Source organism: Scleropages formosus, chromosome 8 (assembly GCF_900964775.1).
Source record: "Scleropages formosus chromosome 8, fSclFor1.1, whole genome shotgun sequence".
In the NCBI taxonomy this organism is placed as follows: Eukaryota; Metazoa; Chordata; class Actinopteri; order Osteoglossiformes; family Osteoglossidae; genus Scleropages; species Scleropages formosus.
The window spans coordinates 22,025,519-22,147,414 of NC_041813.1; the positions used below are offsets into that span (position 1 = coordinate 22,025,519).

A 121,896-nucleotide genomic window follows, 5' to 3' on the forward strand; every position below is an offset into this window, starting at 1 on the left:
GTGTTCTCGGCAAGATTTTTACTCGCCCATTATCAATCACACTCATTCAGTAACATTCACAGTGTGAGCAATTTAATCACTAATCCACCAGAAACAAACCTTTGGACTGTGAGCGGAAACCCAGAGCACGTGGAAGAAACCAGTGCAAGAAAAAACTCCACACATTAAGCTGCACTGGAACACACAGTTTAGGAGCTGAGAGGCAACAGAGTTGCATGACTGTACTATCCTAAAGGTTTATAAGATATATTTTTAAACATGCCAGAGTTCCAAATCCAGTTTTTCTTTGGTAACCTTTGTAAATGTCTTAACATTTACACCATATTCATGCAAAATGGTTGACAAAAATACATGATTTGTGTTTAATGAAATTACTGAAACTCTCTTTACACAACTTCACATTATCATGTAGGTGTATGAACATTATTTCTCTCTGGCAGGAATATGTGAATTAACAAATGTGTATTTTTGACCGCAGTCTTAGTTCATAACTGAATAAGATGTCATTTGTATCAGCCCCAGCTAGGGGGTGCGGTGGCGCAGTGGGTTGGACCGCAGTCCTGCTCTCCGGTGGGTCTGGGGTTCAAGTCCCGCTTGGGGTGCCTTGCGGCGGACTGGCGTCCCGTCCTGGGTGTGTCCCCTTCCCCCTCCGGCCTTACGCCCTGTGTTACCGGGTAGGCTCTGGTTCCCCGTGACCCTGTATGGGACAAGCGGTTCTGAAAATGTGTGTGTGTGTGTGTGTATCAGCCCCTCAGCATTTTTAGAGGAGTGGCATCTCAAGTGCAAGCACTATCTGGTAGGTGGTTGACTTTGAGAATATTAAAAAGGCTTAAAATATGTCTTTAAAGTATTTCTTAGAGAGTCCACTTTATTAGCACAGTGGCATAGCGAGTTGCACTGCTGTCTCACGGTGCCTGGGTGGTGCGAGAAGATGTGGATTCAATCCCTGCTCAGTCTGTGTGGGGTTTGCATGTTCTCCTGGTGTCTGTATAGGCTTCCTCGGGGTACTCTGGTTTCCTCCCACAGTCCAAGAACAGGCTACTCAAGTGGATTAAGGACTAAGTCTCAAATAGTATGTGAATGGCAGAGAGTGTGTTTCACTGATGTATGGATCAGTAACTCATTACAAGTAGTGTATATAGCAGTGTAAACAACCTTTGAGAATAAAGTGTGGGCTCAACACTAAATAGTGTTCACTGGACGTCTTTGGAATAAAGAGTCTGTTAAATGAAGTAAAATATCTGGTGTATAGAACATAGCAGAAGAGCATTTCCAAAATGTTTGAAAAATATCTTACATTTTAGAGGGAATTTGAGGTTATATTGTCTGTATAAAACTTCTAAACTGCCCTGTTTGAGTTGAGGATGTCCTGATAACATAACTAATGGACTTAACATGGTCTCTTTGGTAATGAACAGCAAGATCCAGGCTGTTACCCCAGCAAAGACTTTTTCTTTGGAATGTCTCAAATGATCTGACCTTTAACCTGGTCACCCTGTTAACTTTTGACATATCACATCCTGACCTTTTAATATCTGAAAGTGCCCTTTACAGCTCCCATCCAATTTAGGGCACTTAGAATAATGATGCACTTTCTTCTTCCTTTACGGTTTCCTAGTCTCTATAATCCATATCATGATTGTCTGGCTTGGCACTAATTAAAGTCAGGAGGTCCACAAAAAAACGTCAAGTTAATTCTAACATCTCAGTATAATAGAGCTATTCTTCTGATTATTCAATCAATTTGAAATGTTGTCAAAATATTCCGACTGCCACCATGGACACATGATTCATGGTCGGCTTGCATGGTGTAAAGTTATGCATCTCACATACTGTATAACCAATACTCTTTATCTGTAAAGAATACATTTGTGACTGGTAGATAGCTGGGGAGCAGCTAAGTAAATTATCCAAATTACAGGTTCAGAATGCTAGAAGGTCCAATTTTATGAAATGCACATTTTATTTATTTGTTGTCAAAGTATCTTAGTATAAATGGCTGCAAGGAAATATCTCTAAAATCAGATCTTATGTTCAAAATACTGAATAATTTATACATTAACATATTTGTATTTTGTTCTACCTTCCTACCTTAAATGGTTGATCTAACTCAATTTAATTTTTATATTATATTTTTCCGGGGGGTGCGGTGGCGCAGTGGGTTGGACCACAGTCCTGCTCTCCGGTGGGTCTGGGGTTCGAATGCCGCTTGGGGTGCCTTGCGACGGACTGGCGTCCCGTCCTGGGTGTGTCCCCTTCCCCTCCGGCTTTACGCCCTGTGTTACCGGGTAGGCTCCGGTTCCCCGTGACCCCATATGGGACAAGCGGTTCTGAAAATGTGTGTGTGTATTATATTTTTCACATATTTTAGTCTTTCACAGAAGACTGCAGAGGAGGTATAAGTATATAAAAAAAACACACAATTAAAAATAAAGTCAAAAGAATCATGATTTCATTAGGTGGCACTAAGCATTATATAACTGCTGACAGTTGCAGCCTGCTCTAGGCTACATGTCCTATAGCACTGCACTGGAGGAACACAAAATTAATATCTTATACGTCTCTATAGTACTCACTCCACAGCCCACCATCCTCCTCTACAGACACTTTTTAAATAAGGCATAATAAGCAGGCAAATTAAACAGTTCCTCTGTTACGTCTGATGTGCACTTTATGAATTACATATTTCATTTTCCAAGTAAAACAAAAAAAATTCTTTCCTGTTCTTCCACAAAAAATTGTCGATGTATTATATGAATGAAAAAAATTCTTATGATAAAAACTGGGTCATCGTGAGCTCTTTGCAACACAACTGTTTGTTTATACTTCAAGGTTTCTACATGCATAAAAGGAACAAATAATGTCAACAAAAGTCTATCAATTGTTAGTAACGGGGCAGGCCACTTACACGTGTACATGCATGTTTGTCTGGAATAAATAATGTATTTGCGGGAGTTACAATGATTGGCTCAGAAAATTGGGAGATTATGTAGATTGCTGCAAATAAACTAAATGCCATTCATGTTGGCTGATACATAAAGAGATTCACAGACACAGATGTAAACATCCCACTCTGGTCCAGTGCAGCCTGGAGCAATTAACCAATCAAAAGGTTTGTTCAGTTTATCGTACTATGGCAAAATTTCATATTTCGATCATCAGTCTCATTTCACTATCCATGATATGAGCTTTTACCATGTAAAACATCAGCTTTGGCTAACTTCACATTCATACCTAAAGTACGAGAACGTCACATAACATTCTGCCGTTATTCTTAGTACAAAGAATTTTAATACCAATAATTAGCTGAGGAGTGTCTTTTGTAAGCGTAATCAAGGCTGTTACACTTATGACAATTATGTTCTCTAGCTTATTTTTCTTTCATTTGTATATCCAAGTTGCATAGACATGCAGCCCTTGACTCAGATGGGAAAGTGTACATATAAAATGCAGAACATACTGATTTTCTGATTATGATAAATGAACAGTGAACTCTAGACCGTACCCTAATACAGAGAAATTTTTCTCAAGAGAATACAGGCAACTTAAAAAACGTCCCATGAACATCTTGAGGAAAATGGTGCCAAGCAATAGGCAACGTTTATTGGCCGTTGCTCTTTAGCTGAAAGGCTGAGGAGGTCATTCTTTTGGCTGGACCTCTCCCACCTGCTGGCCTGCAACAGAGGAGCCAGCCAGACTAACCGTGTATGTCTAGACGTGCTGCATTCATCCAACAGGGTCACGAAAAAGGGGCAACAAGAGCCACCGAATACAAATCCCGGCAGGATCTCCGTTAAGTTGATGAGTCCCTTTTGGATGCTACGTGCCGTGCGGGAGTTTTCCAATAGGTTGTCCCCTACATACCCAGGGAGATATGGATTTTAGCATAGTTTCACGGCATCCCTCAATTGGGTGCATCACCGGGATCATGCTGGCAAACGTGCTCCTGTGGTGTGGGTACCTGAACACAGTTGGCCTTGCTCAAGAAGTATCAGTGTAATCTTAAATGAACCCCTTTCTTTGGTTTACAAGGTCAGCACTCCACACAACAGAAACAATACTTTTTGTTAATGTGGAGGGAATTTGAAGTTCTTCCCGTTATGAATCATCCTCCCTTTTCAGAGTTAGCCTGAAAGTCAATATGGAGCCTTCATTTTCCTTAAAGAATATCGTTTGGTTGATGTAACCAAAAGATTGCAGGTTCAAATCTCACTGGACATGTGGGGTAGTTGACATGAAGTCTATTAATAAGCAGACTGATAAAAGTGCATAAAAGTTTAAAACTGGACAAAAGTGTAAAAACTGTAATGTTTCAGTAAAAGCAGACAAGGAACATGAACAGAAAAAAAACAGACTGAGTTTATTAATTTAGATCAAGATTTTCAATAATAGGCTATACTGGCCGTTAACTTTTTTTTTTTTTTTTTTTTTTTTTTTTTTTTTTTTACAAAAACTTCACCGATGACATCACACAGTATCACATTTTGCTTTTCAGTCAACGGTCTTAAGAGTAATCAGTAGTCATTTGATCTCTTTAAATGAGTCCAAAATTTTTTAAATAACCATAGAAAGTTCCTTCTCACAGAACCAGAGCTGCAATCAAAACGATGCTAGCTCAGCATTTGCATGGCTGGCTAGTAATGCCCCCTCCCCAAAACCCCCCTTGCCGCTTCCTCTCGAACACTCAAAGTGTTGGCAGTGCAGAAAATGTCCCCATCAAGAAACCTTTTAGCTGCAAATTGGCAGGCGCAGTACTGTTTTTTGTTTTCTTTTCACACTTAATAACCCATCTTCGAGGAGTTTAAAACGAATGAATTAAAGATGATATTATCCCGTAAATTAACAGGTTCTTCTCTGACAAGAAAAAAGGCTTGCTTTGAACAATTAAGTTTTTTAAAAATTTACTTGACTGCAGTCTGATAATTGGACACTTCGTTTCTGTACGAAAAGCAAAAAATAAAAATTGCTCTTCCATCATGTACACATCTCTCCCTAAAGCAAAAACTGCAGAGATTAGCAGATGCATTAAAGTTACAAAGAGCTGTCAGTCATTTTAACAGTTTATTTTGGACAAAGGTGCTTGCCTTGAGGGGTGTTCCTTGCTTCAGAATGAAAATCTCATATCAGACATTTCCAGTGTGTCACAGAACCCAAGAAACCAATTCACCAAAAAGTGTTTTTTTCCTTCATGGTAGAATATAAAGAAAAACAATATTACCATGGAATAATTTACTCTGACAGAGAAAATCATCTGATCATCTTATTACATTATGAGAATTATTTCCAAGCATCACACTGGCTGAATGTTTGCCTTCAGAGACTCTCAGTTTTTAATAGATTTTTTTCTTCTTGACAGATTGTAATGCAGTCCTTTGCTCAAGGGTGTAACTGCAGTGTCACAGCTGAAATCTGAATGCATCACTTCTGCCCACCAGTCCCCAGCGGTTCATTGATAATGATGTAATATTTCATATCGGTAATCATCTATATTAATCAGGTTATATTCACAGCCACACCAGAAGGCTCTTTAAAATTTGACTTTCATACATTGATTAATTTAAAGTTCCATGACATGTTTAAATGTATCAATTTTTAATTTCCATATTCTAAGGAGCGCTATACGGAATAGCAAGACAATGTTTAGCTAAAATGCATAATTATAACTTTTCAAGTACTCTCTATTCCTCAGCCCAGTACGAGTCAGCACTTAGGTTAATTGCTAGTTACAATTTTTAAAACCTAAACTTACTTTCAGTACACTATTTATAAGGCTTATTAAAAAAAAGACATTTCATATCCGAAATACAGCCATTCATATGTCAGTTATACTTCCATTTCAGTCAATTCAACCTATCAATAAAGTTATAAAGTAATAACTTGAAATTAAGATTATATAATAAAATCCCTCCATTCCCATCATGCTTTGAGAGATAACTATTTCTCCACAGGTTGTGCAGAAAATCTTTAAAGCTGGGCAGAAATAACCAAGGTTCGGAATGTGCATGAAACACCAATGAAAATATGTATTAAACCTCCAGTATTCGTCACACCTAACAGAACTAAGCTGCCATCTTCTCGACAGTGACAGGTAGCGTTGTTACATTCATGACTGCTGTGCACACTTGTAAATTTAGTCGGCTTTTCAGCATAAATACTTTTTCTCCAAAGAAACCCTTGAAACTCACAGCATCAGGAGTTCATCCAAAGCACATTACTGTTCCACTGACTTCACAGTGTCTGTGTGACCGTAATAAACCTGAAGATACAGTAGTCAACTTTATAGCTGCACATCACACAATGAAATTCTTGCTTGCGTCTCTCCCACAGAGTGTAAAAGTTATAAATACAAACCAAGCAGGAAACAGAGACAAAAAAAGATGACACCGATGAAAGACAACAAATGTACCGCTGATACATCATGTACAACATTAAGACAAGATAGAAAACAGATCAGAAAACTCCTTACAGTTCAGTGGCATAAGTTTGAACCTCCTACTTTTGCCACATCACATGTTTCTTTCAGCTCTATGAAAAAAATAGAGAAAGTGTAGGTGTAAATCCGGAAACAGCGTTAATGCAATACAAAAACATTTTTTCCTGAATTTAAAGAAACAATAGCTGGAACACCAAATTTTTTTGGTTGTTTTTGATTTTTTTCGGGCATTGAAAAGACAAAACCAAAAGGTCAGACAGTAAGAAGTTACACTTGTCTCCTTTATTTCTACTTCTCAGAGTAGTTTTCGGCCTCAATAATATTACCAAGGCACATTTGTAATGAACAAAATTGCTTTTATACATCATCCTGTTCCTGGTTCCTGAAAACATTCTATCTGGAAAATCCAAATTTTCAACAAAAAAGTGGTTGTTGAACTTAAGAACTTTTTTCCTCACTGTCAGCCGGTTCCTTATGGGGAATTGCTTGCTCATTGCCAGCTCTCAGTTACAGCAGCTTTTAGTGTGAATCATCAGGAATCACATATCTTTAGACTATTGAGTATTATCTAATATGAGCACAACATATGAGCAGTGTCAGCAGCATGAAAAGACGAGCTTTAGACCAAACCTTTGACCTTGCGCACTTGTCGGTCATGCACAACACATAAATGCTCACCAACCTTAGGACCCACAAGTGCCGTTTCCCACAAATCCACCAGCCCATTGGTGTTCTATTCACATAGCTCAACAAACTTGTTCGACTAGAGGTATAAGCCCTCCAGATGGGAGGAACTCCAGTTGTGATTCACTCAAATGCACAACCAGTGCAACACTTCTAAATCCCGAAGGGTTAATTTCATACAGATTAAAACATTGGCTGATTTTATAGAAATACACTCAGTACTGAAGTATTATTGGTTTAAAGTATTTTAGTTTGCTTGTTAATGCTACAGGTAGTTGTGAGTGAACATAATTGTGGAGCTACAATAAGTTCTAGGAAATTTAGAAATATGTTAAATCGTGTTAATGGATACTTTGACAAATACGCTGTTGAAATTGCTTTGAAAATGAGAGCATGTTGGTCAGCAATAGCGGTGCAAAGTAATTGCATTTTATGAAAGTTATCTTTAATTTTGTTGAATTACCCATTTCCAAGTACAGAAAGGCTGTACATGGGGTAATGTTATGATAAGCGTTCAGTCATGATACTGTTATAACAAATTATGTGAATATTAGTGCTGTGAACATATTTTCCATTTATGGTAATAGCTTTAACATTTTTGAAAACTGCACATGACTTTCTAATTGCAGTGTAAAGCCGGCTAGTTTTCTGTATTTTTCATGACTTTTCTGTTATCTCTGCCTGATTGATTGCCTTTTTCATTTTACCTTAAAAGGGTCTTGTCCCCATTCCGCTTGGTTTGAAAGTGTCAATAGAGCCCTTTTCATTTCAGGAAACCTGCTGTCCTGTTGCCTCTGCACCACTCGTGAGGCCACCACCACCTCATAAATGGCCACAACTGATTTCAGTGGCCTCAGGCTACAGTGTCTGGCGCTTTGATGAATGACAGAATTTTTAATGATGCGAATACGTTGCTTCTCAAACTTAAGCAGACTGACACCTTCTGTTGCTTTTGCAGCTATTGAACACACTCCCCAAACAGATTTTTGATCCTCTTTAATACTAGTGGTGATAAACTGATGAACTTCCAGGCCTTTCAGTCTCATTTCCACTGCCAATTCCAGTGATGTAGCACTAAGTGGAAAATAACGGTTGAAGGGCACAAAGGAATTAATTTGTTTGGCTTAGCATAGTTTTCGAAAGTTTGAACCTATAGCCAAAACTATGTTTGTCAGTTACTCATATTTATTCAAGCTGTATGCAATTTGTTCTTTAAAAGAAATGCATTTTGTTACAGATAACCCCTTATCACAATGGCATGAAAGCTGTCTCCTTCAAGAAACTGGAATACGTTTTATACGTGGTTGCAATAAATCTATACGTAAATCTACTATGTGGCTGCAAATCCAGCATAATAAAACAAATGGGGTAGCACTAGTGTTTCACAGCTCCTGGGCTGTGGGGGTTCAGACTCTGCACAGCCTGTGCTGAATTTGTACGGCCTCACCACATTCATTTAGGTGTCCCCACGCTCCAAAGACGTGCGTTTCGGACGAATTAGTGACTAAATTTCCCTGAATGTGTGTACGTGTGAGTTAATGAGAACTTGTGTTCCCTGCCTCGCACACTATGCTTCCAGGATGGGTTCTGGAACACTGTGACTGAATCAATAAAAAATAATAACACACACACACACACACACACACACACACACACACACACACACTTTCAGAGCCGCTTGTCTCATATAGAGTCGCAGGGAACCGGAGCCTACCCGGCAACTCAGGGCACAAGGCCGGAGGGGGAGGGGACACACCCAGGACGGGACGCCAGTCCATCGCAAGGCACCCCAAGCGGGACTCGAACCCCAGACCCACCGGAGACCAGGACCCGGTCCAACCCACTGCGCTCAGCACAGCACAATCTTGAGAAGGGTATCATGGATTCTGTAAGATGCTTCTTGTCATACAGCATTGGACTCCAGTAGTTTGGATATTTATAGGTTCTGGTCTCCTCAAGAATATGAACTCAAAGGGAATGTGCTCTTGAAGTCTCTTCTGTTCTGTAGCGCATCACACTGTATTTGTATAAATAGTTAAAAAAACATTCTCAAAGGTGTCTTTATTTCACCACCCTGTTATTAAATGGGCAGAAAATACAAAGAGTATATTTTGTAAAACTGGCAAACTGCTGCTTTGATTGCCAATGAAAAATACCTGTGACATCACAGCTGACAACCTGCTTATAAAGATATGTAAATAAAGTTTGACTTGTGACAAAGCAGGTTACCAAGCTTTGACCTAAGCTTGGGGTTCTGCTACATATCACTAGATTAAACCACAAGCGTAACCAAAACACTAATATGAAACCCAGTATGGTGTATGTAAAAGCAAGAAATCGACATTTCGGTTCATGTTGACATCCTTCGAGTAAACCAACTATATGCTGTTAATCTAACTACAGTAACCAAAATGGGTCCAGCTGGGCTGTCACTATGTCGTTGTAAAAACAAATGAGAAACTTTAAAAAGTAACGGAGAAAGTACATACGAAAGTTACTCAGAGTACAACAGTAGCTTGAAAAAATAATCTGTAAAACACAAATTTTTGGAAAGCGGCAGAAGTTTTGGACAAAAATGATGCAATAAATGTGAATCTACGGGTCAGTTTGCGAATGAGACATACTAAAGTGCTTTTTTTCTTATTTTATTGCTTATGTTTAATGCATTTGTTCACCTGAACAATTTAATTCCAAAATGCTTCAGCACAATCAGTTTTAACACATTCCCCTGCAGAAGGACTATCCCATTATGCCTACTGTCTGCTTTTGTCAAGGGATTTCACTGGAGATTATTAGCAAAGATATTCAGACACTGTGTGAGACTGTGCCAATGATGTGGGGGGAAAACCAAATTGAGTTCATGCGGACTGGGTGATTAAATGCAGGGAATGGTATCATTTAAGGCTGCCTAATATCGTGTGCACATCAGTTTTGAAGAGAAATGCCATTTTTCAGGGATTTACGTGACATAAAGTTTAGTATATTCCAGCAGTTCTTTTTTAAATGTCTACTCTTTTTTTGAAAGGGTGGGGGCCAGAGAAACAGCAGAAAGGAGAACTTCCTTGTTCCGGGCTCATGGTCTTGAAACGTATTAGTGACTGTGGTTCACCATGAGGGAAGGAAGATGCAGCTTCTATAGGTCTCCTTTGGACCTTCAAATGACAAAACAACCCTAATTGAATGGTTTTATGAGTATCTGCTCCCTTGGAAACCAGCACACTAATACGCTTTCATATGTATCCAATTATCTGTGGATGACCAGGACTTTGAATAAACAAGAAAATATTACAGAACTCTGGAAAGAACTCCAGGCATGGTTAGTTTCATGTACCCTGACAATGATGAGAGCCCAGAAATTCTCATACAGCCAGGATACATATATTGAAACCAATGCCTCTTACCATCCTTTAGCTTTTGCCATCAGTTATCCTGCTTTTCCTGGCCCTCACTTAACTTTCTTGCACAGGTGCTGGGGATGTTTGCCAATGTTTCTCTTTTCAAACATAACTGCTATGATGGACAATCACACCTTTCCCCTGCTATGTAGGTTGGATGGACAAGGCAGCAGACCATAATCAACCTGGATCAATAATATCCTGGTACTCTGACTCTTCAGAGTCTTGTCTATGAAGCCCTAAATTTCAGCACCTCCTCCATCTCATCCTTGCTTCCTGAAAACTGTACTTCCTCCATTGCTGTGTGAACAACTTCTTGTTGTCCTCCTAAACCCTTTAAATCGCTGTAATGGAACCCTGCCCAATTGAGCTCTGCCAGATGTCCGTGCCAACAACCATGCTGTGCTGAACCCGGGACTCTGCCTGCCCTACCGCTGTCAGAACACTACTTCCTTCCTGCCCTCTTCTGCATGCTTGTTCCAGGAACCTTAGGACCACTCAAGTTCCTGTGCTGCAGCACTTTCCCTGCCTCTTTTACTGTAAATTCCTCCCCTAGGCTCCTAAAGTATGGCTTTAACTTATTATTCTGTGCAAGGCAGAAGTGTACAAGGCAGTGATGCTCAAGTTTTGGCACATGCCAAGCCACCTTTGGAGGCAACTGCTTATCTTTATTTTGAATGGGACAACTTTTGGTATTGTAATGACAAAAGACAAAAGGGGCTAGAGAACTCTCGGGCAGTATGCCCATGCTTTAAACTTATCTGTAAATCGTGACATGTTAACTGCAGAAAGTCACCCCTTCAACTTTTTCAAGTTGCTTGAATTACTAATGTATCCTTGACACTGCTATCAAACCACTTGCCCAAGCTTTTTCACTGGTTCCTCCGAGACCTGTGGAAACAGTGTACACCCTATACAAAAGAAAAACTTTATTAGCTTCTCTCTTCCTCAGCACAAGATAGATATTGTCTTTGATGGCCTGAAACATCTTAGCCAACATAGGCCTTTCCAGTCTCTGCAAAATCCACCTGCATCCTAGGACATATGGCTGACTGTCAAGTCATGAAGACTCTGAGGGGTTGTTGCCTGACACTAGACTTAGGGACCTTTACACTTAACCTCTGCTGACATTACAAGCATGTTTGTGATCAGCACAAATAAGATGGTAATAGTACAGTGTATTCCCTTTTCTAGCCTATGCTGCTGAGGTGTTTCGCCTTCCAATCCGTGTCTCATACTGAAATAACCATAGAAATCCATAATGGTGTTCTTGATCTTTAATGGGGACATGGTACTACTCTAATGCTATCTCAACTATCCTGTGTGGCACTGAGTCATAGTCATTTGAGAGGTCTAGCCACAACACTGCAAAGTCTCCTTTGCTCTTGCAAGCCTCTCTGACATTCTCTCAACAGCATCACTACATCAGTACCCTCTAAACACATTATCAACAAAAATTCAGTCCATGTAATGTATTGCATGGGTTAATGAAGTATCAAAGTGGCTGTTGTTATTGGTACAGAAAGCAAAGGGATCACACCAAGTCTTGTCAAACTGTGTGTAAACCAATTGCTACAACACATGTATGAGTTTATCTTTAACAATCTTGTACAGTAGCAGCAAGTGCATTTTGCTTGAGCCTCTAGGGAGCTGGCTAACAAAGACTTTTTTCCAGATGATTCAAAGAAGTTTCCAAAGGCCTTCAATGAACTCACCCAAATTCATAGGCAATGGCAAATGGGTATCAGTTGAGGAGTGAAAAGACAAGGAACTCAAGCAGAATTCCAAAAAAAAGTATAAGAGCAACAAGTAACTGAAGTGCTAGACAAAACAGATCAAAAAAGAAAAATGCAAATGACCTGGAAAACTTCAGACCAGAAGAAATAGAAAAGCCTTGGACTTGATAAATTGGCTCAAAGATGAGTATTGTTCATTGCTGGTCTAAACGCTGTCTTGGGATGTAACCAGCCTTAATACCTTCAGCTGGCTTTTGTGTTCATCTGAGGCTGCAGGAGGTGTTGAAAAAGATATCTTGTCGGAAAAATGGGAACGATACCATTGCTGGTTGGTGGTCGACTATACTTACTAATGACTTGTCAGCAGTCAGCAATACTGAGACAACAGGTTGAAAACTTGAGAAACATGTTCCTTGATGTCACATATGAATCACTGTCAGACTAATTGTCCAGAAGTCTAATTGACACCCTGGCATTCTGCTTTCTACAGTCACCTAAGACATCACAAGTATACGGGTATATCAAGCCTTCATTTCGCACATGTTCTTACCCAATATGATTTATAGGGCTAACAAAGCAGGATGCAAGTAAATACAGATATATAAAATTTTCCTTAGAGAGATGACGCAGTGGGTGTTACGTGGCTTAAATCACTGTAAGTCTTCTTTTACAACACCCCCAAAGTCATCTTGAGTTTTAATTAGGAATTTTATGACACCTGCAGGCAGTAGAAGGCAGTGAAATTCTTTTTCACAGATACCAAACTCCTACCAAGGTCAAACTGACAGATGCTTCACTCGCTTAAAATAGATGGGTACCTTTTGCATGGTCGGTGTAAAAGCTTGAACGTTGCAATTGTTAGTAAACTTTCGTGTTCAGAATATAAAGTTTTCTTTTTTTTTTTTTTTAAAAAAAAAGGAAAAAACAATGAACAAAAAGAAAGAATATGTAAGCAAAGATTCACTGTCCTCAAATGTCATACCGGCTGTAGGAAGTTTTAATGGAGCCTGTTTCAAATAGCAGCGATGTTTTTGGAATGATTTAGACTGAAGGCTTCCCTATACCCAACAGAAGATTGTGTTGAACTTTCTTTAAGAACCGAGGGGGGCGGGTGTACAAATATGAATTGCACACGTCTTTTAATAAGGATTCTTCCTTGAGGCAAGCCATGTTTTTCATCAGCAAGAGGAAATCTTTTACAAGGCTGCGCTTTACATGTGTGCACGATGCCCTTTATGGATACAGCAAAATATAAGGCTGTTTAACTGCAAGGGACAATGAAAGTACAATCCTAATGGAATTTGCCAGTCTATTTCATTCTTTTTTCCATGATAAAAATCTTTAACAATAGTACCACACAGATCCTCCAGCATGGCATTAGTCAGTCAAGATGCACTGTTCTAGAAATGCTTATACTGAACTTAGTCAATTAACAGGCAGCATTTTTACAATTTGAGCTTTGATGTCAGAAGCCTAAGAAATGTAATAGTTAAACAAAATGCCACCTAAAATCATCAAATTTGCAGTTGTCAAAGAGCATCTGGAAATGCTGCAAATAAAGCATGAATGGCCCAGTCACAGAGAGGAAGGTATTTACGCCAACCTTTTCTGGCCAGCTCCATTTCGCCCAGGCAGGTACCCTGTAATAATTTCCCCGCACCGCTGTTAATTGAGTCTAAAGGGCCAGCAGTGACCCTGGGGCAACGGTAACAAGGGCCGTTGCCCACACAGCCTGCCCAGGCTAGACTGAAGAAGTGGTTGTGTCAGTTATGTTTCCCCTCTTCCCTATTCACAAACTCAAGAGTCTCGAAAGGTCATTCCCCTAAAAGCATTAGTCTGTCTTCTCTATTTAAAGCAGGAGGCCCAATCTGGGGGTGGGTGGGCGAATCAGCAGTGGATAAAATGGTGTCTGGCCATAGCTTCTATCGCCACCCTTCCTGCAGTGACAAGAAGTAATCGTGCGTGACCTCAACTGCAAAAGACAGCAGCACTGCAACATCAAGAAAATTTAGTGACTTCCAAATAATGAAACCAGCACAATTCTACATAGTTGTCAATGCCATATGACCCATTTGGAGGAAATTATACATTAATATATAGTTACAGACCAGAAAAGGGAAAACCTGACCCTGTACGTCATTAATTATTCATAGTGAATTACAGATCACCATAACAATGGTTTAATCGACATGTATAGGGCTTTCACAGATCCATATTCTGAAAGTTCACCCAGTATTACTTCACTAAGAGTTCAGCATATTCTTCTGAATATCAGAGGTCAATCGAGTCCTAGTCACTGAAATGAATTACACTGCTGACATTAAAATACTTTTTAGATGGGTAGTGTGCATCATTAGTCACTTGTGCACAAGATGTGTACTGGAAATTTTCTGGCTGTCTTTTGAATATTTCCATTTATACAGCTAGTCTCCCCACCCAAATAAGACAGGAAATGAGACATTCAGGAGCATGAGAGGTAAATCCTAGTGGTTTCTGCACACTAGTCAAAGTCTGCACTTAAGATGTTATTTGTTGTGTTGCATTGTGTCTGACAGAGTGCCAGGGTTTGCCCTGTCACCGTGGAAAGGTCACATGCCACTGAGGAATAATCGCACAAATCATTAGTGCTGTTTTCTAAACTCTTACTCAAGTGCTTCTGCTGCCAAGAGGTATTCATTGTTAGTCGTCACACAAAGGCAAAGACCTAGAACCATGTGCAAAGAGTCACCACAATCTAGTTAAAAAGTGAACAACTAGGGGCAAAATGTGGATTTAAAATGTATGTAGCTAAATGGGAATTTGAGATCAATGAACGTTACCCTTAGCCTTCAGTGAAACCATTCTAGTGAATGGTTTATTATGTCTTGGAAAAATAAAACACTTCCTTATGCCTTTAGAATGTACTTTAAGGAGGCTAAAGTAGCTTACTGTAAATGTGTGTATCATTGTTGAACCCCCTTCAAACAACCTCCAAAGAACAGCTGATTATTATACTTCACAAACCTTACAGATTACTCAAATAACTGCAATAAGACAAAGAAAATTCATGTTTAGGGTAGTTATCATAATATGGTCAATTACATTTACTCATTTAGCTGATGCTTTTCTCCAAAGTGACTTGCAATGTTAAGGTTACAATTATTTACCCGTTTATACAACTGGGTAATTTTACTGGAGCAACTGAGGGCAAGCACCTTGCTCAAAGGTACTACAGCCAGAGGAGAGGCTCGAGCCTGTAACCTTTCGGTCCAAAGGCAGTAGCTCTAACCACTACACAACTAATTAAGATTGTAATTTTAGTATTTCCTTACAGTGAAAACATCATACTGAATAAACTGTTTACATAGTCTTGGTTCATTATATAATTGCAAGATTTACAGTTCAAATGGAAAGTTTGGATAAACTGTCAAAACACATGAATCTTAGGCACAAACTTATTAGCAGAGTTGCTGCAGCATAAACTTTTAAAAATGCCCATAATTCCGCAGTAATTTCGTGCAACATTAATTCACAGACTTATGACAACTTGAATTTTTCCTAAAAGAAACTGATATTGATAGGTATTAATAGCTGCATTTCTGGGATGAGGTGAGATGGCAAGAACTTGTTAGGTAGGAAACAGTGAAGGTCATTACAGGTGTTGCGGTCATTCACTAACAAAATGATACAGGTTGGTTAATCTGTTTCAAATGTTTTCATTCTTTTAATACTCAATGTGAAATAAGGGCAAATGCTTCAGATGTAGATGCCACACGGCAGGAGCAATGCACCATTCAGTATCATACTGCTATGAATCCCCAGCCATCTCATCTCATTACTTCCTGGCATTCTGCTCTTTGATGAAAAGGAAATATTGCACACTTGCCTGTTGTTCTTATTCTACATTCCAGGACCATGACGGATAGTGTAGCGGTGCAAAAGGAAGAGCTATTTTATGGGAAAGGGACAATAAAGTGGTGGTTCCCCAAATCCAACTGCGCCATGTCTAGCGTCCTTCCTGCTAAGTGATCTGGAACCATGTGTCAACAACCTAAGGTGGAATTTGGTGAATGAAAAGAGTTGAGCCAGAGCCATGACTTCCCCACAACTCAAGTTCATCACAACAAACACAGAAATGGGTGCAGACACATGAGGTTGAGTTGCTGCGTGGTACAGTTTATGAAGAGGAAAGCATGGAAAACAGACATATACTGGATTATTGTTAGGGTTAGCCCAACTACCTCTAACAAACTGCAACCCCCTGGGTTTAGCATCTACAGTACTGGAGGCCCCTGTTAGCTGTGCATTCCGCTCACGAACATCTAGTCGCATTACTGCTGTTCCACACTCTCTAGCAAACGACGGCGCGATTTTGCTACAAAGACATCTGCTTTCAAATCGCACTCAACCTGGGAAAATGTGCCAGCTGCTGCTGTTTCAGCAGAAGCACCTGCATGGGTTTCTTCTGCAGGCCATGAGGCTGGTGGGATTGCACAAAGCACTTAAAAGAAAGAAAGAAAGGAAAAAAAAAAAAACATTACAAAAGTACTTAGGTGGCAGCTTAAGCTCCCTGTAGTCCAGCTTTGGCTTCATGCGATTCCTTGTGATTTTAGCAAGCATTTGCTCATTTTTTGAGCATATTTAAACGCATGATTTGACATTTACCTCAACTTATTACATGTTACCACCTGGTCCCTTGGCTTTGCTCTATTTCGCTGCTGCATAAACGCAGTGCGGATTCACCTGCCCTCGAACCGAGCCATGCGAAAGGGCAGCCATGTTGGCATGATTATTAAAATGACATCAGTGGAATGGAGGTTACAGTATTGCTCCCCCCGGCAACATCGCAAGGTCCTTTCTGTGGTGTTTTACACTGAGTGGTTCAGTGATGATTTCAGTGCAGGTGATTACAGCATATAGTTACATTAGCTGAACTAGGCGATCACTTTCTCCTCCATGCTACAAATTATTCACAGGATATTTTGTGTTTATACGTATTCGTTTTATTAAATCTAGAAAAACGTGTTTGTTTTTTCCCCTTCCATTAAAGCAGTTACACTACAAATAACAGCAAAAGGCATAATTCACCAATCAATTTCCAAAATTTAGATTCATTTCAATTGGAGCTTATTCTATGGCTCAAATGTTTCAGATGTAAATTAAAGTCAACTATAAATGCTATCAAACTGTCTAGGAACTTAAATGTTTGACACACAATTCCCTCTTCACTCAGTCCTGAGTGAGGTATTTTAGGTCAATAGTTCCAGGGAAATGTTCCTGGGGGTTTGTGTGTAATTAATGAGATTCTGCAAAAGTAGTCCAAACTGCATACGTCTTTAAATCCGTACTCGAGTTTTAAGAGGCAACCAGCAACGTAAAGATAATTTTGGATCTGCTGGATGACTCCTGGCACTGCGTGCCCCAATTATAACAAAAATAAATGTTTATATTTCTGTCTGTTCAATGTATAAGTACACATGACAACCTGATGGCAAACAGACTCCGGGTCTGTGCGAGTTTATGTTTAGTTTGACTTTCCCACACAAAATGTTTAATGAAGAGATTTGCAGCACAGTGAATTTCATGGCAAATAAGCAACCCCTGTTCAAATATTTAACCAGAAGGCCTAATAAACCCAAGGCCTGCCTGCATAAACAAATGCACACTTTAATTAGTAAGTTGTCAAATCTACCCCCGCCCCCCCCCCCCCACCCCCACAGTACACCATGCTGCAAAGCAAAGAAAGCTAATTAGATGCAGAAAAATGTTTGAAGCAAAACATGTATCCAAAAGCACTCTGACCCAGGCACAAGTATGGTTTACTACCGTAAAGATGAACAGGTTAGAATACATGGTGAAGCATTACAAAAAATGAACTTCTTCAACTTCACAACACAACCATGCAAGACTGTTGCAAAGAAAAGCAGCAGACTGACACATCAGTCCAGCTACAATGTATTAATCATCCACAATCATCTTGACAATATTGTCTATACATTTTTATTTTAATCCTGGAGATGACCACCTGCTTTTGGTAGCTGTGCAGCACAAATAAATCATAATGGAATGATTCCATCTGAAGGCTGCCTTGTACTGTATTTGTTTTTGGATTTGTTATCAATATGTTAAAATTAACAGTTTAACTGTTTTAACTGTTGTGTGCAAATGCTTGTATACTACTTTTAGCAGTGGTTACTTTCACCTGAGATTTTATTTTTCAATAGTCTTCATTTATTTCTGGTATAATGGGCCATAAATGAAGCAATTCTGTCAATCTGCCGCTTACCATCCGTTTTTCTAGCCACTTCCCAGACATCCTGGCACGTCCTTGCAATCCCGTGGCACAACAGTATCATTTCCGGGAGTGCCGCTAATAGAAGAGCGGAGTCGAACAGGGAAGTCAAGGCTGAGGGTAGCTGAGAACCCCAGGGACCTCCTGGGTGACTGTCACCCCTAAGAGGATGACACGGGGACTTCCCTAGCTGTTTAAATCCCTGAAAGAACAAAGAAAGCAGAGAACTGCAGAGCAGGCAAGAAATCAAGGACCACACATGTAATACATATATGTACATTCAGTACTTTGGGTACAAGCATCTACTAATAAGAGCAATCACCACATAGTCAGCAGATGTTCATTTTCAGTAAATTCATTGGGCTAGTGGAAATCGATAGTGAGACGGTGCGCGAGTAAATTCTTCACAGGCAGCTCGGCAAATTTATACGTATTTACATTTATTTAGCGGACGCTTAAATATTCTGTGGAGTATTTTGTCTGTTATTCCAAGGGAGAGGTACAAATGAAGAAATACTTCATTTGTACCTCTCCCTTGGAATAACAGACAATTTTATGCAATTTCTCTGCAGTGCAGGCTGTTAAGTTCTTTTTCCTTAAGTGCAGGAAGAGCAAATGAGTCACTACAGCAAGCCAAGTGGCTGCACAATTCCCATCTTGTCACGTTTCTTCATTCACATTCTTCTGAACGTTGATTCTTCTTATTCTTCTCTGTAGAAGCACCCTCCGTTAACCTGACTGAGGGCGGTGCCCAGGTTCTGTTCTAAAAGATAAATGTTTTTTCTAACCCAAAAATGCAAAACAGAACAAACATCCAATTAATTTTCCCAAACTTTGTAAATAGACAAAAATCTACGTATTCGCAGGACTGTGTGGTGTTCAATAGAGCAATGTTAACCCGAAGATCCGAACCCAGAGCGCAGCACGCCACAGCTTTGTTAGGCTTGCAACGCAAGGGTTAGGGTTAGACGATGAAGTTATAATTCTCTGGCATATTCTAAGCACTGTTATTGTGTTTGAGAGTGGGAAGGTTCTCTACGAAACTCCTACAGTCTGTTTTGTGTGAAGGTGTAGCTGTGATGTTATTTGTTCCTAATATTGAGGTACTTGCTGTGAAGTTTTTCTTAAGGTTGTAGTTGTTTGCATTCATTTCACTAATGAGGCTACGAAAGACGCACACAGGCAGCCTTCATGATTAGGAGCATTTATTGGCACACAGAGAAATAATGCTCTCGGTGCAAGGACCTACAGTGTAGGCTACACCTCAAGCCAACCTTCCCAGCCTACCTTAGGTTTTCTCCTTTTTCTCACTCACTGACAAGCGGTCACCCCTTATATTCCCCTTAAGCCACCCGCGGCAGTTGAAGAATTTACTCACATCTTGCCCACAACCCAACTATATTCGCAACAGATCCGTTTCCCGCCCAAACTGTCGGTAACACGGATCGTTACAATATGGCCGCTCAATCTCGCGAGCGGGGAAGCTGAAGTTTACCTCGTCTGCCGTCCATACAACAACCAGGCTCTTCCACTCGCGCTTTCGGGAGCGGATGAAAAAACTCCAACAACGAGGCCCGAGCCGGGTTCTCCTCCTCTGCAGCTGCTGATGTGACGGCTGAAAACTTGTTTCCTATCTGTTTGTCTCCTTGGACACAAACGACTACAAAACGGAAACGTGTTGTAACGACCCGCGTTACTGTTCTGAGCGGGAAGAGTTTTTATTGTAATTCGTTCGATTTAGGTGACTTACAAGGAATAAAAGGGGGTGTTTGCGTCACCGGGAAGACGAGGAATAAGAGCCTGGGGGCGCCAAGCAGGCTGGGAAGGCTGGCTAGACGCGCGGGTCCTGGAGCAAAAGGGGCCCTCGGCCCGAGAACGTTATTTCCCTGTGTGCCGGTGTTCGAATAAAACGTTAGAAATGAACGCTGCCTCTGTGTCCTTTTACGCCCCATCCAAACCCTCAGAGCTGCGCGCCACAGTATCTTCCTAAACTCTCCAGACAAAACACAATCACAATAAAACTATGTTTTCTCCCTTTGGTTGTTTTCGGAGCACCCAGAAAATACGAACTCCACGCTCTCCTCACACCTGGAACACTCCTTCAGAACACATTCCTTCTAAAAGCGTCTCGAAGCTTCTCCCATTGCGTTCCATCTCTTCTCTCTAATTGGTTTCCCTCCAAGCGAAAACCCAGTCAGTTCGCAATAAATGCAACACTGACAATATCACACATAAGTTAGTGTCCTTGTCTGGCTTCAAACAAACTGTGTTGAAATAAAGCTATTTAGACCCTCAAAAGAAAAAAAATAAAATGAACAAAAACTAGTAGCGCTATTACGTTTTATCCTTCACTTTGTTTCTGTAAAACAGTCTGATATAACGCAAGATTGTTGAGCAGTGCCCACAAAAGCAACTTGGAGAGGTAAAGGACAACTGAATGGCTATTATAATACATATTACCATCATTCTTAGTCTTTTTTGTTTAAATTAACATCACCAGGCATATTTTTAGGGGTGATTTCTATCCACTAAGTTGGAGAAGAGTGTAATCAACTTCTTAAATTAAAAGGCACCCAAAGACCTTTGGATGAGCATATTTCAGTACACAGGGCCTTTACTACCAGGTGGTATTTTTTATGACTCAGGTGACACTGTCACCCATCTCAGCATCTCCACATGAAAAGTTCACAACTGGCTTGTTGCCAGAAGTCTTTAAGAGTACCAGTTTAGCCAATATATGCGTCCATAGTCTGTTTTAAAAAAAAAAAAAAAAAGAAAATTCACAGGTGACTTCAATTTGCAATTGGCTTCTAAAGGTATGTGCCAAAGTAGCCTGGCATTTTAGTCCTCGGATTTCATTTAGTTACAATCTCACACTCCGTACTCAATGCTTTGAATGGAAGAATAGAAAAAGGGTCTGAAACAGTCTTCCAGCATGACGTTAAAAATTTTACGCTGAAAGAGTAAATGCACTTGAATTGCTTTTTTAATGTTCCAGATGAATTTAAAAAGCTGTAGAAGCTTCCAATCTTTTGCATTTCATACATCATCTATTCATAAGGACAAAAATTTGACAAATAAGCAACCAGAACTTTATCCTACACACACTTCACCTGTAATTGCTTTTATTAATACACACACACACACACTCTAATACATCAAAATAATTTTTTTTTTCCCGTTTTTTCTTTTTTTTTTACGTGCAAGCTCTTTCCATCTGAAAACAATTTCTAAAGAACGATGAAACATGAAAAGAAACATTTTATACAAGAAATGTTAATTTTAACAATATAAGGTTTCAGCATGCAAACTGCACGGTTTATAGTTACATAAAATGAAACATCAAACCTTTTCCTAAAGTTTTATTCAATCAACACTATACTATCCACAGACCCTAATTAAGCTGATTCATGTAATTTTGCAAATTTTTTTAGTGTAATACTTATATTTGGGCAAGAAAGTTTCAAGCAAATTGAAAAGCAACAACTAATAGTGACAAAAGTGAATCTTTTAGCAGCCACCAAATACCTGATTGTGCAATTGGGACTGATGTAAAACTTTCAGCATTAAAGCCATTAAGTGTCAACGCACAGTCATGCATTTATGGGTCCTTTAATATTAAAAACAAACTCACTTGTTTGCAATCATTTTTCAAACCTTTTTTCACTTGTATCCAATATACAAATTTCACATCTTTTTCCATTCATACAAGCAAGGAAAACTGGGAAGGAAAAGGTGGGGTGTTCTGATTCTCAACTCAAAGTAAGGCAGACCATCCCTACATTGCTTCCCTGCTCTCCTGGATGATCTAAATACAATTAAATACATAAGCTGCTGTAAGGTAAGTGCCATAGACCCAAGTCATGTTTTCCTTGATAAAGTGGTTTGCTATTGCATTTCTCCACGCATGTTTGTGGACTACAGGAGGCAACCCTGCATATACACTGGCAGAACCTACAAGTTCCCCACTGCCAGAGACAGATTTGAAAACAGATTTGAAACCACAGCCCAGGAGCTGTGAGGCATACAGAATGAAATAAGAGGTGTTTTTACCAATGAAGCAGCTCCATGATGCAGTTTTTTTTTTTCTCAAATCTGCACAGCAAGGTTCAAAAACAACAGATGTTGCAGCATAGAAAAGCATCTGATCGATTTTGTTTATCATTAACTGTTTGAGGAATTAGAGCTTCATGGACATACACATTTTAAACAGTATTAGTGAACTCACAAAAGACTAAAAAAACTGGCATTGTAACTTGTGGTACAGTGTGTCTATGTGGTATAGTATGTTTATCATCAGTATTGTGGGGACTGGGCAACAGAGATATAAGGAGATCTGAAATGACCCACTAAAAGTACTTCTATCATTGAAGTTGTCATCAATACAGACATGAGAAATTGTAAGTATGGAGTTGAACTGTGATTCTCTGCATATTTCCGTACATTTTTCCATTTGAACATGACCGTTCCATATGGAGAACAGCCTTACAGGCAAGACATTGGCTTTGGAAGTGTTACAAAGCCATTAGTAAGGTGCTGGGAACCAAAGTCAGAACCATATTGTTTAAATGGAGAAAGTGTGGGACAGAAATAGACCTGTAAGTGACCATCCTTCCAAAACTTCTCCAAGGACATATTGTAAAAATGTCCAGCATGTTACAAAGATCTCTAGAACATCTAACGATCTGCGAGGTCCTCTTGGACTGATCACTGTACTTTGCACAGTGTAATCTAAGGGTTTATTTTTCATTGAAGACTTGATAGTGACAACGGTGTACATTCTAGGCTGCAGGTGGTTTTGGAGGGGCTGGAGAGACTTGTGAACCGCAGTAAATTTCAGCCTATTATTCTGGTTCTGAGGGAAAGAAAGCCAAAGGTCTGCTTTTGCATAAGCCATCTTGGAGAAGGCACGGAAAAGCCTAGGCTGAAAGCTGTTGGACAGCAGCTGCTGGACAGCAGCTGCTCAGGTATCTTACCGGGAGTAAGAGGGCTGGCAAGCAGCAAAGTCTTCTAAGCAAAGCTTAAAACAGATACTGTGTTTCAACAACATTCTACCACAATATTTCTGGTCCCTTTTGAGTTTCAAAGTCTCTATCAACAGCAAAGACCCCTGAGAGAAGGATAAGCTTATTTCTCCATAGGGGGCTTTGTGTACCTCAAAGCTTAAGCAGCATTAGCTTGTAAGGGCAGAGCAACAGTTATTTACCCATTTATACAGCTGGGTAATTTTTACTGGAGCAATTTGGGGTAAGTACCTTGCTCAGGACTATTGCAACATGAGGTGGGATTTGAACCTGGGCAAATTGAAAGGCTGCAACTCTAACCATTACACTGTGTGCTGTTACAGTATGCTACAATGCTATTAAAACATTTTTTTTTTGATTGTGCTGATCCATCTCCACCTAGGAACAAGCAATATATTTTTCAAGTCTTACACAATTACCTGCCAAAACAATAATGCATTTGAAACTGAGATGATCTCTCAGTTTTCATGGAAAGACGAGATATAGAAGTTGGTTACAGCTGCCTTCTTCCTTACTTGTCTTTAAATTAAGAACGTGGAAGAACATGCAAACACACCATGAGCTGAATTCAAACCTGCTCCTAAATGCAATATTACTTATACATGCAATATTCTCATAATAGTGATATACCAACATATCATGTAAGCACAAGTGCTGTGGACCTCCCATTTACTCATGTGTGACAATCTAACAAGCCTTTATAAATGAAAACGAACAACCCTCAATATCCACATAGAAAAGAACATGTTCTACTCAGTTCAATTTCCTTCATAGTAGTGATTACTGCTCCTTTGCATTTTTCACATCTGTTTTTGTCATTACATTTGAGTGTTGAGCAGACTCAGGTGCTTCAGGAAAGATTTGTCAAATTTTTTTGTGTTAAGTTCTCTAAAAGAAAACTTGCCCAAAGATTTATTTTCCATCTATACTCCATTTATTGACATTAATGTTGGAATATTTTCCTCCCATGGCTAGACATGCCTGCGAGGTTGACTCAAAATTGGTAATACAAAATATTGATATAGCATTTGCCAGAGGTATATTTTGATTGAATGACTTCAATTTCACTTTTTCAATGAACTGAGCATTGGTTGAGCAGAGACATGGATTGTTAGATTTGCACCTTTTACTGATATTCATTATTTTTCCAGTTTCCTAAAACAATTTACATTGGTTTTACAACCTCCTTTTTGCCTGTTAATCTTGCAAGCATTTTGGATTTTCTATGCAAAAATTGGAAGATGAAGCTCAGCTGAGAGTATAACAGCAGTGTTCTGCCTAGGCTATAAAAACAACCTTCTTATGCAAATTTCTACTTGTCATCTGTTAGGTGTATGTTACTTCTTATCTGACATTTATCCAGTGCTACTTCAAATTTAAAAAGCTGAATTTTATTACAATGGACAAAGTCAGTTAGCGTAGAAACAGAGTATAATGGCAAGCAACTTGTTAAGACCTGAACCTACCAACATTCATGTTACAAATGCATGTCCTTCATTTTCAACCTTCTTATCTGTTTAGTTTCAGAGGAAAATACATTCATAGCAGGTGTGTTTAAACTGAAGATAGAGCATTGGTAGATGTTTCACTGTGATAGCCATTCCTTCCATGTCTGATGCTGAGGAACCTGCTATCCCTTATGTCATTTCCCTCGTCTTTAAGTTAACCTTGGAGCGAGTTGCCTTTTGTGGGTCCAAGCAACATACAATAGAGGTTAAGAGTGAAGGTTTGAGAGGCATAATGGTCTGGACTTTATCTCTGGTCCTGTATGAGGGCCCCCTGTCAATGCCCCACTGGTCAAAGAGCATCCCCTAGCTGCTCACATTTGCATGAAACATCTGTTTACTGCTTTCAATTCTCCAACAATGTCTCCAAAAACACCTCAAAATAAGTTTTGGAATGGTACATTTCTTCATTTCCTCAGCCTGTGTACCATACTTGAAAACATTCATCAAGATGTATTTTCTAGGCTTTTTACGTATGTTTCCAAACACCATATGGTGCTACTGCATTTTTCAAATCACCATTTGGTAGAGGCTTTCTTGTAACAATTTTGCTTTAAATGGGTTGGAGGTGGTACACGGTACAAGGTCCAGGCCAGGCCAGTGGAGCATGGTGGACCAAAATAAAAAGCATCAAAATGTGTTTTTGTAGTGATGTTTAGAAAACATGTCTAGAAACACAGGAGTGAAGATTATGTTTTCATTATAAGTTGGTCAATGGACCATTATGAAGTTCTAGCAATGCTTAACCTGACATCGCATCACAATAAAAGATACAAAATGAAGCATCTCGCTACTTTCTGCCTTCCTTTGTTTTCTTCTATTTTGGATTTTCCAGTCCACCATGATTTAACACTCAAGGTTTCCATTGTTGTGATCCAACAGTTATCAGCATTCACCTACTGCAGGAGCACATGGAAGAGCAAAGATATGGCATTGACCACAAGGGTAATAAAACAGCTTTGTCACTCTCAATCACTTGTCTTGGTCAAAGGGGAGGGGGATGAAACCCTGGATACAGCCTCATTCTCTCATTTACACACTATAGGCATTTGTCATTATCAAGAAAAATGGCATATCTTCAGAATGTGGGAGGAAACCAGAGCACTTGGATAAGACACATGCAGACACAGGGGAAACATACAAATTCCAAACAGACTGAGCTGGATTTCAAACTTACACCCAGATAGCACAGGTGCTGACACGTACCAGCACTACCCATTTCACAAAGCTGGTACTTAGCATTTTGTTTGAAAAGTGAAACAAACCCAGTCCAATTATCTGCGACAGTCAGTACTTGTGTGCTCGCTGTCTATGCCCAAGTATTTTTCTTCATATTAAGTGACAAATAAAATATGTAGTTATGCATTGTAATCACTATTCTTAACAATTCCAAGCTATGGTGTTTTACAGCAGTGACTGCAGAGCCCCAGGAAGACATGGCAGTCACATTATTATACTTCATTTGAATTTGAGTAATTAAGCTCCAACATGCTGTTGCTATCGAGATACATAATGGAACTGATTTACAAAAATGTGCTATCAGTTTCATTAGCCTGAATAATTTAAATAATTCACATGATTAGCCTGGAAACACCAGCATATTTTCTGTATTGACTGCATCACCCCCACTTCTTTCCCTTACGCTCCCTCCATGTAGGGATAACCATTGTGAATGTAATGATTTTTGATCTAGGTGATTGCAGCTAATTCCAGAATGCATTTTGTTTGTGAATCATTATTCACAATGTTTTACACCACAAATCTTTATCAAATTGGAATGACAATGAATTTGGCCAACCTTAGTTTCACTGCATGGGCTTAGAGTTGATGATAGTCTTGTACAGTTTTGACTTGTTTTTACATTTGGGCATACAATATATATCAGCTTTTCAGTGTTGATTGGTAATGTATTTTTTTAGTGGAATGGAAATTATACTGTAAATTACTGTCATTTCATGAGAATAGACCAAATTATTAAAATGAGATAAATTTGCAGGCGTGAACAATCATTGATCTTTTACACGTTGGTTAAATTGTAAATTTTCAAAGCAACCATTACGTTCAGAAAATGAAATAATGTATTAGCAGTTACTGTGACAGACTAGACTGTCCCAGCATGACCAGATAAATTGAGAAAAGGGTCTGTTAAATGAATAAATGTAACGTTTCGGGGAAAATGGACTTAGGACTGTAACCATGTACACTGGCAGCACTGGAGGACTTACCTATTCTTGTTTCAGCTGTTTTACCAGACTATTACCTACTGACAGTCAAACAGTAGCAAACCCTTTCAAATAGCTTTATAGTTCCTTGCCAACCCTTTCATGAGAATGTACCATTTTGGCAGGGGTGGTAAAATGTATTGGTAATTTATTTGTATAAATTGGGGCAGCTGGTAGCATAGTGACTAGAACTACTTCCTTTGAGTGAAGATTCAAATCCCACCTCCAGCTGTGCACACTTGAGCAACGTACTTACCCTACACTGCGCCAGTAAAATTACCCAGCTGTATAAATGCATAAATAATTCTAAGTGGGTCAACCTTGTAAGTAACCTCGGAGAAAAGCGCCAGCTAAATGCATAAAAGTAAATTTTTAAAATAATATCACTCACCGAAGGAATGCTGGCGTGACACCTACCATACTGAACTTAACAGCGTTAGTCGACCAAGCAATCAATAAGTCAATTATCAGCCAATTAATCTATACATCAATTAATCAAGTTCCATGATTTCTCTGAAGACAGAAAAAACTAAACTGTTAATGATCCCCCAATGTTCGCACAAAGTGGGTCCAGTGAAACTCCCAAAATAATGTCATCGCATGGCATCTGAGTTCTGAACATGACCTTGATCTTAAGATCCAATAGCTATGAGTACAGAGCACTCTAAGACCAGCTGTGCATCCAAATGTGTCTATTTTCAGGTGGTTAAAGAAGGTATAATACATGATTTTTACAGTGAATTTGCAAACACAAAAGTTGCATGTATATCTGTTGATTTTTCTTTTTTTAGTTTACACCGCTCCGAGCAGACAGAATAATCAATATTAATCAAAAAGTTAAGCAACGTACCTTCACATTATTTGACCTTTTAAATTAATACAGGGATCACATTTCTCATAATGACACTGGTTTGTTAATTATCCATTTATAATCTCATGGGCAGCATAGTGGCATAGGTGGTGGTCTGAACCCTCACAGTGTCTGGGTTGCGCGATCAGGTGTATGTTCAATCTCAGTACTGTCTGTGTGGAGTTCACATATTTCCTCTTTGTTCACATGAGTTTCTCCCAGGTGCTCTGGTTTTCTCCCACAGACCGAAGACATGTGCTTACCATGAACTGGTGATCCTAAATTGTTTGTAGTGTATGACTATGTGTTGCTACCCTGAAATGGACTTGCCTGTCAAGGATGTATCTAGGATGGTGCTCGATGCTTCCAGGATAGACTCCAGACTACCGCGTTCCTTACAAGCGATTAACAATATTGAGTGACTGAGGATTTACAATATTAACATTCAACATACCTCGCTGAAGTTCACGTTCAAAAAATTGCAAATGGTCCATCGAATTCCTCCAGTCTCAGGTTTACTGCAGAGTAATATCTTGGCTGTTCTTTCTTTTTGTCTTCAACTCAGGGGCATAGACCTTTGTAAAAGCTCTCAGTCTTGTCTTCGAAAATGTGCTCAGCATCCCATATGTGACTTTTTCGGAAAATTTTCCTAATAGAGTGCATCCATTGGGATCAAACATTGATTTTGTGGAAGTAGTTGTTTTTTTCTATTTTGTGCACATTAACCCCTATTTCCAATAATAGGACAGTGTAACACCAGCTGCAGAAGAAACTGCAGATCTTTCTCTTTTCCTCTGGCATTTGTCACAGAAGAGAAAACTGTGGTACACACATTAACTTGCGCCATTAGACACTGTGACAACCATTATAAATCTTTCACTTTTTTGGTTCTGTGGGAACTGGTCTGTGATACTTAAAAACAAATCGACTTTCTGGTGGAATCCAGATAGTGTCAAGGCCTTTTACCCTCAGTGTGTGGCAAATGTCCTTAATAACCTACAACCCACATAAAGAAGCGAAAAACACATGCACACATACACCCATGCATTGAAACCCATACACTTCCAAAACCTTTATACACTCTTGGGTAATTCTGTTGCCCTATATCAAGTGTGTATAATTCCCCACCCTGTACCTTGCTCTAGAAAAAATGATAAATACATTTCTAAGTGTATTTACACAAATAAGCACAGAAAAAAAGGCCCTTAATTCTCTCATGTCCCCAGAGAATGCTTTATTATTTGTATGCAACAGTAATGTTTGCTGTTGCCTTTGTCTTAAATCAAGACGTGTTGAATGTTGCACAACAGAGCTCCACAAAGATGTGGTTTAATTACTAGAAGGATGTACTGCAGGTCTCGGCAGCCTCCCAGAGATGTATTACTAACACTGTATGGGGATGGACATTGGATTCAGCCCCACTTACCAGTTCAGGATTTTTAAGTCCATACCAAACTCTCGACATGTGATAGCTGAAAGGACAAGGAACCTAAGCACAAGTTCTGAACACTTGAGCATCTAGGGAGCGCTGGACCTAAAGAACGAGCAGATACCAGCTTCCTGCTTGTAGATCCACCAAAAGTTCTATTCAGATCAGAACTCTGTGTTACAAAAGTAATGATGCATTTTTAGGATAAGATGTACTGTAAGATGCACTGACACTACTGATGCAGAATCTGTTTCTCTTCTGTACAGGGCACCCTTTCAGCAATGCGTGTGTTAAACTTACATAAGCGAATGCAGCAATTACTTTGAACACAATCTGCATTTCCCCAGTTACAGCTCTTTTTATGTTCTGAAATGTGGCAGCACTTAGGATTACAAATCTCGCACATTAGTAATAAAAGCAAAAAGGAGGCATATGGACACTTGCTCTGTTATGTCTGTCATATTTCATTAGACATCTGGAAACCTATTCATTATCAAAAATACGTATTTCTAAAGAAAAAAGTATCTACTTTATGGGAAAGAAATGTTCCCACACAAATGGAAACTAATTTAAAGTGCATTGAAGTGACCCTCAGGAGTTCTATAATCTATATTTTTGTTTGACTTATCAAAAAATAATGTTCAAGTTAGTGTCAAAGTGATGTATATGGTTATATGAGACCTTAAGGATTGTAAGTCTGTCGCCTGAAGATTCCGTCTTCACCAGGCTTCTAATCTCAGGAAGGTTTTGGATTAACTGTAGGGTTGATGAAGAGTTGAGCGTAAGGGTGGGTTCAGTGGGGTAGGAGAGAGAGAGAGAGATACACACGCAAAAACAGGCTCAGTTCAACAAGATTGTCCCTTGTACTTCTTTGATTTGATCAGCGACAGTCTATTAATTTACAAATTATTGGAGTGTTCTTTGAAATTATCTTATACAATTTGCCTACAACCCTTGCTTTCAGAATGCTCCCATACACTACATACTTTGTGTGTATGTGTATTTAAAAAAGATTTCAGTGTTATGAGTTGTATGTTACAGTTTAAGAATAATGCAATTATTTTATGATTTATGAAGATGCTGTAAAGATGAATAGACCTTAACATTATTCTTAGCTCATGTATGAGTCTATGGTGACTTACAATGTTAACTTTGCGCAGTTAGCAGTTCACAATTAGTAAGCCATTTATACAGCTGAGTTTTCTTATTGTAATAAGTAAGAGTAAGTACTTTGTTCAAGAGTACCACAGCAGGAGAAGGATTACAGCTGGGAACTTCAGATTGGTTAGGGAGAGCACCTAAACACTGGTCTGCCCACTTATGCTATAGCATGTACAGGAAGAACTAGGAGAAATTGCTCAGATGTTATGGCCCATGAAGACAGTGCAATTAGCTGTAGGCTTGATGAACCCTTACTTAAAATGTACTTTGTCATCTTTATACAATATACTTCTTTCATCCTCTGTTTTTAGATGATACAAATGGAGTTTTGCAGGGTAGGGTATTGTATAAATAAATTTAGGCTCCAGCATTAGTGGGGAAAAAAAGACAGATGACCTTAGTGTGTTAGCAGTTAGCATGAACTATTTGGTACCGCAGCCACTAGTCATGTTTTCCTGGCTGGCTCTTTAGATAGTGAGCAGCATGGTTCAGACTGCATAAAAAACAAGGAGTATTGCGCAGAAGCTATGGAACCAATGTGTGGAATACCCTACAGCAGCACAAACCATGACAAAATTAAACAGCTAGCTGAAGTTCAGTTTTAATAAACAATTTCAAGGGAGATAGCAGCAGATTTTATAGTTGTTCAGGCACTAAACCAAAACACTGAAGTTTCAAAACTCATGAGAGGAATTGCTACTCTACTTTTGACCAAGGCCAGCAAGCCTGAAATGCTTAGCTAAGAATAATTATGGAAATTGGAATTTTTTTAAATTATGGAAATTTAAGTCCTGGAAGTCACTTTGAATGCCAAGTTATGGCTAAGCAAATAATCCTTGTCACGTTTCAAACATAAGCTCTGATTCCTTTCCTCAGGTGGAGTTTGTGGAAAGCTTACTCCATGGCTGGAGGAACTAAAAATAAGAGCAGCTGAGCTAGCAGTATGGAAGAATGTATATTAAGGGCTAGATGGAGTATACAGATTCTTGATGAAGGCAAAGGCCAGGCTAGAAGCAATCCTCCAGGGCAAATAAGCAGCAGATGCCCTCATCTTTCTACGTTTTGAATCTACAGCAAGGATTGCGCTAAGATGAGAAAGTCAATTGACTTTCAAAAGCGCATAACAGTTTTCTGGCAATTTACTCCATCAGGAAACTCATCATTTAACACTAGCTTTGACCTCTGTTCTATCAGAAGAAATCTACCATGAGATGCTTTAAGTTAAGTAGACTGGATCTCTAGAGGACTAATCATAAAATCATGTGTGGTCCTTTCCTTAACTCTGTAAGAGGCAATGATGAGATGAACCCATTGAATACTTGGTAGGTATAAAGTATGATAATTGGACAAACTCATAATGGACATGTTCTTTTCAGAATGCAGCAGCTGCCTATGGACATTGAAGTCATCTTGAATTATTGCAGAAGGAGTCTCGACAGAGAGTACTAGAAAACTGGGATGCAGTTGACTGGAATTATTACATTTTTATTTGCATAGAAACAAGGAGCATGACTTTCATATTTTATCTCAGTTTGGTTTTGACATAATTTAGCCATTCTTTTGCCAGAACAAGAATAACCCGACAAACAAATGGTGGAAAAATGTCCAAGTGAACCACCGTGTGAACAAAAGGCAATGATACTTGCAACAAAATGATCCCAAGAACAAAAGGCGATGCCACCAGCTTCTCCACTTCAGCAGTTAATGGGTGGAAAGACAATAGCTGATTCCCAAGCACCGTAGCATACAAGCCAAGTCATTGAGCACAGGGCCATCAGACACGTATAATAGACGATGCCTATCAACTTAATGGCTTTCTTCAATGCTCTCCCGTGGAATGTTTTAATGAACGTGACCAGGAAGAGGGATGCTTTCTCCTTCTTTTAGAGAAATAAGGTGCATGCTTTGTAGCTCTCTGTTGCTGCAATAATAGAGAAAATCAAGAAATCCACTGGGGTATCGAATCTCACTGGAAGATCTCAAACAGTGACTCATCACAGATTGCACTGCCAGGTAATGGACGACTGAACGTTGCAGAACCAGCACAGACCATTTCTGATTAAACATTATCTCCAAAATAGGGTCATGGTTATGGGTCCATGATTCTTAATCTCACAGATGAGATGGGAATGAATTACAGGAAAGGCTAAAGGTGACCAGATGATGAGAATGAAGATCTGAGGGCCTTGATATATGTGGTTGAATGTAAGTTTGTATGTCTGAAGAATGTTTGAGGCGTAATGGGAAGCCTGCATGTGAAGACTACCAACATTTAAACAAACAGATCCTCTTATTTAAGTGGAGGTTTTTAAGTGTAAAAACAATGGTAAGATATAACGTTGGGACTGTGCTCTAGTCATTTATCTGCTAGAACAAAAGACAAATGGTCATAAATAATTCTGGTGTAGATTATCAGATTATCCATCCTCTATGCAGTACTATGTGTTCTTCTTTGATTCAAAGTGCATGGAGATATGTCAACATTATCTCACACAACTTGGTAATATGCTTGAGTACGAAATTGTTACAAATTGAGATTTTAAAAAAATTGAGATTAGCGTTCTTTTTTGAGCAAGCAGTGTGACTCATGCAGCAGATAATCAGCTAATATTGCCTTCAAAGCAATAGACTGATTTGTTTGAACAAAATTACATGCCTGGACAAGTAGACCTATTATTTACTTTCTTAGCTGAAGCGTTCATCCTAAACAACCTTAATAACTGAAAACTGTAATACAAGCCTTGCTTGTCTAATTTGTTCCTCACTGCTTGTGAAAACAATTCTCATAAAAATAACTCTATTGTCATTCATTTTAAAAAACAGAAGAAAAGATGCAATCTTGAGCCAAAAGACTTACCTTTTTTTTGCAAAACATACAAAATTTATGCTTTACCCTTTAAACCTAAAAAAAAATATTATTCATGGGACTGCTGGCATCCAGAATATCAAAACTGCTCTGAACACCTTTAAATCCAGACTTAATACCCAGATTTTCAAAGTGGTTTAGAGATAATACATATGCAATTTTTCTATCCTTTCACCCCTTTTCCTCTCATAACTTATTTTCTTTTTGTGTTTGTTGTTTTTTTCTGCTGTTCTTGTGCTTGTACAAACGCGCAGACAGCAAAATTCTCACAACAGGAGACTTCAGCTATGAATTTGTTTCTATCTTAACCGACTATTTCACCAATTAGTTACTGCTGAAGGTTTTTTATAATTAGGGTAATGTCTGTAACATACTGTTTACATTTACATCTATATTTATTAATTTAGCTGACAAATTGAACAAAGTGAATCTATCTTGCATTTTCAGGTGCACCTACAATTTTTTTTTCTGAGAAATTATTACTGTAAACTCCTTCTAGATCCACTGTGTTAGTATCACTGGTTTTTCACTATTGCAATTCCCAAAACAAAAAAAAAATAATTAAATAAAGAATTATTGACTCAAGGTTCACAATTCTGAACCGCTTGTCCCATACGGGGTCACGGGGAGCCGGAGCCAAACCCGGCAACTCAGGGCGTAAGGCTTGAAGGGGGGGGGGGGGTTTACCCAACCAGGTCTTGAACCCCAGAGGAGGACCCAGTCCAACCCACTGCGCAACCGCGCCCCCCTCAGGTTTACAATTAAGATGCGCAATTATTACATGCCCCCCCCATAATAAAACCCACAACTAAAGAGTAAAAAGAAAAAAAAAAACCATAAATAGATTGTCAAGCTTGAAGATTTGCCTTGTTGATCAAGCGTTATAATTAGTAGACATCCTTTGAAAGGAAACCTGAAATAAGTATGAAATCTGCATCTAGAACTAGATCTGATTATCATTTTACGAGTAATACTGAAGAGGAATTAAGGTGAAAAACTGTTTATTAAACCTCACTTACACATTGTTGTTGACTGATTGTACAAGTCAGGGTCATGGAGGTCATGGAGGTCCAGAGGCTTTCCGAAACATAGGGTGGTAGGCTAGTCAGAGATGAGGAACCCCTCAGTCATTTGCTGATCGATGGAGGAGGGTTGGACTTCCAGTATGTCTCTTTTCATCATGTTCACTGTATGCATAATGTGGCACCTACCATCAGTCGCATTTCATGCCTGTCAATTCCTGCACCTGCCGTGGCCGTACATGTCATCATATCATTGCTTTCAAACCTTTTCTGACTGATTTGATGCCAAGAGGTGCTCATTTGATTCAGAGGAAAGATAAAAAAAGGCATAACACACCAAGTCTGCTCAGTGAAACAAAGAACACTCCATCATCTGTAGGGATGTAAGCATATTGTACAGTTACCCCAGTTTCTCATTGATTCTCCAGGCATGAAAGCATGCAAATCAGAAAAGAAAAGATTCTTTTTTAATCTCTCTGTCAACAAGACTGGTGATGGGACAACTGGTATGGTAGTGGTTAGAGTTGCTGCCTTTAGACCTAAAGGTTGTAGGTTTGATCCCCACCCCTGGCTATAGTACCCTTGAGCAACATACTTACCCTGAATTGCTCCAGTGATATATATGTATATATATACAAAGGGGTAAATACCTTAGTATTGTAAGTTACTTTAGAGAAAAGCCTCAGCTAAATGAGTATATGTATGTATAATCTACACTGCATTCTTTCAGAGTGTAAGAAATACAAAAATATGGTACATCACAGTGTCATTTCTTGCATAGAAGGTGTGTTACTGAAAATGGCAAAAATTAATACAATGCTGAAACTACAGTAAAGCGAAGAAAATATTCACAATTCCCTGCCCCTGATCTGAAATACAAACCCTACAGCTTGGTATTAGTTAACTGAGCAGCATTTTACCTACATGCAAATGAATTTAAAATGCACATTTCACAAAATCAAGGACATGTGGAACAGGTAGCTATGTGCAGTTAAACGTCATGTGGTTTAATCTTATCTCATTTGAGGGTTTCTCAATTACCCCACTATGATAAACATGCTGTGACAATGCATTCGGCACCCCAAAAATTTTCTGTGTGTATTAGCATATCTGTCAGTTCTGTTTAGGATGTTATTATTAGTGGAATTATTACTGGGTAACTGTTAAGTATAGATTCTCATCCACAGGAATAATGAATGTAGATGATAAAATCCATCACTTTAAAATGTCTGTTTTCACCGCCAATTTACCCTTTGAGTTCTGAGCCCATGCCCTTCCTCTTCTGGTTGACATCCCAGACTAATGAAGTCATCAGCTTCTAATTAATACTCCGCTGCATCAGCTTGATGTTGCAGTGCGTCTGTGGATTCAGTGATGAGGAAAAAGCTACCCTAGAAAAACAAAATAGCTATAATTTATTGCTGTGCTGTTACAGTTTCCTTCACATCTTGAAGGAAAAGAGAAAAAAGCTTGACTGATTGGTAAGTTTCTTTATGAGAGTTTCTTAACAGACTGGATTTTGCCAATTGAATTTATGTCCGATAAGCTGAATTTAGTTGGCAATAATGTGTCTTCTCCCTTTTGTGGAGAGAAGTGCATTGTATTGAGCGGGTAAAACACTCTCCTCGGGACGCCTGTCCATGCTGCGGTTTCATCACCAACTTGTCGATGCAGTTCAGCTGTTAGTTAACCCCACGTCCGCTGTCCCTCGGGCCGGGGGCCAGGACCGCACAAAGAGACCTTTCTCCACTCCACAAAGGAATGCTCAATACATATAGATTCCATGCTCTTTTTCAGGTGGAGGACAGTAGTAGGGGGTCCCAGTTGGACTAGCTGACATCCCTTGGGTCACTGGGGCTCTCTGTGAAATTCTGGAAAACAACAAAAATTTCTGTTTCTTATCACAGTGTTATAGCGATATGACTGTCATATGCTGGTGAGAAAGATGAGTTTCAAACTCTGATCTAACGAGCGATAGGAGGCAGCGTAATGATTAAGGGCACAGACTTATAAGGCGAGTGCTCCTGGTGTAGGTCTAAAAAAGAAGATAGTTAATGATCTGGATTTAAATCACTTAGTCCTGAAGAAATGCAAGCAACGTATGTGCATTTAATTCAATGATTCATAAGGAATGGAAAATATGTGTAGCAACGTAATCCACACCCACTCCCCCCGAGGCAGTCCTAGCTTCACTTAGCCTGACCTTAAAAGCCAATAAAGCTTGACAACTTCAAGAAATTTGCACCAGGCAATACACATGCAACACATGAATCTTCGTATGAATCCGGCAACCACCTCTCACCAGGCCAAAGAGGCTTGAGTTTAAGACAATGAACAAATAACATAATGAAAAAAACTATTAAACATGTACCTTTGGTTGAGTTTCAGAGCGCACCAGATCGCAGAGCTCCAGTGTTTCTCGTCCAGCTTCTATTCACCTCACGTCAGAGAGGTGAGCAGCAGACAGATGGAGGGCAGTTCCCACCTCCGCGCAGCTACTGTACCTCCCCAGACAAAGACCCGTTCCTGTCTCACCATCGTGTGTAGGTGGAGGTGTTTGTTGTGCCACATGGGAGAATTTACATTTTGTTTTTCTGCTTGACAGTCTTATCCAGCGGAGTAGGAAGCTTGAAGGTTGTTTTCCCTGAAGTATTCAGCACTGGAGTGACAGTAGTCACCTAGGGGCACACGTTCAACCCATCCACATGTTTGATCTACCCCACAAGTCCTGTACAAGCAAAAGAGCAGCCTGCACCTTCAGGACCCAACCACACTGTGTGTGGGTGTATGTGCTCACCTTCCAACTCTAATATCACCCCCCTCCAAGAAATTAGTCACACTGGAAAGAAAAGAGTTCACGATGAGCAATGCTTAGTGGACTTTAACTTCCGTTACATCGCTGCAGTTCCACAGCAAAATATATTTCTCTGTATACATTCCTTTCTGTAAATCCGTATATAATGAATAATCTGACTCCCTTTGTTACAGCTGTTCCAGTTACAAGTATTTGGAGGTAGAAATATTCTCTTATTTACAATCTTTGATTGTTTTTTGTGGTTCTGCAACCAGTTAGTTGGCACTACTCACAATCAAACAGATTAAAAGTGAAAGACTTCATTCACTTTGCTTCCACAGTGTTTGCTTGCCTGGTGTTCTTGAGAGTCAGTCATCAATAACAAGAGGATAAACCTTCCTGCATAAGTTTGCGATGAGTTAGTTAAAAAGTGGGACTGAATAAGAATGTATGAAACAAATGTCTTTTCATTTTTCAGTCACTTTAGTTTCTTACAGGGTAATTTTGATTCATTATAGGAATTTCTGAGACTTCTACAGATCCTAACTGTAAATAAACCAGGTTTTTATTATTAAACTTACACTGATTGTAGACAGTAAAGTTGAAAGTAACCAACAGCACTTGAACATTCATCTGACACTTTCCTCTAAAGCAACTTACAATCTTAAGATGCTTATAATTACATATTTATTTAAACAACTAGGCGATTTCATTGGAGCAATTTAGGGTAAGTACCTTGCTCAAGGGCACTACAGCCAAAGATAGTAATTAAACCTACACCCTGTAGACCCAAAGCGGGTAGCGCTAACCACTACACTACCAGCTGTCCACACAATGCTTCTCTGAGGAACCAGTCAGCAATAGGGATGGAATAGGAGGCTGTGGAGATGATGCATTTTTTTGTTTAAGAAAGCTTTATTGACATTTTTTTAAAATAAAGAGCAAATACAACATGGGATATCCGCATTAATAATCCTTTAGGAATCATGATTTTGCACAAAAAGTGACTTTGGATTTACAAACAAAACTCAAGGTTTGAACAGACTTCTGCTCCAGATTGTTTGTAAATTCAGCAGCCCCTGTACCCACTTTTCCAACCAGGCACTTAGAGTCAGTCCTATGAAGCATGAATACATGGAGGCTCCAACTTGGACAAAATCCCAGTTCACCCGCCCCTACAAATGCAATTTACATTTACAAATCTTCCTAAAGTGGTAATTTCCGGATTGTTTGATGGAACTGGAGGCCCTTGGAGGACACTGAAAGGAAGACAATACAATCTCCACATAAACACACAACTCTGGAGGTAAAATGCAATGACAGAACCTGCTGAGGCACTGTACCACATGTACTGTAAATCCTTTGGAAAGAAACGCTCTAGATTCTCAAGGCTTCCAACAATGAGCGATGTAAGTCGGACTACCCATCCTTCTTCATGTGAGCCCTTTGTGCCACTCAAGAGGCCCTGATCTGGGATGATGCTGAGTGGAGTGGGTGAACGTGGGAGTGGTATGAAAGGGGGCCAGTAGCTCTTGCTTCAGGCACCCCACGGCTGGTTATCATGAGTGGACAGCAGGGATTTTATCAGAGGAATGAAAGGGGACTTTATCAGCTTGCTGAGGGCAACCAAAGTGTGGAGACAAGGGGCCCCTGGAGAGACTGGGTAATAAACGGCCTAATCTCCAGCGCAGCAACAGCACATTATCTGGCTCAAATGGGAGGGAAGTAAGGGGGTAGGGGGTTTTGGGATGGGGGAGAAAAGTGCACTTTATTGATTGGAGAAAATTAGGTGGCGGGAAGGGGGTACACCTATTCAGACAAGAACTGTCAAAAGATGTTGCGCAATGAGACAAATGCTCAGTGTATGGGGTGATGAGCTAATCATAAAAAAAATCACTACTGGGCTTTCACACAACTGGAAGCACTTTAATTTCTGTCATCAAAATCTTCACACTTAAGCCTTCATCAAAGCACCTATTTGTTTTGCACACACTCCTGTTCAGAAGAGTCTTGTATTCGTAGATTTCAGTTGCTTCCATTTAAATCACTTGACATTTAGCTAAGCAATTATGGTTAAGCGGCCTTTTGGAAGTCAGCAGTAATGGTGATACCCGTCCAAGGTCCTGAACCTTCAACATCTCGTGCACAGCTGAGCAGCAACAGAGCACACCTAAGTCTTTTCATATTCAGATGCCTAACACCGGGGAAAAGGTGAAACGTGTTTTTGTTTTATTTTCAACAGCTGACGTGGACTACATTTTAAATGAAGGAGTGCTGAGAAGAGTGGATGAAAATAAGCTACTCACCTTTGTCCAGCCAGAGAGGAGAGGAAATCAAAAAGAATGAAAGGGCAAAGGAAATTCTCATCCAAACAAAGCAGAAAGCCCTATCTATATTCGGAGGCAAGACAAGGTTATTTAGCTTAATTTAATGCATGACCTTTGCTGGTGCCTCAAGTACGACTTCTGCAGTTGCATAACTACAAGGCTCCTATGCCGTGATTTTTCTTTCGCGAGTATTTGATGAAAACCTTTTAGCCAGGGGTTGTGGTGGGAGAAGGAGAAAAAGCAAGAGAAAGGCAATGTGCAAAGCCAGGTTATAAAAGTCAGCCCAGAGAACGTATTACTATTGACTTTTACATTATAGCCCGTGCACATCTTTGTCAGACATAACTAAATAAATAGTAAGAGCACGAAGAGTGTGTTGAACCAGTATCAGAAAAGTCTGGATGCTCAATCTCCTGATCCCTGGTTAAAGCCTTCTTGCCTCCAGTACAGCATGGCTCCTCCTTGAAGGAAACACAGATCCTGCCGTTTACATACACGCCTCCTACTCAGTAGGGCTGGTCATTTACATAATTCTTCAAGGTTGGGCGGCACGGTGCCGCAGCAAATAAGGCTGCCGTCTCACAGCGCCTGGGTGGTGCTAGAGGACGTGGGTTTGATCCCCACTCAGTCTTTCTGGAGTCTTTATGTTTTCCCTGTCTGTGTGGCTTTCCTCCGGGTGCTCTGGTTTCCTCCCACAGACCAAAGACATGTTGTTCAGGTTCAACTATACTGTATGAGTGACAGAGAGAGTGTGTTTCACTGATTTATGGATGAATAATTGTAAGTTACCCTGGGTGAATAAGGTGTGTGTGCTGCTAACATTACATAGTGTTTATTGGAAGTTGCTTTGGAGAAAAGTGTCTGCTAAATAATGTAAGATGAAGGGATTGCTGCCAGGGCACACTGCTCAACCTCAACGCTGGACAGCATGTTCAGTCTCCACTCAGACCCCCACCAAAACCTGTAGCTTATGGGGGGGGGGGGTGTCACTATTAAAAGTTGATGGTTGGAAGAGCAGAGAATCCCCTTTAACTTTGTCTCTCCTGTGTTGACAATAAAGGCACACAGCAGCACAGGAGAGTTAATCAACACTCAATAAATTAACCATATGCACTGGTTAATTTGTTGCTGCTTTCGCTTGGCCATGCAGTGCTGTGGGTTTTGTGGAGGGACAGTTGTGCAGGTCAATCCTACTTAAATATTGATAGTGATTGATAGCACTTTTCTGCGATGTTGTTGGAGAACATCCTAAAGATGTTCCAGGGGCATCACTGAGGAATGCATCGTCAAGTCTTTTTCTCTTATACAGCCCCAGCAGACACCAGAGGGCGCTCTGGAATATTCGAACTGCCATTTCTTCGAATCACTGCCAGCCACTCTCCTCCCTGTTTTTTCCCCTCTGATTTTTCTTTGGGGACACAAATGGTCATTTTATTCACTTTATTATACCTTTTGACAAGAGCACCACTTTCCCCCTGCAGGCACTTCTAAAACAATTAACTGAATGACCTTTGTGTTTGGATGATGAATTAGTCTTTTAATGATGAATTTTATTTAAGGTTATTCCAACAATTCATCTGTTCATTTACATGTTAAACTAGGACTTAGGTGCAACGATACAACTGAGGTTGAGGATATATGGCCAGTTAGTGCTGTCTCACAAACTTCTCTGTCAGCAAACTCTAAAACCAAATTAGAGTAAGGTGACTTTGTGTTTTTGGTGTCCAAAGTTCACATAAAAACTGCAGCAGAAGCAGCTATGGAAAGAAACAGGTGGTGAGAAATGCTTACTTATTGCCTAGAAATGACACGCACTCACTCATTCTCAGTAATCCCTTGTCCTAACACAGGGTCGTGGCGGTCTGGATCCTATTTTCTACACCCAGAACTCTATGTCAGTTCATCTCAGACAGAAATTATATTACAGTGTGAATACTATTTGCTTACATCAGGGGCTTAAAACATGTCTCTCAGAAAGAGACTTTTTTCTTTGAAACCTACATTGAAGTCCACACTTCCCTCTAAAAGCAATAACGAATATGTTGAAAATATCTATATTTATTATCATCAAGGGCAACAAAATGGAATATGGTTATTATGGCCACTTTTGGGCTACTGGTCAGAGCTGGGAGGTGGTAATGAAATATTACTGTAAAGATACCTTTGCATGGGCTGACACCGGGGGAGGCTGAGCGTCCCGTTGGTGGGTGGCGCATTAGAGCTACCTCATTAGAGCAGCCACCACGTCTCTGCACTCATCGCTGAGCCCCGGTGAGTCACATCCATCTGTAGTGGCTGGACTCTTATTGTATTAGCGTGAAAAGCTTTCAGCACATGCCGACGCTCTATGGCACCCACTCGCTGGGCCTTCAGCCGGCACTTCAGCAGAGCCATCATTTAACTCTTTGGGCGTGTTAGGCAGCTGTTCCCCTTTTCTCTCCTATGATACTGAGATTTTCTTTGGATTTTCATGCTAAAAGACATTCTGTTAGCTCATCAGAAATGGACCGTGTCCTTCTTGAAAGACGTTCCCACATATTGGCACACCATGCTCACCTGTTGGGACCCTTTGTGTGCAAGCTCATTAATACAGTCCCATTAGGATCTGGCTAATAAACTTTTAATTTTCACTGTTCTTGGATTAAGAGAGTGTGTAGGGGTATGTCTGGAACCATCAGAACCTCTGAGAGACCCTAAGCGCTTCAATGGCTAGGCAACTCGGGCAGCAATTGCGAAGGAAAAAACCCGATAATCAGGCTGAACTCAAAAACACAGTAATTACACCAGGAAACTATGGCACAGTTGTACAGCGAGATGAGTTTTTTGCCTAGGACCTCATACACTACAGAATGTAAACAAACTAGATTTAAAATTTGACATGAGGGAAAGTTACTCAGTTATTTTATTGAAAAATAACACACTGAAGAAAAAAGCACCAGGAGCGCCCAGGGCCTGGTGCTAAACCCAGAAAGGTTCCACAATTGAACACTGATAGATCTCTGGACATTGTGACAGACATAAATCATGGTGCCTTGTATCAATTCTATTTTTTAAACGCAGAGATGACTCAGAATCTGCATTACAGGTGTCAGACGTTATCGTAAACAATGCAGCTCTGTGCCATAATCACATTATTATAGTCAACATTACACAAAACAATTTATATTCATCGGCGAGTGTCTAATTAGACTAGAAAACAATATTTCACATAGAGAGGAGTCTTGAACCTATGACCTCACAGACTCAGAGGGTAAATAGACTTTTTAAATAAACTCTGTCATCTCACTCTGCCCTGTTATAATCTGGGTCAAAGCTAATTGACTGAGTGCAGCCGCTGAGTTTTGATTTAATCAGAGGGTTATGAGGGTCTCTGGTCCCTTGCTCCACCTCTAATGTAGGGGCAAATCAGGCAGAAGTTGATTTATGATACCCTGTCACTTTGTTACCTTTCAACTTCTCACGTGTAAATTCTGACCAAAAATCATTCATTCATCTCATTCTTATCTATCATCTTTATTATTATCATTGCTATTCTTATTATTACTATTAATGTTACAGCTGTTGCACTCATACCTTTCTGCTAACTATTCAAAAGAAACAAGTCGCTTTACACTGACAACCTGTGAAAAGGTATTTTGCTCTTTTACTTCATTTGCCAAGTTAATCACACACAAAAGGTAGTGCAGGGAAGGGAGGGAAAAAAAAAAAAAAACAAAAAGAAAAAAAAACTATCCTTCTGGAAAGTTGCTTTTTAGTAAAGGTTGTAAAGGCAAGCTTAGGATCTTCCATCAGAGCATCACGTACCGCATGGCTGTCTGCATGCACTTCTATTTTCTTTCCTTATTGTCGGGCCACTGGAACCTGACAGCTGTGATACTTGATTGATATGTCATTATGTTGTTGAAGTACAGACAGCCCCCATGAATACCATCACAAATCAATCAAGTTTTAAGTCTGTCAGAGTCCTCTGAGTAATGGTTCTGCCTCCTTAGAACCAGGGTGGAGAGCCTAAAACTTTCAGTGCACACACAGCAGGTTCTAGCTAAAGCATGAGCTTAAGTTATCACTGTACACTGTATGGTATTGCAAGGATCATCAGTGTTTTCCCCATGGCCAGATGAACTTGGGCTTAACCAGAATTTGATATCATTGTGAGGCTCGTACCAGCACCGCATGGCCGTAATCATATGATTTACCATTTACAAATTATGGAAAGTTTTGACCCTTAGAAATAGCAAGATGGGAATGTCAAACAATCAGTGAAAAGTCAGTGTGAACGCTGATTTGGGCTTCATCTGTTTTTTTTTTTAAATTATCTACCACAGTGTGAATATTTTTTTCCCTAAACAAGAAAATATTACAAAAATGCCTTTATAAATGTGCAGAAATATCTAAAAAAAGTTATTTGGCCAAATGATTCACAATTGGGATTTGTTTATATGTGTCGAGTGGAAAGAGAAAAAAGCAGCAAACCTAGCAGTGGTCCCTGAACTCAGTTTGACACATGAGCTAATCTAACACGTACATTGGGGGCGGTGTGAGATGATGTGGGTTCGAACCCTCCTCCGACTGTGTGAAGTTTGCATGTTCTCCCTGTTTTTGTTTGGATTTCCTCCAGCTGCCCAAAGACAGGTGTTTCAAGTGAACTGACAACTCAAAATCTCCATAAATGACTGTGTTAAACTATTCCGGTGTATAGATCAGTGATTAACTTCAGGTACTTTATTTTGAATTTGAAAGTCACCTTAGATGAAACAGTGTGGGCTAACCACCACACACACACTTTCTGAACCGCTTGTCCCATACAGGGTCGCGGGGAACCGGAGCCTACCCGGCAACACAGGGCGTAAGGCCGGAGGGGGAGGGGACACACCCACGCCGGGATGCCGCAAGGCACCCCTAGTGGGACTTGAACCCCAGGCCCAATGGAGAGCAGGACCCGGTCCACGCCCCCGTGCCCCCTGGGCTAAATACTACACAGTATTTATTAAAGAAAAGCATCTGCTAGAGGAATAAATATAAAAACAGAAGAAAGAGCAAACAAGAAAAATTGTAATTCTTGGCTCATCAAATTCTCTTACATTTGATCTTTGCCATCTCCCCTTGGATGAATAACCACCCTTATACCTATACTGTGAAGAACCTCACTGGTTGATTCTCCCATAAACCTCTCCTTCACCAACACAGTCCTGTCGCTTCCTTCACAACATCAACAAAACCGGTCCCTTCCTCATTGTGTTGCTCAAATTCTTGTTCAGGCCCTTGCTGGGTTGGATTATTGCACCTCCAACTGGCAGGACTCCCTGTATTGCCTATCTGTCCTCTCCAGCTCATCCAGAATGCTGCCACCACATCCATTCTCTCTTTTCCTTGTTTCACACACAACTACTCACATATTCTGGTGGATTTCTGTTGCTGCTGGGATCCAGTTCAATACCACAGACCTGGCCTACAGTTCCATTGACTTGGCTTCTCACTACCTCCAGTCACTCCTCTCTGAATACTATCCTTCTGGACATCAGCTTCATATCGTTTGTTTCTTCTCCTTCCAAAAACATGGAAAAACTTGACTTATTTTCAATCCTATCTTACAAGCTGCGGAATGAGCTTCCAGTCAGCGTCAGATCTGACATCCCTTCAACACATAGCCTTGAAGACCTACATCTTCAATTTGTCAGACTTTTGAACATCCGCATTACCCTGCCACTCCATATCCTTTACTAGTCTTTCTGTGCTGATGTTATTTAATAATCTTGCTTATAACTTGATTGTTAATTTTAAATTAAGTGCATCCTTGCAGTTCACAGAATTACATCACCAGTTAATCTAGACTCTTGCCTATAGTTTCTGCTTGTACACTAGACCTCTCATGCAGGGGGGTGTTGTGCTAGTCCCACTGGGAAGATAAAATTCCATGAATATCTTGTCATTCTTTTATAGACCCAGTAAAACTTTGAAAAAAGCAAGTACTGCATAATCTAACAAATCTTGAATTCCTCTATTTATTTATAATTTAGAGTAGAAGAAAAGTTGAGCATAAAATATAATGGTCTTTGCTCTTACCTCTATTCTAAAGGGAAACATAAAAACAGGCAGGCGGTAAGGTAGTGGTTAGAGCTGCTTCCTTTAGACACATATGTTGCAGGTTTGAATCTTACTTCCAGCTGTAGTATCCTTGAGCAAGGTACTTCTAAATTACTCCAGTAAAAAATTACCAGCTATATAAATGAGTATGTAATTGTGGGTAGATTTACACTGTAAGTCACTTTGGAGAAAAATATCAGTTAAATGAATGTTTAAAAAAAAAAAAAAAAGTTTCAAATGTTGAGGAGACTTTATATATAAACCTACATTGGCTATTATAACCATATGGGCAATTCCAAAAAGCCTCATGGACATGAGAAGTTTTTTTTTTTTTTTTTTTAAATTATTTTTCTAACCTCTTACATTTTTCCCCCCAGGAACATGCCATAAAACAGTAAAATAAAACAACTTTCTAGATACAATTTCCTCATATTAGTATTCCAGCTATATACCTTGTGAACTTTTATGTTTTGGGGAGAGTTAGTGTTTATTTTCCATTTTTCAGTCTTGAAGGTAATTTTATCCTTTAGAAGAAATTCTCACCATGTTCAGTGCTGAAGCTCCAAACATTTAATCCAGTTAGCATGTGGACTAGAAGAAATCAAGGCACAGAGAGATGCACGATGCAGCAGGTGTTTTCTCCAAAGCTAAGTTTTAATTAATGCATCTTGTTTTCCAGAGTTTTATACAAAATAAAGAATTATTTTCTCTCATAATGGACATCAGCTTCTTTACATCATCAGAAGCCCATAGGAAGTGGAAGTCTAGTCCATCAACACCACTAGAAAAGGGTTCGCTCAATACCCTGTTTTTCAAAGACATGTAAAGGTCTGTCTTTATAGACAAGAAGTCTAGTTTTTGCAGGTGATGGTCCACTCAAACACCTTATTAACCCATTTGTATTTCCTTCCTAATTTATAAATTTAGGCAGTGGTTTGTCATATATGTTTCTAATAGCATCAAAGTTTTGATTCAGTGTTCAAACTTTTTCAGAGGTCATGTGCTTTAGCTAATTTCTCATTTTGTTGCGTGTAGAACAACAGGATTGTTAGCAAAGCTACCATGTGTAGAGCGGTGGAAATTAGCCGACAGTGACAACTCCCCCCACCCAACAAGGTGTCTCAAGATCTCCCCATTAATTAAACCGCTTGTCAATGATCACTCAAGCTTTGTTTTTCCTCCATTCCTCAGGAAGGTGGCACTCCTCTGCTTCCCTCCCTCAGGCCCTTGTAGTCGACAGGGAGTGATGGGAAGACATCAGCGCGTCCGTCACTGGTGGATTTGGAGTGCAACGGGCCATCTCCTGGGATGAAGGGGATGTTAGATGGAGAGGAGTGGAAGGCTGTGGGGGAAACATTAATCACTGACAAAGAAGAAGATAAATCAGTCTTGATATGGCTGGGGATGAGCTAGTGTGGTTATAGGGACAGTCTGGGAATAAGGGAGTGAATCATGCTTTAAATCAAAACCAATTTACTTACCCAGCACCACCAACCACACCCATCTCATTACTGGAGATTTGGTACCAGAGGGTAATTACTTTTTAATATCATAAGATAGATGGCTAGATGGCAATCCAACCCAAGGCAGGTGGTGGGACCATCATGATGGACAGCTGCTAGGGACCTGCCCCTGCCCTAATTGAATAATGATGGGCAGATGCTGACACTTAACGTCCCACCTAGGACTGTAAAGGCAGCTGGCCTGAAGAAAGTGTGAGCTGTGTTTTAGAAGAGCAGGGGATAGAAGGTGGTTGTGGAGTTTGTTGGGATGGGTTTAGTTTGGGTCATCTTTGGTTTGATGACTCCTTCTCCAGAGCCAGCCAGCATAGATAAAAATGAAACATTGCAAACCTTATAATCTTGTCCTTTATTGATCCAAGTACTAAGTGTCTGGAAAATGTATGTGTTGCTTGAAGGATGTCAAGTATCAGCATGTGCACTTTACACCAATCTCAGGATGTTGGGTGAAAAAACTTTATTTACCCAACAGATTGCTTTAAATAGGAAATGATGGCCACAGTGAGCTTATTGTGTAAATAACCTTTACCTCAGGATTGCTGCTGTGTTTGCTTCACAGAGGTGCATCTGCCCTCCAGCAGAGACTTATAGTCCAAAGACAGTGAGATGATTTTGTTTGCTGGTTCAGACATGAGGCCTGCTGCTGTGGCATCACCTGCACTTGAACCCTGAGACGGCTGTGTAGTGGAAGCTGCCTCCTGTGGACAGTGTCGCTACAAGTTGAATGAGCATGCTGGCCCGGAGGCATACCCTGCCATTCTCTCCAGCTGTGGCCAGGTCAACCAGGTTCACAAATTTTTGGTTTCGCTCCAAAGCAGCAACAATTTTTCCTGGGTCTGCCATTTTTTTTTTTTTTTTAAATAATAATTTAAAAAAAAGAAAAAAAAAAAAGGAATAGGGGTGACAAAACAGGTTCAGGTGCAACAACGGCCCTGACAGCCAAAATATTGGTTTTGGATCCAGTTGGCTGTGTGCGGGATCAGTGTGTGAACAAGGTTGCTTTTCCTTTGTGATGTGTACAATCTGAACTGAAACCGTGAACATCCAGCTGTATAAATAGCTATTAGCTGCTCAGCCTGTGGTTTCAAGCACTTCAGATAACAGTCCCTAGATAAGTAAACTGTGTGCAGAAAATGTGCATTGTCTTGCATTCCAACGTAGGAGGAAGTGAACAAGCGATCCTGACAATTTTCGTGAATTTCCAAAACATCCACTCTGTGGAAACCACTGGTGGTGGTCCATCATGAAGGGACAAGAATAAACTGCATCTTGCATTGATGCAATTGAACCTTTGCATGGCTTCACCTTGGCTCAGATATAGCTATATTTAGATGATATGGCCTTGTAATGTTATATTTAGCTTTTAATTGTTCACTTTTGATAAGATAAACATTCTTATGACAGCATGTTCTCTAGGCCTTTTTCAAATAAAGGTTAGTACGGAACTCAGAGAAGACCACTAATTTCAAAGGTGATGGGAGGAGATCTGCATCTTGGTGAAAACCACAAATCCAGATCAGCATGCAGACTTCACCCCTCATCACCTTATAGGACATGACATGCTTTGTCTAATATGGGAACATAAAGGGGGGGCATGGTGGCACAGCAGGCTTGGCCAGGTCCTGCTGTGTGGTGGGTCTGGGGTTCGAGTCCTGCTTGGGGTGCCCTGCGGCAGACTGGTGTCCCACCCTGGGTGTGTCCCCCTGCACCCTGTGGTGCCGGGCTATGGTCCGGTTTGCCGCAAACCTGCTTTGGACAAGTGGTTTCAGACTGTGTGGGAAAGTAAATAAATAATAGCCTGTTTTTATTAATAACCCTTATTACTGCATTAGCGTAGTTGCATCCAAACAGCTCATCTTCCACAGTCATAATTCATCAAGAGTTCAACCTAATTTTTCACCACCTTTTTCATTTCCTTATCTTTTATTTTGTATTCATTTTTGTTGCGTTGCCTAAAATTAATCAACAAAGTTTCAGTGTCGCTCTTTCTCGTACTGAGAAATAAGGGCTCTGGCAACAGTCGTCCTCATGCATAAGCTTTCGTGGTGCGAATTTGCGCATTATTATGCCGTTTTAACCTTTTGTTTCTTTTTGTCCATTTTTCAAGTGGTGGCCCAATCAGAATACATGGAACAAGTCTCCACATCTATAGACAATTCTACATTTGGAAGGAAGTCACATTTAAATGTTGTATAAAAACAGTCGTATGTTGTGATCCACTTTCACTTCATATTGTATTTAATATTTTGGGTGCCAAATGGGAGGAAGAAAAACCTTTCCAATAGTCTGAATTTTCCAGCCTTGTACAATTTAAGTTTTGGTGTAAATTTTTCATAATTTCTTATAGTAATAGTAATACTGAGAATACAATTCTAAAACACTTCTCCTTCTAAAGAAATCTTGTTGATTTGCTTGTAACGTAGCGCATGAAATATGCTAATCAGATAAGTACATGAGCCTCGCAAAAACCCAAGCCATATCAGTTTACTGACACAATCAGTGTTGAAAACAACGGCTGTGCTCTAACGTAGTCAACAGTGAAGGCCGTTTCCTCTTCCTCGCCTAGTCTATGGAAGTGTCCACATGCAATCCCACCCTAGAGCACCCATACAGGTACTTAACCTATGCAGAAGAGGAGCAAATCCCCACATAGGCAATTTGCGAAGACTACAGCTAAACACCATCTGCAATGCGGGGTGCTCAACTGAGCTACTTTATCAGCTAGCGGGCATTCAGGTTTTAATTAAACCGCTCGCCTCTCAGTCGCATACCTAATATGATGTAGAAGGAGCTTGATAAAAAAAGCAGGAAGCGGGATTAATCAGCGTGACTACATTCCAAGCAACTCCTTTCCAGACTCTGGAGAAGTTTTGATTTGACGCTAAATGAAGGTGGTAGCTTGACTGCATATAGTATTTCGAAGCAGAAAAGTCTATTAACGGTGGAAATTTACTTTTTTAGAAGTTATTGACTTGAAGACATGTCCTTGGAGAACTGGGCTTCACCACACCCAAAGAATTAGTTGCATGGTGTCCTTAAGGATTGCATATTACAGGCCCCAATCTCACAGAAAGGCATCCACTTTCCAACCACGCATCATGTTTAATATACACACATTGGATGTAAACAGATTCATCTATCGATTATTCAGATCGGCATTCATGCTCATCATCAGTTTGATAACTCTTAGAGGTTCACCCTGTGGATTGCTGACACATAAGACTTAAAGAAATAACTTGCTTTCCTTGGCTCCCATCTCATTATTTTTGCTTCTTATTCAAGTCTATTATTTCTCTTCACACAGTTAAATATTTGCTTCCCAGCAGGAAAAAAAAAGGATTTGTATTAAGACAGGTGCAATTATTTAGTAATGATTATGAAAAATGAGGGAAATAATTCTGACATTTTGATATGCCTGCTGGACACACTTTTTTACAGAATTGTATGATAACAAGGCTTACGATAAAAAAAACGGGAGTCTCTTTTTGTCACAGAAAAGAGCAATATTTTTTATTTTATTTATTTTTTTTGTAAATACTGCCTAGGAATAAGAGGTACTGGCAGTTAAAAATAAATGCTGGCAGACTGAGCAGGCAAAGCTTATTCCTTACGATAATTGGATTTCTGTTTGTGTCTGTCTAAGCTGTTATTTCAACGCAAACTAAACGTTTAGAGAATGCAGTTTCATTTGTAATTTTCTACTTTCCTATCCCCTTGCACCCTGGCTCAAGGCAATGCCAGCCCATTATTCAGTTGTTGTGCCCCCTTTTCATAAATGGACAATATTTAACTGTTTTTCTAATCCATATACAATACACATTTTGTAGGAATTTAATCAAACAGAAGTGGAGGATTGCAGCGTAATCTCATCACAATCAGCTCACGGACAAATACATACAGTCTAACACCCCATAAAAGGGGTCGTTTCAGTGTAATTGCCTCTCAACCCTGTCTAAGGATTATAATTAATTAGATATGGTGAATGACCTGCGCAAAGGCAGGGTCAACACTGCAGAAGAACCTGCTCCGGTAAAATAAGGACAATTTCAGTTGCAGCAATGTTCTGCCATCCCTCCACACGGACATTTAAGCTCATGTTTGCTACATGCGACCGTGTTTTCGTTTGGTCCGAGTCGCAGCTTATTCTTGACTGTTTACTTTGGGGATATGGTGTCTTCACATCTGGGATCCTGTTGTGATCAGCAGCACCGGAATACCCTCTTGAATGCAAGACACAAGTTATTGTGGCTTTTTCCACTTTTTATTTTTGCCCCCAGCATGCCCAGAATAATTATAACTTTCCTGCTGAGAACAGTTGCGGTAAATCCAGGATTTCCATATTTGCAGGCCTGTGCTGAATAATGGAGAACAGAAATTGGAGCGTCGTTTCCATTCATGCTGGCTTTTAGTACGGATGGGAGTGGGAGAAAATTAAAAGATAAGCCTGCTGGCTCTTACACGGCAACGTCCGACACAATAGGTCAGGCTGTTAAGGCAAAGGTCAGCTTATTTCCCGTATTGCAATAGTAACCAGCTCCTATAGTTAATTCTTACACTTTACTTACATGTTCATAATTATGAATGTACATATATTTAGTTGTGTGTTCTCACTCCCATTCATCTTCCTCTGTGCATATATTTGTGAATGTAATTTTGTATATGTGTGTCTCTGCAATTGCATATCCATGGGAATATATCTGCAAGAAGGACAAAATACTTAACCATATAAAAAGGACTTCAATTTCGAAATAACTAAAAAACAAAATCAATTACTGACACTAATATCCAGAGCATCTTACAATGTTAAGGTAGCTACAAATAATTTACCCATTTCTACAGCTGGGTAATCTTTACTGGATCACATTAGGGTAAGTATCTCGCTTAAGGGTACAACAGATGTGGATGGGATTCAAGCCTGCAGCCTTCAGATCCAAAGCCGGTGCTTCTAACCACTGTGCTATAAACAAAAATCATAGAAATGGCCTCAGATTATCACAGAACTGACTCAACAAAGACTCAGCCTCAGAAAAAGTTGGAAGACATGAGGATCTTGAGTTCGATGTTTAAAAATGTTGCCGTTATTCATGTTTTGCACTCATTCCTCTTTTACTGTCCTCATTTGTTCCTGAAAACCAAGCCAAAACTGAAAATCTGGATAAAGGAATTTATTCCATTATTTTTCATAGCAGAAAAATTCCAACTCATTCCAACCCCATCCCAGGTTACATAAAAATTGCCTTACTCATGCTTAATATCATAAGGAAAAATTGGTGTAACATTGGGGGCGCAGTGGGTTGGACCAGGTCCTGCTCTCTGGTGGGTCTGGGGTTCGAGTCCCGCTTGGGGTGCCTTGCGGCGGACTGGCGTCCCGTCCTTGGTGCGTCCCCTCCCCCTCTGGCCTTATGCCCTGTGTTGCCGGGTAGGCTCCGGTTCCCCCGCGACCCTGTATGGGACATGCGGCTCAGAAAATGTGTGTGTGTGTGTGGTGTAACATTAAAACTTTTTTTCAGCTTCACTTTTTTCATCTTAACAGACAAATCTGTGCAAACGAATGCATAAATAGAGAAATTAAGCAGGTGCACGTGCCAATGTGCTTAGAATGAGCTAAAGAAAAACCTGCTTATTACATACGTAATGTTAGCTGAAGTGCGTTCCACTAGTTGATTAGCACATTACACATTTTTCGTTAGAAAAGCAGAACAGCCCTTTGGAAAGTTTCCGAAGCCGAGGCTCTGAGGGCAGGTTAAATGTGTTGATGTTGAAAAACATTATATAATCTTCGAGATGGAGGGCTCTGAAGGATTTGCACTTGCAAATATGTTTGGTCGAGATAACAGACTTTAATTGGCTACCCTAAACGGCACACCAAACTCATAGATCAGACGTACAGGAAAAGGTATTCAACAATGAAAACTGGTTGATGTGCAAAAGTGCCGCAGACAAGCCTCCCCCAAATACACAAATCGGCAGAGAATACAAGCAAAATGCTATACAAATAGCTGCCTCTATATTTTTTATGACCCTTGTAGCCTAGTGACGACGGTTTGCACATACTCAAACAAAAATTTCCCGCTGCTGGTGAATCCACAAAGCCAGCCATGATGTTATGATTAAAAAACCTCAACTTGTGAAGAAAAATTAGCAAATTTCTATTTAATTAGATTGTTTGTTTGACTCTTGCTGGTTTTATTGACAATAAAACTTATTATTGCCTGCATTTTGGCAAGAGGTGCCGGTCACAAATCAGGCGACCGAGCCGCTCCCCACGCTATTTGTATGATGGGGGGGTGAGAGTCGCACCTGCAAGCACAATGCAGTTTACGCCGTCTACCCCGGAACACGACAGCTCCAAAACAGATGTCCTCATGAATTAGTGAGGCAACTATGAAAGATTAACAGAAAAGCCGAGGAGACAAAGCCACAGGGTAATGTTCATTTAATTATTTCTTTGATATTGCCTATTCCTCCTTCCAGCTGTGTGTGTTCAGCTGCACAGCCACCCCACCCCCCTTCCCAAAGTGGCGCTTAGCGAAAAACGTCACCCGCGGCTTTGCCCACGTGGCGCCGTGGATTTTGAGGACAAGAAAATAGCAAGATGCCTTTTGTTACTGAAAGTATTCGTCGCTCTGGAGTTGGCTTCAGTACCCCAGTAACACTAAGTACAGAAAATGTATTCCAACATTTTGATACTGATATGCTGAAAATATATAATATATATATATCATTATTTAATTTTTATCTCTTCCTTTTCTGACAAATTCACACCATAACCTTCTTCCGACCTAATAACTCCATGCCCTTATGACCTGGCATCCAGAAATTTTGAGTAAATTGCCAGTTTTTGGACTTCAACATGTCATTAACTTTACAATACTGTGCACCTCATGAGGTTATAATGGTTTTATTAGCGATTGCCTATGCTAATTTTCTGTTGTGTGGATGGAAGAATTTTCTGGAATAATGTTAGATGAATGGATGAATTTTACGGAATTAAATTTAATGATTGTGGTGACTACTTTCCAGTGCTTCTCTCTGTTGATTTATTAAACATTATTAAAATATTTTATACCGAGTTGCTTGTAAAAAAAAAAAAAGAAAAAAAAAGAAATGCTTGACGGTTTAAGACACCTGCTACTGACTAACCTATTTTAAGCAGTTACAGATTTGAAATAATATGTACACCCTAATTATACAACCTTTAGTGAATAATTCCGTAAACTGTTTTTATCTGGACTCTGCAGGAGCAAAGCCGGCAGTCTTTGAATTCTCTTATAAAAGAAATAACTTTGGTGTTCAATAATAGCTACAGGAAAAAGCTTCAACCTTAAAATCCTGAGAGTGATGAGAATAATTCTGAGAAAACTACAGGTTTAAACTATTTTTATTGGACTGTTGGTGTCCCGCTAGTTGTAGACATTAGGAGAGGAGTTTAGTAAATGGTACACTTCCTAATGAATGTATAACCTGCAGGTCAAAACTGTCCAACTACAAAAGAGAATAAAGGTAATGAGCAACAAAATTTTGAGTATAATCTGGAAAGGTCAGCGATACATGAGGGTCAGTCTTTTACAAACTCGTGGAAAGAAATGGTCACATCCCCATAGTCCTCAATTCTGTCATAAATTGCTTCATCCATTTGCTGATTCAAGCCTCCCCCAGAATGTGCCTGCAGAGAAGCAACCCCCTGTACATCTGAAAGGTACCATTAATCACCAGCTGCTTGACCTACTCATTCCTTCCACTGTGGTCTGTAAGTTTAATCCTTCTTGGGTAGAACAGCAAGGCATTCTTGGGTATGTCTACACCCAGTTGCACGAATGGTGTTGGATAACGGGGTCCAGTGCCGGGCGCCATCGCCTCGGGGAGCTGTCCGCGGTGCTGACGGTCCCTTTGCCTGCTCCATGTGACAGCAACTGATTAAGAAAGCTGAAAATGGCCAGAAGCTGATGAATGCTGTACATGGTTATGGGATAAATTAATCAATTATTAGTACTGATTAGCAGGTTGTGCAAATGATTTTTCTTCTGTAATGCAGTTTTTCCATGTTTACAGTCAAAATTGTGTAATAATAGAAACATACAGTACCTTTGTGGGTATAGTTAAAAACAGTGTTCTACATTATACTGTACATGTCTTATATACAAGTTTTAATGTGAGCATTTAGTATCTGTATGTATATATAACAATGATGCAGTATTTAAATATATATATATAAAACCCAGTCCAGAATATTATATATATATAAAAATGATAGCAGGTATAAGGTGGGCAGCACAGTGGCACAGCAAGTAGTGTTGCTGTCTCACAGCACCTGGGTGGTGTGAGAGGACCTGGGTTTGATTCCCCCTCAGTCTGTGTGGAGTTTGCATGTTGTCTGCATGCGTTTCCTCCCGCACTACAAGCACATTCACCTTGGTGAATAAGGTGTGCGGGCTGATGACGCTACATAGAGTTTGTTGGAAGTCACTTTGGAGAAAAGCGTTTGCTAAAGAAATGTAAGGTGTCCAAATATTCTGGACTGAGTTTTAAATTACAATTTCTCTGCTTTTTAAAAGATAAAGCAGGAATTTCACTTGTTAAAAAAATGGGTGAAGCTTAGCAGAACACAAAACTTCTATTTTTCCTGCAGAAATTAATGGTAATTAAAAGTTAGTTTCCATAATTATTAACCCTATGAGCAGATTTTCTGGACTGAATTCCACTTATGTGAAGCAAGCCAGTACTTTTCTCCAAAGTGTCTTGCAACATAATGCGCAGTTGATACTAATGTTTTTTTTTTTTTTTTTCTCTTCTCCTCCTCCCCAGACCTGGTCAAGCAAAGTATCCTGTTCTTCTTCCGCAGTAGAAGCTGGGGTTGGGGCCTGAACCAGAAAACTTGAAGGTACAACTGATATTCTAGCAAGCTGCAGATATCCATTATATAGTAACACATTTTGCTTCGGAGAAAAGTGTCAGCTACTTACAATTTTTAAGGTACTTACAATTATTTACCTATTTATACAGCTGTGTAGTTTTACCGGAACAAGTACCTTGCTCAAGGGTGCTACAGCTGGAGGTGGCAATCAAACCTGGGACCTTTGGGTCCAAAGGCAGCGGCTGTACCGACTACGCTATCAGTTGCCATAATAATATATATTAGTCTTCTGGCAACCTAACTGATGTTAGGGACCGTGTCATCGCAATACCAGAAGGTTAGGTAACTGTGAGTCAGCAGATAGCATCCTTGTCAGTGGTGATAGGCAGCATACTTCTTCTGGCACCAGGGTGACAGATTCTAATCCTCTACAGCTGTCTCAGTGGACAGACCATGCAGGATCACACCTATGGAATAAATATTTGCACTAATGAGCAAGATGCCCCACGATGTCAGGTTTATTTTCCGTAATAGCCAATAAAGCAAAAAGTGTTTTGTGAAAGAATGCTCTTATTTAGTTGCTGATTTTCTGTCGGCGCAGAAGTATCAGGGCAGCATGATTAGGGTTACGGAAATTCGGATTTGCCTTTGTAAGCCTCTCTGCAAAATTAGATCATACCGTTCGACAAGCAGCATATTTGGAGAAATGGGGATGGGTTTAGATACATAAACCCATCTAATCGCTGTTATGGAGTTACAGAGTACATATGAGATGGCATTGGCAGAAAAGACACGTCATGACCCCGGCGGTGAACTCCCCACTGTCCACCAGAGACACCACTCTACATCCATCTAACTGCATCAACACACCTGGCCTCAGCTGACCATATGAGCAGCTATAAAAGGACTGATGTCACATCACCGGTTTGCAGATTCTTGATCAGCTCTTTACTGCGACTACCCGGCGATACATGGTCGCTGTCCGCTGACCCGTTTCCCAACTTTCTGTCGCAGTGTGTTTCTGTTCCAGTCCCCTGCTCCCATCCTGTCTGTGACAGTCCTTTGTGGTCCATTCCAGATCGCATGTTCCAGCTCCATCTACATCACACCTCCCTGCACGAAATCCTGTTCTCTTACTGTAAGGACACACCATGTGCCTCCTTGTTCCGTGTTTCTCGTGCCACCCCTGCGCTTCATCTCCTGATTTGCACTGCGCTTGAACATACTCTGCTACTGAGATCAGTTTACTTCGCACCTGTTCCCATCGCACATTCTTACGTTAAAGGACAGTGAGAGCGAACACAAAATTTACTGGGATCTGTGTGTATTTATGATACACGTGCACAAAATCCACAAGTCTGTAAGCAGAGTAAATAGTTATTAGTTAACACAGCAAACACCTCATTTTATCCAAAGTTTTTGGAGGCCAAAGTAATGGCAATTTTGATTTGCCATTTCTGAACAGCCTGTGAGACTCCCAGTGTTTATTTTTCAATCTATTCCTTGTTCTTTACTCATTTCCTTTAAAAGCTTGTTCACCCTTAATGCATCTCAGCTGCATAAGCACTGTGAGCGGTGAAGAATAAAACCAACTGTTCTCTGCTTCCTATAATGCCTGAAAAAATAGGAAGTATGTAGAAGTTTTTTTAAAAAAAAAAAAAAAAAAATTATTGCAGACTTTTCCTGTTTATCTGTTGATATTTATGCAGTTTGCCAGTTTTCTGTCCCTTTAATAACCTCATAAATACTCACCTGAGCTTAACTATGTAATCACCACAGTTTCCACCCTGGACCCAACAGCATTTCCTCCACTTTTGCTCTCCAGAAACCTATATTTCTTTTAGGTCTCTTGAGATAATGCCTTGAAATCTAATAGGAACACACCTGACATTAAGTCTTCCATGAAAGCCAGCGTTGGTTAAACCTTTAATAGCAGATTGTGTTGCTTTCCAAATTGGATTTCTGCTTGCAAGGTGTAAGTAATCCTGGGCCCATTACAATCACTCATTTGTCACTTCACTCCAGCACTCACAGAACTTGAGTTCTCATTATCTGCACATTAATTGTCCAAGGGAAATGTTTGAAAACACAGCCTTACATTCATTAGATCATTACACCATTGGGCCTTGTTTGAGGAGTGTGTTTAAATTACATACACATTCTAATGACTGCTGCAGTACTACTTCTGCGCTACGTCAAAAGCCTAAAGCAACATTCTTTCTGAAGAATTTGAATGATATTCATTTAGCTGACACTTTTCTGCAAAGCAACTAACAATGTTAAGGTACCTACAATTACTTACCCATTTATACAGCTGGGTCATTTTAGCGGAGTAATTGAGGGTGAAAGTACCTTGCTCAACAGTACCAGAGCTGGAGGTGAGATTCAAACCCCCAACAGCTCTTTCTGCATGTACAGCTTTCGAGGGTTTTCCACATCCAGCAGTGTCCAATGCAGGTATTAACACAGCTAAATTCTGAACACCAGTCAGCGAATGTGCACATAATTATATTCCATAATCATAAAAACTCTCCCTATATGCTGAAATTAACTTTCACTGTCAAGAAACTCATGTGCAACCTTGCTCGCCATCACCACTCTAGGTCAAATCACATTCATAACACAAGACATTTTATAGTTTATAATATAGATATATCTTTTATTAGAAATAAGACACATTCATCTTGTGCTCTGAAAACTGTACATTAACAAAGAGGAGAACCCGATAAAGTAAAAGTGACAAACCGATAAATGTGTATTTGATGGGAGGCGAGAATCAGCCTGCGGCCGGGGGGTGGGGGGTTAAGTGAGTCGAGTAGACAGTGATATTAAAACACACATCATTACATTAGTTACAGAACACTGTTATAGTCCAGTAACCCGACAAGGCAGAGGGAGTTGGCCAAAAATAAAATAAAAAAAAAAACATAAAAATTCTGAAGCACAGTAGAAAGATATTTATAGGCTAAAATTCATTCTGTGTAACTCTGCTTAAATAATTACAATACTGTACAGCAGGACTCTTCATGAAGAGCCTTGTGCTTCCTCCGTGTGCAACCAAAAATTCGGATTACTGAATCACAGTTTCTGCAGTTTCAAATGGATATATTTATAAATGTTCATTTTTTTTAACAAATAAGTATTTTGATACACCCTGTCCAGTATGTTCTTTAAGTTTTGTATGCGCTGCCAGTGGCCGCAGTCTCTCCTGTCTTCTCAGACATGTGGCACTGAGGCAGGAAGGCAGGTTCCGTAGTGCCGTGGTGGCCCGCAGTCCTTGACCACCAATGGGACTAGGGCGATCAATCTTCGTTGCCCGGCTGTCCCTGCGAGACGTCGCCTGTGCAGAAGCCACTCGCTGTAACGCTATAACAGTCTTGCTGAGCCAATGTTGCGTCCCCTGCAGAGGGTGGGCTTCTACACCTTCCCCATCCCCTACACACATCCCGAAAGGCAACGCTTCTGAGCCTCAGCGGTGTGGAAAACAAGTCAAACATCCTTGTTAGCTTGAAGCGGCAAAAAACCCAAACGCGAGGGAGGGTGGGCTTTCCGGATATCCCTCCCCCCCCCCTCTTCTAATTGGCTTGACTGCGACCTTTGGGTTTAGGCTGATGTGTCACTTCCCCTGTGTTACTTGTTGGTAAATCTTTAAACACCAAAGGGAGCAGAGTGGATTGAAGCTGGGATGAGGAGTGGTCACAAGTGCAATAATTAATAATAATAAAGTTAAATCAGCTATAAAGAGTCACTATAAGGGTGGGCTGATTGCATGATGACGCCGATAAGCTGTTCTTTTAAGATGAAGACTCGAGCCACACTGCCAGGGTTTGGCCTTCTGGGTACGATTTAAAGGCATGATGGATTCAGTTCCCAGAAAAACTTGGAAAAAACCTGAATCAAAAAAAGAGGAATGCAGGAAAAAGACAGAAGCTGACCTCAAGATTTTGGTTTCTCCAACTCTTGATGGGGGCTGTTCTGTGGATGGTTGCCCCATGGTCTTTTAAGTCTACCTCTGTCTGTGCCAGGGACCCAGGTTTGCACAGCAGTCCGATGAAAGAGACCCGGCGAGGTGATTTTCCCTTGTTGAACCCAGAGCGGAGAGCGTTGACGTTTGTTTCTCTATATGGCAAAGCTGGAACTAAACTGCCTTATATTTAACCGTCTAATAAAGAAACCACTATATACTTCTTTCTGTCCCTTTTTTCATAGAAAAAGTCTGTTTAGTCCCTTTAGAGTTTCGTCCTTTTGTCAGTGAAAGGAAAAGGCGATACTGGCATTAAATAAAAATATAACAAAACACAAGTGAGTTCCGTTTCCTATGCTCTCTATACAGGGTTTTCAAGGTCTAGGCTCTATTGCATCCTGTACCCTGTCCCTTGGTCTGTCTGCCCCTTCACCCCTGTGATTCTGCTCGCTCCGACCGCGGTGAAACGAAAAAAAGGCAGGGCCGCGGCGGGAGCAACACCCTCACACCTCCGTCTGCAGATCGATGATCTCCTGGCCCACCAGGGGGATGGTGGCGCTGGCCTTCTCCCACTCCACGCTCTTCATCTCTAGTGGTGAAGCCTGCAGCGGCTCCAAGTCCTTGCGTACCCAAGAGGGCGGCGAGTGCGTCTTCCGGATACCCTCCCAAGCCCGCTTGCTAGGGGTCTGTTGTTTGTCCTGCAGAAAGAGAGAAGGCATTTTATTCGTACCACTTCGGTTCAGTTCAGTTACATTCGCCTTTATTGTCATTATGAAGGTATTACAGTTTTGCAGCTTCCAGAGTGTGAAGCAATGGATCAATGCAGTACATATAGTGTTGCAGAATAGAGGTAGTCCTCAACCTATGACGGGGTTCTGCTCCAACAGATTTGGGCTGCAAGTCAACGTCATTACCTGAAATTCCCTTTATATTATAAGGACATATAAACAATTAAACAGTTAACATACATGAACGTTAGGTTGTATAACAGGGCCTTGTTATATTTTCACTAACTTCACATTTTATCCATGTTAAAAACAACACTAATATTGAACGTAATAAGCACAGTAAAGTATAATAGCTATGTTTTCATGCCACAATATTTTCACTTTCATTTCTAAATCTTTTCTTTCCAAATTGTCTTTTGCTTTTTCTTTTCAGCACCACCTGAACGCTGACATTTTCACTTGCTAGCCATTAAAAAAATAGTCGCTGACAGATACACTGGCTAAATCGGTAAGAAATTCGGGTGCCTTGCAACAGTACAGCCGGCCCATGTTATGGAATAATCATTGTTAGATGTTATGACCAAACACCGGGACTTGAAAATATATCACGGTTAATGGGACAGTGGTCATAAGTCTGGACTGTTGCATCACATATGTTGTGAACTGAGGACCACCTGCATAGATGAGTAGCAGCAGATATGAGCGGAGTTTAACACCTTCACTTGTACACTGCAAACCCAAAATAGAGCACAAAAGACCAGAAAAGACAAAGAAATCATCGAAAAAAAAATGCAATATAAAACAATGTAATAAAACCAAAACAGTAAAGCAATTAGCAAACAGTCATATTACATAAATTGCACATATAAGGGGAATATTACACTAATTAAAGCAGCTAAGGGGAACAAAGTACTATTAGTAGTTTCAGTGGGTTCTTCCCATGTAATGTGAAACGTATGTCTGTTTCAGTACACGCCTTCCGGCACGGCAAGCACGGAGCGAGAGAGAAAGCCCCATTAGCAAATTTAGTGTACTGGGAAGGAGAAATGGTTGTCACAAAGACGGAGAGGAACAAGGAAAGGGGAAGGAGGAGGGATCGAGGGAGAGGTACTCACACTGAGATTGGTTTTGTCGCTGCCGCCCGAGGAGACACTCCACCTCTTTCCAGGCTGCGGAGAAAACCAACAGTGAGCAATACTGCGTTTGGGGGAGTTATTACAGTAACATTGTGGGATTAAAACACTGGGAAATAAGAGGGAAGTTCAATCAGCTGTTTTTTTACGCAAACAAGTGCGATCGCTGCACGAACAAATCGGAGCGTAAACATCGGGTGTCGCTGAGCAGACTGCTCAGACTTTCTCAAATTTAAGACACGCTGGCAGACAAGCATAAAAAGCGTATCATTTAACTTTAACTAAATTAATTACGTAGAAACTAAGTAATTACTTTGAAATGGCATTGAACCTTAACTGTTTGGTTCAATGCTAATTTCTCAGTAGGCTTTTAATTAGTTCTGTTGAACTATACAGAAAATGTACAAAAGATTTGCGTGGGTGCAGCTGTCTCTCTGTCTAATTTCCCTTTGTCAGAAGAACGTAAAAGGGGCCTGTTGGTCTGTGCCCGCGAGTTCCTGCCTGTCCGTGAGGCTCTGACGGTCAGCGTCTGACCTTGCCATCGACGGGTGGGGACTCCCGGTCCTTCTCGGCATGTTGCAGCTTCCTGTTGAGGTCCTGAAACATGTCCTGATGGCGCTTTCGTGTGTGCATAATTTTCTGCGGGGCAAAAGGAACAAGATGGTAGTCAGTGATACACATATTCGGTGAAAGATGCACATTTAAGAGAAATTTTGAAGAAGAAGAAGGTCTTTCTTGCACAGGGATGAATGCACACACACGCACACACACGCACACACACACACACACACGAACACTGTCTGAAACCGCTTGACCCGAGCGGAGTCGCAGCAAACCAGAGCCTAGGGATGAAGATATATGTGTGTGTGTGTGTGTGTGTGTGTGTGTGTGTAGATATATATACTGTGTATATACTGTATATAGGTGGTCCCCGATTTATGATGGGGTAAATTTTCCGCAAAACCCATCGTAAGTCGAAAATGCATTTAATACCCCCAATACACACCTTTGCGTGACAGACTAGGAGATGTGGATCGCTGCCGCTGCCCAGGATCATGAGAATATCGCACCGCATATTGCTTGCCCAGGTAAAAAAATCAAAATTTGACATTCAAAGTACAGTTTCTATTGAATGTCTGTCGCCAGCTCACCATCGTAAAGTCGAAAAAATTGTAAGTCGAACCATTGGAAAGCGGGGACCACCTGTGTATATACTGTCTATACAGACACACGCACACGCACACACACACACACACACACACACACATACCGACATGCAGAAGTTACAAATGCAACTGCAAAGTATGCAAAAAGGAATTTACCTCAAAGTCTAGCTCTGCGTAGCGGGATTTTCGTCTCTGCGAAATGAGGACAGGAGAGAACAGGTAATTACTTTGTGACCCGAGTGTTCACATGACACGAGCTTCCCCCGTTGCTCAACCCCAACATAAAACACTGCGCACTACAACCAGACTTAACAAATCCTTCAATCCATTCCACCCAAGTCTTTTAGACAAATGACAAAATACACAATGTCAGATTTCATCTAATTTTCTTAATCTGATTTTCTTCACTGTTGCACCAACCCATCCTTATTAACAGCCAGAGTTATAGATTTATGAGGTACCATAATTATACCCTAAAGAAAAAAGGCATAACTACAGAGTAAGATAAGAGGAACGAGGAACAACAGACACAGAAGTACATTGAAAATGTCTGTTTTTTTAAACTCTACACAGGAGCTTAAAATAAGCATAATGACACTTCTATTCTTTATTGGTGTGCATTTAGAAATTTTAGCATGGGTGTAAAAAGCCTTGTTTTTTTCTTTTTCTTCAAAACCCACTCTTTCAACTGTTTCAAAGCTCCACCATTTTAACATTTTAGGCTTTTTTAAAGTGTTTGTGTTTCTGAAGATTGAAGTCTAGAGTTGAATAGGTTGACTAAAACCCTGCCCTACAGCAAGTAAATTTGTCAGTTTATGTAACCCAGAGCTTTTCTCCACAGACATAATGTTGCTACACTGTAATTGTTTACCTACTTATACAGCTGGATAATTTTTATTGTATTAACTTAGAGCCTTGCTCAAGAGTACTAGAGTAAGAGTAGGATTTGAGGGGTGGAACAGTGGCCCAGCAAGTAGCGCTGCTGTCTCAAAGCACCTGGGTGGTGTGAGAAAACATGGGTTTGATCCCTGCTCAGTCTGTGTGGAGTTTGTATGTTCTCCCTGGTTTCCTCCAGGTGATCTGGTTTCCTCCCACAGTCCAAATACATGCTGTTCAGGTTCACCCATAGCGTGTGAGTGACAGAGAGAGTGTGTTCCACTGATGTATGGATGAGCGACCCAGTGCAAGTAGTGTATCTAGCAGTGTAAGTCACCTTGGTCAATAAGGTGTGTGGGCTGATAACACTACATAGAGTTCACTGGAAGTCATTTTAGAGAAAAAAACATCTGCTAAATAAATAAATGTATGTAAATTTGAATTGAGGTGCTTTGAGTGAAAGGCTTTAGCTCTAACCACTACTCTGTCTGTCCACAATAGCTAGCGTCTCCAGTTCGAGATGTCAGCAAATACGGCCTCTGTAAAAGCTTGCTTATCCTCTTGTGGGTTGGGTAAGGCCAGGCTGCTGAAGGACTGCAGTCTGGACCCAGCTCCTACCAGCCACACGGAATAATCAATGGCTAATGAAGTCCAAATGCTCACATGCAAATGGAATAATCAATGGTTTGTTTACGCAACATTTAAATAGGGAAAAATGTCACATTTATTTTGGCCAATTCAGACATACATATTGGATCTTTTCAGTAATTCCTTTATAAAGCGTGAGACGGTCATAGGTTTAAAAAAAGTGTGGCCAAGGAAGCCGGAGGAATTTAAGTGAACTGAATGAGACAAGCAGAGACTGGACTGTGGAATTAATATAGTCAGAGTGCTGCAGTTGTAGATTTAAGTTTGCTTTTTTGTGTTTCATGAAATTGCTGCAGCACCGCTTGTTTCATGTCGGAGATAAAATGCCGTAAGACTTCCCTTAGCTGCCTTGTACCTGGTCACATCCCGACTACAGATACACCGTCACTGCTATATATTTACAGCATTCTTTTTTCAAGTAAATCCGACCACCATCTGCCTGCGGTTTCTGCTTAAGGTGTGGAAAGCATTACTGAGTTTTGGAATGCAGTTTGGTAAAGCCTTGAGAGGTAGAGCGAGGGGCGCAAATCTATCTCTTCAGGATATTGCAGGGTAAGGACTCAAAGGAGCATATTCGCCTTTCTGTTTCTTGTCGCGAGTCCCCCTCCCCGAACACCAAGATACACTCCCATCACCTCTGGCACTAGACTCTAGGGGTGGGCACCTCATCTCAATGGCAATAAATAATTTACTGGAAGGCTCCTCTTAATTGGGCCTGTCCGGCCAGCGGCCCCGTACCGGAACCCCCCCTCCTCCCTGCTTGCTCAAGCCATCCTGGCAGCGATCCGCATCTGAGAGCGCAGCAGAGAGCTTCCAGCTCGTTTAGCGTGCGTAATCATGGGGTAATTAAATGAACTTTGCATGGCCGGCGCGACGCTCTGCCATTGCCATCTGCTAGAGCTGATTCGACAGCTTAAACAAGGGCCGCGGGCTGTGTGAGATATCTGGAGGCGCACGCGTGTTGGCTGCAAGACGGCACAGAGTTCGCAACACGCTTAGGAAAAACAGCCCAGCTCTGGAGCGCACTGTGACGTGTCCATCATGCATGTAAAATGTCTCGGTCTACACTTGGTGTAAATGTTAAAAGGCTCCTCAGAAACATACATGATTACCGTTAGTGTTTTTGCTCTCTAGAAATAGTTTCTCTCCAATGTCCAGTTCTTCTACTGGCGATTCGTGCGGAAGGCAGTGATGATGTATAACAGGGAACTTTCAGTCAGCCAGCTAGCATACATTTTGTATGGCCGGACACATCCCCGGCACGATCGTGAGTGTTTTAAGATGTCAGCATTACCAGCAAGTGGCAAAGAAGGAACGGGTATGATGGCAAACTGACAGGCATGGCCTGCACACCTTATATACAAACTCATGTGTCACTGGGTTTGAGGTGATAGGAAGGGCCACTGATGGGTGGGAGCCTGTGATTTTTTTTTACTTACTTCACTAGAGGAATAAAGACAGCAAAATAAATTCAACAGAATAATCTGACTCACTGCTTTTCTTCGAGGCAGATAAAAAAGGGGCCCTTTCATTGGATAATCTTTAAAATATGCATACCAAATACCGTGACACCTGCACACCTAATGTAAAAAACATGAACTGCTTGTCTGCCTTTGACAGTTCCCAAAATGAATATGGGGTGACCTTCAGCCCATTTTGCTTCCTCAAATTTCCTTTACAATATATTCGGGATTGCTGTTGATTTGCATTCTTCCAATTATTAAAATCAGTTTTCCAAAGTTTAGCTGCTAATGTCATTTGGTAGTTAATACATACAAAATGGCTGGACACACAGAGCCCAAAGTATGTGACTGTCAGCTCCTAATGTCATAGTCTTACCTCTAGAGAGCTCATAGAGAGCGTTGAGACGGTCTCACTCTTAGACATCATGCCCGAGTTCCCCGAGTCACCGGCATCGCACAGGCTGTTAGTCATCTGGGACTCACTGGAGATGTTCTGCAGGTTTTGAACGGGGGAGTCCCGCTCCGAGCAAGACACACTGACCCGGTCAGAAGGGAGTGTCTTCAGGCCAAAGCCTGGAGTGGGCTCACTGGTGGGGTTGCTGAGGTGGATGAGCCGTGTTTGGGGAACCTGTTCGATGCTGATGTTGTACTTGGCCAGGTCCTCCTTGGGCTTAGCCCGCAGTGTGGATGCATTGTTCGGCAGGAGTACATAGCTGCTGCTTTCAGGTGCAGCGGGAGTCTCGGTAGGCCCACGGGTGAGGTCAGCATCCAGCTGCTTGAAGAGCTCCCCGTCGCAGATGTAGATGGACTTGGCACCGGGAAGCTCCCGGCCACCAGAGCTCTTGTCTCTCTTCAGAGTGAGCGTGTGGCTGGCGTAGTCAGCTACATTTTGCAGATGCACCTTAGCCATGCTGGCAGGCAACGTGTTAAAGTTGGAGCCTTTTTGGAGGGTCACCTGTTGGGTTCCGGCCATCTTCTCCTCTCCTTGCAGAGACGACCGCTTCAGGGTGCCTGGTGAGGACAGAATGACCAAAACCAAAACAATGAACAGGGTAGCACTCCACCCCCAGAAGCACAGAGAGGACTGATGGATGACGAGAAGTGACTTAGACTTATTGCACAAGTGTTGCACACAGTGTTAAGAACTACAGCCACAGAGGTTTGCTTGCTTGACATTCATCTGTCAGTTCAGGCCAGGTTCCTCAACTAACCCTCACTGGACTGCCGTATCCCCCAGGAAAACATAAACCATTACATCACACCGGCCACTAGAATAGATCTTGCTTTAATCTATAGAGAGTAATTAATTATTCAAGTCACCGAGTGGAAGAAAATGACAAAAAGGAAAGGAATACAAAAGTAAAATTGCGCAGTGCTTATTTTTAAAAGAGAAATACATTTGTGCATCAAATGATCAAAGTCACGTTAATGGGACACTGTTTGACCCAAACAGTATCAACTGTGATCACGTCAATTGGGACTGCACCAACTCCCACTGTTTGGAGTCACGAGCAGAAATGGGACGAGGATCATTTCAGGATAACGGGATCGTGCTACTGATGAAACGCTGGCAGATAGTTTTTTTTTAGTCCTTAGTCCTTTGCACAAAATTGTTTTGAAAATCACGATAATTTCTCGTCCAGTAGCTGACAGACGTGCCTGTGCTACGGCATTGTGATATCAAGCCTGAGACAATAATCAAATTTTTTTTCCCAAAGGATATCAAAGGCTGTCTGCGTCTGCTCGTGGGATGACGCACAAGATTTAATTAAATACAGCCTGCAGATCTGAGTCTCGGTGACCACGGAGAGAGCTGTCTTTATCTACATTACAGCATCATCCACAGCAGATCATATTTTACATCTTGTAAAAATAAGCTGCATTGCACTGGAGTGCACCACATCTACTCCTTGTCTAAACGATGCATGGCTTTTTCTCAAAAGGTGTAGCATTCTGCGGCAAAGTAGCTGAACGTGCACATACAGCCTCGTATCAGGGTAACTGACACAGATGTTAAAGGCTGTGGGGTAGCTGTCTGGCCTGTGGCTGTTATTGCCCAGGAAGTCACGGCGGATTAGCTCAGTCCTGCCACTGTAGCTCCTGCCAGGGGATAAAGATGTAACATTCTGGCAACGATGAATTGGCAAGATGGATGATGCACAGATTCCCACACATACGTGTTGCAAGCGCACACACACCTATGTCGAGACACTGACCTGTTCTGCAGGCCATGTCGACATCTTTTTCGAAGTCAGTCTGCAGGAGCAACACCAAAAAACACTGTAAGATACTGGAATTTAATAACAAAACAAAACACAAATATACAGAAGACATTTTGCATCCAGAGTCTGAGAGAGACATTTACCATGAGCTGCGCGTGACCGTTTTGGAAAGAACTGCCAGAATCACCGTTTCCATCTTCCTGGCGGTCAACCACTCTGCATTTGACGGCTTCCTGCACCTGAAACACCCACACAGTGCTGAGGTCAGACAACTTTCACCTGCCATAGTGTTCCCGCGTATCCCCTCTCCTCGTCTCTGTGCACTGGCTTCTTATAGCTGTCTGGATCGAATTCGAGGCTCTGGTTACGGACTAACAAAACCATCAGCAGATCTGCTCCTCGATATCTACAACATTTGCTGCACCCCAAGTAGACAGCTAAACTCCTCCAGCTCTATCCACTTGGTGGTCCCATGCACACAAGAAGTCCAAAATCAAAAACGCAAAGGTGTTTGGTTATGCTCCGATGTGGTGGAATGACCTCCCCTCTCACTCGGAACTGCTGAATTTCTCTCTACATTTACCTCTTCCAAACTCACTTCTCCCACGATCTCAAAAGTGCATGATAATCGTGTACGCGTTCATGTTTAATCACTTCCAATAACACTTTATTTAAAAATGGAAACCGTATATGTAGCTATTTCTCTAAGGCACAGTGGTCAATATGGTGGAACGTGACAAATTGACTGTACTCAGGAATCACGTGTCTGCATCCGAATCTCTCCAGTGGATGCAATGCACTTTCTGCATTGTTCTCTGAGACGCATGTCGCTTTGGAGAAACGCAAAGGCTAAATTAATAAATGGAAATTTAAACGTAGTCCATTTTAGACCGCAGTGATTCCAAAAAGTGGGGCCTTGATGTCACAACCCTTTGTAATTTCTCTGAAGCAGTAGGGATAGTTAGTCTGGGGACGAGAGCTTTGCGTGCCCCACTATTGTTGAACCTCTCAATCTAACCCGCTAGATCCATAAATTCGGAACTCGCCGCACATTCTGGATGAAGCTGTCATAAGCAATATACAAAACAACAACCTAAGGGGTATAAAAACAACGTAGCACAACGTAAGGTTTATGCAGGTCTCCTCTGTGTACTAATGCACAGACTAGCGAACAAGGACGTGCTCCATCTGTTGACTCCGTACCTCTCTACGGAGGATGCAGTGGACCATGACGATGACAAAGCCCTCAAGGGAGTCGAAGATGGCGAACAGGATCTGGAAGAGGGCGGAGCGCCGGTCGGTGATGGCCAGCACGGCCGACATCCAGGTGAGTGCCAGCAGGGGCAGGACCACACAAGAGCTCCACAGTGACGCCCTGTAGGACAAAGCAGGCAAAGTCAGGTGAATTACAGTTGGTGTGGGGAAAAAGCACATCCACAGAGAGGGCAAAGTTACACTGCCACTGCTGCATGTCCATCCCCTACCACATCTGTTCGACTCACTCCAGCGTCTTATTCAACGAAATATAATTTGACATTTAAAACACAAAGATACTTTCTTACGCACTTTATCGGTAGCAAGAGGTAATAGTGTCGATTACACACAATGTAAAAAAAATTGCATAGATTGCCGAACATTAATATGCAATAGTTCTCATTTAGCATTCCAGCACTGATTTGGTCCCCTGCAGAGTACTCTTGCCCTTTCTGCTGACAGCAATCATAAAAATGATTATAAATATGCACATTTATAATTCACATTTACAAGTACGCATGTATAAAAGCATGTCATATATCAATCAAATTGTACAGAAAACAAATGGGAACAGAAGAGACGGGAAAGGGAGGACTGGAGCAATGAGTTAGAGGTGAGCGAGGGAGGTCTGAGAAGAGGAAGGTGGTGATGGGCCCTGCTCTCCTGATTTCTACAATAAATGCTTGGCGGTGGGGCCTGCTCCCCCCCTTCTCATCTCCCTTTCTCTCGGGCAGAAGGGGCTCATAGGGTATTGGGCAAGCCGAAGCCTATTTAATATAAAAGCTCATATTTGCAGAAAGTGTTGCTGGAGGAGCTGAGACACTCCTGATTGAGAGGGCAATTCAGCTCTTCAATTCACACACAAGCACGCAACACATTCATGCCTTCAAACACATGTGATTTACATGTCAGCAGCCAATAATGAACTAAGATACCAATTCGCAGAGGCGATGAATCTGTCGGCGTAGGAAAAAGCCACAGTCATAATTGCTCAGAAGGAACTGCAGGCACTTCCCTGCCTGTTTGCCTTGAGAATAAATCAAGAACAGATAAATCACCACTAATCCTCACTGTCTTGCTGCAACTCTAACACTTAGAGGCATAAAATCTAGATGAATAATGCCTATCATTAATAACACCTTCTCTGCTTTCCGCAGCCCACGGTGGAGAAAACCAAGAAATGAAACAGCCATGTTTTTGTGAGAAACCAACGGGACTATTTAAAAGGCCAAATTTAGACATAACCAAGCCACGAAGGTGCTCTTTCAATAGTCCTCCGGAGCCTGAGGCCAAGCACGGGGCCTGAAACCCATGCAGTGTTGTAAAGTGCTCGTCTTTGGTCAAACGTGGACCTTGAAACTATGTGTTATATATGTTATCGCATCTTTCCTTCATACCAGTAAAAGGGCTCTAAAAGCATGTGCATCTCCGTGGAGGCCTCTAGCAGCGCGCACACATTTTAATCTTCCATCCCCCAATTAGCAATAAGCAAAAAAATGATAAAACTCAATTAACCGCACATCACGTAATTTAAAAAAATTGAGTCCGGGAACAAAATTGTATTTAAAAGGGTAATTATTCCATCGTGCTGAGGTGATGGTCTTTTGCAAAGAGACCGAGCGTGGAGGGCGTTCCGGAGGAGATCTGTTCCTTTTACAGTGGTAATAAATTAACATTAACTGCTGGGCATCTGATGCTAATCCTGGAAGTACAGAGTTTTATGGCAGTGAGCTAAGAGGTATGGTCTTAACAAGCATTTAATGGTCCTATGTCACACTACACTGTCACCTGAAAGAAATAAATAAGGCAGGGAAGCTCTAAAGGTTAAATCAACAACAGAAAAAAGCTAACGGTAAAATTTCGTTTTTTTCTCCTTCTTATGTTAGTGTTATACATCATTAAGTTTGATGCAATATAAAAGGGGAAACAGCAGAGAAAAGACGCTTTCGCTCAAGACTTAGGAATATCATCTCTGAATGTGTTCAAAGATATACAATAAGCAGCCCAGGTGGTTACCGATGCAGGATTTCTGCGGACTTCTCCGGAATGGCAACCTTTACAGTAAACCACTCATTAATTTACTTCAACCTCAACATCTCTGTCGACCTCAAAGAGAGGGATTATTATTGTTTTCAGCTGTATTTATACATCGACCCATCCAAGCGAAGGTGTAATGGTGAGTAAATGGGGAAAAAAAATGGTACTTTCCTGTTGGGCTTTGAGAACAAAAAGCAGCCCCATGCATTTCACACAAAACCCTCCTCCCTTCCACGATGTCAGCATAACCCTTAATGCAGTTCTCGATAGTGTGACCAAAACTTCCACGCGTTACCTTTCAAGCACAGGAATTTTTTACTTAGAAATAAAAAAAAAAAAAAAAAAAAAAATCTGTGCTTGCCATCTCTGTGGGATTTAAGAGACAGGAAAAATGGGATTGAAGAAACCTACACTTTATGGTATCTGGCTTTCCAAATTGGCGCTGGCCAGTAAGTACTGGTCCATAGATTATGACTGTACATTTTGACAGATTTTGCAAGGATGAAAGGGAGGGACAGGAAAGCTGCTAAGTAAATCCAAACACCTCACGCAGGTCCGGTGCCATGACGCGGCTAGTAGAAGCCACGCAGGCAGGCTGCTACCACCACCGAACCAAGGCTAGGAACATGCTCTGCCTCCATCCATCAATGCCGCCTTATATACTGCTTAAAACCTTGCCAATACAAAAGACTTCACCTTGAAAATACATGACTCCATTGACTCATTCTTTGGCCAAGTCAGCCCGCTTCTTTTCATTTCCCTGCATCTCTCCTGTTTTCATACTGGGCACTGCATCTCATCAGCAACTGAGCGGCCACTGCGATGTGTTTCTTCTCAAAGCAAAAGGGGGAGGGGGATGTAAAGCAGGGCAGGCAATATGGGGAGATGAACAAATTTCTAGGTCAAGGATGGTATTCATTTTCTCCGTCATGTGGTGGTAGTGAGCGACATGGTTTGCTGCTACTGTGGTATGTCTCTTTAAGTGGTGTAAGAATTAAAAAAAAATAGAATAAAAAAATCAAGTGCGACGGGAGCTGTCCGGGACCATAACGCAACGTGTCTAAATATAGACAGAGGACTCAAAAGGCAGCATAATATAAGTAACATTCAGCTGATTACAGTGGCTTGCGCTATCAAGAATAAAATAAGATATTCAGTCGGTGCTGGATCAAGGTGAACTTCCAGGAAAAATAAATAAATAAAAATAAAAATGACAGCCTGCATGAAACAACGGCATGGATTTCACTTCAGTATCATGTATCTGCCTCTGTATTGCAGAGCTGGCTGCCCGTTAAAGGCATAGTTCCATAAATTTTTATGGCATTATTCTAACAAACACTCTTTCGGGAATATTTGCAAATGAAGCGGTAACAATGCGAGAACATCAGAGATGCAGTTTCCTCCTGATACTTGGGATTTTTACTGGCCCATGATTGTTTTCAGCTCTCTCAAGGTCACTTTAAGCTGGGATATTGTTTCCATACTGTAATACGAGACAAAAACATGCACACACACACACACACACACCTGTACTAAGGTTCCTATATAGTGCCTATATAGTTACATTCTGTACAGGAACAATGGCCACCGTCAATCAAAAGTGGCTTAAATGACAATATGTATCGGCTGGAGAAGAGGTATGCTTAAACCAGCGGATACAGGCTTCCAGCTGTGCTCGTTGAGGACACTGATTTGCGAACATGGAGCTTCAGCATGAACTTGAACCCCCTTTACTGAGCAGGTCCCAGGACACCTGCCATTTTACCAACAGCATGTGCCGTATTGGGACTCAATTAAAAGTTATCACCTTCAGGAATTTTCAATAGTTCACACTCGTTCTCAGTCTGGCCTTGCAAGAGAGCAGGGGGAAGAAGGGAACGTGAGAAAATTAAAGGTGTAAAAAAAAAAAAATAAATAATAATAATAATAATAATAATAAAGCAGAGGGGGAAAGCCAACCAAAGGAAACTAAAGCAAAGGTAAGACTTTAAATAATTAGCAGGACTAACATGGCGTTACTGGTAGCTGTGGTGGACACGTCAGCCGATGAGATTACTCCGCACTTGGCACATTTGAGCGTCATACTGTACAGTGGAACTGTCACCTGACTGCAGAAGTCAAATCAATATGCTGAAACACACACAAACACACACACACAAACACACCCCCCCCCCCCCCCCACACACAATATGTGCACGCACGAAACAAGCCACCACGCACAGCGGCTGTAGGCTGTAGTATCCCCTTTCCACTGCGGCTTTTTCTCTCGGGGTCAGGGACTTTTGAAGGGGCTCGGTGGGCAAGAAAAAAGGGTTGAGGCCGGTGGCACTTTCAAAATCACCCAAATTCCTCATTTTGTTTCAAAAGGCAAGATGATATGGATTTTTTTTAAACTTTCTAATTATCATCATTCATACATAATGTGCATATTTAAAACTACAACTGAGATTACATATTTGGCAAAACAGTGATGGCTTTCTCTGTTCATTTCGAACCCTCAGTACAGGACTAAAATTAGCTCACGAACATCTTTGAACTTCGTTACAACACTACCATTATGTTTAAGCAATATTTTCAAATGTTATGATGAGATGAATTTTTTAAATGAACAGCAGCTGAGGTTTTTATGTGATACGATTAAAAATACTGTAAAAGCACTTTCTATCGTAAGACTATAAATCTCAGAGTAACACTATGCTGCAGAGGTGTTATGAAAATATCTCATCTGACAAATCTTTTCGAATCCAACTTTTTTGAATTTTTTTTTCCCAGAAATCATCAGTGAAATTAATATGTTCTCCAAAGGAAAATGAAAAAAAAATACAAGCGAAGAAAGAAAGAAAGAAACAAACAAACAGAATCACTTGCAGGTCCAAACTGGCCTTGTACATGATGCATGGAGGAGCTGGGTTCGAGGCTCGGAGCCCTTTCCTAGCACGGTGCTGCTCGTTGAAAAGCATGTGGTCAGGGTGGGTGGAGGGTTGCAACATTAGCCTCCAGAAACAGCCTGCATGAATCACTGAGGGATTCTGGGAAACGAAGGACCACCTAGAGGGTGAAAGACACAAAGTTCTTGCTACACTCATTTTCTCAATGGCTGCACAGGACCCCTCATTAATTCTCAGGTGGTGCATCAGGTCCTACACCTGTATGCTGGACACGTAGGCCATCCTCTATGGTGCCGCAGAGCCGGAAACAGGGAGGGTTCAATCCGTCAGTGTCTGCCTGCAGTCCTATCAAATTCAACAAAACTATGAAATCACAGAAACTGGAGATGAAGCGACGGCCACAAGTGCTGACTTTCGGTCAGTGTGGTAACCAGACCCTCAGATGAAGTTACCACCTAATTGGTGCAGTCTCTGGTGCAGGTATGACGGGGTACATCCAAGGTAAAACGCACTCCCCTCTCGACAAGGAGCAAGGAGGCGGAGCCTGATGATGCCATAAAGCTAAGTGTAAAACGTATAGGAAGAAAGCTATGTTATGTTACGTTTAAAGAAAGCGGTTGAAAGGGACCTGAAAAGTCAAGCAAAAACTGGAAAACACAACACCGCTTGGTAGGCATTTATGTGTGGGTGAGCGTGTACGTTGCGATTTGTACAATAAAATGCTCGGCACACCTTTCAGGGTGTTTCCGATCGTGCTCGGCGCCTTCACCTTTCCTGGAACGCCAGCCGAAAGCACCGCAGTTCCAGGCCGTCTGTCTATTTCAGTAAGTCCCCGTTCCCCACAGTATCGGCTGACGTCTGGATAATCACAGTGATGGACTCACTGCGGCTACTTAAGAGCGCGCTCTATTTTAAGCCTTGGCAATTTTCTCCTACCGATTATTGCCCCAGCTATCCAGATGGGAGCTTCATTACATTGTAACATACATTGCCATATTGTAATTCATAGTAAACACGTGTATTCATAGGACGATGCTGTCGCAACACCCAAACAGGGAAGAAGACGCGATGCTTGGGAATTCGTAGCGCACCCCACAAAGAACAGGAATCGTCGGCTTGGCACGTCCGCCAAACTGACCGGGAATCGATTCAGCAGCTGGCAAATGCAGAGATTTAAAAAAAAAAACACATAATCTAAAAATTCAATTTGAGCGAAAGGGCAATACGACTAATAAACTTGCGCCAGGGGCGATGGTATTAAAAAGCAATCAGCGTTCCTCATACGCGCCGTTGTGCCTCTTTGTGGCAGCCCAGAATGAAATCCCAAGGGACTCAAAGGGCAAGTAGAAACGCACAAGCACACGGCTTGGAGCTACGAGCAATAGGTATCTTCTTCGTGTCTGCTAACGTCTAGGACGATGGCTCACTGCAGACTGAGGCTGAGGACAGTAGTTAAAATAACTGTTAAGGACAAGGACTTTTGACGAGAAGGATACCAGATCATGCCCTAGCCCTGCTTAATTACTCTTGAGCAAAGTACAAAATTTAACTGTTGTAGTAAAATACTGACCTACGTAAATGGGCTAATATGCAAGCCAATACAGGTAAAAGCATTGACTCAATTATTATTACAGGTTCATACCTTCAGCTGCCTCACTACAACATCATCAAAACAGATTATACAACACACACACAACTTTCACCAGTACCATCCAAAGTAAAGACCTCTGCTGCATAAAAGTGGAACTTGAAAACAAAAAAAAAAAAAAACAGAAAAGATGTAAAATGTAAACAGTGACAATATCATTAGGTGTGATCTTGCCTGGTCTAATTTTCCCAGCCAATTATGCTGCACTTTGGGGAAAACACACCTCGGAAGAGAAGCAGTCTCACTGGTACCAGACTCATTCCGTACAGATGTTGCGCTGCGCTTAATTAGACACGGCCAACATTAATTTGCTTAATTAAACACGATATGCGCTGGAACATTAGAAGAGAAAGGGCGGTGCAAAGCAATGTTTTCTTTTCAATGAGAGAAGGGACAGCCAGCCCCCATCATTTCGGTTCACCCCCTCAACTCCCCTTTCAAGCATCCTTGCAGAGTCACTGCTATGAAAACGGTCAAGCGACATAACCGGTAACCCTGTGGCAAAAGGAACCAAGATTCCCCGCCACCTCTTACATGTGTGAACACACCCCCAAAGCATATATGACTGTCTCATCTCCACTCAAGGAACATTCAACCCTGGACAGGGCTCCAAGCCATGGTTGTTGGAGGAACCCTTCACACTTATCAAGGAACACCATCTTGTGTTTTTTCTACATAATGAAAGGACGGGTTAACTCTATCCATGTGCGGAAAGGGAATCTCTCTCTCTCTCACACTCACACACACACACACACACACACACACACACACACACACACACACACACACACGTGTGCACTTGCGCAAACAAATCCACACAGCAAAGTACGCCCAGATAGATAGAAAGCCATTTCTCAAGGCTTCCTGTGACAAAAGCTGCTCCAGAATAGTAAAATTCATAACACTGGACATGTTAGTACGGTGCAGACCGTGCTCAATGTAGGAAGCTAAATATCTGAATAAGCATTAAAAACATTGTTGAAATAAAAACTAATCGTATTTTAAGACATTTTAACATATAGTTTGCCTTTATGTTTTAGCCTGACCTCAGTTTATATTCCCTACAATTCTGTTGATGTCACTATTGAAATTACTGGAATAAATATTCATCGTTAGAGCAAATTGGGTGTGGTTGCAATTACGTCAGTGAGCCAATTAGTTGATGAGCTTGGCCAATCAGAAGGGGATGGGAGGAGCTCTGACTGGGAGTGGGAGGAGTTTTGAAAGAGCCAGTCAGCAGGGGAAGGAATTAGATTCAACTGAGAAATTCTGTGCGGATGAGGGGATACTGGGATAGTGACTGAGTCAACGGGGAGCTGAGCCCCTCATATTATAACTCTTGAATGCGAGAAATAGTCGCGTGGATAAAGGGGATGCTGCAGAACTCCAACACAATGTTCCAGACAACAAAGATAGTTGATCAGAGAGGGAATCACTGAGTGGTGAACACACTGTTTAGAGAAAGCATAAGAACAGTAAAATGCAATAAAAATGCCAATGTGGGCACGTCGGTCTGCGGGCGAAAGGGGGCAGATCCAATGAAAGGAAATGGCAGCAGCCGGAACGGCCGGGCCAACCCTAGGCCAAGGACCGACTTGAGTCGAACGAGGCAAGTCTGTCCGACATGCCGAAAAGTGTAACAAGAATTAGGGATGAGAAAGACGGGGAGTTACGTTCAGTCTTCAGTTCAGTCTCGATTCACCGCACATTTTTACTGGAGTTTCGGTAAATTTCAATATTGTTGGTAAATTTCAAAATGGCTGCCAGGTTCCCTTCACCGTCTTCCTGGCCCCCTTTCAACAATGGATACATTAAAATCAAACAAACTAAAACACAAGTAGTGTTACAAATACTGTACTGGGAGCAGAATGACTGCGTCCATGGGACAGAAAAGCTGCAGCGATGCACAGAAGTGGAGAACGTGGAGGTTGCACAGCAGCCCGTAAGCAGAAAAAGCATATCAGGCATGGGGAGCCACACTGCGGTATCCTCGTCTGGAACCACAGACAGTTGTCTCCGTCACCTCTCGTCTCAGTCCGCAACGCCCTCAACCTCCTCCCGCTGTGGCTACCACCGGTGTCACCGTCACCTCTCCCACGTCTCTCCTCTCATTACCCGCTTCCTGAGTCTTTGTTCAGACTCTCACTGTGACATGGAATTGTGTGAAAACTAATCTGCTCGAAAGCCACATTCACATTCAGATTAATGCTAACATGACTACAAAGTGGTTAATAATGCATATAATGCTGACACATGAATTGAATAATTTGTTTCTCTTATTAACTTTTCCACTTCGAATTATTCTAATGATTCTTATGAAACTTTTTTTCAGCCTGGTAGCTCCGTCAGCTGGAGAAGGGCAGCTGCCAAATGAGTGCATGCCTACTGTAGATGTGATGCCTTCCCAGAGCCCAAGGAAGCGGAGCTATTCGCTCACAGAATGAAAACTGCACAGCTTTGCAGAATTAAAAATAAAATTAACTTGTAAGTGTCAGATGCTGACTCATATCCATTATTAATTAACACTCATGACTCAGACGAGGTTAATCTGACGGTGACGTCAAGCCTCATGCATTCCCTGCAAGTCACTGTCCTGTCGCTCCCTGATATCCTTTCACTGTGTTGCCTTCTCGAGCTCATCTCTTCCATTCTGCCTGTTGTCATGTCCCCTGTTGCTGGACATCAGATCTTCTACATCTTTATCTGTCGACTTCGCGCTGACTCTCTGTCCTGCTAGCCCCCCACCCAGGCCCACCTCCTCCCTACAAGCGAACCGGTCCGTCCGTCGGGTCCCACGCGGTGCAAAACAGAATGAAGCGATGTCCTAGACAGACAGGCTGATTATGGGGGTCCACCAATGGATGTATGTATTGATGAGGCATACCCTGCCCGCTCCTTCAGTTTCATATCAGTGATGCCGTCTTTGGACACAAGTTTGTTAAAAACCAGAATCCCAATAACCATGTTAACCTGTTAAAGAGAAGAACAGAGCGTGAAGAAACTGTTAACTGCCCCAAGGCATGTCATGCACTCCATAACACAAGATAAACCATTAACAAACACAGTGGAACTTACGGTGTTCTTACATTAGACTATAACGTGCGGACCTTCCAAAAAGAGCTCCGCTTTGTATGTTTTATCATAAATGTTGAATAAAAACAAGGCGTAACAGCATGCACCGAGTCACTGTTCCCAGAATGGATTTCGACATGCACATGACATGAAGTGAGCATTTGTAGTTCCGACACTGTGCTTCCCCTTCTGCTCCCCTGAGCACAGAGCGGAATAGGAAGAGCTAAAGAAGATACCAGGACTACAGCGGCTGCTGGGCCCACAAAGGCGTAGAGCAGGCCACCCTCCAGGGACAGCCAACAGCTGTGATGCAGGCAGAAAGGAAAAAAGTAGCCAGGCAGGAAGAAAGAGAGCAGGACAGAGAGAAAGAGGAGTTAATCTGAAGCTGTCCAGTGAGAATGTCAATGCAAACACAGAATGCACAGCTCTGTCAAGTTCTCACATCTTGAAGGGTTTCACAGAGTAGGTTTGTGAACCAAAAAGGTGAGCACTTACTAGTTCAGAGTGCCGTAGCCTTTGGCTTTGGTGAACCCAACAGAGACTGCCACCACGAGTGCAGGGAGACCTGTGGGAAAGCGAGCGAGAGACTACAGTAGTCAAGCTAGGTATTGGGAGGTCTGGAAAGGCTCACCACTCAGGCTAAAAGAAGCAGCAGATGCTCAGTACTGGCTATAGCTAAAGTATTAGGGCTACAAGATGGAGATTATAGCAGAAGGGTCAGTGCTGCGAACACAAAAGCATGATGAACAGGAACAGCTCAACATGGGGGCTAGAGTGAGATGAAGGAAGGAAACCAACACTGGGTTTCAAAGAAAGAGATGAAGAGAGAAAGCTCCGCTTTGGGGCTAAAAGACATAGATAAAGGGTTAGAGCTCAGTGTTTGGGCTAGAAAAGTAAGATAAAGGCAGAGAGCTCAGCATCAGATATAGAAGAGATTGCTGAAGGGTTATAGATCAGCATTAAGGCTAAAAGTGGGAGATGAAGGGAAAGAGCCAGCAAGATAGAGAGCATAGGCATGAGGGAATGCTTCCAATGGTGTGAATCTGGTAACGGTAAGCAAGTGCTCACCCCATCCTAGGCACAGGAATCGTTTCCGGATTATCCTGTTCCGGAGGCGGCCCGTGACGGCCATGTATGACTGCCAGGCCTCCGTCAGCACCCAACAGAAGGAGGATAGGAAGAAGAAATGAAGGAATGCAGCAACCAGCGTGCAAACCACCTGAAAGGGAGACTGATGGTCAGCATACCATTGGATTTAAGAGGAGGGAACCATGGAAGACAGAAGGAGTAACCTGTCATACCTTGTTGCGTGTCTGCGTTTGTCCTATCAAGATGAGAGCATTGGATGAGATGATGGAGAGGCAGAAGTTGATCAGGATGACTGAACGCTCAGAACGAATGTATCTGTAGAGAGGAGGTGACATAAATTAGTGAATGGTTTTCGTTCACAGACATTACAATTCCAAGTAGAGGATCCCAACAGATGTGGGCAGCAGTTTACGTAGTATTTAATGAAATGAGTAAAAATTTGAAAGCTGAGGTCTGTTGAGAGATCTCTAAGTTGCATTCATAAGCATAGTGTTTAACTATATAATAAGCATAGTGTATAACTATACAGGCAGACTTCAGACCTGCATCTTTTGCAAATAGCATTTGATAAGCGATTAGTAATCGTGCTAAGGAACTAAAGGCCAGTCCAAGAAAAAAAAAATCTTTTTAAACCTTTATGGCAGCAACCTGTCATTCCATAAGTCTTTGTGGGAATGCCCAGAGTCTCCATGTCCCTTCCTGCTGCTTTCTTATGGTTCTCAAAGGTAGTGTTAAGACTCACCTTAGCTTGGTCTACCTTAGTCTTAAGGAGTGGTAGCCCCCGTCTGCATGCATAAACAGGAACTAAACAAGATGACTATTTCTAGACCTCAAAAAGAGAGGCAAAGTGTACAACCCACTTACTCCAGTGTTTACTATCTATCCCTGCCCTGTAAGCCACCCGTAGTCCACACGTCAGCCTCAGCGCAAACCCACAGAGGATGTGCCAAATCCACACAGATACAATCTACTGCAGGAGCCAAACATCTTATGACTACATCTCCAGTCACAGCAGTTAGATATTGTTAATCATTAGTGCAACAGAGGGGATGTTTGTCACACAACCGATACGAATTCATTTGAATTCATTCATTCATTCATTCCCTGAATGATAGATTGTTTAAATCAGTCAATCCACATTCTCTCTTGCTCCTGAGCAATAAGACCACTGAAGCACCCAAGCAATAAGACCACTGAAGCAACACCCAGTCGTTTCAGGGCATACTTAGCCCAAAGGCCCTTCTGATGAGCGGGTGACCAAGCTCAACTCTTACTGCCCCAAAACTAAGAGGCAGTTACTGCCACAGACTTGGATTTATCACTATTAGCCATTGTGTGGCCTTCTTCTCTATTTCCCCATCTTTCTAGCCCAACCCGTGAAACATCGCAGCACCCATTTGCAGGGGAAATTGGCACAAGTAGCATCTTACCTCCACACAGACACATAGATAATGATGAGGAGCAGCAGCGTGAGTGAGGAGACCCCGCAGCCCACAATAAGTGTCACGGAGGGCACCAGAGTCTTGTCCATGTTCTGAGGAACACAGAGGAAAGGTACATTAAAAACATTTATCTTTAACTTAACCACGCATCCGCACAAGCAGACATACACCTATGCCATCACCATAGGATGCTGTTTATAGAACTACATCCTGCTCTAGAATAAGGTGATTTCAAGGTTACAGGATAAAATAACGGAATGCTGAAGCAAAAAAGGGGTGGTGCAAATCCCTCTGTTTAACCAATAGGAAAAGCAAAAACTATTCTGGTTCAATTTCATCCATGGAAAATGATTCCTCTCTCCTAGGTACAGACCCTCCCATTCCCTGGTTTACCTTCTCCATCCTCCCTCAGGCCTAACGTGGTTGTCATGGTGATGTGCTAGCACGGGCAGCATCAGCAGTGGATGCAGCAACTACTGCAGGTACCAAGCTTCTGTGTGTGTGTTTGCTGCCTGCTTGTACGTGTGTGTGTGTGTGTATGTGTGTGTGTCTGTGTGTACAGGTAATTGTAATTTGTCACAGATACCCAGTGTGTATGCTTGTTTGGCAAAGTAATCTATAGTACATACACAGTATATTTGTGAGGTTGTGGATTTATGTCAAAATATCATACAGATTTAGTCTGCTATTGGTGCACAAGACATGTGTTTGAATATATAACTGCATGTCTATGTGTCTATGCCTGTATCTGTGTTTGGTGGTGCAGGAAGTTGCATTTTCTATCCAAGTTTCATGCCAACCAGAAGGTGCAGACCGATGGACATTACCCTCATGTGGTTCCGTGCTTGAAGGCACCAATAGGTGTACCCATAGCATGGCCGAGCAAAGCCCTCCTCCATAACCACCAGTCACTCCGTTGAGACACTGTATTATCCATAATCAGGGAGACCTGACTGATTTAATCCACTGTAGACACTTTGTGTTTCTCTAATGTCAGTATGAGCCTATTTACAGTTTGCAGTTTAGCACATGTTGCGGTATAGGCACTGTGCGCCATCGACCAGAAAGGGCATGAGAAGTCGACTATTTTTATTTTTCATGCAAAAAAATTCACTAGGTGATGCTTCAGGGGTGCCGTTATAAAGGACAGGCTCCTCTCCCATCCCTGCAGAGAAAATAATTGGTAAGAGTTTATTGCCTGCCTTGTCTCCAGGTTTGATGCCTGCACTGGGCCAAGTTAATTAAATGCCTTTGATTAATCTGCACTGCGGTGAGTCCCTTAAAAAAGATCACAAGTGCAGTCAAGAAAGAACGCCCAAAGGGGACTATTTCTTTACAGTCTTCTCACAGACCTTTCACAAGAAGGTGGACCCTACACATAAAAGTCAGCATTAGTGTTCCCAAAAGCTGTAAAACCAAGGCTACAAGACCATAGAGAAACCATAATTCAAGCCAATCAAAAAGGTACGAACTAAATATCCTTAGCTACCGGCCTTGAATGCTCAGCTTTCTAAAACGGCAGCGGGATGATCAGCACCGTGCAATGCAATCAATATGAGATGACAATCTTGGTCTTTTAGAAATTTAAATATTCCTCTGTGATAAAAACAAATTCATGTAATCCTGATGCCCCATGCTCTCATCTAACCCCGATGTCTATAGATCTCATGGGGTACATCAGCCAAAGCCACCACCCAGCATTACTAGAAACTGTCCTGGAGCAGAGAATGGATTTGATTCAGCTTGAATGATCTTCTGTTCTAATCGTAAGCACCCTGGAATGGGGCTGTTAGAATCTAGACACAGTTGTGGTGTAGCCCCAGGAGATCTGAAACTGGCCAAGGACCTATTTATGTGAATACATTACGTGACCTTGACTTAATCTATGCCCAAATCGTTGCTCAAGCCATTTGGCAGACTGCAATACGATATTCCTTCCAGAACGGTTAACCTGGAAAAAGGAAAAGCCATATCCTTCCCAAGTCTACTTAAGTTCTCCTGTCTCCTGTCACTTGTGCCACTAAAATCTGGGTTTGTTGGTCAATGGCGTCAGGAGCCTGTATAGGAGGGTCATGCCACTGAGACTGCCTGACCGCACAAGATAAGCATTTATCCATCCAGACAGGACTGGGGCAAATAAGATCATGGTGCTTCCAAGATGACGAGGACAGAGTCAAACACAGAACTTGAAGGTCAGCTGTCTTCATTTGTCCCACCTCTCTATTGTTTGAAACCATCGCAATCTGGAGCTGAAGCTTTCAAGCGACTGCAGCATGTTGATTTTTCCCCCATTTTCTTTGAACGGCTAAGGGGTATTGAGCAAGTATATAAAGCATGCCAGAAACAGGGACTATGGAGGGGGTAGACAAAGACAGAGAGAGGCAGTGAGAGAGCACGGTTGGCTTTTCAGTGCAGCCAGACAGCCGCCTCTCAACTGACCAGCCTTTTTGTTATTCTGGGGCCGTGCAAGACTAGTTGCAGATGTCGAGCCTGCCGGCAGGAGAATTTACAAGAATATTGGCAAGTAAGTGCTGCTGCAGGGATGGGAGGTGTTGTAGACCCCAGGTCCCACAGAACAACTCGAGGGGGTGTGCGGTGATGGGGGCTGCTTTTTTTTTGGGGTCCCAAGAAAAACAGAATGCCGAAACAAAAATGTGTTCAGAAGGGTCAGGCTGTAACACCCCAGAAACCTGGTGGCCACCCCACCGCTCCCCCTCGTTCCTACCGTTCTTCGGAAAAATTAAGCCAAGCACACACAGATGACATCATGGGTTCCAAGAGAACAGTGGGTGGATAAAGCGGGTCCCTGATTCCCAGATGCATTAGGTGGGTGGCGTTGGGTGGCAGGAAGTATCCTCCGCTGACCAGATTCCAAGCGCTAAGCCCACCATGTTTGGAGGGACATCATACTGAGCATCGCCTCTCTCCTCAGCTCCCCAGGAAATGACACATTTTGCCTTGCCTCGTGCATTTAGCTCGTCTCCAAAAACAGCTTAATCTGTGCACAACCTCCAGCAGTCCCTCCTTCCTTCCTCTTCTCCGACACGGATGACAGATGACAAGCTCATGGCGCTGGGTGTGCACAACACACTCAAAGGTGCCTCTGACGTGTGTATCCGTTTACCAAAATTGTCACAGCAAAAAGGACTGCTGCTCACAGGAGCTGCGTGCCCCCCACCCCCTATCATCCCCCACATTCCTTTCTGCTCCCTGCTTTTGGTGCGGCATGTAGACGTGGAAACTGGGTGAACTGTCCCATTTTTTTTCTTTCATTGCCAAGAGGGGGTTTAAGGTTATTTTTTTTCCCCCCACCTCATGTTTTTTCACCAGTTTCGGGCCAGGACACACAAAAGGGCCATTCCAGTGTCTTCTAGTCTTTTGCAGCCTCCAGGGCAGATGTTGTTGCCAGGGCAACTGGTGAACAAAATGCTTTAGAGGCAGTTTCTAGTCTAATAATAACTAATCACACCGAAAGAAATTTTCTGCACAAAGACACTGCCCTTTCCTAGAGAAACACGGATAAACAAAGCACTATTAGTCCCTTCAGCGCTTCCTCATACTTTTAAATAGCTCGCAATGTTCATTAGTCCTCTTTTTAGCATTATTGTACGATTACACCTCGATGCAGTAACAGCAGCTTCAGTCGAGCAGCAACGCATTCCCCATTCGGATCATTCTATCAAGAAAATGTGCCTTTCATTCAAGTTGATCAAAAGGAGAGAGAGGATTAATTGAGAAATTGCACATATATACAACATAAACTTGTTTGTTATTGTTATACAAAATTAACGGGATCGCACACAGTGCGAGTGCGCATAACACCAAATATCATGGCTTCATATTTAACTACTGTCTATTTCTATTTATATCTCATTAATGGCCATGACCAGTCGTCTGTCTTATCATTACACTTCGATATATGCTAATGAAACAAAATGTAACAACACGGTGGAGCACATTTAAACCTGCCACATATTATCGATCGCGCGAGCCACAGGGTCACTATATTGGGGGGGGGGGGGGGGGGGAATTATATCTGTAAGATTTTTTGCAACAGCTGACAACATGCCGGCATCAGCGCCAAACGCGCCGCACACACGACACGCGCGGCATCACCCCCCTGCAAAGCAATCGGGGCTCGGCTGCATGCTCAGCCCCAGCGCGCGCGCCAGCAGCGCGGAGGGGGGAACGAACGGCGAGCGCGAGACGGATCCGTTGATAGGCAACGCGGCCGCGACGCGTCTTTGTATCTCCTGCTTTTCCTCTCCTCTCAAGGCCGTGGGGAGGAGGAGGAGGAGGAGGAGGAGGGAGCGGGGGGGGAGGTAGGTGGGGAAAAAAAAAAAAAAAAAAAAAAAAATTCACGCGAAAATGCGGGAACGCGTTGCGTGAAAGCGAGGAGAGCGTGCGGGCGCTTCGACTTACCGTGTCGGGGTTGAGCCGCGCTAAAATGGCGAAGGTGGAGAGCCTGTCACACACGCATCTGGTTCTGAACGAGTCGACGGGCACCGCTCTGCAGCCTCGCGCCGACCACGAGCCGAGCAGCGAGGATCTGCGGGAGAGAGGGGGAGAGAGAGGAGAGCACGGCCGAGCGTTAAAACACGCGCTGGAGAGGAGCCGCACAGTCCCCGCATATTATATACTATGCTAGTATACACCACATGAATGTCTCTTGTTTTATTGTTACTGTTCTTATTTATTTATTTACTTACTAACTATTTTTAATTATTAAGCGCTCCGATGCGCGCCGCAAGTGCCCAGGGAGGGAAGCGCGTGGCAAAAACGGAAGAAATTGTGACGGAGGGGAGCGCGTGGCACGCGCGCGGACACCTTCCTGCAGGGCCGAGTTACTATGGTACAGGGAGATTCAAATGAGCGCCGAAAAAAAAAAAAAAGTATACCAGCAACAACAACCGAGTTGTTATTGATAATAAATGCAAATGCACCCTTGACATGACCCTATTATTATTATTATTATCATTATCATTATTATTATTATATGTTCAGCTTCGGCATGTGTTGACTTCTTCTGAATCCTGGGTAGTGGGCACCAGGTGGAAGGTGGTCGGGGTTAGTGGTTCGGATTAAGGCTGTCGCATTGCAGTTTCAAGGTTTCCAGTTGGAATCCCACAGGTGCCCTAGTACCTTTGAGCAAGGAACTTGCCCCAAATTATTCCAGTTAGAACACCATGATAATAAGTTGTAAAGTTGATTATCTACCAATGTAAGTTGTCTTGGGCAAAGGAAATAATGAATTTAAAGAAAAATAAATAAATTTATAATAATAATAGTAATATTTATTACTATTATTATTATTATTATTATTACTACACCCCTAACAGCAAGCTGCCAGCCTTGTCTATGGAATAGCCACACTGTAAAATCTGGGCACCATAATTTATCATTCTGTCACCGAGGCCTTGAACTTTAACAATCTAGAGACTCGGGAAGGATCGTGGGCCCTGCGGGGCCGGGGCTGTTCGGATGCCGCGAGCAGTGCGCGAGGGAAGTACCGAGGAGAAAGGAGAGGTGTGGCGGCACACTGGGGCTGCTTTACCGCACCGTTAACGTGAGCTGCTTCCAGCCAAAAGAGCACAATTGATCTCTGAGGCCCGGGTGGAGTCTCTCTCTCTAATGAGTAATGGCTGTAAATGTCCAGACCAACTTTTGTCAACACCACTTTCCTCAATTGTTCATTAGAGCCCTTCTTTGCCAGCAAGAGGAGGATGCTGAGAAAAGGCATTTCAGCGCAGTTCGACTTCCCTATGGAACATGGCAGGCTTATCGGATGGGACGCAGTCAAAAGTAGACGCACGTGACACACGGGCACACGCTACGTCACGGTAACTAACGCTCGCCGCTCTGACTGCCACATGCGGTGCGCAGGGTGGAGAAATGCATTATCTCAAGGAGATTATTTCCAAAACTACCTTTTCGCACAATGCGAACGATGCATTTTCTGTTGGTCTGAGTGCTGATTGAATCTTATTAATGTGGGCTTACTGGACATAACGTGAACTTAACAAAGAAGCTACTGCACTGAAGAAGCCACTCGTTATTGGCCAAGAAGGTCTGGATCAGGATCTGAATCAATGGCGCAGTAGTGAAGAAAAACTCGCACCTACGTTTTTTTTTTTTTTTTCTGTCTTTGACAATACAAAAAATTATTTCTGACTTCACTATGGCTCTACATAATTATGATTTGTAGGTAAAACTGTGTTACAGATTTCAATTTGTTTAAATATTATGTTAATATTTAAAAGTAAATATATGATGAAATATGGGGGGTGCGGTGGTGCAGCAGGCTTGGCTGGGTCCCGCACTCTGGTGGGTCTGGGGTTCGAGTCCCGCTTGGGGTGCCTTGCGGCGGACTGGCGTTCCATCCAGGGTGTGTCCCCTCCGCCTCCAGCCTTACGCTCTGTGTTGCCGGGTTAGGCTCCGGTTCACCACGACCCTGCTTGGGACAGGCGGTTTCAGACAGTGTGTATGATGAAATATTATTTTAAGTATTGTATGAAATGGAAATTAGTCTGTTGAGAATTGTATGGAAATCTTATAAAGACCTGTGTTGGTTCTATTAGTCTTAATAGTATTTTGCCGTTTTGGTCTATATCCATATTCACACACATTGTCTGAAACCACTTGTCCCAAGCGGGGTTGCAGCAAACCGGAGCCTAACCTGGCAACACAGCGCGCAAGGTCAGAGTGGGAGGGGACACACCCAGCACGGGACGCCAGTCCATCACAAGGCACCCCAAGCGGAACTCGAACCCCAGACCCACCGAAGAGCAGGCACAGACCAAACCCGCTGCACCACTGTGCCCCCTTATAGCTGTATTCCTCTTTCTATATGAATGATGCCATTAAAGAATTTTCCAGATAAACTTATTATCCGACCTGTATAACAACTTACAGGAGCTCGGCATACTTTTTCAGACAAGACTTGGACAATGGTATTCAGTTACTTTTGAAAAACACTGCAGTTTATTATCCTTGTTTCACTGTATATCTGTGGATGGAGCCAGTATTTTAATGTGTTTTTGCATGCGTGCGTGTGTGTGTGTGTGTGTGTGTGTGTGTGCATGCGCTTTGGGTACTGTGTTGCTGTGATCGGGTATTGCAGTTGTTATTTTTGCAGCAATAAAAAAAAGACACATCACCACATCCAATCACCCTAACCCCATGCAAGCAGCAACATTCACACACACGCACGCGCACACACACACACGCACACAAACAGCAAATAAGTACATGAGGCTTCTTCCAGATGCTGTAGTGCGGACAAAGCGATGCCTGTGTGAGTGTGTGTTTGTATTTGTGTTCGTCAGGCAGCCAGAGGCATGTCTTCAATAAACAGATGATGGTAAATGAGGGTGTTTTTGAGAGAAGGTGTGTGTCTGAATATCTAGGTGTGCATGAGATGATGAGCATATAAGAGGAGGTGTGTTTGTTAGGTGTGTTTTAAGAAAAATCCCCCCCCCCCCCCCCGACTTCCTATCCCCCCATAATCTCAACTCCAGCAGGAGCTCTGATAGGACAATCCCTCTGTGAGGGTTTTTTATTGTTCCCCTATTAGTATCTGTTCATTTTCAGATGATGCAATTAGTCGTAGTTACATTGTTTTCTTCTGGAGTCCTGACAGGTATGACTCACTGTCGCTAACTCACGCCGCACGCTCCGTGGCACGTAATTGTATTTCTAATTGCGTGCGACTCGTACGGACCAAGAGATGTCGCGGCGTTATGAGATGCAGACCGCGGGGTGTGTGGGAGGGTGTGAACAAAGCTGTCGACAAAATAAGATGAGCGCCGTCCAGCTTTGTCTGGGGAAGGCCAGAGTCGCAGTAAACAGCCGGTCAGAATAAACACATTCCATCTCTCCCTCAACGGTATCTACGCTGGTTAATTACCACATGGGTATCTCCATGGACAATTACCGCACCGGTATCTCCACGGTTAATTACCGCACTGTTAAATGGTTTGAACCTTCGTGATTATTTCTGTTGTTTGCTACTTTAGAGAAATGACTCAGAAAACCCTCAAGGACTGATACCAACAGCTGTCAACAGCTGTCTTTTGAGAAATACAGTCAATGCAAATGTGCAGATTTAACATAATCAGGAATGTGGAAAATAAAGGGGAGTAATTAATGTTTAATGGGTAAATATGTCAGCCAAGGGATGGCATTAGGAAACAGGTCGTGGGTGGTCTGGAAGCTGCCACCGTGCCTCGCTCGTTTTCTCCTGTCTGGATTGCGCCGGCTCTCTTGGCTCAATGCGCTGGCCTGGCGTCGATGCCAAACACTGCCCCCCCGCACGTACACAAATGGCGCTGTCCCAACTAGCTGACCTGCTGTGTTCCTGTACCGCTCCACGCTCTCCTGCCTGAGCAGAACTCCATATTGCCGGCAACAGGCCAGCCATGGCCTCCCTTATCTGTCTGGGGTATATAACCTTCACCATGGAAACTAGAACCCGGTGTAGTCCACACAGCCCCATCCAGGCCACTCTCACACATCAGTACACCAGCATACTTCACACTTTTTCTCATGCCGTAGCTCTGTGTTTTTCCTTCATTCCGCCCTGCGGACACACGCATTATTACATTTGTATATGATCGAAGAGAACACAACAGGCAGGCTGCCCTTTCACCATAGCAACAGTAACTATGACACTCGGTGTTGGATGTGTGTTCTTTCTGCTGCCATTGCAACGCTTTTCCTTTGGTTGGACCCCAAAAATTGCGGCCACGATCAAGCAATGTCACGTGCCGCCCTGTAGATTTGCTGAAAATAGATGCGTTTATCAGCTGCTTTTCTCGAAAACGACTTAGAACATCAGGATACTTATTTACCCATTTTACACATCTGGGTAATTTTACTGGAGCAATTTAGGGTAAGCACTTTGTTCAAGAGTACTACAGCTGGATGTAGGATTCAAAGCTCTGACCTCTGACCAGCCACCCAGATACATGTTGATGAATAATTGATTTACCCTGCTATTGAGACAATGGGTTTTTACTTTTCATTAGCAAGGCAATGAGACATTCATTGCATTTACTAGTCCTCTGTTTTGGATACAATCTACCAGTGTTAGTATAGATGTATTTTCTGCTCCCTCCCTTGTATTTCTTCACCCTGTCCCAGAGTAACGCGCCACACCCTTAATTACAAGTGTTACAGGTGGTGTCTTGACCCATGTGAGTAGCTGTTATCATTGCTCCAGAAAAAGGCCAGTGTAGAATGCCACCCTTGGCCCTTGGGGAATGGGAAGCTAACCCTAACTCCACCATACAGCATGGAAAAGAACCAACACATATCTGAGGGGAAAATCATGTATCTGTAAGCAAGTACATGGGGTGTTCATTGACATCGGAGAAACCGACTCATACACAGAGCCTCTTGGGTGGTCAACTGATATCAGTCTTGCACGAGGTTTAGAGAAGGGAGCAAAAACAACTAATTCTCAAGCCAGGGCTGGCTGAATCTTTCTGACCTTCTGGCAGGAGCCCTGGAGCACATCAGATATGGGGCAGCACAATGGTAATCTTCACGATGGTTCGAACGCACAATCAACTCTCAATCTCCCCTCTTTGCAACTGCAACGTCTCTGTCAGCTGATTGGCGATTTTCCGCCCCGATGTCAAATCACTTTTCCCCACAATCAGGAGCCACAGAAGCTCTTTGAGCTGGCTCCACTGACGTAGCCCTGAAGGGCGGACTGCAAGGTCCCGATCTAAATTACTCACTGACAAAAATGAGTAACAGAGGGTTGATGTATATACTGAACACTACATTTAAATGTGAACACCTTCAAGGCAAAGAATGGGATCGATTGGCCAGTAACATGTGTATTCATCACTGCGGTTAGAGGCGTATCTGAAGCAGGAATACCCCAGTAAGACGTCACTCGACCCCAAAGAACACCTTTCAACAAGACATTAACACAAAGCTGATGCACTGCTGGTGCTTCTCAGATCATACTTTCTCCTCCCCAGTATTAACTCATTAATCATACCTTCTGCCCAAGATGGAATTTAATTTCTCTAAGAACATACCTACTCCCCCTAAAACACCATGTACAGCTAAATTAGATTTCCTTTCTTTTTCTCTTTCTCTCTCTCGGTTTTGCTCCGATTCTCGCTCTCCCTGCTTCTCTCTTTTCCGACTTTTTAATTCGCTGAGAAGGGCAGAATGCAATCCACGTCTGGCTTCTGTAACACAAGTGTACGTATCCATCTAAATGCAAATGTTCCACCTGCCTGTGAGAGGATGGTTCGGCAGAGTGGCGGACGAAAGATCGTTTTTCTGCCATCTTATTTTTTGCTTTGTTTTAAGGACAGAGGACACCAAAGCGGTAATGAAAGGGCTTGGAACGCGGAGGCCCACTTCTGGCAGATGCGTACGGACGAAAAACCTCTCCAGCCTTCCTCTTGGAAGCTACAGCGGCATGCTCTGCTTCCTTCGTGTGGAGGGTTGGGGTGAACCTGCTGCAGCAGGCCAACACTGAGGACAGGCTCTTGACCAATAGGCAACTTGCCCAGCAACACCTCTGTGTGCTGCTTTCACTCTGAAAAGCCCATGTTAGTTTATCGCCAAAGTATCATCAAACACATCCCAACTCCATTCAATATAACAGACCCTAACTTGGCGCACAGGTATTGCTAAACATAAATTTCAGCCATACAAGAGAATCAGGAATACTGCATGTGGACACACACCAGCACTTACCCTGCCTTGCTACAGATCATGTAGCTTTCATTGGCATCTCATTACCAGCAGAAGCGTACAGCGATCACACATGGGGCAACTTTTTTTCAGGAATAAACCAGAAATTGAGGTGCGAGCGAGTGAAGCAGTCACTTACGTGTCACTTTCATCCCAAGAAATGCAGGTCTGGTTTGTGGTGCCCTGATGATCGAAGCAAGGAGGAGAAGACAGAAGTGAATTAATGTGCGGTCCACAGTATCAAGTTCTGTAGAGAACAGATCAATCCAAGGACTTCTGGGCTACGATACCTGCCCGAATATGAAAGGCACATCCAGAAGGTGTGAGAAACCATGGAGAATGAAGGTAAGAAGAAAAGGGGGCAACAGAAAGGGGTACATTACTGCTGGTTGGTACTCACGTTATAGAGGTGGTAGAACTCTATCTCAATCGGGGCAGACAGGGAGCTGGGTGTGGGCTTGATGGCGACCGAGATCACCCTGGAGTTGAGCACCGTGTTGTTCCTGGGAGGACACAAAGACTGGTTGTCATAGAAGTCGGCAGACAGAACTCAGATATGTTCACAGTCAAAAAATACTTCTGTCTCAAGCCTAATCCTGGTTCAAGCTTACACTTCCTCCACATCTCCAGACACACACACACACACACACATAGGCACACGTACCCCATACACACTCCTGCAGGCCTATCTGACACTGCCGTCGCTTCTGTCGCACTAAACACCAGCTTCACTGATGCCCACTCCCCGTAATAAAGCTCACCAACAGCAAAAATACTTAATCAGAGACACATTATACATAGCACCAAGTCTTAGCATCTCTTTTCAGAGGAACGATAAGGCAAGACAGAAAAATCAAAAGCAACCAGTGATCAACACACCACAGACCGAAATGCAGAACACACTAGGGAGGAACAAGCCCTTTGCGTCCTGCCTGTTCTTGTCTTAGCTGAGCATGTATATGCTAATTACAACTTCAGTGTTTCATAATTGCTGTTAGAATTGCATTAATGAACCCCATACTTGGTTTGGGGGGTTTACTGGCTGAGCAGACTGCGGAAATCAGGAACTTGACCAGGGTGCATAGAAGGACTATTACAACCAAATGTCTCTGGGTTTTTTTTTTTTTTGCTCTATACTTGCTGCACCACCACATAATCTGTTGTGCATAGTGGCAAGGACATAACACAAAACAGGAGACATCCAAAGACACCGTGGCGCTGAGAACAGAAGGTCCTGGGAGACAGAGGGAGAACTAGGACTCACCTCTGCAGAGATAGGATGCTCCCCAGGTTCCGGTAGAGAACAATTCCGGTCACAAATGAGGAGGAGTCATCTGCGTCTGCAACCGACACGCAGGCATGAACACTCGGGGCCCGGCTTCACGGGCACGAGCGCGCAGATACAGAGACACACGCCACCAAGCCCACGGATGCAAACCGGAGAAATGTGGGGGAGGGGGGAAAACACTACGGTGCGCCCAAAAGAATCAGAAAGGAATGTATTGGGATTGTCGAAGAGGCTGGCGAGAGAGCGAGAGAGCGAGAGAGCGAGCGAGAGAGAGAGAGATAGGCGTATTGTGCAGCTGCTGCAACTCTCCCCCCTTCGCTGGTTTGGACAGCAATGGCTTCTAAAATGCTCCAAGCAGAGGCGTGACAGCGAGCGTATGCAGGTCAACTCGTCTCCCTCGCCTTCCCCAGCGAGAGCGTTGCCTGACCTGCCTCGCTCCGCAGATGGCCCAGTTAGCGACATGCCAGGACCTCGCTATTTATAATAAGCCCACACGTGCTGCTGGCGCCGTACAATCCCAGGGGCTGCCGATGATTTCGTTCAGTGTAAAACACTCTGCCATTCTTGAGTCGTGGACAAGATTTTATATAAGAATAACACAGCAGTGTTTTACTGCTGGTAACAAAAAAACAAGAACACTGTATGCACTAATTCAGCAGAAGCTTTTCCCTAAATTGACAAGCTAACATACAGTGATTTACCCATTTGTACAGCTGGGTAACTTTTACTGTATCAATTGAGGGTAAGTACCATGATCGAGGGTACTACAGCAGAAGGCGGGATTCAGCTGTGAGTTCTTTGAGACCAAATCCAGCAACTCTGACCACTATCAAACTGAGCTTCTCCAATTATCGTTATTGAGTTATTGTCCTGGGTGTGTCCCCTCCCCCTCCGGCCTTACGTCCTGTGTTGCCAGGTTAGGCTCTGGCTCCCCGCGACCCCGGATGGGACAAGCGGTTCAGAAAATGTGTGTGTGTGTGTGTGTATTTCTAACACATCTCTCTTTCAGTTTTTAACTGCGGCTTGATATTCTACTGGAGCGCCTCAAGTCAATTACATTTCAGCAACACACATTTACATTGACTTATTCAGCAGATGCTTTTCTCCAAAGCGACTTCCAGTGAACTCTATGTAGTGTTATCAGCCCACACACCTTATTCACCGCGGTGACTTACACTACTAGATACACTACTTAACAGTGGGTTGTTCATCCATACATCAGTGAAACACACTCTCTCTCTGTCACTCACACACTATGGGTGAACCTGAACAGCATGTCTTTGGACTGTGGGAGGAAACCGGAGCACCCGAAGGAAACCCACACAGACACGGGGAGAACATGCAAACTCCACACAGACTGAGTGGGGATCGAATCCATATCCTCTTGCACCATCCAGGCGCTGTGAGACAGTAGCAGTACTTGCTGTGCCACCCCAGAGCCCCTTGTGACAGGGCAATCCCTTAATCACTATGCCACCTGGTGCGGTGCACATCTCCATGCAATAGCAAAAGGTTGGGCAAAAGAGTACAATGTGACTCTGGAGATGTTAAGATGGTGCAGAACAGGGACTCCAGGCTCAGAGGCACTGCAGCATGCCGAGTAAGAGGCCAAAGGAGACACATGCCCCGAGCACACAGCTGAGTTCAGCTGCCACAGGTCAGGCAGCACCGCATATTTGTGACAATATATTGAGTCTCTCTTCTCCCCGGGGCAACAAAATCTTTTAGTTCCTCCTCACTCACTCGGCTGCCTGTCAAGGCCCCAGTGACAGCTAAGTGGAAGAGCAAGGCAAACAACATGCATTTCTTTACATGAATTTGTTTGTTCTCCCACCGGGGGGAGCGGAAGCGCAGAGGCGCAGTGGGTTGGACCGGGTCCTGCTCTCCGGTGGATCTGGGGTTCAAGTCCTGCTTGGGGTGCCTTGCGACGGACTGGCATCCCGTTCTGAGTGTGTCCCCTCCCCCTACAGCCTTATGCTCTGAGTTGCCGGGTTAGGCTCCGGTTCCCCGCGACCCCGTATGGGACAAGCGGTTCAGAAGGTGTGTGTGTGTTTGTTCTCCAGATGGGGAAGATTGTATTCAAAGAACATGGTCTCCTTGACTGGAATCACAGCTGCCGTACGTCTCTTCAGGGTCACGCCCATGCCCTCGTACCAATTGACCGCACCTGCCCTGAATTAGCGCAGCAGGGTGTTAAGGAAGCCTCGTGGAGTAAACCTACTTGTTCTGTGGGAGTGAAAGAGCCCCATTTACTGCCTTGGTCTTCCAGTCCCGCTTTCCCCTTTGTTCCCCCGTTTGCTGCCTTCCTGGTTTCAGATCTGCTTTGCCCGATCGACTTCGATTCCTGTCTCGTCCCAAGAACACCTGCGCCTTGAATGACCCGCGCCTGTCCCTGACTACGATCCCTGCTTACTCCTTGTTTTGGTGCGCATAATAATCGAACCTGCACTTGGGTCCACACCAACTCCTTGGTCTTCTGCCCTCATCCCTGACATTCAGGCTGTTGAAATGCATGTTTGTCAGTGTGTGTAGGTGAAGAACCGGTACAAGATAACCCGGTGCGGTCACTGTATGCTTCTCAATAAAACATGTTTTGTTCCTTTCTCTTGGCTGCAAGAAGAGGGAACAAAATGCATAAGCAGGACAACGAAGCACGTCTGATGCAGAAACCTAGGTGACGCCATTTTTTTTTCCTCAACAGGACCCGGCACAGTGTGAAAGCTGTGGGCAGTGAACGGAGATGATGACAGACGCGCAGCAGAGCAGCGATGCCATGGAAACAGTGGTTCCCGGAGGAGCTGGAATTAGCTTTAATTGCTGTTGATTGGCTCCCGTTGACTCCTGATTGAGCGAGAAGGTGCCATTAGTGCAGTCATGGTGGAGATGGCTTCTCTAATGGTCTTACAAAACAAATCTCAAGGGCAGACCAAACAAATTCTTGTCCAAGTGTAAAAACATAGAATATTTACTGGAGAACTGTTTGCATATTTAAATGACTTTTGAACACTTAAATGTGTACATTATTGACACACTGGACAAAATTGGTCTTTTTTTTTTTTTTTTTTCTTTATTAAACAGCACTTTGAAAGCTGCCCTTACTAGATCAGAACACCGAGGACCAGGCCAGTCGGATGCAGAGGTGATGTACAACTAGGGGTAAGGGAGGTATGTTTAAGAGCAGTGCTGTTGGGCATCTCTTCGTTTGGAGCAACCACTGGACAAATATTTATGCTGGACAATTTGACTAACACTACCTGTACATAGTCACACACCACCCAAGAACAGGTATGATGTCTGTGTGTGTGTGTGTGCCAGAGGGGGCTGTGTGGGGTGTCTTGGGGACTCACCGAGTTTACCCATTGGCAGAATGTTCCGGGAGATAGTGACTCTGTCGTCCGGCCTGGCCCAATCCACCACACCTCTCCAACTTTTCATAGGAAAGTTGATATCGGACGTCCCGGTGACTGGGCGTCGGTGGATGCTGAGTACTGTTGGACAACAACGGGGGGGGGCAGCTGTGTGAGATTCCTCAATGATAACCAGAGGCATAGCAGCAGTTAGTGAACCACCTTATTCCTGACTTTCTCAGCACAGAGACTCCAGATTACTGCAGGAGGACATTCAATATGTACTATCATATAAAAATATTCTAGAAATACAAATAATGAAATCTACATACATATCTAAAAAATATAATATGCAAATGTTTAAACATGTACAAAATAATATATTATGTACATATAAAAACTGTGAGGTGGTCAGAATGTAGTTTGGCCAGGTGATAAGAAGCCCCAGATGCAAAGGTTTCGCTGCGTGTGGCTGAAAAGGCCTGGCGGAAGCTGATGGACGGGACAGTCCAAGCAGACTTTGTCATCCCCGATGTCACGGGGAATCAGACATAGATTCCTCCCACGCGTGATGCTAGAGCCACGAAGAGTGTAACTGTATTATGGTCACTGCTGTTTCTATCGTAGACTTGTCTCATGAAATACAGACAGATGCATTTTTATTTAGTCACACACACCAACACTAAATAAAGCCTGTTGGTTTCAGGCGCACAGTAAACTTCTCCAGGGTAACACTTTCATGGTTTGTGAGCTCACTGATTTCTACATTCATAAAACAATACTTCCAAAGGCTAATGGCAGCTGCTGTGTTGGGGCATAACTTTAAATCAAATTACTGCTGTTATGAGAGGCCTCATGCACATGAACAGTTTTTGAATAGCATAGTCATTGTCCTCAGATCAGTTCTGAGCTTTAAAAAGAAAAAAAAAAAAAAAAAAGTTGGAAAAGAAGCAATGAAAATTCACAAGTCCCAGACAGAGACTCACCTAGGTTTTCAGTGACCTCATAGGTGTCCTGGAGGTCATTCATCCGCAAACCAATCACGTCCACAAAGTCCTCCACCAGGCGGAAGAGCTCTTTGATGTTGGGACCCAGCTGCGGACAGCAGGGGGACAAAGGTGGTATTAGGCATACGGACTCTGCACAGCAGTGGTAGAATCACACGCATCGATCTCAGATCAACCGACCAACAGTCAGTTTGGACTCTTCACATGATGATTCCAGGTTCTTGCACGCCTTCATGGCTCCGCACATCATCCTCACTTCACTGTGCTGCCATGCTATATGTCACCGCTTTCCCACAGAAGGCAGGTGCCAGGGTCCTTGACTTGGGACACTGGGGCGATGTGATACCAGAGCACAGCTTATAGGCCTGTGGGTGTAATGTGTCTTTCTCGCTCTCTCTCTCTCTTTCAAGATCTTGCTTCTCTTCTAGCGTTGGCTTTCCCACATCTCCTCGCTTGGGCCGTTCGTGCCCATGTTCCTGCGTAGATCTTGGCATGTTGCTATGAGCTCTGCCAGATGGCCATGTTTTTTTTTTTTTCCTCCAATCTATCTATTTCTCTGTACCCCATCAAATCTAAAGATGTCAATCTGACTCATTCACAGCAGACCGAGAGGTGCATTGAACTTCCTCCAGTGACAAAGTGAATATTGTAATTTTGTTTTAACTTGCTGGCTTTCCTGTCCTCTCAACCCTCTTCAAATAATATGCAACATAATAACAGAACAACCTTGGGGAACCAGGCAAAGAAAGTGTTTCAGCCTTTCTGACTGCGATGCCTGAGCGTACATGGTGTGTCCGTTGTTCTCTGGTGTAATGAACCATACAGCCTTTGTGTGGTAAGAAGAACAAGAACAGCTCTTTGGGAGTTTTGTGAAATGAAGGAGAGGAATATTGTCCATTATGTTGGCTTTCGCCTCAAATTGCATCCAGGGTTTATGGAGTGTAAATGGGAAGACTGCACGCTTGTAGACAATAACCGGTGTTGCCGATGAAGCACAAAGACAACTAGAAAAGATTCAAGCAACAGTCATCAGGGTGGAGCACTCACCAGCTGGGCCTCCTCCCATCGCTCCCGGTTCTCCTCCATCAGCAGGTTGCTAACTGACTGGATGAAGTTCTGCAGGACAGTGTGGAAGAAAAGACATCCATAGGCATCACTCAAAGGACATTGCATTCAGACTGCATGACTCCTACCAGGTCTGGGAGGTTCTATCAATGGACACCAGAACATCTGTCCTGTGTGAGGCTGGTGAATGGACTGTAGTGGAGAATGGAGGTCATTATGCCCATTCTCTGACAGTGTCTACTAAAATATTGTGAACAAGAAAATCAGTCTTATTCAACATCAGTCACAACCCACCTCCACATCTGCAGCCCTGGGACTGTAGTAAGACCTTCTGAAAATCTCTGTCATGTTTTTCAGGACATCCACGATAGCCAACAGGTCCCCACTGTAACTCGTCCCATCGCTGGATATGGTCCTCAGCTTGGCAAGGACATCAGAGACACCGTCCCCAGCCAGTCCCCGCTGTGCCTTGGTTAGGTGCTCCCTTGTCTTAACGAGATTATTCCAGAAAGTTCACTTCCTCCCTTGAAAAGTTACACTGCTATCTTCACTACTTTACTTTACCACAAGAGGGTGAGCACTGAACCAAAACACATATAAACTAATATGTCAAGTCCTGTACACTCCAGTCCTGCCTGTATTCCAATCATATTTTATGCTATGGAATATAACAGAAAAATAGATGGTGTTTTGCTCATATTTATAGAGAATGCAATGGATGGCAATGTCCTTTTATCAATTATGTAACACGCATCTTCCAATTTCATGCCATTGGCTGAAGAAAGGGTCTATATTTTCCGTCATCCTCCTTTACAGAAGGCTGAAGACACTGAGATTTAGACATGCACAGCTTACCATCATCTGTATATGCCGGTAGTCATTGGAAGTACACTTCATGTAGGTTGGGTTTTCCCAGTAGGCAATACCCTCCTCGTCCAGGGTGCATCGGCGCAAGATGAGCCCTGCACAAGCATGAACTGGGGTTCAACCTCCAGCTGTGTGCTGCATGACGCAATTCATTTCCTTGCAGTCAGACTCATTGCGTAGGGTAGCAGGTCAAGGGGCTTACCAGTGGCAGTCGGAGGGCAACGCATAGCTGCTGTATCCCCAGCCGGGGTTCTCTTCCACACCACGTTCGCAAAGTTCTCTTCATCACAGATCTCATGTGGCTCTAAAACGACATGTGTCCACAAGATAGAGCTGCAGTCCTGGCTGTTTCTTTTTCCCGCACATACACAAAACATACAAAAACACAGGAACGTGGCTACACATTCACACACATATTCACAGTCAACGTGAGGCCGAAGGTCTCCAGCCACTTTAAACTACGTCAAATGGCACAGCAAGCACAAGAACAAGATCTTTACAGAAACTTCTCCCTGAAACTGGGAACATGGAGGAAGTGAGCTAAGAGAGCCGAACAAACACACTGACACACACCCACACCTTCAGGCATACTGTGTCGTGTCACTTGTGGAGTGGGCCACACTTTCTCGTTCTCCTACCACTCTCCCACTCTTTGCCAGTTCCTACACTACATGTTCCCCCCTCCCCAACTCCCAATGTGCAAATGAGCTCCTTTTCTGAGGCTTGGCCCAGAGAGGCATCCTAGGGCTGAAGTGTCCATGGCTGCACTGCCACTGCTCCTTTGCATACCTTTCAAAGCCATACTCCGCAGGATATATCCAAAGGTTTATGAACACTGCCAGATTGATCAGATACCCAGGAGGGAAGACGCACCTGGACATCGCTTCTCATTGCACCTCCGGACCTCCTCTCGGTCTCCAGGGCACTGCTGCCCACCATAGAACGGTCCGTAACAGGTCCTCTGTCTCTGCTGGCTGCCACCGCCACAAGTCTTGGTGCAGCTGCCCCATGATGACCACGGTTGCCACTTGCCATCCACTGTTAACGGCAACAACACATGGTCTCAAGCAATGCCCCCCTTTAATTTCCAACAAGCAGTGCAAGGTTTCTTTGCAAAATTTGTGCACCATGATACTGAAGATAAACAAGCCAAACATTATAAAATAAGTTAAAAGAGTGTAACAAGGAATGGCGTCAATGAGAAGAGCAAGAAAAAAATAATAAGAGTCTATACTGGCCTGGTAGGAGCAAAGAGCCACCAGGCAACTTTCACTGAGAGTTGAGCATTGGAACATGGATGCTTGGTCTCCAGTCAATATTAAAATAATAGGTGTCCTCACACAGAACAGTGCTACTCCTCTGCGAGACCCTTTGCCATAGCTTACCAGGACACTCCCTCAGGAAGCAGTCGCGTGTTTCAAGCCACTCGCCCCGGCACTCGGAACCTCCATACGAGGGGCCGTTGCACTCACGGGTCCGCTGCATGGTGCCATTGGAGCAGGAGGTTGAGCATGAGCTCCAATCAGACCACTCACTCCAAACTCCATCCACTGGAGCGCAGCATAGGAGGTTTGTTGCGTGGGGTGGGATGTGGGGGTAGAGGGGGTAGAAGATTAAAACCATTATTCCCAGACTCTACCACATTATTTGCTGTAACTTTGACTTTCTCATATATCTTGGTGCATCTGATTAGACTGCATTCAGAAGATCGCTACTGATACCCAAACCATCAACATGGTAACCTTTCATGGTTGATTTGAAAGTGCTGCACAGGAATAAAATGGTTAATCGCTTCGCATAATTGCCGTTCGAAAGTAAAGCAGCTACCATGCAAAAAGAATTTTGTCACTCATCAGTGCTTGATTTTCCCTCATATTATTATCCCAGAGTAAAAAGAGTGAGAGTAAGCATAAAAGAAGAAACATGTTACATTCAGGTGCATGTTAAATAAGAGGAAATACCATTGTGTCATAGATAGTCATTTTCAGAACAAGAGCAGTTAAAGACAGTCTAGCTGTAACACACTGCTTGAGCATTACCTAACCAATCCAGAAAATTATTTTAATTGCCATTCCACCTTAACAGAGTAGGAAGAATGAATCAATAGATTAGCAATCAAGCAGCCGAAGTGGAGGGGTAAAGATTTTTAATTAACTGATCACGTGGGTAAACAATTAAACGGTCGCCGTGAACTGAGATAAATAATTTTGTTTGGCCACAACACCAAGGTATACACTTGTAATGCTTACTTTAAGTGCTAAGATTTTCAATTATCACCATGGGTCAGGACCTCACTTTCGTTCTGAGTGTGACATCAGATGAGGTATGGGTGAGGGCCACAAGGGAGGATAAATTCGCTTGAGTCTCAATTATCTCCTCCATATATTGTTTCTTGATGGGCTTTCGTGGAGGGACAAATGACTGTACTAAGCATGCTGGGAAACCTGTAAGTATCTGTGTGTGAGTATTCCTCTTGAAGACGCAGGTCACATCCCCTTTTTAGGTGTTTTCACAGTCCCTTCTTTTCTCACCTTCTACCACGATGGCTGTGCCCACTGAGCATCTCAAATAAAAACCCCCTTTAAACTGATGCCATGCTCTGCCCAGGGTGCGACCCTGCCCATCCTCAGCTTTGCCCTAATGCAACTATGAATGGTGCCTGTGTGTGTCGACAAACTGAAGAAGAGGGAAAAAAGGGAGCTAATTGGTGGGGTCTGTCAGAGCATCTGATTCAGTCACTCCAGAGTTCCAGCTCATTAACTGAGCCCTTTGGTTTACACTGGCTCACCTCTCTATGTTTGCCCACTGCTTAGCCCTGCGAGCTTTTATCCGCACTCCTCTTACCCAGGAATGATTTAGGGCTTCATTCAGTGTCACAATTAACTTTTAAAAGCTGACACAAGCTCCTTTTTGTAACTCATCCCTCTCCCACTCACTCTCGGTTTTCCGTGTGACACCAATTTACAGCCCATGAAAAGATGATTCCCTCTGATTCCATGCCACCAGGGCTCGAAAAGCAAAGATGTGGTGGACTGAGACACAAAGCAGGATGCGTAGAGGTTACAGGTGGAGGAAAAATGGTAATGCAAGTCTTGTCATAGCTGAAAATCAGTCTAATACCTATCCACATTTTCACAACATGTATAGTGCTATTAATAATACCATATGTACACACTTTAAAATATACTGAATACCAGTGAAGTTCAATTAAACCTTAATGTTGTATGTCCAATAACAAGCCAATGGAAAAAAAATGAGTGCAGGTGTGGAATTTGAATTAATTCTGGAAGTGTTGCTCATGGTAAGTGAGAAATTTTAGCAAACAAATAAATGATGTGCAGATGGTCCCCGATTTACGATGGTTCGCCTTACGATTTTTTCGACTTTATGATGGTGAGCTGGCGATAGACATTCAGTAGAAACCGTACTTTGAATTTTGATGTTTTTTTTCCCGGGCAAACGATATGCAGTATGATACTCTCCCGCGATGCTGAGCAGCGGCAGCGATCCGCATCTCCCAGTCTGTCACGCAGAGGTGTGTATTAGTTGTATTAAATGCATTTTCGACTTACGATATTTTCGACTTCCGATGGGTTTCGCGGAACGTAACCCCATCGTAAATCAGGGACCACCTGTATAATGCAAAGAAATAATAACGTGTGTATGTGTGTATGTATACATATACTGTATATATAAAACATATATATGCCTGTTGATATGTACATATGTCATCATATATCACTGATTACATTTATACATATCAGCAAGTATATCATGACCAAGTTCACACATGTAATATTTGATAACTTGTATCATTACTGTTGACCAACAACAGAGGGAACCACTCAGAGAAGACCAGACCAGGACTCACCTGGGCAGACAGCGATGTTACAGAACTTGGTCTGTTTGTCAGGTCCTATACAGGGGTCCCCGCCAAACTGAGGCGGGGTGCAGGTGCGGGTGCGGTCCCGGTATCCACGTCCGCAAGTGGATGAGCACAGGCTCCATGGTGACCACTCATCCCAGGTGCCGTGAACTGCAATCAGAGCAGCTGGAGTGTGATTTATAGAGGGATGACAAACACGACGAGTCAACTGCCACAGTAGCCGTGGTGGGGAGTATGTGTTTCACCATCATTAACATGATTTACCACGATTCCTCTTAAATCTGTCCATCTGCAGGTGGAAACAGACTTTCCTGGCTGAGATTCAGTGACTTCCATAACCACTCTCTTAGTCCGTTGAGGAAGAGTAAGGCCTAGTATGGGTGGTAGAGGGTGATGGTGAGGAATTCTCTGCTTGGCCTGAAACCTCTACTTAACAGTAAAGGATCAACTCTACTGGGATTTTGGGAGCAACGACTGCTCACAGACTGAAATGTGCACATCAGAAGACACCGCGTCTTCTGTGCTATTAATAACAGGACCTGACCAGTGACAAAGCATCACCGAATGTTCATGCTTGGAGGGAAACGGGGGGATAAACTGGGTGGGCATGGCCAGTGAAGGAGGCAGGCTGGAGATACGTCTGCGAGCAGGTTGAGCTCGAGGGCTTACCTGGACAGACGGCAGAGTTGTTGCAGGGACGCTGCTCACGGAGCGGGCCGCTGCACTGTGTGCTGTAGGAGGATGACACGCAAAAGCGTGTGCGGCTTTGCCAGCCCTCGCCACACGTGGCTGAGCACACGCTCCACGGGGACCACTCCTCCGCGGCCGAGTCCACTGCGAGAGGGTAGGAGGATTAGGGGATCAGGGCAGGAGGGGGGAGGAAGGTGGGGAAGGGAGCAGGGCCAAGGGGGAAACAATGGTTAACATGCAGGGTGTGCAGCAGCTCAGGAAAAAGGTTTAGAGGTGGGATGGAAAGTGCTTCATGCCTGGTGACGCAGGGGGTAGCAGGGAGGGGGCCATGTTTCTGTCTGAAGCAGGTTTAGGGCGACTGCACTGTCAAGTTACAAAAGGGGTCTTGGGTCTTGGAACTGTACTTGGAAATGCCTCAGCACTGATCGAACCTTAGGGAAAGCACTTCCTAATCTGTTTTTATGGGAATAGTTCAGCTGGATGGTTTTTATGAAATTTGATGTAACACAATGCAATGGTGTAAAAAACAGGATTTATTAGCCAAGGTTTTCACCAAGAACAAGGTTTATTCGCACAACAGTCAATACCCTGGGAGTAAAAAAACACTACCTTCTAACTTTCTGAAAAAAATATTTGTCACATATAGAAGCCCCTCTTTCATATGCACCAATCCATATTTCCAATCAGTTCCTTCTCTAAGAATTACTATGATTTAAAAAATGCTGCAATGTATAAGTTGTTCCAGCTGTCACTCTTAGTAGTCCTCAAAGGCCCACGGTACACACCACATCTCCCTCACAGATGTCTAATCTCATTTTGACTATAAATAACCTTACACTTGCTTGGGTGGAGTCTGATTCCCATCACCATGGACTGAAAATGCATCCGCTTCATTGATTTGCTGTCGATGGTGTGAATTTTCAATCAATTGTTGAGGCAATCTAAGGTCAGTGTCTGAGTGTGCCACTGCAAGCGTTTGCGCAAACCAGTGGTAAAAGCAGTGTAGCATTGTCCCGTCTGCCAAAAGCAAATTGCTTTTTTCAACAGAAAAAGCAAAAAAGTAATAACATTATGAGATCAGCTCAGCTGTAACTTCAAAAACAGATATAGTTTATTTTTGGGGACCATGTCCATATAGCAGGTTGGAGTTCGAGCGCTGCTTTGGGGTGCCTTGCGACTGACCAGCCTCCCGTCCTGGGTGTGTCCCCTCCTCCTTCGGCTTTGCACCCTGTGTTGCAGGGTAAGGCTCTGGCTCACCGCGACCCCGCTTGGGATAAGCGGTTGTTGATGATGGTTGGATGGATGTCCATATAGGACACGGACAGAATCCTTGTTGGAAGCGTAATGTACTGGAGGTTAGCATACGAAACACATTGTTGGTGACTGGAGTGCCATTTCCACCAGTGCATGTATTTCAGTGAGAGCCCTGACCGGGATGTGGGTGTGATGAAGACTGATGTGGTGCTTCAGTGGGATTACAACTCCACAGTCCCAAGATGCTGGGAGGCTGACATTACTGAGCCCATTACTGACTCCAGCTGTTGTACCTGACTGAGGGGCCAGAAGTCCATGGCGAGGCTTGTCCCCTTCGTCACGGCGACGGCTGTCAATGGAACGCAGGGATTGGCTCCTGGATGTGTGTCGTGTTTTGCCTATAGTAGGGTGAGGTGAAAGGATTAATGAGTAAGCCATGGTAGTTCCCCTCCCAATACAGTAGTCTGTATGTCACACCCAGGTTTAGCTCTGATGGGTGAGCTCAGAACATATCAGCATATTGGGGCTTGGAAACTTGCGATGGGGATGGATGTATGGGGGAAGGGGAAAATTTAATTTACATTTATTCATTTAGCAGACGCTTTTCTCTAAAAGCGACTTCCAATGAACTCTATGTAGTGTTATCAGCCCACACACCTTATTCACCAAGGTGATTTACACTGCTTTCAAAGGGTCACTCATCCGTACATCACTGGAACACACTCTCTCAGTGACTCATACACTACGGGTAAACCTGAACAGCATCTTTGGACTGTGGAAGGAAACCGGAGGAAACCCACGCAGACGTAGGGAGAACATGCAGACTCCACAAATTATAGTTGTGTATTGGAACACACTGGCCTGGAATACTCTTGCAAAGTCATGTGGACATTTGCTGACCTATTCAATGCCAGCATCCGCCAGCCTTCTCTGGATATAGTCAATATTGCACACAAGTTAAATTGATATGTGCTGTGGGAAAATAATTTTACTAATAATCTTATTAACAGTTTCACTAACAGCTTAACTCTTAAGAAGCTCTTAATTTCTGTTCTGTTCTTTATTTTTTATTCTATGGCCATAGGTCATTGTTATGTGGTTTTTGTTGTTCGAACTTAAGTCTCTTTGTGTGTATTGTGCCATACTATTCTTTTGTATTAGTTTGTTTATTGCAGGATATTCCAGAAGCTGGGGGTCATGAATGACAAAGTTCCTCAAAGAAGGTTACAGGGCTGTGAAACAGTAGTGATTATTTTACATCCTTGTAAGATAAAGCCCCCGGTGGCTGATATGACTGGTATGTTTTTTCAGCTCATTGATTCAATGCAGAAGGTTAACATCAGGGACTTGTGTGCATTCGGAAGGGGAACACCGACATGCATGAATGAAAACTGTAAAACCAAGTCTCCACATCTCATCATCGTGTCTCTAAAGCACTGCAGTTCAAGCATTAAACAGATTGTTGAATCCAAAAAAGCTTCACTGAAAAGTGGAAGAGGAACCACTGATCACAGCTGTGGTGGGACCAGCTGCATTGCAACAGTGAAATTCTGCATGCCGTGCACATGTGTATGGCCAGGAAAACAGTAGTGCTTAGTCACGAAACGTTAACACAATCCTACACTCGCCATCTGAATATTGCACATTTGATCAGCTAAACAATGAAGGAGAAAAGCACAAAACTGGAGGTGTAATGAAGGCCCACAGGTACCGAGTTGCCGGTAAACAGGCAGACTGTCCTTTAAAATCCCTCAAAGGTGTAACGTAACACAGGGCATCCCTGGCAGCATCTGCTTTGCACCTGAAACCATATTGTGTCTGTAGATGATTAGCGATCAACAGAGGGGTGGGGAGACTGGGATGCAGGGATACAGAGATGGGGGAAAGAGACTAAGAAAGGCCTTACCAGTGCAGGGCTGTGGGTTGCAAGGCCGGCCTTCCTCTACTACGCCCTTGCACTGGTTGGAGTCTTCCTGGGCGGCGTGGCAGGTTCGGCTGCGAGTCTGGATCCCGCCACCGCAATCACTGCTGCACTCACCCCAGCGGCCCCAGCTGCTCCAGCCACCTGAGATACACACAGAAGGTTATGTCAGAAATCAGGACAGCTGAGGGGAAAAAAAAAAAATCACTTTTCATACCATTTTCCACATACCTAGATATGCTAAAAAACATTGATCACATTTCTGCCACCTGTTATCCGTAATTTAACAGATCTTTCCTATGGACTTCTATTGTGTTTAGGACCAACGTAATCACAGTCTGTGTAGGTCACATGAGCTCTGTAAGTAGGACTAACTATTGAATCGGGTGCTCTTCGGTGCCAAGTGACAAGAGCTGTAGATTGTTTCTCATCGTAGAATGGGTAGGAAAGGTAAAATCCCTGTACGGGAAACCAGAGCAACATATGTTAGATAAATGACCTTTAAAATAGACCACAGATACTTGGCACAAGTGAGGAGGGACCCAAGCCTCATTCCACATATAGAAATATGGTATCATCCAAGACAGACGTGAATGGGCTGCAGGAAAAAAAACCTGTGAAAATATTATTATTTGAGATGGATGAGAAATAGGTGTCAAATCATACAGATCATGCCTCATGTCTGTAGAAAGCAGGAGTTACTGCAGTGATTTAAGACACAGACCTTGATTTTCAAATCTAAGGAAGGGCCCTTGGATACCTAACCTGAATTACTAAGCTGTTATAAAGGGCAAATTCAACCTTCTCTGAATGCTCACTAAATAACAACTACAACAACAATTGGGCGGCACGGTGCAGCACTGGTCTATCACAAGCCTAGACTGTGTGATCCGATGTAGTTTTGATCCCCATTGTGGTGTTTGTATATCGTTCCCATGTTTGCCTGTGTTTCCAGCAGGTGCTCCTGTTTCCTCCCTTAGTGAAAAACACATCTCTTTCAGATGAATTGGTGACTAAATCATGTGCATGAGTATGAGTGACTGATCTGCAATGGACTGCTATCCAGTCAAGGGTTTCCCTTGACTAGTGTAGTGCCTCATGCTTCTAGATAGGCTCCAGATTTCCGTAGCCCAGAACAGGACAAGTGCTTGTATATAATAATTACAGAAGAGTAAGGCTGAGCCTCCTACAGTTTGATACGTTCTAGTTTCCATCAAACTTAAACCTCCGACAGCCGAGCGTCTCACCAAGCGCAATTTATGGATTTTATATTTACCATCCGCAAGAGAAATGGACATGATCCTGCCGAAAAGCATCTTGGTTTCATAAACCCAACCTCTGAAATGAATACTTGACTATTTATAGTCTGAGACATACTTGCTGTTAGTTTCCGTGTGTCACAGGGAACCGAACTAAAATCCTGTTTTCATTATCTCCTTCCAAATGACTGGCTTTGCTGCTGCTCACTTTCTCTCCCTCAGTAAGCTTGTCCTCAAAGCCATCATAATGCTGTTTATATTTGAAGGAACTCTGTCCTATTTTCACTCCCTTTGCCACTTTTGTCTCAAAGTGGTCTTGAGTCACATCTGGGAAAATCACGGACTCTCCACAAAACAGCCTTAAACAGCCTAATTGCACAACATCCCTTTCAGTAGATTTGGTTAAATTTACCTGCAAAAACAACGTGTAATCATTAACCATAACTTTACACCGCAAGTCAGCAGGGTGAGCGAAAAATGCATAAATACGACATCACAACATTTGCTAGTAGGGATTAAACCCACCCTCTCTCGTGAAATTTATTACAATACAAAGGTTAATTTCAAGAAATGTGTCTTCCACAAAGCATAAAGTTTGAAAAAAGAAAGAGAAAAAATTGTCAGACGCTTTGAAAAATTCAATTTGCAGATAACATTCTTTGCTGGGTGAAAAGCGAAACAAGAGTACTCGCTGTTTTTCCGCTCGGTGATCACGCCTGGTGTAAAAAAAGAAATATAAAGAAAGCGCATAATGTATTTTTTTCTCCTTTTCTCCCCAAGGACATTTTACAATGCTTTTAATGGTTCTTGATGTTTTTTTTAGACTTCCATATATCAGGGATTTTTTTAAGTTGGACACTGGGGCCCCGCTGTGGACCTTTCATCATTACAAGTCCAGGTCCTCGTCTCATAATCTGCAACATCTCCTTCACACTCTCCTCTTCCTTAGTACGTTCCCCGACGTCGCTCCATCCATCCTTCTTCTTCTCCCTCTCTCTACATTCCTTGGTGACCCTCCACGCAAAGCACACATTAGTTCCGCCCTATTTACAGAGTAACAGCTCTGAACAACAGGGGCGATCCCTCCACTTGCACAGATTTACGCCAAAATCTACTTTGGCACGGTCTCCGGTGATGGCCGATACCTTTTCGAGCAGCGAAAACCTGAACGGCAAGGTGGAGGACTGTTTCGAAGGAGAGGACGGCAGGTGAGATCGAAACTGCAAGCATGGAAGAGGTTTTATTATTATTTTTTTTTAAATTAATCTATTTTTTAAATTGTGTTTAGCACGAAGGGCTGGTAGTATTTTCCAGCTTTCCATACGGCAAACGTACGTCGGTCACGAGCCGCAAGGACAATACCCTTCTTGGCCAGAGGAGGCGCCGCTCGGTGCCGCGAGCCCAGACTCGTGCACCTGTTCACAATCTGGTAGTTACTGAGGTATAAAAGGAGCAAGCGGCCAAGGGTAGGTTGTGGATTTTTAGTCAGTGTTATTTTCCCCTCAGTTTAGTTTCCGTCCCGTCTACTTCCGACTCTTGTTCTCTGGTCCAGTGTTCCAGTCCGGTATGTCGTTACACCCCCGTCTTCAAGTTCTATCGGATTCACGTTTCGCTTCACTTTTGCACGAACGCGCTGCGTGCCTCCTTGTCCCGCGCTCATTGTCTCACCTCCACGCGGTACAGTTTGCACCGTGCACTCATAAAAACACTCTTCATCATGTGGTGTCATTTTAATTTCGTCCGTGTTCGGACGTGACGGCAACGCCCGTCCGTTTCGGCCTCCCGTCCGGAAATGCAACGTTGTGTGTGTGTGTGTGTGTGCTGACGTGCATGTTAGGCAAAGAAGTGTGTACACAGGCATAGATGTAGCTCTTATTTGAGTGATGAGCGTATTCCTACAAAATTATATTAGATTATTGGCCCAGCGTTGTGGTGAACAGGCAGACAGGCGCAGATACACGCAGCTGAGAGCACTACCCTTTCTAAAGGTCACCTTCCATCCCTCTTAGGATGTGGCAATAATGGCCAAGGCTGCAGCTTTCACCGACGACTAGGGTAAATGAAGGTGATCATGTTACGGACTGACGCGGCGATATCGACAGGCGGCTGCCCATTCCAGTCACCTCGCCGCGATCGATGATGTGTCCGTAACCCGAGCCCCGGTGCTCTGGCTCGGGCAGGAGACTCGATGTCAGCACCGCTCCCACTGGTGGCTTTCCATCCCTACTCAACGGCCACTAAAGCTGTGCTATTTAGTTAATGATATAGAATGCAAGATATTCAATCTCAGCCTCTCTCTTTCTTTCACCTTCAGTCTTGCTGCTTCAGTCTACTTGAACCTTCCACCCACCACTCTTCCAGCTCAAGTCAAATCAAGTCAAATCAAATCAAAATAAGCTTTACTGTAGTGACAAGTAAAACTATTCCCAAATCGGGTGCGCTCAGAAAACGAGGCGTGTGACGCAAATTACACAGGCCATAAAAGAATTATCCTCTTACTTGGCTTATGTGACTGCATATGCTGAAAAACACTGGAAATTATTTCTGTCTAGATGCAAAGCCAACTGTCTTATATTGCAGCACGAGCTGGGCTTCAGAATGACGTACCTCTGAGCAATGTGTCGGAGTTGGACGGCAGTTCATGAGCAGTGTTATGACGAGCTTCATCAGTGGAGCTGATACTTAGTTCTAGTTACTGCCCTGCTGTGAACATGCAAAGATGACTCAAACTCCTTGGTGGAAATTTTAACTTTGATTCTTTATCTTTGTAGAATCATAAGCACTTTGATATAAATTTATTGTACAATTTTAGTCTTTTTTAAAGTAGCTTGTATCTTAGGTCTTTGAATTCAAATAGCTTATGTCTATACTTTGGACCCTGAATAGGTTGAGTCTTTCTCTCCTGCTTTACCGTCTTTCATACTGGTTATAAATTGCATTTTAACAAAACGGCTCATTGTCCCGATGGTGCCTATGGTGAAACTGCTACTGCAACATTTGATGGTAGCATATTGTGTCAATCACCCCTTATTTAATACTCACATTAGATGAACAAAAAAGCATTAAAACAAGAATGACATTGCATGTCATGGCGGCGTATCTCAGTCTGCATTTACTGGTGCGATCCTTGGCCAGCACTTTGGCTGCACGGGACAGTCATCAGACTGTTTGCAATGGGACCAATCCAGGTAACTTACCCCAGTACGAGGAACCTGTGGAGTTTGGCATGGGCAGTAGATGGAGCTGCAAGCCTCGGTTCAGTTATTCTTTTATTGTTTCATTAACATTGCAACAGAAGATGTTGCTCTGGGGATGACGCACAGCTAATGGGGGGTGCCTCCTGGGCAATGCGCGAACATAAAAAAAAAAAAAAAAAACCCAAAGCAAACAGAGGTTTTGCTGCTGCACCTTTAGCAGGCAATCCTCTGGGGGTCATTGTGCTGCCAGGGATGACTTTATAATCAGGCAAACCCAGGCAATTCAAATGCCAAATCTTCAACTAACATTGGGGGGGGCAATTAAATTAAATTAATTAATAAAATTGGGGAAATTTAAAAAAAAAAAAACCCTTGACTACTAACAAAGGATGTTTAATATTAGGAAACCAAAGATATGTTGCCTTATATATTTAATTGCATCACTACCCCATGTCTTTAAAATGTTGGAACTTTCTAGGGGACATTTTCTACTGTCTACACCCTAAATATAGCAGTGTATATCCATTTGTTCCTTTAATGAACTTCACTTTTCTAAATGAATTTCGTGTTCACGCCATTCTTGGCCTTTAGAGTGTACGTTTGTGTAATGCACATAAATAATGTGCACATATGTGAGCATAAATAGTTACAAGAACATAAGATGCATAAATTCAGTTTTTTTTTCCTTCTATGACCTTTATGCATCTATCTAAAGTATCAATTTTACTTTTTAAATTTATCTATAATGTAGATATGCATGTCTAAGGGCTGTCAGACTGACTCTCACCCGGCGCCACCAAAAACCCCATTGCTGGCTCTGCGTGCTGCTCCCCAACTGCCCCATCACATGTGATAGTCGACCACGGCTGGAGCGACCCTCCCGTACTTTTCCTCCGCTCTTTAGCTACAAGTGCCTGCACAGCCGCCCCCTCTATTCATTCCTCTGTCCACGTTCAACACAAATAACTCCTCCGCGAAGCAGAGCAATCGATGGCACCTCATCAACAGCCACCCCCGCTGGAGGAAAGAAGGGAGAGAGACAGATGCCGTGAGAGAGGGAATGGTGTAGCCGGAGATGCTGCTGGCAGTACTGCGGCATGAGACGGTTAGTGGTGCCACCTGGAGGATACATGCAGCCATGTCATATGCGTGTGCTCTGCGGCTCCATGGTGCTTCCTCACAGATGAGGATCCTGTTCGACTCTCCGGCACCCGCGGCCCCGTGGTGCCGCTCTGCATTTGGACCTAACTGTTCAGTGCGGGTCGTTGTCCAGATTCCTCTGAAAGACACTAGCACATCTGTCTCCTTGCGAGGAGGAGCAGCTGCATCTCCCCTCCCTAATTTACATTTATTCATTGATCTGACAATTTTCTCACATTGTACTCAATGATTTACCCATCTATAGAGCTTGGTAATTTAGACTTGGATGGTTCAGGGTAAGTACCTGGCTCGAAGTGCAGCTAGTAGTATAGTGGTTAGAGCTGCTGTCTTTGGACCCAAACTTCTCAGGTTTGAATGGCACCTCTTACTGTAGTACACTTGAGCAAAGCACTTATCCTAAAATTGCTCCAGTAAAAATTACCCACTTGTATAAATTAGTAAATAGGTGTAAATAGCTTAACATTGTAAGTTGCTTTGGAGTCTCATATAATACATTTAATGAATGGACTGTAAATATACTATAGCTGGAAGTGGGGTTTAAACATGATGAGTTTTTTTTTTTTTTTTTTTTTTTTTTTTTTTTGAGTCCAAAGGGAGTAACTCTTAACCATTATGCCACCTGCTGCTACAGCTTCCCTTCTCCCTATCTTTGCTTTCTTTCTCTTGTCTGATGGATGTACTTTGTGCTGCTTGGTCACAGCGCTACCCCCATGGGGACCACACGGATTTGAACCCCTCATTGCCACCCCTAGTTAACCCCCAGGGGTGGAGAGTGATCTCTTGCTCTCAATTATTCTTCTCCACATTCTCTATCTTTTTTATACCTCTATCTTCTGAACAAGCCCCTCCTTCTCTTCTCCTCCACCCTCTTATACACACTTGTACAACTTTCTCTGAACTCTGACCCTGCTTTCTTTCTTTCATAACTCTTCCACCCTCTCACTGACCCCCTTTTTACTCTACATGTCTTTTTGTCTCCCATTTTTCACACTTTTTGCCATCCTCTCCTTCTGGTCGCTTCCATGAACATCACTGCAGGCAACTGAGTGAGAGGGTTGCTGCTGGCCAAAGCTAACAGAGCTAATCCAGTGTCTGCCGGGCTTCAGATGACAGTCAATATCCAGCTTTGGATAAATATTTAAGCAGCTGGGTGCACACGATCGCACCACATTGATTGAGTTAGCTCCTTCGGGGTACTTGAGCGGGGTGCAGAAATTCTCTCGGCATCCTCTTAACGTCACCTAACTGGCCATTCCAGCACGGCCCCCGAGAGACGCTCAGCTGGGCGTGAACTAAATCCTCTGTTGGCAAGGCCGGGCAGAGCGACAGAACAGCTGCAGGACTATTTTCCCGAAATGGTTCAGCTGGTGTGAAACTGCAGGTTACATTTATTTATTCTTTTTTGTAGAGCGGGTCAACACATCTGACAGTTCAATTCCAAAGATGGATGTCCACTTCAGGGGGGAAAGTCCAGGGGAAAATCAAAAAAGTTCAAGCACCATCTTCTTTTCAAGCCCACAACTATGGAAGAGATTTTCTCTAGACACCAATGGTTAAGGCTGTGAAATGCAGAACTGTTCACATTTGATTGGGAACAGCTGGTGGCGTAGTGGTTGAACTGCTTTGAACCCACAAGTCGCGGGTTCAAATCTCACCTCCACCAGAAGTACCCCTGTCTAGGGTTCTTACCCTCAACTGCTCTAGTACAAGTACCTAGCCGCATAAATCGGTAAATAACTTGAACTCGAACACTGCAAGTTGCTCTGTACAAAGGCATAAGACAAATTAATGAATGAGTGTTCTCCAATCACCGCGGCGATGCCACATTTATCCTCACTTTCGAAACGCATCCCAACAACACTCTGAAATTTTGCAAGCAGCGTTTGTTTCAAGTTTTGCTGCGAAACCCCCCTCGCAGCCCATTTTATAAGATTTACTGTTCTTGTGAACACACACTAACAAATGTTTGGTGCAAGCCTCTCCACTGAAATATTTGAAACACTTAAAAGTGAAAAATGAATGCTGAGTGCCAAACAAATATTTGAATGAGTTCCTGCTTCATGCATGAACCTGAGTGAAAAGAGAAGATTGGTAAACACTAGACCCATGGGTGGGGGCAGGTGAAATGAGCAGTGTGTGAAAGGAGGACCAAAGTAAAGGCCCATTGCAGCTGATCGTCCCTCAACCTGTTTATTTCCCAGTACCTGGGATGGACCCTGGGTGTGTCCCTGTGCTCACATGGTTCACCTTACAGTACCGTCATCTTCTTCAGGAGCTCTTTGTGTGACAGAAGCTGAACCCCCCACCCTGTAATGTGTAGACATCCTAAACCAGGGTTGTCCAAGGCATGGCCCTCAGTTGTTAATATACACTATGCCTACAATAATTACTATGAATTCCGTTGAATCACGAGGTAATACGGCTATAGTTAGACACATTTGAAGACAAGCTGCACATAAAATAAGCAGCAGTTTTGCGATTTAGACATATGACATATCAGTGCATCGCTTACCCTCGAACTTGTTCATGGTAATGACGGTGGCCCTTTGGTAAGAGAGGCGGACGCCCCGCTCTAGACAGTGCTCGCACAGCTCTTGGTGGATTAGAGTCGGCAAACTTACTCAGACAACTTTCGGAAGTAAATTTAGCTTAACAAGGACAGATTATACTCTTCTGTTCTCCATACGTGAGTGTGCGTGCGCTTATGTATGTCCTCTAAAATCTCCTCACAGACTTTGGGCACCACCAATAAATTTGCGCAAAAAAAAAAAAAAAAATGCGGGCTGATCCGTCGCAATTTATCTTCATTCCCCCACTCATCGAATCTGAGGAAAAGTGGAGAAATCCCTAGCCTTGCAGTATCTCCTTAGCCACGGACGTAATGTGGAAAATGGCGTGACGGCACAAAGGAATGAAAAACGCTGACTTTCATCCCAAGGACTCGGAGATGCGGTTTGAATGAGAGCGGAGCTCCGCTCTGATTCCCGAGCAGCGCGGGGCCTCCCGTTGTGGCGCGTCAGATTACACGGCAAGAACCAATACAGTGAGATACAAAACAGCACTCCATTCAAATGAACATAGTTTCCTTTTTCACGTTTACAATTATGTTAAATTTAATTCATTATTCAACAATTTATTATATAGATAATATTGAATTTACATAATTTATTGTCTTTCCCCTGCCGAAATGATTCAGGCTAATGTTGATATAGATGTACCACACACTATAGGGTAAGGCACCTCACGGGCTCTGTAATGCTGTCAAGCCTCTCCAAGAGGAGGAGGAACTGGCAGCCCATTGCAGCCAGCGGGGAAACGCATGGCAGCCCCGACGATCTGTTCTCCACAAGTCACTGATGAGGGATGAGCTACTTGAGGAAGGAGAACAATGAGAGACACTTCGTCCCCCCCCTTCTATCCCTGTGAGTCTTTATCTCTGAAAATTAATGCACCCGCCCCCCACACCCACCTCAAACTCTGAATGGTCTTTTATTATCGGCCATAAAGTAGGAGCAATAAAACTGTTTAATTAAAACATGAATTTTTAATCAGCCTCCCAGCACCTTGGAGCTGGGGCTGGGAGACACGCTGGGCTGGTACATGAATCCCAGCTTTTTACATTTAATTGTACCACAGGGCCCCGGCAGTTCGCCACTGCAGGCACGCCATTTTAAAGGGTAAGGAGGCTGGGGGAGAGATGTCCTAACATGCAAATAATAGACAGATTAGCGAGGAGGCAATTGGTGTCGATATTTAAGAGCCTCGTTATGCTAAGCCTGGTCCTCCTCCTTGCAGAGGCCACGATGGTCGACAGGTCTCATTGCAGCGCTTGGAAAACTTCCGCTCCCTTCTTTGGTGGTCGTGCTTCCTGCACTTGGGAGTAAGTGAAACCGACAGGATGAAAGGAAAAAGTACGGCAGAAAAACCTGAACCAATTTAACGCCCCCTATCGCCATGGAAGTGATGATTCAGCAGTCCTGTACACACAGACATACCCAACTCAAGGGAAGATTGTGTGTGTGTGTGTGTGTGTGTGTGTGTGTGTGTGTGTTTGTGTGCACGCATGCATCTGAGATGCTTTCACTTTAAGGTCCAAAGCCTTTCCACTTCAACAGTCGTTCAACGCACTTTGAAATCTCCTATTTTAGCAGCGTCCACGCCAGCCGGCATTGCCCTTCCCTGGCTGCACGAGGTCTTGCTGGGAAGTAGGGCTCAACATGCATTCATCTCACTTACTGACATCTTTCTGCAAGATTCTGACCGCTGTGGTGGAAACTGCTTCGTCATGGGTCTTCTCGCTTTCCTCCTCTCTCTTTAAGTTCCTTTGGTGTCTCCTTCACCTCCCCCGACCTCCCATCTGTCGCTTCTCCTCGCTTACATTCGATTTCTCTCTCGCGTTCATTCTCTGCCTCTGCCTTCCCGTGAAGCGCCCTTCTCCTCGGTCTCCCCTTCTTTCCACCCCTGTCTTTCTGAGGCGACAGCTACTGGTCACTTTTCTCTTCTCTTCCTGACCTTCTGGAGAACACCTCCAGCTGAAGTTTCCCCCAGAAGAGGAAACGGGCAGTTTCTACTCTGTCACGTGCCCTTCCCCCCAGACACCTGCATGCAGAAGGGGGTGGAACATATGGAGAAACAAGGCAAATGCTAATATTTCCCTTGAGATCCTGTGGGAAACTGGAGTCACTTGAAAAACTAGAGATGGACGAGAGGTTGAGGGTTGTACCTATGGATGCAAACCCCTTTTTTGCTCTTTCCTTTTGGCACCGGAAAGGCAGTGTCACTCTTCTTCAGTGAGGTGAGACACATGTCCTCCTCCAGCTTCCTTTTCCCAGCATTATTGTACCCCTCTTTCTGCACCAGCTACCCCAGCCAGTGGGCCTCCTCTCTCCCAGACATCAGTGTTGACCAATATGAACAGTGCGGACCCATAGTCAAACATGCAGAAACAGCGCTGAACAATGTGGCTTTTTGAGTAAAACAGCTAAAGTTCATAATGGGGTTCTTGATGTGGAAAGAAATGCCCTTCTCTACCTCACCTATGGTAATTGCTTGTCCTCATCAGGATCACGGCAGTCCAAAGCCTATCCAGATATCACTGGGCATGAGACAAGGAAGGGTATTCCCAGGAGGGAACACCAGTCTATCACAGGTTAGCCACGCAAACATTTACACACTAAGGGCAATTTAGAGTGAACAATTCACTTGAAACACATCTTTGGACTGTGGGAGGAAACCAGAGCACTCAGGAGAAGTTTATGTGAACTCGGGGAGACCACGCAAACTTTACACAGACTGAGCTAGACTTGAACCTACGCCCAAACCCGCCACATCACCCTGCCACTCGATCATGCCACCATGATCAAAAATCACACGCCTGCATTGAAAGCTAAAAGCACTTTATCCACTATTTTTTTGTATCACTTAGGAGCAAAGTGTCCTCCCCCAAGTGAAGAAAAATAATTTACTGCAAACAGGCAACCGGAGGTATACCAAATTAAGCACTTCTACAACCTCTTACTTTATTTCTCTAAGAATGTTATTTTTTAAGGGAGACACAGGGAGGAGGATAGTGTGTGGACTCACCCACAATTTCGACATCACGGCTGCTCTCGCTGGGGATGCAGTTCTCCATGTAGATGCCGCCTTGGATGCATCCGTTGGAGTCAGCCGGGACGACCTGCTCGCTGCATTGGCAGGGTGTCTGCATAATGCCGCATGGCCGACCCGGTGTACTGGACGTAAGGCAGTCCTCCAGCCACTGGCAGAGCATCTGGCAGGCAGGCATGCTAGGGTTGCGATTGCCGACCACCAGGTACTCAACCTTGAACTCAGCAGCATTGGTGTGGTCCCTGTTGTTGCTGTCGCCACCATCGGTATCTCCGCGGACCACCGTACCCTCCCGCGGGCCCACCCTGCGCATCTGCAGGAACTGCTTGCCAGACTGCAGGAAGGCTATGGGTACGGAAGTATCACACAGCTTCACCACCTCATCAAAGCTCTCCATGCCCAGATATGTGCGTGTGCTCTCCAGGAAAGAGTCAAACTGGAAGGTGCGGAGGCAGCGAGGCACACATGTGCCACTTGGTTTGGTGACCTTGACAAAAATGGTGTAACGCCGGGGGTCCGGGTTCTGCAGGGTCCAGGAGCAGGGGGCAGCAGGGAGGACAGAGGATGACGAGAAGAAGCCAAAGAAGCGTCCCTGGACAAGCGTGGTGCAGGTATCAGAGATGGGTCCAGAGGGCACAGCCCATGTCAGTCCCAGAAACAGTAAGAGCAGGAGGAGGGATGAGGGAGTGGTCACGTTCCAATGGTCAAGCATGTTCGTTGTGGGATTGCTTAGGATGACCATAAAAGAGGAACAGACTTTCCCTTCTTACAGATTTTCTCTGTCTACCTCCCCTCACCTCTCTTTGTCAAAAAGTAGAATTCCCTCTCCAGTAAGAAGAAAGTGCTTCAATGGTACAGGTGGTTATCCATATCTGCATTTAGGATGGGCTTGAGCTTCATAGGAATCTGCAGGAGCAGAATAGAGGCAACAGATAAAGAAACACAGAAAAAGGAATAAGCATATTTTCCCTTCAGCGTAAGACTTAATAACAGGTTTCTTCATACTTCTGCTTTTTCAGAATAATTGATTTAATATTGCTGTTTGAATTATTTAAAGCAAAGGGTTTTGCTTTGGTCCTATGAGACAACAACCTTTAGTCAGAAATATACAAATATCTCATCCCCCCCCACCAAAGAGGCTGGTAATTTGTCCAATTATAAAGGCACTTATTACAAAAATATGAACACCTGCAGTCATTCATTATTCCAGCTCCATGGCTGACTGCGGCACTGATCAATAGCTTACATTGCCATTAATTATTGAGATAAAAGCTACAAGGCTGGGGTTCAACGGGGCCCGCAGGATATTTCTATTAATTATGCAGCACTCCGGAGAAATCACGATTTTCCTTTTCCTTGTTTAAAGATGTGCTGTCCTCTTACTCAGTGCCCTAGCACGTGGACCCAAGAGGAATACCATTTCCTGTTCATGCTCTAACCCATGGTTCTGGGTCCTGTGGCAGCCAGGAGCTGTTAATATTGGACAGGATGAAACTGGAGATAAAGAACGCGCTCTATTTCTGCCTCCTCCAAAGCCCGGTGCCTGGGAAATGGATCTTTCTGCTACTTAGTCTAGTCACTGAGACCTGAATCAGTTATCAAAGCAACGAGCCCTGTCCGTGAGTCTGTCTGTACACATATCATGCATGGAAGCCACATTCTAGCCAAGTCCTTAACAAAAAGGTCAAAAGGCTTTGTATTATGGTTTAACCCTTCATGCTTTCAGCCAGAGACTGAACAAGTCCCAGAAGATGGCACAGTCTAGTATAACACTTGAGCACCCATGGGAGGGGGGCGGGGGGTCGGGTAGCCATCAGTTAACATAAATCTAAAGAAACAACAAAGAGTGGAGAAAGGGTATCTGACTAGACAAGCAGACAACGGCATCACTCAAAATCGATCAATTCTGCTGACAGCCAGCTGGGCCAAATCAACTGGCTCAGTTTGTCCTCCACGTCGGGCCTGAAAGCGTAGAGAGCAGTGGCATCTGTCAAGATAACAGCGCACTCATGTGAAATGATTTTAGCTTTTATGCTTGGTTTTTCTTTGTTTTTTTTTTTGTTTTTTTTTTTTTTAATGTTTTTATCAAGGATATGGAAAAGGGCAACGCGATGAGGTGAGATTTCACCCTGTCTGCCATGAAACTATGAAACTTAATACTTGACACTATATCTTTACAGAATTACTTGGCATGATTAGGCAAACTCAGTGTTGAGTGCAAGGCGAGTGTTACATGAAGTACTTGTCAGAGCACATATGTAAATATAGTTGCGTGTGTGTGTAAGTGTGTATGCCTGTGTGTGTTATGTAAGGCAAAAAATAGTGTACTGCTCACCTACACAATGCCTGGTTCACTGGTAACAGAACCATGAGGGGCGATAGTCTCCAAGAGCACAGACCCACTCCACGTAGTCAGAATGTCCTTGTCTAGAAGCAGTTTCAAGAAGTGCAAACTCACTTTTATGCCTTTTACACACATCGGTGAGGCAGTGTTGAGCAGATGAGGTCCTGGGGGTGGGGGCTGAGAGAGCGCATGGGGTACATCCTCATTTTTCCACTCATATGGACATATGTTCCAACTTTGCTTTGTCCAAAAGAGGTCCTCATGACTCGCCCAATCTGAGCATTTGATAATGGCATTTGAGGGGGCTCTATTAAAAATATTATATATTACCTGAAATGTTTCAGAGAGACCCACACAAACCTCATTCAGCCGTGGTGATTGTATTCCTTGTCCTTCACTGTCAGGGTCATCTACCAAAATACCCAGGGCAGAAAACACGATGGTCCGAATGCAATTTACAGGAGGATAACTCAT

The 121,896-nt window shown here is 42.9% G+C and overlaps 1 protein-coding gene across 1 annotated transcript; it reads right to left on the reverse strand.

The window, feature by feature from the left end:
• Nucleotides 1-58,947: 58,947 nt before the first annotated feature.
• Nucleotides 58,948-119,883, reverse strand: adgrb1a (adhesion G protein-coupled receptor B1a). The gene is made up of 32 exons (XM_018756919.2): nt 119,055-119,883; nt 107,840-107,998; nt 106,227-106,331; nt 104,659-104,823; nt 103,975-104,139; nt 101,489-101,653; nt 100,977-101,141; nt 100,306-100,407; nt 100,092-100,198; nt 99,531-99,725; nt 99,219-99,287; nt 98,151-98,259; nt 97,165-97,305; nt 93,794-93,869; nt 92,930-93,032; nt 92,669-92,712; nt 86,230-86,356; nt 81,796-81,899; nt 80,578-80,680; nt 80,345-80,495; nt 79,772-79,841; nt 79,513-79,579; nt 79,089-79,174; nt 73,678-73,776; nt 69,581-69,752; nt 68,521-68,616; nt 68,372-68,411; nt 66,532-67,166; nt 63,325-63,360; nt 62,537-62,641; nt 61,985-62,038; nt 58,948-60,839 (listed from the first exon to the last, which is right to left on the reverse strand). Exons 1-32 carry the CDS (start codon nt 119,818-119,820, stop codon nt 60,645-60,647), a joined length of 4,776 nt encoding a protein of 1,591 aa, XP_018612435.2. The 5' UTR covers nt 119,821-119,883; the 3' UTR covers nt 58,948-60,644.
• Nucleotides 119,884-121,896: the final 2,013 nt, after the last annotated feature.

What these genes read in the sequence shown, in the direction of transcription:
- adgrb1a (XM_018756919.2), bottom strand. Translation starts at nt 119,820, where the DNA reads ATGGTCATCCTAAGCAATCCCACAACGAACATGCTTGACCATTGGAAC. An exon ending in CGCGGCTCAACCCCGACACG is followed by an intron (nt 81,900 to 86,229) that starts GTAAGTCGAAGC and finishes TGTGTTCCTCAG; the next exon opens with AACATGGACAAGACTCTGGT. An exon ending in GGCTACGGCACTCTGAACTA is followed by an intron (nt 79,580 to 79,771) that starts GTAAGTGCTCAC and finishes CCTGCATCACAG; the next exon opens with CTGTTGGCTGTCCCTGGAGG.